General features: G+C 34.6%; 1 protein-coding gene across 1 annotated transcript; it reads right to left on the reverse strand.

Annotated features, from left to right (window-relative positions):
* Nucleotides 1–381: 381 nt before the first annotated feature.
* LOC126890277 (putative serine protease K12H4.7) lies at nucleotides 382–103,775 on the reverse strand. The gene is made up of 7 exons (XM_050659134.1): nucleotides 103,623–103,775; nucleotides 73,790–73,974; nucleotides 68,869–69,142; nucleotides 68,018–68,174; nucleotides 46,235–46,675; nucleotides 31,833–32,117; nucleotides 382–598 (listed from the first exon to the last, which is right to left on the reverse strand). Exons 1-7 carry the CDS (start codon nucleotides 103,773–103,775, stop codon nucleotides 486–488), a joined length of 1,608 nt encoding a protein of 535 aa, XP_050515091.1. The 3' UTR covers nucleotides 382–485.
* Between the last annotated feature and the right edge of the window lie 40,404 nt (nucleotides 103,776–144,179).

Below are 144,179 nucleotides of genomic sequence, written 5' to 3' on the forward strand. Positions count from 1 at the left end.
ATGCATTTCACATTGCACGTTCATAACAGTGCACGTTCTACAGCTTTCGAGAAATGCCAATAGATGGCAAAAAGTAAAAAACTATCGCCATTTTGAACTACCTTTTTTATGCTGTTTTTGAATAAAGGTAAATTTAAGTATTTATAGTCAAATAGTAATTTTAATAATTATAAATAAATATTATAAAAACAAAAATAATGTTATCGTTTATCGTTAGACAACTGGAGTTGAACTCGATATGAGAAATTGGCCCTAAAAGAATAAGTTGATCTATATTTTCTGTACTATAGGAGCATTTTATTGATATAGGAAATAAGTTTTCCTTTTATATGTATAATCTGTTTGGATATTCAAATAAACGAATATGTAGTAATACTATACCTTTATTAAGATATAGGTAGCAATATTTAACATAGCCTTATTTTAACAGTTTATCCTCCTTTTCTTCAGACTTAGTTTAAAATGTACCTTCACTACAAAGTAGATTACGAATTATTAATCCAAGTACCTATATGTGCTCCTATTTGGACTCTAGATGCCTTTAGTTGTGGAGTATCATAATATTGAGGCTCAAGCAGATTCGCGCAGTGGCCAGCACCTAGAACAAGACGATTCGTCTGAATTAATTGTTTCTAAAGTTAACTGACAACATTTTAAATAAAGAAGATAAAAAATAAAAACAGAATTTTAACAAAACGTACAGTAAACTCTCTCTTAACGGACACCTCTCTTCGCCGGACACCTTCTCTATACGGACGATTTTTAAAACAAAAATAATTTGGCCATATATGAACCTGTACCCTTTAACTCCCCTCGACGGACACTCTTAACAACGGACGCGGACAGTAAATTATGTGTAATAGCGGACAGTAAGTAAAAAAAATTAAAAAAATTTTCCAAATATTTTACAATATAAAACTTCAGTATATATAGTTATTTTTCTATGGATGCTATGCAATGTGCAACTTCTCTCACTACTTACATGCATTCAAAACGAACAATTTCTCAGGCAGTGAGAAAAGTCGGCCATTGCAGTGAGAAATATTTTTTCTCACGGGTTCACCGCCGGTTTACATACATAGGATCGCCATTTCCATGGTAACATGCACAATACAAACACAATTATTTTTGTCAAATAAAATGTGTTCAAACTTGTCAAAACTTATCAAAAATTACCTTTTAAGACTACTCAACTGTGAATTATAATTTTAAATAAATAAAGTATATAAATATTAAGAATATTAAATACCTATGTGTATATATGTATTTTATTTCAATTAAGGCATATAATATACCTAAAAGCACCTAAATTATTTAATTTTGAAATTTGAACTCTTGACAAAAACGCATCCATAGAAAAAGTACAGTGTACAACACGAGAGAAAATGACATATTTCTCTCTCGCTTGATTTGCGGCACTCGCCTCGTGCCTCGGCTCGTGCCAACAAACTTCTGCGCTCGTGAGAAATATGTCTTTTTTTCTCTCTTGTTGTACAATATACTATTTCCTAACTAGTGCGGAAAGTGATACTTTCACGCACGAGACTGCCGTTGACCCGAACGACGCGATAGCGGAGTTTGGGCAAGCAGTCGAGTGCGGGGAAGACACTTTCCGCATGAGTTAGGAACAATATTTTTTCTAGGGCCGTACTTTTGGAAAAAAAGCCACAAAAAATAGAGTTATATCAATTTTTATTTAGAAGTGAAAATTCACAAATTAATTCTTTGACAAGGTTGTCAAAACCAAACTTTCAATATAATGGGTTACCACGACGACATTGGTTTCCATGACGACGATTCAAAACCATTGTAATAGGGCTTTTCATTCACAGTCATTTGTTTCGAGCTTCTGTCATATGTTGTATAATCCGTGTATATTAATATTATATACGGATTATACGACATTTGACAGAAGCTCGAAACAAATGACAATCGATGAAAAGCCCTATTGTCTACTGACCTGACTTTTAAATATTATGTCAAAAAAATAATTTTATTTCATCGAATTATCAGTAGTAATTGCACAAGAGCTCTAAAATTCTATATTAATTTTAGAGATCGTGTGCAATTTGTTGCGATTATTTCATGAATAAAACTGTTCAAAACCAAAATTTTATTGTAATTTATTTATCTAAGTACAACTTAGTACAATCAAACACACAGTTGTTATAAATGTGTATTTGACGGTTGAAAGTCATCACTTTTATCATTTTTAAAACATTTGTCATTAATGTCACTGAATGTATTTTTTCGTAGCAACGAAGGGCATCTGACGTAATATGCTTGACGACGGGCAATTATCAAAAAAGTTATCAGTTTAATTTAGATTTCTGTAGCTTTCTATTGGTCAGAATCTCCTATGAATGAAATAATCAGTAGTAATTGCACAAGAGCTCTAAGGGCCGGTTGTTCGAACGCTAATCAACAATGATCACTATCAAATATTTAATTACTGCCACCAAAACTGTCAATGTCAACTTTTATTTAGTTGCTGAAAACATAATTGATTAAAATTATGAGATTAGTTATTCAATTAACATAACAATTATTAACATAATTGATTAAGTAATTTCATATTATGTTTTCAGCAACCCAAACAAAGTTGACCTTGACAGTTCGTTAAAGTAATTAAATATTTGATAATGATCATTGTTGATTAGCTTTCGAACAACCGGCCCTATAATTATTGAATTTTTTCCGAGTGTCACTTTGACAGTTTTAATTATGTCAAAGTGTCACGAGGGCAAAAATTCTATATTAATTTTAGAGATCGCGTGCAATTTGTTGCGATTATTTCATGAATAAAACTGTTCAAAACCAAAATTTTATTGTAATTTATTTGTATAAGTACAAATTAGTACAATTAAACACACAGTTGTTATAAATATTTCACCGTTGAAAGTCATCACTTTTATAATTTTTAAAACATTAATTGTCATTAATGTCACTGAATGTATTTTTTCGTAGCAATGAAGGGCATCTGACTTAATATAATTAACGACGGGCAATTATCAAAAATTATCGATTTAATTTAGGTTTCTGTAGCTTTCTATTGGTCAGAATCTCCTATGAATGAAATAATCGCGCTAATTTCATTAAAACATGAACACAATAAGATAAATTTGAAATAAATTAGTAAATAATATCTAAATATTAGTTTATTGCATGTATTATAATATATTATAATGCCATATTACAAGGTATTTTACTTTCCCGCACGCCGTGCGGGAAAATTTACTTTTACGCACGCCGTGCGGGAAAGTGCAACTTTCGGAAACGAAATGCGTTCGTTAAAGTGGCTCTTTTAGCACGGCCGTAGAAAAATACATTTATTATTTCAAATCAATACAGATGTCCACGAAATGATATTTGATACCGTTCACGTTATCAACACTACATAAGTAATAAAAATTTAATGTTTGTAAATTATTTTATTTTTATTTTATTTATTTTAACCGGAATGTCTGATTAAGCATATGCAATAGATGTCGTTGTATTTTTATGAGTGTTTCTTAAAAAAATATTTTTGGATTAAATTTCATCATAATATTTGTGTCGATTAGATTTTTTTAAGTTTGAAAGAAGAAGTCGATGTGGTTCATTATGGAGAGAAGCATAAGTTAAATGTTAGGCAGTTAGATGAAAAATTTGGAATTGGAAAACCTCAAGCCAGGGCCGTAACTACCATTGGGGCAACCGGGGCAGTGCCCCGGGGCCCCCGGCAAAGAGGAGCCCCGCAGGGGCCCACTTTTGGTTCACCGTGCATATATTTTAACGAGGAAAATAAAAATATGTATTTTAAAAGCCGTTCCCAGCGAAATAGTTTCAAATGACACAATTTTAAAAAGACCTTACAGATGCACCCTACGCCTCAACATAAAGTTGAGGGGGATAAGCTGGGGCCCCCGAGACCATAACATAAAAATTTAAATTATTACCTAGGAAATTTGTTATTTTGGCGTAATAAAACCTAAAATGCCATTGGAAGAGAAGGCCGCCGGGCTAAGCTGGGGCCCCCGAGACCTTTCGTAAAGATATAAATTGTTACTGAGAAAATTAGTCATTTGGCGAAATAAAAACTAAAATGCAACTGGAATACGGGCCCCGTCCGAGCTATATTTTCTTAACCAATTTACCCTCGGCCACATATTGGTACGTGAAAGGAACCACACTGTAGCCGAACAATGTACTTGCATAAAACAGATAAGATGGTATTTGCAAAATTATTTAACTTACAATAAGGGGATTTCAAATTTTTTTGTGTTGGTCAACGAAAATAGCGATATGTAGGTACAAGAAACTTCAGTTATGAAATGCTTTAAAATGAGTTTTCAAGCGGTTAAATATCAAGCATTTTTCCGAACCCCCCCCCCATTCCGCTGGGGGAGAAACCCCAGACCCCACGGTAGGGGCCCCCAGATCACGTTTGCCCCGGGGCCCCCAACATCGTAGTTACGGCCCTGCCTCAAGCCAGTGAAATTTTGAAACATAAAAGTGATTTAATCAATCAGTTTTCTGAGAACGCTCATCTGGAAGCGAAAAGAAAATTTTGAAAGCCGATGGTACTGCCTTAGACCTATAAATAATTATTTTCGATTGGTTTTGTGAAGTGCGGTCTAAAAATGTTACTGATTCTGGTAGAATTATTCAAGAAAATGCATTAGAAGTTGCAAGGGAACTAAGCTTGAGTTTTGTTCCAACACAACGAAGAACCATCATGTAACGATCACGTTACTATAAAATAATACGTTCCATGCATTCTGTGTCTGTACATCGTGAGTTCCATGGGTTATTTTGTTTACTGCGCAGGACGGTGATCGTTACATGGACGGTTTTCGTTGTGTTGGAACAGACCTATTATTAACGCAGATGAGACGGGATTATTTTTTAGAGTTTAGAACATTACCCAAGAAAACTTATACCCTGAAAGGAGAAAGGGGCATTGGAGGCAAGGCTTCTAAAGATAGGATCACAATTCTTTTTGTACCAATATAATATTTTGATAGAAGAATGCAGAGAGAAAATCGAAAAGTTCAATATTCAATCTTCATAGACAATGCTGTGTGGTCATCCACAACTTGTGTTATACATGCATACATGCACTTATTTTTAAAACATCTAAGTTAACATATTTTTTCTCTTCAACGGACACCTCCTTTAAACGGACACTTTATGAAGAACGACTACTGTCCGTTCAAGAGAGAGTTCACTGTACTATCTTTACTGTGTTAATTGTTTATGCCTTCTGCTGGTTTATTTTAATTTTAATGCCTTTTCTGATGACTTGGCAACGTGGTATTTTTATACTGATATATCTACATATTTTCATACGAAAAGTGTACAAGTGCAGTCGTAATCCCGCTACCGCCAAGTCATAGGGTGAAACAATCTCTTACAAATATTTAAGTGCCTTTCTGTGTCGAGTTTATCTAGCATAGACAGTTAAAGTGTAAAGAGACTTATCCTATATTTTCACTGATTAATTTTGTGTTAGAGCCAATACATTTATATCTTTCACACGCTGTATAACTTTAACCAGCATATCTTATCGAAGTTAATATAGCGTCAAAATCATTAATAGCAAGCAATAAGTAATTAAAACGATTCGATAACCGATTATTTTACGTATTTAATCATTTTCAGCAACAAGAGTGGAATGTTATAAGCAGAGTCTGAAACAGAAGGTACTATACCAGAAGCACAATTTGGTTTCAGAGCTGAATACCCCAGCGAGCTACAAGTGGTAAGGTTTGTCCGGATACATCACAGAAAGATGAAGAAATACACTACTACTCAGTGTTCTCAGACCTCCTGAAATTTCAGGAGACCTACTGATGGCGACCCTCGCCTACTGATCTACTGATGGCGTCCTTAAACCTCCTGATGAAGTGATGGAATTATGAAAATCATCTGGTTTTGTTCCAACTCGATACAAAACCGTTCTTGAATGATTGCGAGGATGCGCAGTAACGAAAAATGTGTTACTGCGCAGCATTATTCGTCATTGCGCATGCTCGTAACGATTCAAGAACGGTTTTGTATGGAGTTTGAATTTTTCAGAATTTTATCCTATTTCATTTTTTTTTATTTTTATGCTTTAGCCGCCATCTAGCGTTGCCACAGCCGTCCCTTACAGATTTTATAGAGTTGCATGCCTACCTATAAACGTAAAAATACTCCACCAACTGATTCTACTGATTTTTCGTGGCGACATCTAGTTGCCAATCTATAAACGTAAAGACTGAAACTACAGAATTCTACCAATTTTTGAGGCGAGCGAGTCTCCTGAAATCTCCTGATCGTTCGTGGCGACACCTCCTGATCCTCAAAAAAGTCATCTGGGAACACTGCTACTACTGCATTTCCAGTAGTGATGAGCGAAACAAGAACAAGACCAAGACCAGGCTAGTCTTGGTCTTGGTCTTGTTCTTGCACGCTTGGTCTTGGTCTTGGTCTTGCAGCTAAAAGGCAGTCTTGGTCTTGGTCTTGGTCTTGCACTAGCCGGTCTTGTTCTTGGTCTTGGTCTTGCTGCAAGAATCTTGCTGGTCTTGCTTTTTTGGTAGTAATAATTTGAACCAAACAATTTCGAATAAAATGTACATTGAAATAAATAAAGATGTGAAGAATGAAACTATATTTTTTGCTTTAAAATTTTAACAGAATGTAGAATGTAGTTTCAAATGGATACCAATTTTAACATTATACATTCACCTAATGACCTAATTATTTCTCTCTATATAAAGAGATTAGAGTATATTTTTATAATGGCAATGTTTATCAGTAGGAAAAACCTGCATTTACAACCCTTGTTGCAATTGCCGGCCTTCGGTTGTGTCACGTTTTGTTTTGCATGCTGTCGATACCTGCCGCCTGCCTTCAGACCACGTCTTGAGTCTGGATTATTGTTTATTGCCCCTGTATTTTAATAAAATGTTAAAGAAAAAGAGGTGCCACAAATGGTCGGGGACCTTCAATTCACGGATTTTACGAAAGGGGATAAACGGTTTATAGTTGTTAACAGATAATGATCTGCTCCTTTCACTCGAACACTAGTATTTACCCTACGAGGGTCAAATTTAAGAACATAAATTAAATTTTTTTAAGAGAACACAAAAATCAAATATTTTTTACTCTATTTAATCATTATTTAATATAATTAACTTTTTTTATAAACTAACTAAAACATACTTTTTAGTAAATATGTACATATTTACCATACCTATTTATAGACCTAATACTATAACATAATATCTAAACCTAATGGGGAGTTATAAACGCTTAATTCTGTAATTTGTTATCTTGCAGTTCTTTAATTTTATTTAAACTACATTGCTCTCGTAACACGAGTTATTCGCACTTTTTATTTTCACATATTTTTGGATTGAATACCCATTATGACATTTAAAAAGTTGAAAATATTCGGATGTGGGTAGTAAAAACTAGAATTTAAAACACACTGAAATGATGCGCATGCATTTCAAGTGCGGCACATACTATTTGTACTACTGGCCCTTTCTGGGGAAAACCTAGATTCTTCCAAATAGTTTTCAACTATGAAATCAGTAAAATTCTTTACACGTTTGTCATCCGGGATTTTCACAAATAATTCAACTTCCAACTTTCGTTGATTGTAAAAAATTAATACAAAAAAATAAATTTAATAATTTCCCAGTATCGGAATTTTTGTCATTATATTCAGAAACTGAACCTAAGCTTTGGATTTTGCGATACCAAGCTTGACACATTACAATCGACAACCAGTTATTTTTTATCCAGGCCACAATGTAGTAGTTTTTCTACAATACGCTGTTACAACTTTTGTGGTTAAAAATCAGGTTTTTATACTAATTATATTTATCAGTGAACTGTCCCATTCTAATTGTAAACATGAGCGCATGTCTAAATTGTAGTACTGAAATTGTTAAAGGCTTAGCCCCGGCGCAAATTGATCCTAAGCCAGACACAACCTGCGTCGGCGGACTGCGTAGACCGTTCTGCGCATCCTACTATCAGTTCATGCGTTCGCAGGTCGAGCTTGGGAAGGCCTGTCGTCAACGTACAGTTTTCTGGGCCTTGGGACGGGTGCGATATATTTTACACTATCATGAATAACATTTTCATGAATTACATATCATGAATGAATAACATTTTATTGCTCTGTTGTATCAATCAGCACCACTCTACAAGTTTTCGTTTATTCGTTTTAATATTGTATTGCAATAGTAGGGAATATAATACAAGAATAAAAAACCGCTAAACGCCGTAAAAATGAGTGGCGCATACAATATTCCAGCTACAAAAGATCTGATATGAAAATTACGTGGCGCGAAAATGTATTTCATTTTGATGCAAAACAAAATTCTAGTTTTATTTTAAAAGATTTTTCCATAATATTTGCTAAATTTGAAGTAAACGCGCCACAAAAGAGTTTCAAATTTCAAACTGTATCAAAGTTACTCTTTTGTGGCGCGTTTACTTCAAATTTAGCAAATATTATGGAAAAATCTTTTAAAATAAAACTAGAATTTTGTTTTGCATCAAAATGAAATACATTTTCGCGCCACGTAATTTTCATATCAGATCTTTTGTAGCTGGAATATTGTATGCGCCACTCATTTTTACGGCGTTTAGCGGTTTTTTATTCTTGTATCAGGAGTTTTTCAAGTTTTTTAGTTTACTTCAAATTTAGCAAATATTATGGAAAAATCTTTTAAAATAAAACTAGAATTTTGTTTTGCATCAAATGAAAATCCATTTTCGCGCCACGTAATATTCATATCAGATCTTTTGTAGCTGGAATATTTTATGCGCCACTCATTTTTACGGCGTTTAGCGGTTTTTTTATTCTTGTATCAGGAGTTTTTCAAAGTTATTTATAAATTAAATGTATGAAGTTGAATGCAATTTTCCCTTATTACTAATGTGACCAACTAGCCCGAAAAATCCGGGACATGGCCCGAATTACGAAGTCGTGTCCAGGTGTCGCGAACAAGGCTTCCGGGCCATCCGAATTTTCAAAGTTTTGGTAAAATTTTATTTTGAAATTTTGAATACGTTATTCTTTTAAGAATTCACATTAAATTGAATTGGTGGGACGCAAAAAAGTCGACAATGTCTGGAATGTAATATGTACTAATTTTTTTTCTTCTACGACGCTACAGCCCAAATTGAGCCTTGGCCTCCTTTATTTTTTGCCTCCACCCTTGTTTGTATGTGGCTGCTCTTCTCCATACACGGACTCCTAAAAGTGCTTGTGTGTCGCTGTTTACTGTGTCTTCCCAGCCCTTTCTTGGCTTTCCAACCGGTCTTTTTTCCAGCATTCTAGCGTTCAGTGCTCTTTGTATTACTAGTACCACATAAAAAATTTCCTTTTTTAAGAACGATTTCCGGATTGGGAGTCGAAACGTCAAAAACTAAGAAAAATGTAGTTATAATTACAATCAATTGTTGCTTAATCCCAACAAAAATATCATTGTCAACATAAAAATGTTATATTATCAATAAAATGATGATATTAAAGTTCTATATTTAAAAAACATGGCCCGATTTTTATTGAAAAGTCCCTGATTTTAAGTATTTTTTTCAGCTTTGTCCCGAGTTCGACTGAATTGGAGTTGGTCACACTACCTATTACACGTCAAGCTTTATAAATGGTCACCTTTGTTGCATTATATCCCAGATAATCTAGTATCCATCGAATGTACACTAGATTTTTTTCTATTCGAAATAGATTGAAACAAAAATATTGAGATGGCCGGTAAATGAAATCGGATTGCCCGTTGCCAGATCAAATTTAGCGTCGTAACCACTACAACTACATAAACCATTTCGGGAATAATCGTTAATTGGATTATACTTTTATAGCTTAATAACTTCTAAACGGCTTAACCGATTTTGATCAGTAAACATGAGTTTGAAACGTATCGATCAGTAGTATCTGATGGATCTAAGGTCAAGTATGATAACTGAAGCTATTACAGGAATTATTGATCTTAAGAAACCGTTTTTCCCACAGGAAATAGATTTTATCATACTTATGAAGCCTATAACCTAAAAATTCGAACTTTCCCGGATATAAGGTATACACCGTTAGATTCGTCTTAGTCCTTCTACAAACGCTAAGTTATTGGCGCAATTAGTAGGTTGAAATGTTGAGTAATTGTCGAAAAACCAAAATTTTCCAAGTTTAGTTTTTCAGTTTTTCGGCGATACTGAGCCGTGTGTATGTCTGATCCTGACAGCTTAGACACTATTTGAAAGCTTAACTCAACGCTATGGATTTGGTGTATTTGCGGTTTTCCTGTCTCTTCTTGAACCGAAGATATATACCCCAAAAAAATATGCTGTTTTGTACCTACCAAGTCCTATAGCTGGCTTATGGGTGGTCAAAAGTCACAAACTACACCGGTTCTAAATCGGCCCTGACCTCCTCTTCAAACACAGAGAAAAAATATCAAATCGGTTTAACTTTTAAACACACATACATACATATCCACAAACATTTTCTCTTTTTTAAATAAAAATTGAGTCACATTTCTAAGCTCTATAACTTTTGAATGGTATAACCGATTTTCAAAATTAGACATGCGTTGGAAAGGTAATGATAAGTTGTATTAGAAGCCGCAAAGGTTGGACTTAATTTTTAAAATTTTTGGGAATTTTGGGGACGAGAACGAAAAACAGACCCTAAATAGGAAGGGCCGTAAAATCTACACCCTTGGACCAAAATCGATGGTTGACATATAAATCGGTGAGTCTTTTTCTGAACTTTAAGATGGGAGTTGGCCCAATTTTCAATTCAGTCAGATTTAGAAAATCGAAAATTTCGTGTATAATATAGTGTCGCTTGTAGGGGGGTGTGGGTGTGCGCCACTGGCGAGAACTGCCGTTCTCTGGTAATGTTCAAAATTAGACATGAGTTGGAAAGGTAATGATCAGTATTGTTAGAAGCCGCAAAGGTCGGACTTAAATTTTCGAAGTTTTTGGGAGTTTTGGGGACCAGAACGAAAAACAGACCCTAAATAGGAAGGGCCGTAAAATCGACACCCTTGGAATAAAATGGATGGTTGACATATGAATGGGTGAGTCTTTTTCTTAACTTGAAGATGGGAGTTGGCACAATTTTCAATTCAGTCAGATTTAGAAAATTGAAAATTTCGTGCATATAATAGTGTCGCGTGTAGGGGGGTGTATTTCTGAGCCACTGGCGAAAACTGCCGGTCTCTGGTAATTTGTTCGATATAAAACTAATAGCTTCGATAACCACTAAATCGAAAACTATTAATTTTATGCAAAAAATGTATAATGAACATTTTTTTGCTTATAATTAATGTTTTTACCAGCATTTGCGGTCAAAATATAATAAAAAATTTCCACCCTCGAGATGAGGTGGCAACCACCCCATGGTAAAAGCGTATTTCTGTATCATATAGATTTTGATCCTTGGACTATCCACTACTTATTGACAAATTTTCAAACAAATCTATCCATTCTGTAAAAATTGCGAAGTGAAAAATTACAGTTCCTGGACTAATTATACATTTGGAGCTCTATAACTTCTGAACGGCTTACCTGATGTTGATCACCAAACATGAGTTTGAAACGTATTGACAAGTAGTATCTGATGCATCCAAGATCGAGTGTGATAACTGAACGTATTACAGGAATTATTGAGCTTGAAAACCCGTTTTTCCCATAAGAAATAGATTTGATCATACTTATGAAGCCTATAACTTAAAAATTCGAATTTTCCCAGATATGAAGTATACACCGTTAGACGCATCCTAAGTCCTTCTACAAACGCTCAGTTATTGGCACAATTCGTAGGTTGAAATTTTGAGTAATTGTCGAAAAACCAAAATTTTCAAAGTTTAATTTTTCAGTTTTTTGGCTATGATGAGCAGTGTATATGCCTCAGCTTGATCGCTTATACGCCATTTAAAAGCTTAACTCAACCCTATTAATTTGATGTATTTGCGGTTTTCCTGTCTTTCCTTGAACCTAAGATATATACGCCCAAAAAATATGCTATTTTGTATCTACCTAGCCCTCTAGCTGGCTAAGGGTAGTCAGAAGTCAAAAATTAGACCGGTTCTGAATCGGCCCTCACACCTTCTTGAAACACAGAAAAAATCATTCAGATCGGTGTAACTTTTCCACACACATACATACATACATACATACATACATACATACATACATATCCACAAACATTTTCAATTTTTTAAATAAAAATTGAGTCATATTTCTGAGCTCGATAACTTTTGAATGGTAAAACCGATTTTCAAAATTTAACATGCGTTGGAAAGGTAATTATCTGTGCTATCAGAAGCCGCAAAGGTCGGGCTTAAATTTTTGAAATTTTTGGGAGTTTTGGGGACGAGAACGAAAAACAGGCTTTAAATGGGAAGGGCCGTAAAATCCACACCCTTGGACCAAAATTGATGGTTGACATATGAATGGACGACTCTTTTCCTAAACTTTAAGATGGGTTTTGGCCCAATTTTCAATTCAGTCAGGTTTAGAAAATCGAAAATTTCGTGTATATATAGTGTCGCATGTAGGGGTGTTGTGCGCCACTGGTGAGAACTGCCGTTCTCTGTGGATATCTGATTAAAACAGTGAATTTTTACATGCTAATTATTTTTAATTTCTTGTGAAGTATCTAGTTAGTGTGGCTTGAGCCAATAAATCAAAGATATGCGTTTACAAGAGCCTATTATTTGAAAAATAAGGAGTACCATAATGTGTCATAATTATAATCTCCTTTATACAGATCAAAAAATTGTTTAGTATGTATTTCTAAATCCACACAATCATTGGAAAATGATTCATGGTAAAAAATATCTATTAATGACACTGTTATCGACAAAGTCGATCAATTTTAAACTTGTCATGATTTATATTTATTAGACTTTTGTTTATCGTTAAAAATTAAATGATGGTTGTGAATTGTATTTTTTGTGTTATTTAATATTTTAGCAAAAACGTAATCAGCAAAAATCTTATTTAAAACATGCTAATCGTTTTTGCAATCACAATCAATGCAGTGTTTAACTTATGCTTGTTATTATAAAGGTATGTAGAAATATAATACTCAGTGTAAGATATCTTTTTATGCACCCGCTTATGATCAAATTCGATGTTTTCGAAAGTCATACCGCTACGACTATTAGGGACGTGTAAGATATTATTAAAACGTTACTATATAGTTACATGTACGGAACTACCGTTTTTTAGTTGCCTACTCAATTCAGTACAAGGATCGGATACATCAGTATTTGTACTCAGTACCACTGAGAACCGGTATCAATAGTAACCGTTAGGCGTTTGCACTTATTTTGCCCGTCTCTATTCGTTACGGCGACAGCCGACGGTCGGGTTAGCTTGTGTTCAATATGCGGCACGCTAGAAAAATAACTGCACAGGTCACCCGTCCCACGCGGCGCACAGTGCTGAATTTCGCCGAAAACCTGGCCGAAATGTTAAAATCCAAGTTTATAGGTATACCCTGAGAAATTTTATATGAACCTTGCTCTGTAGGATTTTGAGAATCATAAACGGCCGTTAAGGGTAGAACAATACAAGCAGATCATGCATGGGTGCCCATCTAAAAATTTTTTAGGGGAGGGGCCAGACGTGAAGGTGTTGCACATTACATTTTGTATACTTTGGATGACAATATATTATAGTTTTTAAACCAACAGAAAAGCTAGGGGGGCCGTGGCCATGCCCATGGGCATGGGCGCCTACGATATCATATATTTATATTAGTGTAAAGTTGTGATTGAACGACAGCGGACCAAATAAAAATTAAGTGTATTATACAATATTATTGGGGCATGGTTTTTTTTTTCAATTAGAACTATAGACGTGTATTATTTTGTTAGTTTATAGTGGATGCTATGTCTGGAGGTAAGTGGAGTATTTTAATATGCTTTTTAGACTTTTTTTCGTAAAATAGACTTTATTTACGTTTGAAAATTGGCAAGAATTTTCAATCGTTTTAAGTTTATTTTGCTTAATAAATAGTTCAAAATGTATATAAATATTCCTCAAAAAATCTTCTGCGGCCAAATGCATCCTTAGCGGAATTTTTCTTTTTAAAAAAATATAACATGCTGGAGAATTTGTACATGAAAAGACTTTAATGTTATATGGTCAGTTAATAAAGTAAGAACAAAACATGAAGCATCTGATCCAGTATATTTACAGTTTTTTTACACAAGAGCCGCCGTTTTTTGTTCTTTTTTTTTGCTTTCTTCTTCTTTTTTAATCTTTAAGACCTTTTACTCTTATGTATAATCCTATGTTTTTGCTTCCTTACTTTTATATTTTTTAATAATTTTGGTCGTGTGAGCCAAAAATTTTAATTTTTTAAAAATGAAATGCATAAACGAAACTTTGTGTTAAGGAGCCACACATTGGCAGGTAATAATTATAATTAATCGGATCCATTTACAAAACAATTAAGATGTATTAAGAGTTGACCTACTTATTTTTGGCTTTTTAATATAAAGTATCGTTTATGCATTTTATTTTTTAAAAAAAGGCAAAATTTTTGGACGCACACAACCAAAATTATTAAAAAATATAAAAATAAGAAAGCAAAAAGATAGACCTATACATAAAGGTAAAATGATTTAAAGATTAAAAAAAAAGAAGAATAAAGCAAAAAAATAACAAAAAACTGCGGTTCTTGTGTAAAAAAACTGTAAATTTACTGGATTAGCTGCTTCATAATTTATTCTTACTTTATTAACTGGCCCTAACATTAAAGTCTCTTTTGTGTAGAAATTCTCCAACATGTTACAGTTTTTTAAAATGAAGAATTCCGCTAAGTTTGCAACTTGTTGCAGATGATTTTTTGAGGAATATTTATATACATATTAAATTATATATTAAGCAAAAAATCTTTGCTGACCAAAGCTGACTTTTTTACTTTTCCCATTTTAAAACTTGGTAAACAGAAAACGATTGAAGATGCTTGCCATCATTTTGTAAATATGTTGTAAATAAAGTTTATGTTGGGAAAAAGAATCTAAAAAGTATATTGAAATACTCCACTTACCTCAAGAAATAGCATTCACTATAAAATAACAATATAATACACGTCTATAGTTTTAAACGAAAGCCTAACAATGCCTCAATGGTATAACACACATTAATTTTGTTCGGTCCGCTTTCGTTCAATCCCAACTTTACACTAATATAAATATGTGATATGCTTGTATTGTTCTACCCTCAATGGCCGTTTATGATCCTCCGAAACCTACAGAGCAAGTTTCATATAAAATTTCTCGAAATATATAAACTTAAATTTTTGCATTTTGGCCAGGTTTTCGGCAAAATTCACCACTGTGCGGCGCAGGTTGTGACTCGCTTAGGTTCAATATGCGCCGGGGCTTACTCACGGTACACAGAGAACCTTACTATCGGAAACCGTTGAACCGTTCAGTGCGATCATTGCCAGGGCCGAATACACTTTAAGTGTGCCGGTTTAAAATCCGACGACAAAATCACGCGTAGCCGAACTAGGAATATTAAAATATTTTGCAATAGGTACATGCGTTGATCGCTTTGCCGACCTTAGTTCTTTGAAAGATGTTATTCAGTCTCTGCAAAATAAAATCGACATGCTTGAATCAAAACTCTTTAGTCCAGTGGTTTTCAATGTTTTTGAATCATGTACCACAAAATTCTTATAAAATTATTTTTGGTACCACCTAACTGAAATACCTATGGATGTAGGTAATCTAATTAACTACAAATGCTGGATTTTGGCTGTGTTTTTGCGTTTTGTGTACCACCGTACATAATGATATGTACCATCAGTGGTACATGTACCACAGATTGAGAACCCCTGCTCTAGTCAACATATTCTTAAGACAGAGTCGGTAAATACAGAGGCAGTTATTTCTGAAACAATGGATCGGATCCATCGGTCTAGTAACATCATTATAAGAAATGTTCCAGATTCTGACAACGATATTAATGCCGTTAACGCTATTTTGAATTCTATTAATACAGATCTTTCCGCAAATGCACCAACATCTGTCTTTAGATTAGGTAAACCAGACAGTAATCGTAAATTTCCACGTCCATTAAAAGTTATTTTTCCGAATGCACACGTCGCTAAAATTATTTTAAAAAACAAAAGGAAACTACTGAACACGCAAAACAAAAACATAAAGATTGATGACGATAAAACTCCAATGCAAGAACAATACTTAAAAGACCTGCGTCTTAAATTAAATCAACGCATCGAGAATGGAGAAAAAAACGTCACAATCAAGTATCAGAAAGGCATTCCCTGTATAATTGATCTTTCACCAAAAAACTGAGTTCGAGCTTTCATCAATGGCGTATTATGTATACTAATCTTTGTTCTCTGCAAGCGAAATTTTTAGATACCATTACTTTTATTCAATGCGAAAAACCTTCACTGTTCTTAGTATCCGAATCTTGGTTGCACAAAAATATTTTGGACTCTATGGTAAATATACCTGGGTATAAAATTTTTAGAGCAGACCGCATAGGGAGAATAGGAGGCGGATGTTGCATATATGCAAAGGAATCTGACTTCTGCCAATTTAACATTGTTTGTGAAAACTTCTCTGATCACCATTATGAAGGGTTGACGCTTAATTTTTCTTCTAAAAAGTTAAAAATAAATTTTGCTATAGCTTGTATATATAGACCTGGTTACAGTTCCGTTCAAAGTGATCAAGAATTATACAGTCAATTGGAAACGCTCATAGCCAAACATAAAACCAGGCCCGGCCCCAGGAGTGGGCGAACTGGGCGGCTGCCCAGGGCGGCAATTTTAGGGGCGGCAAATTTTAAAGAACACCAATTTTTGAAATTGAAGAAATAATAAATTATTTTTTAATATTATAAAAAATCAATATTATGAACAAGATGGGCAAAAACGCAACTGTAAAAACGAGAATTAAATAATAAGTGAAACAATATCAATTGCAAGGTTGATTCGACGGGAAATCGACAACACCGCCTTCTTCTTCATCGCATAAGAATAGTGGGATCAGAACTACCCCTCACCCTACCTCCCTCCCAGGATTGTTGTTATGGTTCTTGTGCAGTAGCACCGACTGATATCTGTTGACTCACGCTTTTCGTATAACTTGTTACCAAGTTTCCATAGAGCATAGATGTGCTGTTAACAATTTTATTGTGTTTTTGTATTTCGTTTAATTGTATAGGCTTGTAGGTATTTTACTGTGTTTAGTTTTTAAATCAGTTTAGATCAATTGTTGTGCAGTGTAATTTCCGTATCGTTGTGTGCCAGAATACTACTAAGTGTTTAGTGTTATTAAAAATAATTGTGTGAGTGCAATAATGGATGGTACAAAACCTTTTTCTGCTTCTGCCAGTATAGGAAAAAGAGAGCAAAGAAGGAGATTGAAACAAAAAGGCTTAAAATTTCCCTAGGTAAATTTTTAAAGTCGTTACACACTGATTCTGACAATATTGCTCAACCTAGAGAGCATACAGCTGTTACCGCTTCCTTTGAGTCTGACAAGATTTACCCAGACTTAGGCCTATCATCAGCATCCACGTCAGCTGCCGCCCCCTATCAGTTCATCGACAGTCATCTGGGACAATGATCAGAATCTACGTCAGCTACTGATGCCACTACTACCGTCACAGGAAACAATGTTATTACTGATTATGATCCAGAAAAGTGGTCCAATAAAATTAATGATTTTGTTAGAGCAACTTTGGTAACAAGAGGCCTCTCCGCCAAAATTATTCGTTGCAGAGGCTCAGTTGTGCCCGAAATATAATTCAGATCTTAGATTTACAACTAACTACTACAGTTACAAAATGTGCAATGGTCAAACTGTTGAGAGAAAATGGTTAATTTATTCTAAGACAAATAATTCTGTGTATTGGTTTTTCTGTAAAATATTTTCCAATGTCAAAATTAAATTTGCTTTGTCCAGTCGCGCTAAGTCTCCAGCCCATCTACAGTCACAGCGATAGTGGGTAGAACTAGCAATTCGACAAGAATCGGACAAAGCCATAGTGAAGAAACACAAAAAGTTCTAAATTCAGAAACTCGTCATTAGAAAAATGGAATAGAACGACTTATATCAATAATATAGTTTTTAGCACAACACTTCCTTCTATTGAGGAGCAATACTGATAAACTTTTTCATCACAACAATGGTAATCTTTTAAAGCTTGTTGAGCTCTTTGGAAAATTTGACCCATTTTTGTCCTATGTTTTGACCATTCACTTAACTTAGTCGTGAACAATGCTGCTAAAGCCTCACAGTTTGCAATTCCTTTCTTTTCCTTCGTGGCAAAAATTTAGAACTTTTTCTGAGCATCTATTTATCGTTGGGCTATACTGAAGATTCATATTTCTAGCCTTACATTGAAACCTTTGTCCGAGACTAGATGGAAAAGTAGAATTGATGCAATTACTACATCAGATACCAAATTGAAGAAATTTACGACGCTCTTGTAGAAATCACTGTGATTTCTACAATTTGGCCATGAGGCTGAAGATGAAAGTATGGACCTAGATCAGGAGAGACGATATTAAGTTGACTTCTTAGAATTCTATTTAACAATTATAGACACAACCGTTATTGCATCAAGTGATAGATTTCAGCAAATTAAGGGCCATGGTGAAATTTTGGAGTTTTTGGGTTTACCAAGGGGTGGGTTTTAAACTGGGCGGCGGTCGCCGATCTTGCCCAGGGCGGCAAAGCCCCTAGGACCGGGCCTGATAAAATCTTAATTGTTTTTGGTGATTTCAATCTAAGCAACATTTCTTGGCCGCTGATCAATCACCCTCATGATACTCAATCTCAGCTTTTTATTAATTTCTTAGAAAATTCTGGATTAGAACAAATAATCAATGAACCGACTCGTTTTCGTCTGAATCAACAACCTTCTCAGCCAGATCTTACTTTAACCTCTGATGTTAATCTTTTAACTAATATTTCGGTTACATCTCCAATTGGAAAGTCGGACCACGCAGTTATTTCAACTTCCATACAGATCCTCAAGTCAGAAATATTACAAAATAATATGCTAATGACATATAAAATAATAAACTATCATCGTGTAAACTTAGATGTATCTACTGCAAATTGGGCAGATATGTTGAATGGTAGGGATGTTAACAAACAGTGGGAAATTTTTGAAAATTTTCTGAATGAATCCATGCGCAATAACTCTCATTATGTGCAACGTAGATGTAATCCTAATAAGCCACGGATAAGTTCAGAAATATTTGAAATGATAAAATTTAAAAACTCATTATGGAAAAAGTATTTGCGAAGTAAAACGAATGCTGACTACCTCAATCATCGAACTTTTTCTAATAACTTAACATCAACTACTTTTAAAATTTAAACAAAATTTTGAAAACCAACTGTCCTCAAATAAGAACAAAAAACCTCGTTATAAATATGTCAGAAATTCTATTTTATCTAAAGTTTCGTTACCTATTTTAAAAACCGAAACAGGCGAACTAACCTCAGTGAAAATGGAAGTAGCTACTATTTTTCCCAAAAAATTTCAAGAAGTGTTTACAATCGAGGAGGCTCTTCCGAATACTTTATGTGTTGTTTCTACAAGAAATAACTACGATATTAGTGACATAGACTTTGATCCAGAGATTCTTAAACAAAAAATGTTGTGTTTAAAATCCTTTTCCGCTCCCGGATTAGACGGTTTCGCCGCAATTTTATTTAAGAAGTGTGCAAACTCGATTATCCATCCGTTAAGTTTTATAATGAAAACCTCATTTTTGTCACACACTTTACCTGATGGCTGGAAAATCTCTAGTGTTACTCAAATTTATAAAAAAGGTGACAAGTTAGATCCTGACAATTATAGACCAATTAGTCTAACATCCATTGCAGCTAAATTGATGGAATCAGTTATTCGCGAATCGGTTATGAACTTTCTCTTAAATAATAATAGAATTCCTAATTCCCAGCACGGTTTTGTACCTGGAAGATCGGTAGTTACTAATATGTTAACATGTGTTAATGACTGGTCTCTTTGTTTGGACAGTAATCAACCTGTTGATATTATATATTTAGACTTTGCTAAGGCTTTTGATCGAGTTCCTCACAAGAGACTACTATTTAAGCTCGAACATAACCGTATTAGAGGAAACTTACTTGAGTGGATTAAAGGATTTTTAATAAACCGTAAATTTTGCGTACGCGTTAGTGACTGTTATTCCTCAATGTTTAGTGTATACAGTGGCGTTCCGCAGGGTTCAGTGTTGGGGCCGATTTTGTTCCTAGTATACGTTGCTGATCTGCCAATTCACCTTAAAAGTAACATGTCGCTTTTCGCTGATGACACAAAGTTATATGCAAATCTCTTTTCTGGTTACAATCAATTACAGACCGACCTTCAAGAGGTTGCTAAGTGGGTAGACGATTGGTGCTTGCCATTAAACACATCCAAGTGTGCAGTTCTACATTTAGGTAAAAACAATCCAAGGAATCGGTATGTACTTTCAAATGTTTCTCTAAAAACTGTTTCGCAGCAAAAAGACTTGGGTGTACTTGTGACGGAAACATTATCTAGGTCTGAACATATCCAGTCGATATGCAATAAAGCTAAAACATCAGTTTACTACAGATATCGCCAAAAAATTTTGTTGCTCTCTTTAGTGTATATGTAAGACCTATTTTAGAGTTTGCCGGACCCGTGTAGAATAGTGTTGCCCAAATGCAAGACCAAGACGAGACTTAGATAGTCTTGGTCTTGGTCTTGCGCCAGTACACCTGGTCTTGGTCTTGGTCTTGGTATTGCGCTCCCGGTCTTGGTTCTTGCAGCAAAAGTCTTGCAAGTCTCGCAGTTGCCCATTAGCATATTTCATATCTTAGAACAACGTAACAGAGTAGGTACATTTTAAGATTGAATATCATAGCCGTAGTAAAAACCAACCAAATTAATAAATCTCTGACACCGGGTGGGGTTTGAACTCACGGTGTAAGCGATCCGTGCCCATATTCTAACTAAAGTTTATTAGAAACATGCATTTTTTAGTGTATTTGCTATTCACTATCTGTGATTTGAAAAGCATTCAATTCGGTGACAGATCTGCACAATATGTTAATGCCAGTTCTAATTTTTATCCACTACGATGGGTTGGACAGACCAGTATGGGATTCAGAGTTGATGGCACGTCAGCTGCTTCACAAGCAGAGTGAAACTTACTCTTCAATATCTCACTTGTTAGCCTTATGTATAAGGCTATAGAGCCGTATTCTTTAACAATATCGCTGGAAAAATATTGTTGCTAGAGAGGTAAAGTGTCATTGTATACCGGACACCGGGTATACCAATCAAACTGTGTTTTTTTCTCAAAGTTCGCATCATTTTGTGGAATATTCTAGCATGTAAAATACTAAAATTAAAACCCAACTGTAGTCTAATGTTTTCTTAACATGCTGTTTTTGATTCATTCGCTTATGTTGTATAACTAAAATTAGGTATTTTAACAACTAGCCATGTTTTTCATTAATACAGGGTGTTTTTAAATAAGTATGGCAAACTTTAAGGGGTAATTATAAACAAACGAGTCATGTTACGTATGCATGCCAATGGTGAATATTAAATTCTTAATTGTATGTCAAAAATGCGCAATAACTACCTCATAAAACTCACTAAATTTCATTTGCATATCTCAACAGGTTTTAGAGTAATAAATAAATCCTCAGTTTGTAAGAAAAATTTTAATACCCCTATTCCGGAAACGAAGCATTTGCGGACATACCCTCCTATTAGAGGTAAAACTCAATAAGTGCACTTTTTTGAGATTTTGACATTTTCATCAATTTGAACTCAATACGGTACTGTCCAGCCCTGGAGAAATCACCTGGGGCTGTATTCTATTTGCTGAGATAATTATTTATGGTATACTTCACTAAGTGCATGATTGTGAATTTCGGTTTCAGGGTAAAACTCATTAAAACGTATTATTGCCCTTAGTGAATTTTTCCTTACAATCTGAAGTGCCTAATCGGTAATACATATTTAGTGATCTTTCAAACAATACATTATTAAACATAACTGTTTATTATTTTTGTGTTCATTATCTATTCTGCGATTGATTAAAGAAATGAGTTTAAATTATTTCTTTGTAGCAAATATATATCTTACATAGGTAATCTATTTTGCGACTTGTGTGTTATGTATATTGTATTGTTGAAACTGAATATTATTCGTGTGCATTCTCTGTTCGGCAATTGATTAAAAAAATATGGGTTTAAATTTCTTTGTAACAGATAGCCACGCCTTACATAATGGGTAACATTATCTATTTTGAGCGGGCGACTTTTTGTGGCTGTCATAAACGCCGGAATAATGGCATTTATTTTCAAACAACGAAACTTATTGTTCATTTTTTAAAGAATAGACTGTTATTTTTGATAGATTGTTAGTAGTTGTAAGTCAGCAAAATTTTGTACATATAGGTACCTTTGTATTATGTATAAAGTGGATGTTGATATTTTAACAATAACATTACTTCTGTTTCTATCACATGTGATTTTGTATAGAGGCAACTGTTTTGTATAAACTTATTTACTTAATTATTTATTAACATTGTATTCATTACCTGTTTCATTTTGAATCCCAACGTCATGATAATATGATACATTATGGAGATAAATTCATTAACTTCTCAATATCCAATAATTGTGTTCATGGAAAAACTCATCAACTACGAAGTGTAGCCATTGAATTTTACCTCTAATAGGACATACTATGCTTATAAATCAAACTTCATTATTTTTTGCGCTGAATTACTTTGTAAGGTTACCATACTTATTTAAAACACCCTGCATTGATGAAAAACATGGCTAGTTAAAAAAGTACCTAAGTTTTTTATTATCCAACATAAACGAATGAATTAAAAAACAGAATGTTAAGAAAATATGTATTTAAAAACACAGTTTGATTGGTACACTCGTACCAAAAACCTGGACAATTAAGTTCAGAGCGAAGAAATCGTATGCTGGGAAAGGCTGTGCAAAATATTTTATTCTCCTATATATTCCCTAAAACGACCTTCAGTTCTAACCGCAAGACGCAAGAGTCTCGCAGACTTAGTCTTGTTCTTGCTTAAGTCTTGCACGGTAAGTCTTGGTCTTGGTCTTGCTAAAATTAGGCGGTCTTGGTCTTGGTCTTGGTCTTGCGAAAACGCAAGAACAAGACCAAGACTGCAAGACCAAGACCGATTTTGGGCAACACTAGTGTAGAATGTCGACTGGCAAAGGGATTCTGATCGACTTGAATCTGTGCAAAGATGGGCAACAAGAATTTCTTATGGCCGTCGTCGTCCTTCCTACGAAGAACGGTTAACCTACTTAAATTATCCTACATTTATGGACCGACGACTTCGTGGGGATTTAATAATTGCTTATAGAGCGTTACAGGGAAAGTTTGGGATAGATCTCTCACATCTTTTCCCTTTGAGTAACGACCTTAGATTGCGGGGTCATCCATACAAATTAGCCAGACAACAGTTTCACAGGAAATGTCGTGAGAACTCTATATCCAATAGAATATTTTATACCTGGAACTCACTTCCACACGACGTCGTCGGGGCTGTATCTGTAAATTGCTTCAAAAATAAATATGACTCTTTTAGTTCTGTATCACGGGAACAATAATTTTTCGTTTCTTAAATTAAATTAATTTATAAGTCGTATGTAGTCTTAAGTTTAGGTTTCTTTTTGCATAGTTCTTTTTAGACAAATGGAGCTATATAGCTCCTAGACCTCGGCTCCTTTTTCTTTAATAATAATAATAATAATCCTTTCACAGCATTGTGAATCCCTTTTCAAAATCTATTATGATATTTTTTGTATTCATTTTAAATTTAACGACCTACATTTTTCCTCGATTATGCGAAAAGAATTGAAATAAGTGTCAGTATTTTTATTAGACAAAAAAGCGAAAACTACTGGTACATAAAAACAGTTTTTAATTGCATTTTTTTTTAAATGGATTACCCTATCTATAATTACATTTTTTTGTCTTACAAGTAATTTCAATTGTCCTTGAACTGTCGCCGTTTGAAAACTTGCCTTCTGGACACTTTGAAGGTTGAGAACATGCAAACCGTTTGACTTAATCAAAACGACTTAAAAATATAACCAAAATATTATGTATTTTAAAAATTCGATATTGTTTAAGGTTTCTTACAATGTCAGTATATATTATTGAACTAAAAAAATAACCCCGTGTGGGATGCGGGCCGCCCAAGTAGAATTCACCCACAGTATCTCCTGACTTGATCGTAAAAGGCGACTAATAGGAGCAGCATTCCGCTGTTCTCTTCCTTAAAATCCTGTCGACACCTAACCCTCAACGACCAAACCCCGATACCCACCTCCAAATCACCCCGCGTGAGACTGGAGTCCTTTTGTCCGTGGGTGAGTGGCAAGGGCCGTCTGGACGTGGGGGAAGCGGGGCATGTATATGTCGCGCAACCTATCAAACTGCGTTCAGAACGTCCAAACCAGGCACGCACTCCTAAAGGGGAAGACTGGTCTCCAGAGTCTTGAAAGACAACCAGTCTAAAGTTCTCTTACCTTAAACAAAAAATTACCTGGTCCTCCAGGTTGGGGGTTGAGACGTCAGGTTGGTTCCCTGTCACTTATAAAAAACCGCATTTAACAAAAAGTCTAAAAGTTGCCTCGGAGCTTCGGATGGATTAAACAGACAACGACAACAGCTACGAAAATGGACAATGAACATTGGCACTTGGAATGTACAGAGCATTAGCGGAAAGGTGGAAGAAGTCATCCAAGAAATTACCAAATTGAACATGGACATAGTTATCTTGACTGAAACAAAGAAGAAAGGATGTGGTACAGAGATATTGAAGAACTATGTACATATATATAGTGGGGTTGAGAAACATCAGCGAGCAAAAAGAGGGGTATCCGTAATGATACATAGAAAACATCAACGCAAAATAACATATTTTGGAGCCGTAGATGAAAATATCATAAGAATCAACATGGCAATTAACCAAAAACCTGTCACTATTCTCGATATATATGCAGTCTCTGATGATCAGCCTTATGCTGTTAAAGATGAATTCTTTGAGAAAATCAATGACGAAATTACTAAAATTGGAAGTACTAGGGAAGTGATCATAGCAGGAGATCTGAATAGTAGAGTCGGACAGAAGGTAAACAACAAAGTGGTAGGTCCACATGGAGAAATAACCCAAAATGACAATGGTGAAAGATTAATTCAAATATGCGAAAACCATCAGCTAAAAATAACAAACGGGTTTTTTAAACACAAGGAGATACACAAATATACGTGGATTCAGGTAACCAGAAATTTAAAATCGATCATAGATTACGCTATTACAAAACAAAATACAACATTACAAGTAATGGATACAAGAGTATATAGAGGAGTATCATGTGATTCGGATCACTTTATGGTAAAATCCGAAATAGTTTTTCCGTTTACATCCAAGAAAACAAAAGAACCACCTGAAGTCACAACACAACAAATTACAACCTGGACAGCTTACAACATTAAAGTACGAGAACACTATATCAACGAAGACTAAATGAAAAATTAGAAGATATAATCCAAAATGTATCCGTGGAAGAAGTGTACAAAAATATAATAGACAGTATGCAAACAGCCGCAAAAGAAGCGCTTGGTTTAAAATCCGAACGCCACAGTAAAAAGCTATGGTGGACCGAAGACATACAAAAGCTAATAATAGAGGAAAAGAAAGCGTACGCACGGTGGCTAAGTACTAAACATCAAGTAGACAAAGACAAATATTTGGACCTACGATGAACAACAAGAAGAGCAGTAACAGCAGCAAAAAAAGAAATTTGGGATAGGAAATGCCAAGAGATCAACACTTATATAGGCGGAAGGAAGTGTTCAGAGACATGGAAATTTTTAAACAAAATAAAGAACACAGAAAGAAATACTACTTCTATTCAGTTAATATCAACAGAAAAATGGAAAGAATACTACGAGAGTTTGCTAACAGAAAGTAGAGCCGAATATACCACCCAATCACCAACAGAAGTATTCGTTGAAGGCGAAGAGATAGTAGTGGGAGTTGATATGGTGAAGAAAGCTGTAAATGAACTAAAAAATGGTAGAGCTCCAGGGCCAGAAAATATTCCTGCCGAATTAATAAAATGTGGCACAGATAAACTCTTTCAAGCACTTACTTGGTGTATGAACAAATATATAAACGGTGTCACACCACCCAGTTTATGGAAAGTAGCTTATATTTTTTCCATTCATAAAAAAGGAAATAAGTTGGATTGCTCAAATTACAGAGGAATATCGGTAACTAGTACACTAAGCCGGGTGTACGGGCGCATTCTTAGAAATCTCATTGAGATGGAGTATAGGGAACAAGAAGAAGAAGAACAGGCTGGTTTCCGCGCTGGAAGGACTTGCACAGATAATGTCTTCTGCCAAAAACAATTAATTGAAAAAAAATCAGCAACCAATCAAGAGACCCATCTCATGTTTGTTGACCTCCGTAAAGCATACGACAGCGTTCCTGTGACTAAATTGTGGAAATCACTACAAGAAACTAACATCAGCTACACTCTAGTCAACGCCTTAAAAAATCTATATGAAAATTCTACATCACAAGTAAAAATTGGCAACACACTATCTAAAAAGTTCATAGTTAACAAGGGTCTGTGCCAGGGCTGCTGTATTTCACCAACTTTGTTCAAGACATATGTTGCAAAAGCACTAAACCAGTGGAAACGTAAATGCCACGGTATGGGTATAGACCTCGGAGAGGTTTGTTTATATACCTTACAATTTGCTGATGACCAAGTGATCATAGCTAATGATAAAGACGACCTACAGTATATGGCAAGAAACCTAAAGGAGGAATATGAACAGTGGGGCTTGGAAATTAATGTGGAAAAAAACTAAATACCTACCCATAGAAGCTGAGTTATCCAATATCGAACTAGAGGATAATGAACAAATCACACCCTGTAGTGAATACACGTACCTGGGAGTAATATTCGATAGAACGGGAAAAGACGATGAGGAAATAAAGAAAAGGGTAACACAAGCTAGAAGAACAATTGGCTGCCTAAATGGAATACTTTGGAGCTCCAAAATAGGATTACAGCGAAAATACAATATCTATGAAACACTTATTAAAAGCAGCCTACTTTACGGAGCAAAAACTTGGAGAATAACCGAGAACAACAGAAAAAAATTAGAAGCTGTAGAAATGGATGTGTTTAGAAGATCGTTAGGTATATCCCGTAGGGAAAGAGTTCGAAATGAGGAAGTAAGACGACGAATTGGAATAGATGGCTACTTAACAACAGACATTGAGAGGAAACAGTTGATTTGGTATGGCCATGTTCAAAGAATGGAAGACACAAGATTGCCCAATATAAATAATAAAAACCAATTTTTCTCAAAAAAGTGCAAGAGTCTTGCAGGTTGGTCTTGGTCTTGCAAGGTTCGGTCTTGGTCTTGGTCGTGTTCTTGCAAGCTTGGTCTTGGTCTTGGTCTTGCAACCAAAAGGCGGTCTTGGTCTTGGTCTTGGTCTTGCTGCAAGACCAAGACCAAGACCGCAGGACCAAGACCAGTCTAGCTCATCACTAATTTCCAGACATCACTAAGGCATTTAATAAAGTGTGGCATGAAAGGCTCATCCAAAAAATGAACCAATTTGAATACAACAAGTAAACTTATCGTCGTACCTAACCAATAGAAGTTCAGGGTTCAGATAATGTATTGTTTGAAGTCGGAATGACTGAGGCTGGAGTGTCACAGGAAAGTAGGTATACTGCCACCCTTTTTGTATAACATCTACACAAAGGATACACCAAACACCCCGCGAATCACGTTCAGTCTTTATGCCGATGACACAGCAATATGTCACACACATGTCGACAAGCACCTCATCCCACAACAAGGAGGATTCAGACCCGGCAAATCCTGCATCGGTCAAGTCCTCGCAATAACACAATACATTAAAGAGGGCTTCGAAGAAAAACTTATAACAGGGGTCGCTTTCGTAGATTTGACAGCAGCCTATGACACAGTAATGCACAAAACATTGCTCCACAAATTGTACGACACTCTCAATGACCAGATTGCAATCCAGTACCATTTTCAATCCAGCTGGATTTTTGCAAGATTGGCCTAAATCCAGCTGGATCCAGCGCGGATCCGGCAAGATGTGGATCAAAATAAAAACACGATTTTAATGTTTTTTTTTGTTTGTATTCTAAATTCCTAAACAATAGAACCATGAATTATTTCATTTTTGGAATTTATCTATTACACTATTCACACCTACTTTGCACAGAACTGCACATATAGCCGTTTGCGAAGAAAGCTCTTTCGGCCTCTATGCTGGTTGTAGACTGGTCGTATAAGGTCATTAAATAGTCAAAGACCATGGACAAATGATCGCCTTTCACTTCTTCTGTCTCACAAACGGCCATTTCCTTTCCCAAAATCTTTTCGTAATCTTTTACAGAACCAGTTTTTTTGGTTATAAAAGTTTTCTCTTTCTCGTTTCAATTCAATCTCAAGTTATTGTTCCAGATTAAAATTCACTGTTTCCGGATTAGTTGACCTATCTTCTTTCATTATATTCTCTTGCACTGGTTCCACTATCACTTGCTTAATTATACGACTCAAGAAATTTTTCTTCTCTTGTCGCATTGCATTCTTTTTCGGCATGGGGAAATAACCAGGATTGTTTAGTCTTTCGTCATACTTTTTTGGATTTTGTAAGTACACTAATGTACCTGTAACTTCACAGAGGCGCCGTTCCGCGATTCTGTTGCGTAATGCTTCCGACGAATCGGCACTAAGGCTAGAGTCCTGGTTATTTATTTTGTCTAAGACAAATTTCATGGTTGTGTCGGCCTTTATCAAATCCTGTCTCTTAGCTTAGAGGACTCTATTCTACAAAGAGCTTCTACAGCCAGTTTCACCGGTTAAAGAGTAGCGATCAACTCGTTGATTATTGACCACTCGCCAGCAGAGAATATTATCGCAGAATCAATGTCCGTCAACGCTTTATCGATGCAAACTTTTAGGCAGTAGAAATTTTCCAGCATAGTGAGCTACTGCTAGCGGGATAGAATGGCAAGTTGCCGACTCACGGCTTTGAATAAAGAAGCTAATGAAAGCATTAAGTAACTTATTTAGAATTTGACACGTTTGCGGATCCGCGCTGCTGGATGCAGCACGGTTTGCTGGATCCAGTATGTAAAAATAGCGCTGAATCCAGCTGGATTTGCTGGATGCTGGATCCAGCGATTGCAATCGCTAATGACCACCATCGAGGTAAGGTCGTATATTTCTTATTGCAAAACAGTTTTTCCGTTGTGCTGAAGGGCAAAGTAAGTAGGTGGAGAGTTCAAAATAACGGCCTTCCACAAGTGTTTTAGCACCAACGCTTTTCAATATATATATTTCAGAAACTCGAAACTGCCTTAAAAACAATGTCAGCGAACCTACTACCTGCAGAATTCCCTGAGACCGAGACCCACTCCTTTTAAAACCCAAGTCTGTACCTTCCACCTTCGCTCAAAGGAAACCAATGGTAATACATTAGAACACACAGACCAACCTATAATATCTTAAAGTAACTCTGGACCGGTCCCTCACAAACAGACAACATTTAATTGCATATTGCATAAAAAACGAGAGGGAAAGTAATAACTAGGAACGGCAGACTCAGAAAGCTAACGGAAAGTAAACGAGGTGCATCTCCTGGCGTCTTAAGAACGAACACTCGATTCTAGATCCTGACCCGAATATTAGCGGCGTGTAATTTGTGTTGCCTGCCTATATAAACTTAAATCGCAAAACGGGCCTGTTTATTATCGGTGGCATATGGCATATGTTAGTTCACTATTCCTGCCTTTTTTCCTTTTTCCGCAAAAAAACTAGCATTTGTTTCAAGCTCTATTTTATTCTTCCAAGAAATAAAGTCATCATGGTTGGAAAACTCTTTGTATCGTATTGCATAGGAATGCTATGAGAAGTTTCATAATGTTTAATAAAGTCCTTTTTAAAAGTTGCATGATAATTACACAGAGAACATTTTATGTTGAAATGTTTTAGTTTCTGCAGAAACCGAAGCAGAAACTGATACATTTGTGTGCACTTTTTGACATGACTTATATTTAAATTGTTTATCACAATGTGTGCACTTATAGACGTTGCCTTTAAGCACTTTAAAGTTGAAATTGCATCCAATTTGTCGGGATGCTAACTTTTTACATGTCTTTTTAAATCATGTTTACGTTTATACACTTTTCCGCATTCCACGCACTTATTAATTCTTTCCACACCCACACCGAACATTTTCGTTGTCAAGAAAATGAAATACCTTTAATACCTACTTAAAAGCAAACACAAACACAGAACTGTGAACAGTAGAAATCACAAACCATATATACTCATAGACGTTTCACGTAAATTGTCAAGGTCAAGACAGCAAATTAGTTACCATTCCAATCCAGAGATGTCGCTGTCAGTAAATTCTCTTGTCATATTTAACAACTGACAGTTGACAATTAAATTAATTTGTTATTTACTTTTTATTTTACAGTTTGTGGCTTAATTATTTTATTATAGTGGTGTTACGTTTTTAATTAGATTTAATCACAATTTTAATCTATTATATTAACCTCCTCCCCGTTTTTATGAGTAGAATTTTTAGTTTACATTGATCATCCCGTGTTGTGTTTCTCCACATTTAAAAAAACAATATATTAGATCCTGAAACAGTTTATTCCAATAGACAAGTGTGTCATCAACATTTCGGGCCTATATATTTTTGGAAGTTTGTAAAAGATTATAAGGTAATATTTATCTAAACAATCATTCTACAAGATTCTTTCAAAAATTTTCATTCAACTCAATATTACACATCAGTGTCTCAGTGCTTTCATTTGACACATGGCAGTAGTGTTTAGCATTTTGAAAACAAATTGGAATATTTGAAGTTTTCAGTAAAATATTGAATAAAACATCGAATTGTCTTTCTGTTGTTTTAATTTCCTGCGAAATTTCATCAAAAATCACGCAAAATTTATAATTTGAAATTCCCACGTAACTATAATTTGTCAATTTAGTTCCCATTCCAATCAAGAGATGGCGTTAATTCGATCCGAAAGATTAACATGGTCGTGAAACGTCTAAAAGAGTATGTATGGTTTGTGGTAGAAATGATTGAATCGGAAAATTGATCTAACAGCTTCACTGTTCTATACAAAGAGTCTACATTCTACCACTTCCAATACTATTGTAATATTAAATATCATGTAACCGCAGTAAATCGGTTTTTATTATCACTAAATAGTCTTTTCAGCGTTTTAAATAACTCAAAAGGCCCATTTCGTCGATTCGAGTTTATATAGGCAACCCAAATTACACGCCGCTATCCTCGGGTCAAGATTTAGACAAAATATTAAGAACAACGGCACGGGCACTGGGTTTTTCAACTGCTGAATATGCGTGCCCCGTTTGGGGCAAATGTGCCCACATCAAACAAGTGGATCCTGCGCTAAATGAGACATGCAGGCTAGTAACGGGGTACATAAATTTATCATCTCACTATATGATTATTATATGCGAAGATTCTGGAAATGTGTTCAAAAAAGCGCAAGAAAACTTAATGTAATGTAGTAAATATATGTGTGGTTAATAAATTCACTCAGCAGGTACATAAATTAATACATAATATTAGAGTTTATCTAAATTATTGTCCTTCTAAAATACTTTCTGTAGTAAATAAGTTTGTTACTTACCTTTAGTAAGAATAGCAGGAGCCTTATAATTTAAGCTTTTTGTAATTCCCAGAAGACGCCATGGGTCCAGTGTTCCCTGAACAAATACAACGTTAGATACTTTATTGACAATGGATAAACCACCATAAAATGCATTGGTCCTATTTATAGCTTGATCCAGAAACATTTTATTGTAGGGCGATTTAAAAATATCTTGGCATCTCTGAATAAAGAAACTAAGGGGAAATTGAGCGGAAGTTTGAAAATAACCAAATTCTGTACAGGTTTGATATGCCCATTGGCGATCTACAAACAAGAAAAGATGAATGATTAGAGACCTTTCTATAGTAAACATTGCCTACTTTGCCCACTGTAAAAGTTATATTTAAAAAAAAATACTTATCATCATAGCAAAGTACCAGAGATGTTTACGCGCATACTAAGAAACATGCAGAAATCAAAGCAGCCTGATCTAATCTAATCTAACGGTCTTCCTGTAAGGCTAGAAATTTGTATAGTGATAATTCATAGCACATCAAGGCTAAAAACCATGACCTGGCAGGCATCAGCACTGCACGTGTATCTACCAGGTGAATCGAAAAGTGCATAGTTTAAGAGTAAAAAAACTTTCTCCTGTAAAGTTTAAATTTAAGTATGTGTTTGAGTAAGTAATTTAGAAGAAATGTGTACAATGACAGGCGATTCTAAACAGCATAAGACCTTGCCAGGCAAGGGGAAAGATTAGGGTTTTTTCCTAAAATTATTTTTTATGCATCGAACAAAGTTTTTTTTTAGGTTTTTTGAATCATTTCAAACAGAAAAGATCTTTAGTGACTTTTCTCTTAGGTTAATAGTTTTTGACATATATAAGCGATTAAAAATTTAAAAATTGCAAAATCGGCCATTTTTGACCCTGAATCGGACATTTAACTGAAAATTTCAATGTTGCCAAGGTAGGTAGATATTCTTTAAACATCGATTGATGCAATCCCAAAAAGTTTTTTGCAATACAATATCGAAAACCGCTTTGTTGTTTAATTGCTAATCAAGCGGGCGCGACACTGTAGTATAAGTGTGGACGTTTGAGTTTGCATAAATTCATTATCTCGAGAGTGGGCAAATTTTAAGGAAAATACTCAGACAGGTCGATTTTTACTTTTAAATTAGGACTTTTTGGCATATATATAATACTAGTGACGTCATCCATCTGGACGTGATGACGTAATCGATGATTTTTTTATGTATGAGTAGGGGTCGTGTGGTAGCTCTATTGAAAGGTTATTTAATTCTCTATTCACTAATATAAACATTAACATAATTATTTATACAGGGGGTACAAAAAAATTTTTTATTAAATTAATTTACACAAAAAGAAGAAAAATTGTTTGCATACCCTGTATAAATAATTATGTTAACGTTTATATTACTGAATAGAGAATTAAATAACCGTTCAAATGAGCTCCTACACGACCCCTACTCTCATTAAAAAAATCATCGATTACGTCATCACGCCCAGAGGGATGATGTCAGTAGTATTATATATATATATATATATATATATATATATATATATATATATATATATATATATATATATATATATATATATATATATATGTTATGATCTGCTTTCTATTACTTTGATATTAATTAATATTTATTTGATTAATTTATTTAATTATTCAATTAATTATCCAATTGTTGCAAATCATTCAAAAAAAATTAAGAAAAAATCTCAGGGTGCCTTTTTTATAATACAAAAAAATATCTAAATTATCTTATGTTATACTTATCTTCTCTCGTGGTTTCAGTATCTCTTAGTTGATTCTTATCGGGAGAAAAATAGGAAAGGAAAATAAATAGAAATACATAAATAAACATACAGAAATATCTTTTATTATCAAATTCTATACTCTCAAAATCGATCAATTAAAACCTGTGGACATAGCTGTCCGAATGAAATTTTTACTACTTAAATTTATTCTAGTTCAAATAAAAATTTATCGGTTTGTTTTCGATGACTTTGATATAACAGGCTAAACAAACAAATTTAGGTATTCGCAAAAATTACTTATATTTCCTATTTAATTTTTGAAATATTGGAATCTTAATTCAAATGCTTTTACTCAAAATTTTAGTTTCCGAACATAAAAAAATCTTTCACATAAATTGACTGACCTTTTGCTTCACTCACAATGATGTCTCCTCTTGACCCAAACAGCTCTCCCTTGTTGACTATGTTAGGCTTCCCATCAAAGCCCTCTCCGTTCTTAAGCTTCAATCCAGCAGCATACCAGCACTAATTCTCCAAAGAAACAACGAGCCAGGCCTCTTTTAACCAGTACTCGATTCAAACAACTCCAAAATTCTCTCCTCTCCTTCTCACAATAATACAGAATCAAAGAGGTATTTCTTCTCAATTTGATCTGTCTCTCCTTCCACTTTTCAGCTCCACTCTTCACTATCAAACAACCACTGGTACTTGTTTTTTAACTATCCACGAAAACGTTGACTGCTCTTCAGCGATGCCGATCACATAATAATTCCTCTTTCCAAAACTATCTGAAAATTCAACCTTCTCTCCTTCCCATTCCAAATTGCCAAACCAATCAGAGACATTTCTTCTTCCCCATTCTTTTTCTTTCACAAAAACCCACGCATTCTTTCAAAAATATTCCTACCATCATAATAATTACTTTCGGGAAATTTTACAAAATTTACTCGGGGTTAAACAAAAAGAGATTAAAATTCCAAACTTTCTTTTACATTATTTTCTAAAGAACTAATAATTACAGCTACCTGTGGTTTTACTTTTCCCGTAATAACAAAACAATCTTTTTAAATTATAATCCTAAATTAATGTTCTTTTCACTTTTTATTTACAAATGTCTTTAATTCTTCATGGAAAATCTCATTAAAGGAGAAACCCACTTGCGTGAAAGCTAACTTCTAATAAATATTTACAAATCAATATACAGGGTGTATCAAATTTATGTGCCCGCGTTATATTAAAAAAAAAATAAAAATTTTATTCTATCTTTGATTGATAAATTGATACACAATAATATACTTATATATATATATATATATATATATATATATATATATATATATATATATATATATATATATATATTCTTTAAAATAACAGCTGACCTGGTAGATAAAAATTTTTTTTTTTTTTTTAACATCCCATTTATTTACAATCTGTAATAATGATTACAATAAGTAAATTGTTTAACAATTAAAAGAGACTTGCAGGAGACTGTCCAGTGACAATAACCTATAAAATCATAATTTTAGTACTTAACAAAATTATTTGTGACTAATAAATAAAACCTTATAAATAAAACTCTATAATAAATAAAATATTTTTGAAAATTTAAAATTTAAAATCTTGTTCGTAGATCGCTTGGAGTGTAGCGCTTTAGCCTTCTGTTTGCCTGGGGTCTCATTAGGTTCTTCGCTAGCCTGTTGGGGTGGTTTTGTAGTCGGATGTCGTATTTTTGGGCGTAACTGGCAATTTCTTCTTTGACAGTCTTCATTTGGAGATCACGATTGATGTGTTCATTGGGCATGTACCACGGTGCATTTGTGATAATGCGCAAGGTTTTCGATTGGAATCTCTCCAGGATGTCGATATTGGATCTCGACGCAGATCCCCACAGTTGGATACCATAGCTCCATATTGGCTTAATCACTGCCTTGTATACTAAAATTTTATTGTACAAACTCAGTTGTGACCTTTTTCCTATCAGCCAGTACATTTTATTGAGTTTCAGACCCAACTGTTTTCTTTTCGTGAATATGTGTTTCTTCCACGTTAATCTGCGGTCCAAGTGCATACCTAGGTATTTTACGTCATCCTTTTGTTGTAGTACTTGATTATTTATTGAGACGGTTGGGCACGTATCTTTTCGATTAGTGAACGTTATATGTACTGACTTGCTTTCGTTTACTTTAATTCGCCATGTTTGTAACCAGATATTTATACTGTCGAGATTTGTCTGGAGCAGTTGCGAGGCGATGTACGGGTTTGAGTGAGCTGCAATGATTGCTGTGTCATCTGCATATGTGGCTGTGATGATGTTTTGGCTTGTAGGAAGATCTGCTGTGTAGAGTAGGTAGAGAACTGGTCCAAGGACACTACCCTGAGGTACTCCAGCGTTGATTGGATATAAGTTAGTGCACTGATCTTTAACTTTTACAAGGAAATGGCGGTCGGAGAGATAGGACTTGAGGATTAGAAAGTAGTCGAGAGGAAGGACTTTTCTTATTTTGTATAGCAAGCCAGTGTGCCAGACTTTATCAAAAGCCTGCGAGACATCCAAAAAGGCTGCAGAGCAGTATTGCTTCTCTTCTAAGGCTTTGTTTATGGAATTGCAGACTCGATGAATTTGCTCGGTGGTAGCATGTTGTTGTCTAAATCCAAACTGGTGGTTGGGTATTAGCTGCTTTTCCACGAGGATTGGCTGTAATCTGTCTAGTAAGAGTTTTTCAAAAACCTTTGACATCACTGAAAGTAGACTGATAGGTCTATAGGACTTAACTTCTTCTACAGGCTTGCCTGGTTTGGGTATTAAGATGATTTGTGCCACTTTCCACAAAAGGGGATAGTAACCAGTTCTTAAGATTGCGTTAAAAATCTGTGTCAAATATTGCACGCCTTTCTTGGGAAGTTCTTTTAAAATTCTTGCAGTGATTAAGTCGAACCCTGGGGACTTTTTCGGATTCATATCTGTTTGGATTTTGTTGAAAACTTGTTTGGCTGTGAATTTCTCCAACGGTGCTTCTAGTTGGTATGGATATTCTAAATACAATTGAATATTATCTTCTGCATCCGAGTTGTTGTTTTGGGCATGTGGTTGGAACACTTCCTCCAGGTATTTGGCAAATACTGTAGCTTTTTCGTTGTTACTTTTAGCCCAACGTCCGTTACTGGCCCGGATAGGCGGATTAGAGAGTTGTGGTCTGTTAATCTTTCGTGTTGCCTTCCATAGCGAGTATTCGGAGGTTTCCGTAGCAGATAGATTTTGTAGATATCGTTTTATGTCGTTGTTTTTATTGTTGTTTAACAAAGTTTTTAGTCGCGCTGTAGCTTGGTTTAATCTATTTTTATCCTGGGGTGCACGGGTTCTTTGCCATACTTTCCTTAGTCTTCTTTTTTCTGCGATTTTTTCTTTTATTTCGTTGGGTAAATCTTTGTGTATGATTGTTCTTGGTTGTTTAGGTGTTGACTGCCAGCCAGCTTCCTGAATTACCCTATTTAATTGATTTACTGCTTCGTCAATTTCGCCATCCGATTTTAGTGGGATGTTTAGGTCCAGTCTCTCATCAAGGATAGCCCGGAATTTAATCCAATTGGTATATTTACTACTTAGATATGGTGGAGGTTGTGTTTCGAGGATATTCGTAGATATCATGACCAAGACAGGAGAGTGGTCGGATGAAAGATCGAAACAAGATTGTGCTGTCTGGGATTCAAGTGGTATTCCTTTAGTCACACAGAAATCAACCAAATCTGGAATTTTGTTTGTGTCTGTGGGCCAGTATGTGGGTTCGCCAGTAGATATGTATTTAAGGTTGTTGGTTTCCATTGTCATGTATAATTGCCTACCTTTCGGAGTTATTAGCCTGGATCCCCAGTGAGTGTGTTTTGCGTTATAATCGCCGCCTGCTAGAAACCTGTTTCCAAGTGTGTTGAAGAATTCTTGGTATTGATTTTTGGCTATAGTATGTCGTGGTGGACTATATATTGCAGTTACTGTTAAAGGACCGTTCCAGTCTTCTATGCTAATACTTGTTGCTTGTATATAGTCTCTTTTAAACTTATTTAACTCGTGGTGTTTTATAGATGACTTAATTATGATTGCAGTTCCTCCATGTGCAGTGCCATCTGGATGTTTGGTGTTATATATTGCATAGTTGGGAATTCTCAGATAGCTTCTATTTGTAAAGTGTGTTTCAGATATTAACATTATGTCGATGTTGTGTATTAGTATAAAAGCTTTAACTTCTTGAGCATGATTTGTTAGCCCGTTGGCATTCCAAATAGCTATTTTTAAGAATTTGATCATTTTGTTAATTTAGTGACGACGGTGGTGAGAAGGTTTAACAGTGTACCCATTTGTTCCATCAGGACTTTTAACATATTCTTTAGTTCAGCCATGTCATTTGAGGCGGGAGTATTGGTAGTAATTACTTCTGTTTGGTTTGTATTACTATTCGTAATTTGTTGTGAGTTATTAACGATTTGGGCGTAGGTAACTCCTGCTTGGACATGTTGTGCATGATTAATTGGCATGCTAGGCCTGGGTCTAATCGTTGGGAATTTTTTCGTTTGTAGCTCCTTGTATACCCTGCAACCTTTGTAGTTTGCTGGGTGGTCTCCCTCGCAGAGTACACACTTGACGTTGGCACTTCTTTCTTTATTAGTGCATTGCTCTGCTGCATGATCCCCTGTGCACTTTACACATCGTGGTCTAAGGTGGCAGTATGATTTGGTATGTCCGTATCGTTGACATCTAGAACATTGTGGTATCTCTCTTTTCTGGTACGGTGGTTCAATTTTAATCTTATGGTTTAATAGGAACTCAATGTCATATATATTTCTATTATTATCAGAAGGTTCCAAGTCGACGAAAAATAGTGATAGCTGATCTTTAGTTTTAGGGTGTTTGATGTTCCAAATGTTTCTAACAGTGTGGCCTTTCTCTTCTATTTCCTTTTTTATAAGATTTTTGTCCATCGAGTAATGCATGTTCTTAAGAACAACCCTGAAACTGCGTTCGTTTTTTATTTGATAAGTATGAAACTCTGTCTTTTTTTCCGATAGGGCTTTTGTTATTGTACTATAGTAGTCAGCAGATTTTGGCTGAAGATTAACTTTTAGCTAAGAACTTTTAATTCGTAATTATTTTCAGCAATTTGGTTTAGTAATTCGATAAGTGGGGGTATGTGTTTAACCCCCTTAATAAATATTGGAGGCGGTTTGGTTATTTTCTCTTTTTCACTTGTGCTTTCATTGTCATTTATTTCATCATCTTTTGACTCGCTATTTAGTGCCTTGAATCTGTTAGAAGTGGTAGTCGGCGAGTTCAGCCAGTAATCGTTTATTTTTGTTTGCTTTACAATTCTTTTGTCTGGACTAGTTCGATGTCTTTTGTTGGAGTTTTCGACTGTTTTCCATTCGGTTTGATTTAATGAGGTGGAAGGTGGGTTAGTATATTGGGGTTGCTTTAAGGGTTGAGAGTAAGATGTGTTTAATGGTTGAGAAATTTGCATATTACCTTGTAATTGTTGATCAGTGCACATTTGGTATTTTGGAGCGTACGCCACTGGCTGCTGACTAGTACCCATTGCGTCGCATTGCATAGGTTCGTTAGATTGCAGAATATTCCGATTTATCGCCGTCGAAGCGGAATCCATTTTCGCTTTTTGGGTCCCATTAACAATCGTTTAATTTGTTTCACCACAAAAACTGGATTTTTATTTTTGTATTTATATTTAACTATAGATAAGCAAACTGGTAATATCGACTGTCTCGTTCGAAATTCAAACAAAGACTAGATAAAAATGGGGTTGAGGTTTATTGGGTATACAGCTGAATAAAACCAAGTGGTACTCTGTTTAACAAATCGTTATATTTCGCTGATTTTCATCAGCATCATCAGACGAAAGCTACAATATTTAAAAAATGGTACAATGTTATAATATGATCTTTTTTTAAGATTTTCAATTAGGTAAGATAAAAATTGTTAAAAAAAGATCATATTATAACATTGTACCATTTTTTAAATATTGTAGCTTTCGTCTGATGATGCTGATGAAAATCAGCGAAATATAACGATTTGTTAAACAGAGTACCACTTGGTTTTATTCAGCTGTATACCCAATAAACCTCAACCCCATTTATATATATATATATATATATATATATATATATATATATATATATATATATATATATATATATGTATATATGCCAAAAAGTCTTAATTTAAAAATAAAAATCGACCTGTCTGAGGATTTCTCTTCAAATTTGCCCATTCTCGAGATAATGAATTTATTATACAAACTCAAACGTCCTCACTTATACTACAGGGTCGCGCCCGCTTGATTAGCAATTAAAAAGCAAAGGGGTTTTCGATATTGTATTGCAAAAAAACTCTTCGGGAATTCATAAATCGATGTTTAAAGAATATCTACCTACATTGGCAATATTGAAAGACCTTTTCTGTTTGGAATGATTCAAAAAACCTAAAAAAACTTTGTTCGATGCAAAAAAAATAATTTTAGGAAAAATCCCTAATCTTTCCCCTCGCCTGGCAAGGTCTTATGCTGTTCAGAATCACCTGTCATTGTACACGAACTGTCATTGTACACATTTCTTCTAAATGATTTACTCAAGCACATACTTAAATTTAAACCTTACAGGAGAAAGTTTATTTTACCCCTAAACTATGCACTTTTGGATTCACCTGGTAGATACACGTGCAGGGCTGATGCCTGCCAGGTCATGGTTTGTAGCCTTGGTGTACTATGAATTATCATTATACAAATTTCTAGCCTTACAGGAAGACCATTACTCGGAGGGTTCACTAGCTCTTAGACTATAACCTAGCGACTCAGGTGTAACGCTGGTCGTAAGGTAAGAAATTTGAACACGTTTTTGTAGTTTTTCTACAGTAAAAGCTAAACATTGCTGGGTGTACACTAGTAGGAATATTGACTAAATTTTTGTTCGTACGTCTTATTTAGTATTGCCTTAACTGAATCTGCAATGGAACGTTTATCAGGGATTAGGTACATGTTTTTTATTTGTAAAACAAAATCCACTACTACTAGCTTAGCTACTAGGTACTCGACAAATAATACAAAAATCTAGGGAATTCAATGTCCCACCATCATCAATCAGCCCTGATTTGTCCATTGTCGAACATAGGCCTCCTCCAGATATTTCCATCTTCTTCCGTTCTGCGCCTCTGCTATCCAATTGGTCACAATTCTGTTGAGGTCGTCGGTCCACCGCGTTGGGGGTCTTCCTCGGCTTCGCTTGTTTGCCTGTGGTCTCCACTCAATCAATTTTTTGTCCATCTGTCGTCTTTCATTCTTGCAACATGTCCCGCCCATCTCCATTTTTGCGTTTGTCTTTGCCTTTGCCGTAATACGATCGATAATATCTTCGACTCTGGATCGCCTACGAACTTCCTCGTTTCTTACTCTATTTTTTAAGCTTATTCCAAGCATTTTTTTTATGGCATAGACTTGGGTGTTAATTAGCCAGTCACAACTTTTTTGTTTTCTATTCATACATAAAGAAGGCAATGAGGTCCTTAGAGTTCCATAGCAAACTCTTTCACAGCTCTCTACTCAGTTCAAAAGCTGCAGCTGGCCGCTATATTCCAAGCATTGATCTCTCCATCTTTCGTTGTATCCTTCTCAATTTTTCAACTGATGTTTTTGTGAGAGTTAAGGTTTCTGATCCGTATGTGAGGACTGGTAAAACGCACTGGTTAAAAGCTTTCCTTTTTAAATAGATTGGTACATATTTTAAACACTTCTCTCATTTTTCCGAATGCAGCCCAATCTAAACTTATTCTTCTGGGTAGTTCGCATGTTTGGTTGTCTCGCGTTAACCTTATTTCGTGGCCCAAATACACATATTTTTCCACACGTTCTATGGGCGATTTCTCGATTTCTATCAGCTCATTGGGGACGAGATTGGTCATCATTTTTGTTTTTCCATAATTTATCTTTAAAACGACTCTCTGTGTTACTTGCTGTAGTTGTTGTAGCATCTCTAGCTTCCCATAAGTCGTCTGTTATGAGAACAAGGTCATCGGCATATCGTAGGTGATTTAATATATCTTTCCATCGATGTTAATACCCTTTGAACCCCTCTCGAGTCGTTTAAATCGGTACTCCATGACTGTTATAAATAGTTTTGGCGACAAGGTATCTCCCTGTCGCACTCCTCTGCCAATTTCTACTTAGTCATGCAATGACTAGAAGAACGCAACTATGTCGGTGAAACTACATAAAAACACGGACCATATCCCAATCGGCAGAGGAGTCCGACAGGGCGATACCTTATCGCCTAAACTGTTTACCGCAGTACTAGAATATGCTTGTAAAAAACTTAACGGGGAAGAGCGAGGCCTGAATATTGATGGTAGAAGATTAACAAATTTGAAATTCGCAGACGACATAGTTTTATTCTCTGACAACCTCAAGGAGATATGTACAGTGCTACATGAACTTCAGTTAATGTGTGCCAGTGTAGGTCTTAAAATAAACATCTCCAAAACAAAATTCATGACAAACCTAGACCCAGTACCTAGCGGAAATATCAATATTGGAGACAACGAAGTAGAGCTAGTGGAAAAATACATATACCTTGGACACGAAATAAAGATCACAATAGACAACCAAACATGCGAACTACGAAGAAGAATAAACCTAGCATGGGCAGCCTATGGACAACTCAAAGACATCTTTAAAAGCGGTATACCAATTTCTTTAAAACGTGTTTTACAAATTTGACCAATGTGTGTTGTCTGTGATGACTTATGGTGCCGAAACTTTGACATTGACAGCTACAACTTCTAAAATGCTGCAAATAGCCCAGAGGAAAATTGAAAGGTCAATGCTGAGTATATCGCTTCGTGACCGAGTTAGAAATGAAGACTTAAGACGAAGAACAGGAGTTACCGATGTAATTTCCCGAATTGCCACCCTGAAATGGAACTGGGCCGGACACGTCGCCCGAATCAGTGATGGGAGGTGGACGAAGAGATTACTTAAGTGGAAGCCGAGATTAGACAAAAGAAGTAGAGGAAGACCACCTGCTCGTTGGACTGACGATCTCAAGAAAATATCAAGAAATTGGATGCAAAGTGCTCAAAATAGAGCACAATGGACAAAAATGAGGGAGGCCTATGTCCAGCAGTGGATGCAAAGGGCTGGATGATGATTATGATGCAATGAAAGCTAACAGTTGTCGCATTTTCGTATATATTTTGAATAATATTCGCATACCTGTGGTCTATTCTGCATTCTGATGGTGCTTTTAAGAGAGGTGCTTTTCCACTGTGTGAAATGCTTTGTGGAAGTCAACAATGGTAAGAGCAATTTGGTCTATTATATTCGATAGACTTTTCAACTAGAGTTTTAAGGCATTGCAAATGGTCGTTTGTTCCGTGTCCCGATCGATATCCTGCCTGTTCTTCCAACGGATAGAAATCGAGTTTTGCTTCCAGTCTGTTTGCCAGTATTCGAGTAAAGAGCTTGTATAGGTGGTTTAGCAAGCTAATTGGCCTATAGTTGTCAAGATCTAATTTATTTCCTGTTTTATGAAGGAGGATTATAACCGAATTCTTCTATTTATTTGGAATGTTTTCATTATGCAGACATAGACTAAAAAGTGTTTGGATTCGTGACATCAAAAGTGGACCTCCTAGTTTAATTGTCTCGATGACTACACCATCTTCTCCTGGAGCTCTATTATTTTTCATATCTTTGAGGGCATGTTGAATTTCCTCCCTTGATATATCTGTACCTCCAATCCTACATTCCGTACCTTTTGTATTGGTTGTTCGATAAGCTCTGGAATAACTTGACTTTTATATAACGTTTCATAGAAACTTTGCACTATATGTAATATGCCTGGTCTATCTGAGTTGGAAGAGTTAATTGATCTCATACGACTGGCTGAAAACAAAAGTCAAATGTTTGGTCTGAAGTTAAACTTCTCAAAGAGAAAGATCGTGATAGTAAATAGACTAGGTACATAACAATCATCCATCAATAACCACGATTGACCGGTTTGAGGATGTGAACTCAGTGGCGTAGCTGAAGATTGGGCTCCCCTTCCCGAAAATTTTTGTATGCTCCGTATTATAAACATTTACTAAAATATGTGTAAATGACAATATTTGGCCTTTCTTTAAAAGTCTTCATCTGTTCGTGTTAATAGATTTTTTGGGAATAGACATGAAAACCTATTATACCTTCATGACTCTTAATCCGACAAACCTAAACCTATTAGTAAGTTGTTGCAATATTATATCTAAAACATTGAAAACATTAACTTCCAAATTTTTTTTCTGCAAGTTATTTTTTCGTCATAGCTGAGCTCATCGTAAATTTTTTATACGTTTTTTCCGTTTATTTTTAAATTCTGGTTTAATCTCCACTATTCTGCTATTCCTGCTGCTTCTGCTTTCGGATAACGAATTTCTCATTTCTCGAAGATTATCACGAGTTTTTTCAAAAAGTTGAAAAACCGTAAACTTTGCCGTTTCAGATTGCAGAAGTTTTGATGTTAGTTAAATAAAGTTAAGTATTTTTGATTGAATGTTAACGTTAACGGCAAATTCAAAATTATTCATATGCTCTAATAATGCATTAGCTTCTAATTTTTCATATTTTTTTTTGATAGCAATGAAATTTTCGGTAAAGATTTCATTACTTGTCGGAAAGCTCGACTAAAGCAATAACAGCATCATGTCTGGATGACCACCGGGTTTCACATAACATTTTTAAGGTTGGCAAACGCGATGAATCGAAAGTGATAATACTACATAATATGTAGTACATCCCATCTATTAATACTTGCACTAAAAAAAACATATAATCTCTTAATTATGTCGTAAAAAAACCAACTCCTGTACAACAGCAACGGCATCATTCAACACTACGTTCAGATTATAAGATGCACATGAAGATAGGAAACTGTTTTTTCAATGTCAGTTATGCGCCTTTGTACGACTGAATATACACCACTCATAACGCTTGCCCCATCATACCCCTTTCCTCTGCATTTGTGTACGGAAAGGTGCTTTGATTGTATAAATTTTAAAATCATTTACAGGACCTTCTGCACTTTGGTTTAATATGCAAATAAATCCGAAAAAACTTTCAACAACTTCTGCTTTGGAAGGTAAATTATTTTCATTGCAATTTATTTTTACATACCGGAAAATAAAACTAAGCTGATCGTGTTTTGAAATATCTTGAGTGGTATCAATAATTACTGAATAAAAACAAATTTTTTTAATTAAATTAATAAATTTGTTTTCAGTTTCTTGAGCCAGCAAATTTATAACTACGTTTTGTATTTCATGGCTCAACTAATTTGTTTAAGTTATTGTTTTTATCGATTAATTTAGCTAAAACAGGATCATAATATTTAGCTGTAGTAAATGATCTACCGACAAAAATTCCCTTTTTGGGATTCACTTTCATCTAAACTACCAACATGCCCACGAAACGCTAAATTGCACCTTGCACACGGAAAGAGTAAGAGTTACGTCAATTACCAGCTTCATTACTTTCTTCCAAATTCCCTATTTAGATGCTTATTAAGAAAATATGTTTTGGTCCCCAATTTAAGGAAAGTAGAAGTATTAAGCTTGATGGCTTTAAGGGGCCCCCCGCCTTGAGGGGCCCTGCGGGCCTGTCAGCTACGCCACTGTGTGAGCTGATACTTATATCTGGGATCATTGATCACAATCACAGAGGTCACAAGGTTATTAATTCCACGAACTCTATAAATGAGGTTGATCAACTGCACTTATCATATAGCACATCTGACAAAGTCCCGAGAATAATAGTTAATGGAAAATGTGTTGTAAACCAATTTGATGAAGTACATAGAAGTAATAAATAACTGACGGCTTCAGGAAAATATATTCATGTCTAGTAATAAAGGGCACTCTCTACTACTTTCGGTCTAGTAAAAATATTATTGCAGCAATATTGTTAAAGAATAAGGCTATAACATATTAAAAAAATCACTTAAATCGGATAACAGGTTTAGGAAATTCGAGACATTAAAAATGACCCTTTTGTGGGGTGCCCGTTTTTCGTGCCGGTCAGTGTGTAAACGATCATAACTTCGAAGTGGTTAAAAATATCTAGGAGAAACAATCACCAATGACAAAAAAATAGAATGAAAAGTTGAAATGGAAATAATGGCAGGTATTTAACAGATCTCAATCATGAGTTAGAATTTCTCTTCAGAAAGAAAAATATAGTCCGATATATAAAGGCCAATAGACCCAGATGGGCAGGGCATGCGATACGTAGTATCGACAGTCGCCTTATAAACAATGTGTTTCGGGAAAGGCCAGATGGGAGAAGGTCTGTAGGACGGTCTAGAAAAAGGTGGAACGATGCAGTCAACGAAGATCTGGAGAAAGTGGGAGTGAGACATGGGAAATAGTGGCACAGGACCGACAAACATGGAAGTCAATAGTTAATGCGGCAAAGACACGAATAGTTGTAACGCCATTGATAATGATAAAAAAAAGAGTACTGAGAATTAACAAGTTACTCAAAACTCTTTACTGGGGATAACGTCAATAACAATTATTTAGTACTTCGGGTATACCGTATCTAACAAATAATACTTTTATTACCTCCAAAACTTCTAAGGCTACCCCAAGCAGTATTCGTAAATTCAGAAATTTCTATATCATATTTGTAACTGAAACAATTCCCATTTTGATTAACATTAAAAGCATTTGCTAAACGGTTGATTGCAGGCTCATTATTAGATTGATCTAATAGAATACCACACAACCAATCTACTGTTGTAATGTTCTGTAAACCCCATAACTTTTTATTGTACTGAATCATGTCAGCAAAAACCATAATTAATTTCCTGAAGAAGTTGGACATATCCAAAGGATTATTAACGCTCAGTGATATATCCTCACACAAATGGAATAGTTGGTTAAGGTTTTTTTGGCCGGCTACAGTCTGCAAAAGAACTTGAACTTGGTCGAAACTCTGCTGTAATGCATTGATACACGTTTGGCTGCTGGCTCGAAAAGAAGCTGCTACATCCTCTAAATATTCTAAAATAAAGAAAATAAATTATAAAAGCATGTATAGTATAGTCCTAGTAATCGCTTTAGTAGAATACTTTAAGACCTTAAGACCCTTTCCAGTGGAGTAGCTCAGTGGCGGCTCGTGACCTCAGTATCCGGGTAGGCGACACATATAGTGTATAATAATATGTAACTACCTATATAGGTACAGGGTGTTTGATAAAGAATGGGCCATAGCTTAACCTTACATTCCTGAGCTTAAAATTGGTCGATTTAAGCTAACTTACCTTAGTACCAAAGTTGATAATACGAAATACAGGGTGTCAAAGTTAAATTTATTTTATTTATTCTTGAATATTTCCTGACAGACATGGGATAATAACACAAAATTTCTTAAGCGGGGGTTTCTTGGGACGAGAAATCTAAATTCGCCACCAAAAATGATCTATTACCCAGAGGGCGCTACATACGTCTTTCAGCGCTCATTTAATACGTTCAATTTTTTTATCTCCCACTCCAAGTAGTTTTTGAATCAACATTTTTATCCTCTTAATATTTTTACTTTAAAAAGGTATACTACATTCATCTAGCTAAGCTCAACTGTTTTCGAGATAAACGCATTTTAAGTCTGCGATACAACATAATTTTTGCATATAATTGTAGTTAGACCCGAAAAATAAACTTGAAACCATAATAATTGTGCCAGTTCTCATATTTATGTCATTGCATCGAAAATTCCATTTGAAGAAATTTGAGATACATTTTTGTAAATTTTTATGATTTTAAGTTATTTTTCGGGTGTAACTGTAACTACAATGATACGCAAAAAATTATGTTGCTTCGCAGATTTAAAATGCGTTTCGTTGAGTTTAGCGAGATGAATGTAGTATACCTTTTTTAAGTAAAGATATTAACAGAATAAAATTTTTTATTTAGAAAGTATGTAGAGTGGGTAATAAAAAAATTGAACCTATTAAATGAGCGCTGAAAGGCGTATGTGGCGCCCTCTGGATAATACATCATTTTTGGTGGCTAATTTAGATTTCTCGTCTCAAAAAATCCCCGCTTACCAAATTTTGTGTTATTATCCCATGTCTGTTAGGAAATATTCAAGAATAAATAAAATAAAATTTTTAACTTTGACACCCTGTATTTCGGTTATTATCAACTTTCGTACTAAGGTAAGGTAGCTCAAATCGACATATTTTAACCTCAGGAATCTAGTGTTAAGCTGTAGCCCATTCTTTACCAAACACCCTGTATACAGTGTGTCGCATTTAAGATGAAGACACCCTTATATTTCGGCTATCAAAATAAATGCAGATTTGAAATTTTGCAGTCATTCATTTTGATGGTTTACACTTTTTAAGATAGTCAACTGAAATTTAAATTTTAAACGCGGCCTACTGCGAATTCACAAATAAGACGAGTTTTCAATATTTTGTTTCGCGTTAAGAGATATCGCAAAAAGTTATTTGGAAAAATTGTTAGAAATATTATTCTAACCCCACATACCAAATTTCATGACAAAATTCGAACTTTTCGTCTTTTTCAGATTTGGTAGTCAAGATCCTTGAAATTGGCAGTTCCGAGATGCAGCTCGGCACAACCAATGTCAAAGGCTCACAAAAATCTAGCCTACCTATAGCCCGAAAATACACGGCCAGGCAAGCGACAATACAGCCGCTGTGCTTAGCGTAAAGAGTGAGACAAATGCGAATTCTGTTCGGCCAGTTCGGCTACTTTTTAGAGAGCCTGCCCTAGGGTAAAGCCGTCGTCGTAGTAATGCTACGCTACGGGGAGCGTACAATAATTATTACAACTTCAGAGATGAATTAAAAAGTAGCCTTGTTTTATTTTAGATTTTTAGATACTTAGGTATTGTATCAAAATTTATAAATTACAGTTTTGAAATAAGTAATTTATATTAATAAATAATTTATTATTGTACATTTGAAGAGGTTAGGCGGCGCCTACCTTGCCTACCCTGACGGGCCGCCCCTGGAGTAGCTGAAGATTGCGGGGCCCCCTCGCGACAATTTCTGTGGTCCCCGTATTATAAACATAACGACAACTAATAACAGTATAATTACTAAATGTGTAAATAACAATATTTGGCATTTCTTTATCATTACGAAATACTTCACACCCAAGAGGGCAGCACCAACACAAACAAAAATCAAAGTCGAAGGAGTAAATACGGAATCCACAGAATACTTATACAGGAAAAGAATATCAGAGAAGATTGCTGAGAATGGAATATTAGAAAACGATAACATCGATGAAAGCTGGCGAAAACTCCAAGATAACATAATCAACGCTGCAACAGAATCACTTGGAGAGAGAAAAGTAACGAATACTCACATATTAAAGAAAACCCCGTGGTTTAGAGAGGAAGTGAAGATAAAATGTGAAGAAAAGAAGAAAGCCTTTTTACAATACAGAACAAAACAAACACAACAGGCATAGAACCACTAAAAACGAATCAGAAACGAAACGAATACTTTAGTGAGACAAATAAAAAGGGAGCACTGGCAGAGTTTCTCAAAACAGATGGAACACGACTTCTATGGAACACAAAAAGAAGTATGGAGAATGATCAGAGGGCAAAGAAAGGAGAGGAACGAATTAATAAAAGCGAAACACATTCAGAAGGAAACATGGGCAGACTACTTCCGATCTCTATTTGCTAAAGGCGACGATAATGAACCGCCAATACCTGAAGTTACGACAAACGAAGAAATAAACATCGAGGAAGGGGAGGTAAAGGAAGCACTAAGAAAATTAAAAAATGGAAAATCTCCAGGAGAGGACAGAATATCGAACGAACTCCTAAAGTACGGAGGACAAGATCTAACTAAACAACTATTAAAACTAATACAAAAAATAATAAAACAAAACAGAATACCACAAGAATGGAGATCAAGCATCCTAATACCTCTCTTCAAAAAAGGAGACAAATCGGACCTGGAGAATTACAGAGGAATTAACTTATTAAACACAACATTAAAATTAACAACCAAAGTGATAACAAACAAATTGAATGAAATTATATCATTAGCAGAAGAACAACAAGGTTTTTGGTCGGGAAGGGCATGCACTGACGCTATATTTGTAATGAGGCAAGTTCAAGAGAAATCGTTGGAATACAACAAACCGGCATATTTATGTTTCGTGGACCTTAAGAAAGCATTTGCCAGGGTTACATTAAAGGACATTATCCATTTGTTATACTCGAGAGAGGTACCTCTAGGAATAATTAAAACGATCGAAAGCATCTACCAGAACAACACAATAAAAGTAAAAGTGGAAGATGAACTAACTGATCCAATTGAAGCCGGCAATGGGATAAGACAGGGGGATTCCTTGAGTCCTTTATTGTTCAACCTGATCATGGAAGAAATAATAAAAAAATAAGAACCAAAAGAGGATACCAAATGGGAGAAAAACAACTTAAAATAATTTGCTATGCAGACGATGAAATACTAATCTCTCAAAGTGAAGATGATTTACAACGTATGCTGCACCAATTTAACATAACCGCCAGAAAATTTAACATGTTAATTTCCCAAAAAAAGACAAAATGCATGGTTATAACAGCAGATCCAATAAGATGTAAATTGGAGCTAGAAGGTCTGATAATAGAACAAGTGATGGAGTTTAAATACCTAGACATCACACTATCTAGCTACGGAAGGCTCGAAACAGAAGTGGAAGATCAAGTGAATAGAGCAAACAGAGCCGCTGAATGACACAATATGGAGAAATAAAAATATCGGAAAAGAAATGAAAGGCAGAATTTATAAAATAGTCATCAGACCAATAATGACATAGGCGGCAGAAACACGACCCGACACAGAGAGGACAAAACGATTGCTCGAAACAGCGGATATGAAAACCCTTCGAAAAATCGATGGTAAGACTCTATGGGACAGAGCTAGAAGTACAGATAGGTATACGACGGAGATGCAAGGTGGATAACATTAATAACTTGGTAAGAAACAGAAGAATAGAATGGAATGACCACATAAGCCGAATGACAACAAATACGGTAGTCAGGACGGCGAGAGACGGCTCCCCAATAGGAAGACGATCAGTGGGAAGACCACGAAAACGTGAACAATACATAAACGCCAACAGTGAAAAACTAATGTAAATATACCTAAGTAATTAAACTAATTAGGGACAGCTGATAACAGCGATAGGTGAAGACGGGTCACGACAAAATAAATTGCGACGTTGCCGGTTTTCAAATAAAGTATATCCAATTAGGAAATCGAAATAGAAAGAAAGTAGAAATAAAGTGGTAATTGTAGTCCTGATAGTGACTGGAGATCCGCCGGGTCGACTGGTCAATAGTCACTTGCGCGGGGCTACAAGTACTACAAGACCTATAGAATTGCAACCTTCTGTCCTGAAGCTTTAGCACGAGGAAAAAAAATGGGTAGTGACAATGAATATGATACGGAGACCAATCAAAACAAAAGGCGGAGGGGCGAAGGGGGAGAAAAACTGGAGGAAGATAAAATGGATCGAGTATTAGAAATCTTAGCAAAACTAACCACTGACATTCAGGAAATGAAAGAGGAACAGAAGCAGTATAGACAGGAGATTAAGGAACTAAGGGAAGAAAATGATCATATAAAAAAGGAAAATAATGATATGAAGCAAAAAATGGACAAAATGGAGGAGAGGATGGATAGAATGGAAAAAGAAAAGAGAAGAAACAATGTAATCATACAAGGAATGGACATAAATACATACGATCAGAATATATTAAAGAAAATGATAGAGGATTTCTGCGCTAAAACACTGCAGGTGGAAATAAATATTAAGGGGGCAACAAAGTTAGGAAATAAAACCTGTCTGGTGGAACTGAAGAACGCAACTGATAAAGAAAAGATAATGGTAAATAAAAACAAATTACAAAAGGTTGGCCAGGAAAAGATATACATTAATGAGGATATGAATAAAATAGAAAGGGAAATACAAGGAAGCATAAGAAAACGAGCAAAGAAAGAGAAAGAAGAAGGAAAGAATGTAAAAATTGGTTTCCAGAAACTGACAGTAAACGACGAAGTCTGGAAGTGGAACGCCAAGGTGAACCGCTTTGAGGTGTAGCAAAGTTCAAAAAACTAAAAACGGTATGTAACAGTAAAACGACCGAGGCAACGATTAAGGCAAATGAGAAAGATATACGAAAAATAAATTTTGGAACTTGGAATGTGAGAGGGACGTATGGTGCAGGCAATCTGAAAGAACTAGTAAGAGAAGTCAAGAAATATAAATTGGACTTGCTTGCAGTACAAGAAACCAAACAATTAGGAACTGAAATAGTGGATGTAGAGGGCACAACCTTTTTTAAAAGTGGTGGAAAAGACAGAACCAGAGGAACAGGTTTCATACTACAGGAAAACTTGAAATCAAGGGTAATAGCTTTTAAGCCTATATCTGACAGACTGTGTTCTTTAAGATTGAAAGGGGAAAGAAGAAATATAAGTATTATAAATGTGCATGCTCCCATAGAGGATGCGGATGAAGATGAGAAAGACATGTTCTATGAGCAACTAGAGGAGGAATACGAAAAAACACCGAAATACGATATGAAAATAATAATGGGTGATTTCAACTCAAAGATTGGAAAAGAAAATATATATGAGAACATAGTAGGGAAACATAGCAAACATGATATAACAAATAATAACGGGCACCGAGCATGTTTTGCAATGGAGAGAAATATGGTAATAAGAAGTAAACAACTCCGCTGGAAGGAAATTCACAAAGGGACATGGAAGTCGCCCGACGGAAAAACAATTAACCAAATAGATCATGTAGTAATAGAAAAAATGGACATGAATTTTATATCAAAAATAAAAAGCATGAGAGGAGCAGAATGTAATTCAGACCATTACCTAGTAAGAGTGACATGCATGAGAAACTGGGGTGCGACCGGGAAGGGAAAAAGGAAAAGAACGGAAGGTAAGAGAAAATACAATTCGACCCTATTGAAAAGTGAAGAAGTAAAAGATAAATATAAAGAGAAAATAGAAATAGAACTGGCAACATGCTCACAAGAAATGGAAATCGAAGAAAAATGGGAGAAAGTAAAAGCATCAGTAATGAAGGCAAATGAGGCAGTTCTAAACAGTACAGTGAGAAAAGGAAAAGTAAATGACTGGTATGATGAAGAATGTGAAAAAGCAGCTGAAGCAGTTAGGAGAGCTAGACAAATAATGCTATTAAAAGAAAATGAGAATAACAGAAATATGTATAGGGACGCAAGAAGGGAAATGAAAAGACAATGTAGGAGAAAGAAGAGAATATCCAAAGAAGATAAGCTAAAGGAAATTGAAGAAAAATTTCAAACTAAAGAAATAAGGTCATTTTACCAAGAGGTTAAAAGAATGGACAAAGGATATCAGAGCCGAAGCATCTATATTAAGAATGAAGAAGGATTACTAATAAGTGAAACAGCGCAGGTGCTAGAAAGATGGAAAAATTATTTCGAAGAGCTATTAAATAATGTTGAGGAGGACGAGATGGATATAACACAGAACATGGAAGAAAACGATACGATAGTAAGAACGCCAACAAAACAAGAGGTAATGAATATAATCAGCCAACTTAAAAACAACAAAAGTCCAGGAGCGACAGAAATAACAGCTGAAATGTTAAAGGCAGGAGGAGAACAACTGTACGAGCAACTATATTGGCTGGTGAAAAAGATATGGGAAGAGGAAAAAATGCCAAATGACGATGCTGGCTAGAATCTGCCCCATACATAAAAAAGGAGATAAACAAACATGTGAAAATTATAGGGGAATAGCACTCCTAGAGACAGGGTATAAGATAATAGCACAATGCATACGTGGAAGACTGAACGAATACATGGAGGATACTGTGGGAGAGTACCAGGCAGGCTTTCGATCCCACCCTTCGGTAACAGACCAGATTTTCACGCTAAAAGAATTACAAGCAAATTGCTATGAGTACAAAACGACCCTGTATGCGCTGTTCGTAGATTTCAAACAGGCATATGATCGTATAAATAGAAAAGAAATGTACCGTGCTCTGAAACAACTACAAATCCCCAAAAAATTGATTAGCTTGATTGAAATGACGTTGGCAAAAACGAAAAGCGAAGTAGTGTGGAAAGACATCTCAGAGGACTTCGAAATCAAACAAGGACTCAGGCAGGGTGACCCGATGTCAACCACGTTGTTCAATCTTGTTCTTGAAGTAATAATGAGGAATTGCAGCATAAAAATGGAAGAAACCATATTTAAAAACGAACATCAATGTATTGCTTTTGCGGATGATCTAACAATATTAGCAAAATCAAAGAAAAAATTGAAAAGAATTGTGAAAAAGATAGAAAAAGAAGCAAATAGGTTTGGTCTAAAGATAAATAAAAAGAAAACTAAATACACAGCAAGACAATGAAGAGTTTATAAAAATACAAGGGGAGAAATATTACATATACAGTTTTGATAGAGTGGAAGAGTTTACTTACCTTGGTGTGAAAGTAAAGGAAAATGGACATGAAGATAAAGAAATAGAATCCAGAATTACAAAAGGCAACCAGAAATACGGAATGCTGAGATCCTTAATGAGGTCGAAGTTTGTTTCAAGAAAAACAAAAGAAAGAATTTACAAGACAGTGATTAGAGCTACGGTTGTATATGGAGCTGAATTATGGGTTTTAAGAAAGGCAGATGAAGAAAGATTAGAAAGATGGGAGAGGAAAATTCTCCGATCAATTTACAGCGGCATAAATACACAAATGGGATAAAGAAGAAGGACAAATAAAGAGTTGGAAGAGCTGTATACGGAACCAAAAATCACCGCAATAATAAAGGCGCATAGAATAAGATGGCTGGGACATGTGCAAAGATTGGAAAACCATAGAATTACCAGGATGATATTGAACAGGAAACCAGTAGGGAAAAAAAGGAAAGGAAGACCCCGTAAAAGATGGTTTGACAGCGTCCAAGCAGATTTACGAGAATTAAAAATAGATAACTGGAGAAACAAGGTATTAGACCGAAAAGAATGGAGAGGAGTGGTAAGAAGAGCGCAAGAGAAATTGTAACAGAAGAATGTGCCAAGAATTGTAAAATGAGAGCTATATATATGTATATATTTATATGATGTATTTTTTAAATAGACAAATTAATATTGTATATTTTAGATATGTATAGTTAAAAAAAATGTAATTGTGTTTTTCACGCCCAGGGCCTACATGGCCTGCTGAGCAAAATAAATATAAGAAACAAAAGAATAGAATGGAATGACCACATAAGCCGAATGACAACAAATAGGGTAGTCAGGACGGCGAGAGACGGCTCCCCAATAGGAAGACGATCAGTGGGAAGACCACGAAAACGATGGAAAGACAACTTACTAGAGGCACATTGAAAAAACAGACAGAGTGATGTCTATACAAAAAGAAGAAGAAGAAAAAGAAAAGGTCTTTCTTTAATAAGTCTTTATCTTCTTCTTTAAATGCCGTCTCCCAATCGGAGGTTGGACATCATCATCACTATCTTTAGAATGACACTGCTCTGAAGAGTTCTACAGAACTGCATTTAAACCAGTCCCTTAAATTCTTTAACCATGACACTCTCCTTCTTCCTATACTCCTTCTTCCTCTTATCTTTCCCTGTATGATCAGTTTTTGCATTTCATATCGCTGTCCCCTCTTTACGTGTCCCAGATAGTGTAACTTTCCTATTTATATTGTGTTTATAACTTCGTAGTCTTTGCCCATTTCTCGCAATACTTCCGTGTTCGTTTTCTTCTGTGTCCATACTATTCTAAGGATCCTTCTGTAACACCACATTTCAAATGACTGCAGCTTATTTATGTGTTATTGCTTCAATGTCCAGCTTTAAAGTCCATATTGCAGTATCGAGAACACGTAGCATCTCAAAGCTCTTACTCTCAATTCTGACCTAAGGTCTTTTTTGCAGAGAATTGTTTTCATTATGTTAGAAACGCATTTCTTGCTATTTCTATCCTGGTTCTTCTTTCTGTTGTTTGATAATTTTTCTCTGAAATCCAGGTTCCTAAGTATTTGTATTTATCAACCCTTTCTATCGATACCTTTCCCAAATGTAGTATGCTTGTTTGAATGTTTGTTTTCTTAGATTGTATCATGTACTTATTTGGTCTTTTTTATATTCATTTTTATTCTTCACAAAAACTGTTTCCTTTGTTTAAGTAGTAATTGTAGTTGTTCAGTAGAGCTTGCCATAATCACGGTGTCATCTGCATATCTTATGTTGTAACCTCGGAAACCTTTTTTTTTGGATGGTGCTAGAAAGGTCACCAATGAAGACACTGCGACGGCAGCCAGATGGTAGGTGGAAAGCGAGTCGTGTGTTCGAAACTAGCTTTTGGAACGTGGAAGGGAGTCAATAGAAGAAATAGGTAAAGATAAGACAAAGGAAGGTAGATTAGAGAAGAGAGAGAAACAGATAAAAAGATAGATAGGTAAAGTTACCGAAGATAAGAGTACAGATAAAGGGCGCCACTTAACTTTTTTGGGTTGCAAGGGGAAAATTAAGAAACCTTAGAAACGAAAACAGGTGGTAAGGAAAGATAATGAGGTTCTGAGACCAAATACAAGAAAGGATATAGACAGTTAATTAGTAAATATTTAGCGGTAATTTCTTTTCAGGGAATTTATTATGAGTAGATAAATAAAACTAGTGAAATAAATAAAAAACAATATATTAAACAAATGGTTCACCAGAAGGGTGAGTCCCAAAAAACACAAAAAATAAAGAGAAAACAAAATACACCAATCAAAACTGCACCAACAATTAATGTGTTGTGGTGTACAGTTAGAAATAAACAATTATTATAATAGAATACATACAAGTATCATATTATAACAAAAACATGCACAATTAAAAACACAGTACAGAGAGCCTGGTTGTGAATAAAAAAAATAATCAAGCATCTATCATGAAAAATCTCTCTTTACTGTTTTAGGGCTTATCTCGAGATAACTGATATGGAAATTTAGTATATATATAATATCGGTTTACAACGTTCTTCGACGTCTTCCGATTTCCAATCTCCATCTCGTTCTGTCATTCCATAGATCGTCCTCGAGTTCTCTGTCCCTGATTTCTCTATCAACTCCTTCTCTCCAACTTCTTCTAGGTCTTCCTGGTCTGCGCCTTCCTCTTGGTTGCCATTCGAGGATTTGTCTTGGTATTCTATTCTCCGGCATTCTCCTTACGTGTCCGTACCAGTTGAGTTGTTTCGTCCTGATGTCGTCAACAATAGTATGTGTATCCCCCATGATATCTAGGACTCTCTCGTTTGTTATTCTGTCGCGTCTAGATATTCCCGCTGAACGGCACCAGAAGTCAATTTCTGTTGCTCTAAGCATTTTCTCTGTTCTGTCTTTTAGGGGCCAAACTTCGCATCCATATGCTGTGATGCTTTTTATTATAGTGTTATATATTCTTTTTTTATTCTCCTTAGAAATATTTTTATCCCACAGTACGCTGTTCAGTAAGGATATGCCTTTCCTCCCCTGTATATTTCTTTCCTTAATAGCTGCATCTAATTTTCCGTCTTGAGTGATCTTTACTCCCAGGTATTTTTAGTCTTCACATAATTTTATTTCTTGATTTTCCTCTACTCGGAGGCTATGTTGGTCTCCTCCGATACTCATGTATTCAGTTTTTTCCATATTCACTTCTAGGCCCCACTCTGTAAACTCTTCTAATAGTTTAGTGATTGATAGAAAAAATAAAGTACAAAGATAAGATAAAATTAAATGCGAAGCATACAAAGTTAACAAACGCTTACAGTTCAAAGATCAAAATCCACCCCGCACTTGGTTTTATAAACAAAAAGCCAATCGCACAGCTATTAATGAATTACTGAATGTTTGTACTTAGTTTTGATAATGAAAAGTTTTTATGTAATGAATAAAAAATTATATTGATGAAATCGCTGATGAGATTACATCGGAGGTTAGCCTTAACCACAGATGAAGATATTTTTGAGGTAGATAGCCCATAGATTGCTCTATTTTTGGAAATAGTTGTAAGTAGTATAATTAAGACACTTACAGTTACTCTGCCTCTTAATTTGCACTGATTCTGTATTTACTTTAACTAGTAAGCAAGCACTGAAGTTATTTGGTAATTTGAATCTAATCGGATGTTAGATCCAATTACAGATACGATAAGAGAGTGAATATCACTCAGAAAAGATATATTGTAGATAAGGTATATTGTAGATAAGATATACGGTACTCTAGAGACACACGTCTGTAGTTCAAGCTCTTCAGTCGCCAAGTCCCTTTTTCTCATTCGCAATCTTTGCGATGCTTTTCTTCTAAAAAAGTGGGAGTATGTGCCCTCTCAACAAAATTGCAACTCTTCAAAAAGATCCGACCTATTTTGGTTTTTAGGTAAAGTAACGGTACATCATACAGATATCGAAAAATGAAGTCAAGAGACCTAACGGTTGTTTTCAGAAGGGAAAGTGATTCCTTTGAAATATAACTAAAACGGAAAGTGACCATAAAACATTGCAATACCATGCCGCTTTGAATAGGATGTCATACCTAACAGAATGTTAGTAGGCTGGTAAAAGGTTTTTTTACACGATATCGGTACAGAACTTTTATTACTTTATTTCCAAACGTTATAAAAACGGGAATAGTTTTATGATGCGAATACTCGTAGTTTAAAATTGCCTTTATGCCGAAAATTTCTAACAATACTATTTTGTTAGGGTCTCTATATATTCTTTGCGTTTGTCGTACCGACAACGAAATGAGCCAGTACCGCTAATTCTACCGTTAAGGTAATAAAATTAGCCAAGGGTAGCTATTTACGGAAACGGCCATAGGAATACCCGTAATGAGTGCTAGTGGGCTTAAAATTTAACCCAACAGGTATATTAATTATTAACTAATCCTATTATACAGGGTGTCCCGAAAAGATTGGTCATAAATTATACCACACATTCTGGGGTCAAAAATAGTTCAATTGAACCTAACTTACCTTAGTACAAATGTGCTCATAAAAAATGTTACAGCCCTTTGAAGTTACAAAATGAAAATCGATTTTTTTCAATATATCGAAAACTATTAGAGATTTTTTATTGAAAATGGATATGTATTATTCTTATGGCAGGAACATCTTAAAACAAAATCATAGTGAAATTTGTTTACCCCGTAAAAAATTTATGGGGATTTTGTTCCCTTAAACCCCCCCAAACTTTTGTGTACGTTCCAATTAATTCAATATTGTGGTACCATTAGTTAAACACAACGTTTGTAAAACTTTTTTGCTTCTTAGTATTTTTTCGATAAGCCAGTTTTTATTGAGATGCGGCTTCTTTTTCAATATATTTACGTAAAAATTTTATGGGGGTTTTGTTCCTTTAAACCCCCCAAATGTTTGTGTACGTTCCAATTAAACCATTATGGTGGTACCATTAGTTAAACACAGTGTTTTTAAAACTTTTGCTTCTTAGTCTTGTTTTCATAAGTCACCTTTTATCGAGATGTAGCTTCTTTTTCAAATCATCATTCTCTTTGCCTTATCCCTATGCGGGGTCGGCTTCCCTAATTGCATTTCTCCACCCAATTCTGTCTTGGGTCATATCAATGTTAATCCCCTTTACCAACATGTCCTGCCTTATCGCCTCCCCCCAGGTCTTCTTTGGTCTTCCTCTCCTACTCCTTCCAGGAATCTGCACTTCAGCTATTCTTCGTATTGGGTGATTAACGTCTCGACGTTGAACATGACCAAACCATCTTAACCTATGCTCTCTCATTTTGGCATCAATTGGTGCCACACCTAGACTTCCTCTAATATACTCATTTCTAATTTTATCCTTCTTTGTCACTCCACTCATCCATCTAAGCATTCTCATTTCCGCCACATGCATTCGTTGTTCCTCTTTCTTTTTCACTGCCCAACATTCAGTTCCGTACATCATAGCCGGTCTTATGGCTGTTTTATAGAATTTTCCCTTCAGCTTCATTGGAATTTTTCTGTCACACAACACACCACTCGCTTCTTTCCACTTCATCCATCCAGCCCTAATTCTACTGCATGCATCTCCATCTATTTCTCCATTACTCTGTAATACCGATCCTAGGTACTTAAAACTATTGCTTTTCACAATCATTTCACCATCCAAAGATACCATTTTATTTGTAGTAGCTCCATCTTTAAATGAACATTCCAAATACTCTGTTTTTGTCCTACTAAGTTTTAAACCTTTTTCCTCCAGAGCATGTCTCCACTGTTCCAGTTTTTGTTCTAAGTCTCTTTCACTATTTCCTACTAACACGACATCATCAGCATACATTAAGCACCATGGAATGTTACCCTGTAGTTTCGCTGTTATCTGGTCCAAAACTAATGAGAATAAATACGGACTAAGCACCGAGCCTTGGTGCAATCCTACTTTCACATGAAATTTATCAGTCTCTCCCACACCTGTCCTAACACTAGTCGTAACTCCCTCATACATATCCCTCACAATCTTTACATATTCACCAGGGACTCCTTTCGTATTGAGTGCCCACCACAGAATCTCTCGAGGAACTCTATCATATGCTTTCTCAAGATCAATGAATACCATATGAGCGCTTGTTTCTTTACTCCTGTATTTTTCCATCAACTGCCTTATAATGAAAATTGCATCTGTTGTTGATCTACCCTGCATAAAGCCAAATTGATTCTCGGATATTTCGGTCTCTTCACGTATCCGTCTGTCAATTACTCTTTCCCATATTTTCATGGTGTGGCTAAGCAATTTTATAGCCCTGTAGTTTGTACATTGTTGTATATCTCCCTTGTTTTTGTAAACAGGTACCAGTATACTGCTTCTCCATTCGTCTGGCATTTGTCCGACTTCCATAATTCTATTAAATAGACCTGCTAGCCATCTTGTTCCTGTCTCTCCCAATGCTCTCCATACTTCCCCAGGAATATCATCTGGTCCTACCGCTTTTCCTTTCTTTATTTTTTGAAGCGCTTGAGCCACTTCCTCGTTGGTTATTTTGGTGACCATTGCTGCTACTGTCTCCGTTGACTCTACAGGCTGTCTGTCAAATTCTTCATTTAATAAGCTGTCAAAGTACTTTCTCCATCTCTTTTTGACTTCCCTTTCGTGAACTAGTATTTTATTATTTTCATCTCGGATACATCTAATCTGATTAAAATCTTTTGCTTTCTTTGCTCTCTGTTTGGCTATTTTATATATCTTCGTTTCGCCTTCCCTGGTATCAAGTTGATCGTATAGGTTTGAATACGCTTCTGCTTTGGCTTTTGCTACTGCTACTTTCGCTTCCTTTTTCGCCACCATATAGTTTTGAAGATCTGTGTCGGATCTGGTTTCTTGCCACTTTTTATATAATTTTCTCTTCTCTTTTATTTTTCCTTGTACTTCGTTTGACCACCACCAAGTCTCTTTATCCTCGAACTTTTTTCCTGACGTTTTCCCAAGTATTTCAATAGCAGTCTCTCTAATACTACTGGCCATTTTTCTCCAAATTGTATTAGGGCTTCCTTTCATGTTCCAACATATTTTTTCTACTATTCTTCTCCTGAATAGACCTTCTTTCTCATCTTTCAGCAGCCACCACTTGATTTTTTGTGGTCCTCTCCGATATTTTTGTTTAGTTTCGCTTTTTACTTCGATGTCCAGAACAAGCAGTTTATGTTGTTGGCTTACTGTCTCACTCACTATTACCTTGCAGTCCTTGCATTCACGTATGTCTTCTTTCCTTATCATGAAGTAGTCTATTTGGGATTGATGTTGTCCACTTTTGTAGGTAATAAGTTGAGTTTCTCTCTTTTTAAAGAATGTGTTAACAATCACCATATCCAATGCTGTTGCTAATTCAAGCATGTCATCTCCAGCTTCATTTCTAGTTCCAAAGCCTAATCCCCCATGTATTGTTTCATATCCTGTCTTGGTTTGGCCCACATGTGCATTGAAATCACCTCCTATTATAACCTTCTCTTCTGCTGGAATATCACTCAGTACGTCTCCTAATTGATCATAGAAAGCTCTTCTTTCATTCTCACCCAGACCTGTTTGGGGAGCATACAAACACACAACATTCAATACCTCTTTATCAATTACAAATTTCACTGAAATCATTCTATCACTCGTTCTTACAACTTCTACTACGTTATCTTTCATTTCACTATCAGCAATTATACCAACTCCATTTCTAGTGTTACTACTCCCTACATACCACAATTTGTATCCTTCACCTAGTTCTTTCGCCCTTTGTCCTTTCCACCTAGTTTCTTGAATACAAGCAATTTGGACTCTTCTTCGTTTGAGCGCATCCACTAACTCCAGACTCTTACCTGTAAGACTACCAAGATTCCAAGACCCTATCCTGATTTTTCTAACCTGTAATGGTGTTCCCCCTGAGATAGTCCTCACCCGGAGATCCGAACGGAGGCTCATTTTACTTCCGGAACATTTTACCTCAGGAGATGCCATCATTTCAGTATAAGTTTTTATTGCGTTTGGAGAAGGTCTTTTCATTATTATGGCCTGAAAAGATTTTTGGATATTTGATGCCTGAATGCCTTTTCTATCAGCACCATACCCTGCCCTGCACGTTTAGCCAATACACCACCAATGCAACCAAAGTGCAGTATTACCCCACACCCGCCTGCATTTTTCTGTATAGGCCAGGATCCCTACTGTAAGGACTGCCCTATAAGCCAATGTATTGTTGCCCGTATCCCGCCGCTAGGAGGCACGTACTTTGGTTATTTCGGGATACTAGCTTCTTTTTCAAAATATACCTAAAAATGTAAATTATAAATAAATTTTCAGAATATTAACAGGTCTCTATAATCGTACTTAACCATATACAAATATGTGGTGGATTCGACAAATATTCAAAATCTAGCGATAAACACTGGCTTATCGAAAAAGTACTAAGAGACAAAAAAGTTTTAAAAATAATGTGTTTAACTAATGGTGCCACAATAATAATTTAATTGGAACGTACACAAAAGTTTGGGGGGGTTTAAGGGAACAAAACCCCCATAAAATTTTTATGGGGTGCACAAATTTTACTTAAATTTTTTATTAAGACGTTGCTGCCATAAAAATGCCACGTGTCCATTTTCAATAAAAAATCTCTGAGAGTTTTCGATATATGAAAAAAAAAATAGATTTTCATTTTGTAACTTCAAAGGGCTGTAACTTTTTTTGTGGGCACTATTGTATTGTAAGTGAGGTTCAATCAACCTATTTGTGACCCCAGAATCTGTGGTATAATTTATGACCAATCTTTTCGGGACACCCTGTATAAAAAAATGTTACAATGTTTATTTTTATTTTATTTATCAACGGGCAATCACCCAATTAAAATACAGTATAAACATTAATCACAGGGGATTTTTAACCTAATCTACAGTAAATTTAAAAATTTAATCATACAAACTAGGAACATTAAATAACAACCATTAACAAAAAATGTACAGAACACAAGAACATTAACTTATCACACACAGTTTTTAAGCTGAGCTTTAAATTCTTTTGGAAAACTATAACAATCTAAACTTTCCGAATATTGGTTAGCAAACCTAGGTGTTCTAGACATGAAGGAGTTGTGTCCATAGTTTGTGCGATGGGGTCTAACGTAAAAGGGTTGATTTAGCCTTGTTTGTCTACTGGGAACATGGAGGCTAATTTTCTCCAATAGTTGAAGACCAAAATTATTGGAGTGTAGTATGCTATAAAACATTGTGAGATCCTTATGCATGCGTCGGATTTGGAGAGAGGTTATGTTGAGAGACTTTTCCATATTAGAATAGTTAATTTCATCAACTCTCTGGTTTTGTTTAAATGCAACAAATCTTAAGAACTTGTGCTGAACTCTCTCAATAGCTTGAATATGGGTGTTATAGTGTGGAGACCAAACACATGAACAGTAATCTAGGTGAGGTCTCACAAGTGAACAATACAATATTTTTATGGATGGGATATTTAGAAAGTCTTTAGCACAACGTTTGATAAACCCTAAAAGTTGAAGTGATTTTGAGACAATAGATGAGATATGGGGGATGTAGGATAAGCTGGAATCGAGCACAACACCTAGGTCTTTTATCTGAGATACAGAGTCTAAAGGACAATCCTTAATAGTATAGATATGATTTGTAGGAGTTCTATTTCAACCAAAAACCATTAAGTGACAATTTTTAACATCAAATTCCATTCCGTTGCTATCACACCAATAGCTCAACCGATCCAAGTCAGATTGTAATTTTTGATAGTCACCATCATTCTCGATTTTCAAATATAATTTTAAATCGTCAGCAAACATTAGGAAAAAAGCAAAGTGGAAACAGGAAGCACTATCGTTAACATAGATATTGAATAGAAGGGGTCCCAGATGTGACCCTTGTGGCACTCCTGAAGGTACCTTAATTTCAAACGATTGAAAACTCTGAACACGTACTATTTGTATTCTTTCAGATAGGTAGGATAACAACCATTCTAAAAGTTTACCCTGGATACCCAGACCTCACAACTTATTGAGTAAAATCTTGTGATTTACCCGGTCAAACGCCTTTGTAAAGTCTGTGTATATAGCATGAACCTGGAAGCCACCCTCAAGATATTCCACAAGGAAGTCGGTAAATGTCAATAAATTAAGTTCTGTGGAGCGGCTAGAGAGAAATCCAAATTGCTGGTCGATAAAACAGCTTTTTAAACTTGCTGACAAATAGTCACAAACAAGACTCTCAAAAACTTTGGGAATACAACTCAGAAAGAAATGTTGGTAATAGATCTTCCGTTAATTATTATTCCTTCACTTTGAGATAGTAATCACATTAACAGTAGCGTGAAACTGGCTACAAGCGGCCCAGTGTAGAGAATACTGAAAAGAACTGAGGGAGGCCTATGTCCAGCAGTGGACGCGATTAGCTGATTGATGATATACATTAACGAGTTATAGAGGCATAATACATCTCTGCCTAATTCCTCTCCTAATTTCAATTTCTAAACTGGGTTCGTTATCGATTACAATTTGTGCTCTTTGATTCCAGTAAAGGTTTGTTATTATTCGTAAGTCCCTTTTTTATATTTTTTGTCTTTAGAATTTGGACTAATTTTTCTTGTCTTACTTTGTCCAATGCTTTCTCAAAATCAACTTAACAAACATGCACATCCACATTCATATCCAAGCATCTTAAACTCTCTAAAACATTAAAAGCAAATAACTCCTCTCTGGTTCCTAGTCCGTTTCTGAACCCAAACTGACTATTCTCTATTCCTTCTTCCAGTTTTTATTTATACGACCATGTATTATTTTCAAAAATAGTTTGAGAATGTGACTTATTAATGATATTGTTCTGTATTCACTGCAATCTTTAGCGTTTGTATTTTTAGGGATACCACAAAAGGTGGAGAGTAACCATTTTTTTTATTATTAGAAATAAAAAGTCGCATCCACCAAAAGGTTATTAGCGACGGAACAAAATATAAATAACAAAAGTAAACAACTACAGATTGTACAAAATGTTTATGGATCTTAGATAATTAACTATATTGTCATAGGAACAGTTTTGACCTAGAGCCTCTGGTAGAGCGTTTGGGATATTATAGCGCTGTCTTTCTTAGTCATATTTACTACACCTTATTAAAAAGTGATCGACTGTTAATCGGACGTTACACTGATCACATATAGGTGGATTGTTCTTTGTGAAAAGGTAAGAGTGCGTTAACCTGGTATGTCCTAGACGTAAACGCGCAATCGCAATTTGTTCTCGGCTATTGCGCGACGATGGAATCCACTGAGACACATTATTTTTGATTTTATTTAGCTTAGAACTATTTTGAGACCACTCATTTCGCCTCAAACACAACACTTTATTTTTAAAATAAGCTTTTAAGTCACTGGAAACACACTTGCCTATCGGCTCTGAAAAATCACTTAATATTGCCTCTCGTGCAGTCCTGTCAGCTTCTTCATTTCCTGTTATTCCGACGTGTGAGGGAACCCATAAAAATTGGAAATGTTTCGGAAAAATGTGTTTTAATGAGTTTAGAGAGCTAAGGGAATCTGTTATGATCAGGGCTTTTGTGAGTGTAAGCTCGTTAAGAAGTTTCACAGCACGGTATATGGCGTAGAGTTCAGCTAAATATGTGCTACATGCTGGGGGTAAACGGAAAAGAAGATTGTTCTGTACGGTCTTTGCGGAAACAAGTGAAATGTTTTGAATTGTACAACTGATTGGTCTTTAAGTTTGTCTCCTGTAGACAAATAACATCTGGAAAATATTCAGATAAAAGCTGTAGCATAGGGAGACGATGGAAAAATCCATCAATGTTCCATTGAAGTATCCAGTTGAATGTTGTTAACAGATTCGGAGTTAGATGATACTGAACAATTGTCTACAGAAGAGTCACTGTCTAACTCAGAAATCTCTTTCACTAAATGGTTGTGTAGTTTCTTTTGAAGTTTTGTAAACTTGGTTTTTGTAGATCTATCATTTTCATATTGATAGCTGCTTTGTAAAAGATGGAGTAAACCAGCCATATCAGTTGTAAATTCTTTAACGACGCTAATAGTGTCAGGGGAGCCTTGGACATTATCAATCAGTAAGGATAATTGGTGATAATTTAAAACGAATGGTGGGGTATGATTATCAATAAAATTTTCAAGAGTTTCCCGTGTAGATGGGACTTTAGATGAGCGCGGTTTTTTTGGTTTAGAGGATTTGGGTTTTGCAAACAGACTTTGTGATGAAATTGCTGAGTCTGAAGGAGGTGTATCGATCTCACCAATACTGCGTTTTATGGAAGAACTTGCGTTTTCGCAAGTGCTATTAGAGTTTTCACTTATAGGTCTGGATCCCGCGTATGAAAAAAAAGTTGATTAATAGCAAGCTGAAAATTGGTTAATAACTTAAGGGTGTCTAGTCGGATAAACTTTGATATATGGGAACGCTGTAAAAGGGGCAGTTTTAATTGTGGAACAGGTTAAAAATTTGGAACGGTCAGACCACGATAACGGCACATTTATTTTGTCCGACAGAACAGACTTAAACTCTCCGAACAGAGATTAAACTCTAATGCAAAAATCAGACTGCTATTTATCACCTGTCATAATTCCTGTCATTTGACATATTCTACATGTTCCACTCATTAAAACGCCCATTTGGTGATAAATAGCAGTCTGATTTTTGCATGAGAGTTTAATCTCTGTTCGGAGAGTTTAAGTCTGTTCTGTCGGACAAAATACATGTGCCGTTTTCGTGGTCTGACCGTTCCAAATTTTTAACCTGTTCCACAGTTAAAACTTCCCCTGTTCCAGTGTTCCCATATATCAAAGTTTGTCCGGCTAGACACCCTTAAGCTATTAACAAATTTTCAGCTTGCTATTAATCAACTTTTTTTTTCATACGCGGGATCCAGACCTATTAGATGCTGTGGCTTTATTACAGACAGAAGTCGAGCTTGAAGTTTTATTTGTAAGATTGGTTGAAATGGTCGTTTCAGAAAATTGTGGTGATGTATCAGTTTTATTAGAGTTTTCTGCAGTTGTATCTAATGGAAAAGGTGCTGATAGATTGGAGGATATTGCTTCCGAAGTTTGTGAAAACGGTATTGCCGCTGAATGAGATTGATTGAAAGTGTTGCTATGAGTAGGAGTATTAGTAATTTCTTGGTCATGGAGATTTGTAGGTGTAGGTGATATGCTCGGATTTGATAATGGATAACTTGATGACTGCTGAGTGTTTGGTACCTTGTATAATATACTTGTTGGATCTGTTTGATTTGCTACTTCATTGTTTGACGCAATATGAGTTGATTCCGTTACTGAACTGTTATTGCATTGGGATGATATATGTCCTGTATTTTTGCAAATATAAGCAGGTGAGTGTATCTTGTGACAAAAATATGCGGTAAGGTGTTTGGTCGAAATTTATTAGAATAGAATCTGGAATTGATGATGTTATAGGGCTTACATAAACTTGCCTCCGAAAGCTCAATATGTGACTATATTCGGGAAGAGTCGAGCTAATTTTCAGAAATGTTATTGGGGAAATAAGCTTTAAACCGATATTCTGTAATTCTGCATTAAGATTAGTCTTTCTGCTGGAGAGACAAGTCTTCGTGCTGTTACAACTTCGCCGAGTACTTTTATAGAGCCATGTTGTGTCATGAAATTATCTACTACGGTTTTGTTTGCCAAATACATGCAGATTCTATTATGAGATAATCTAGATGAAAAAATAATATTTTTTGGGTTGATGATTGTGCCCAAAGAAATAAGATAATCCTGCAGTTTAGCATTATCGATACAACTAAATACAATTGCTTGCGTCTTACTCGGAAAAGAATGTGAAGCGGCTGATGCATAACTGTTTGCGAAGTTTGAACGTTGATTTACTGGACTGGTTAGAGTGGAAGGTGTAGCCTGAGTAGTGTAAAGTGTAGGAGTGTAAAGCCTCACTCCGACTCTGGTAAGTGACAAACCAACCACATGCTAACTAACCTCACAAAATTATTGTACGATGGTGTATTATTATTATTTGACGTTTTTTTTGCAAAATAATAAAATAATAATTACGTATGGATAACATACAGTAGTATCTAGTAGACAAACACTTTTGTTTTTAAAAACTATTTAATAATACCACTTGTTTTTACTAAAAACTAGGAGTACAAAATCAGTACAACTTAACCTTGCCAGGGCCGGTCTCCGAGAGCACAGAATAACTAACCATATGGTTAGTTATTCTGTGCCGAGAGTAACCATTGTTTTGGTATGTTTCCTGTTTTGTACATACCTACACTGTGTTAAACAAGTCTATGATAATGTCTAAGGTTTCATAATTTATACTTGGATTTGGTCTGAACCTACTGCTTTACCATTTTTGCTGTTTTTTAAGTCCAATTTAATTTCTTCTTTTAATATCTTTAAAACCATATCATATTATATTTCTACTTTTATCTGTTCTGTTCTATTGTCTTATTGTCTTTGAACCACTAACACTGATAGTGTGCTATTCTATTGATAAAACTGTGTGTTTCTATTGATATAACTTTTTGTCAATCATGACTTTCTTGAAGATTATATTGTTCACCAAATATGGAAACACTATTCATAATAATGTTTGACCTTGAAACCTATATTAAATTTTCAATTTTGGTTTTAAATTTTTAATCTTCTGTACTACCTCTAAACATAATATATGGCTCAACTTTAAAAATTTACCTGGAAAATCCAATTTTGCGAGAAGTGGTGCACTTGTAGATACAGCCCCGTGTACCAAATCAGGGTGCTTCAGGCGCATCCAGGCGGCCAAGTTTCCGGGATAAGAACATCCGAAAACAATCCATTTTACATCAGGAGTCAGATTGTATTGTCGGTTCATAGTTTCAATGAAGAATGCTAAGTCGCCCAATGCTTGCTGACTTGTTAGATATACAAGATTCTCAGTACTTAAATCTCTAAAATACAAAATTTATTCTAAAATTTATTTTTAATTAGGTGAAACATTTTAATGATAATCCCATCTTCAATCTTCACTTATGAACTGCTGGACATAGATGTCCCATATAATTTTCCATCTATTTCGATCTTGTGCCTCTTGCATCCAATTCCTATGATAGCGTTTTAGATCATCAGTCCAACGTGTTGATGGACGACTTTTAATTCGGTAGGGATCATCGCTTGGTCTCCATTCCAGTATCCGCTTTGTCCATCTGTTGTCTGTCATTCGAGCCACGTGACCTGCCCAGTTCCATTTCAGTGTTGCCATTCTCTCTACTGCATCAGCCACTCCTCATCTTTGTCGTTACTGGTGGTTTGGGATCTTGTCTCGTATAAAACGCCTAACATAGCTCGTTCCATCGCCCTTTCAGATACACAGATCTTTGGCACTGTTCTCCTTGTCATGGTAAACGTTTCCACTCCGTAAGTAGCACTGGCAAAATACACTGTTTAAAGGTTTTTCTTTTTAAGGCGTATTGGTATGTGAGATGATTTGAAAATATGGTTCAGTTTGCCGAATGCTGCCCAAGTCAGTCTTATACAAAGGAGAAGCTCAACGATCTGGTTATCTTTTCCTATGCGAATCTCATGACCTAGGTATTTATAAGCCATTACCTGGTCTGTGGATCTTGTTCCTACGCATATATCTTCGCTGACTACAAGATTTGTCATCATCTGGGGTTTAGATATATTTTTGAAGTGAAAACTTCTTTAGGGACGTTGCCGATTTTTGGATAGGGGAAAAAGCATTGAATTCGCGACCGTCATCGTGAAAACTTCTTTAGGGACGTTATGCGATTTTTGGATAGGAAAAAAGCATTGAATTCGCGACCGTCATCCCGACCGTCATCGCTTATGCTACATATTATTTGTATGTATATATAAATTGTATAGAAGTATTTAAATTTAAAATAAATGTAAAACCTAGTTTTGGATGGGGAAAAAAGATTTATTTCGCGACCGTCATCGCGACCGTCATCTCTTCGACGAAATAAATTTTGTACGTATATTTATTTAATTGAAAACTTCTTTAGGGACGTTGTGCACTTTTTGGATGGGAAAATGTATTAAATTGGCGACCGTCAACGCGGCCGTCATCGCTTCGAAGAAATAAATTTTTGAAGTGAAAACTTCTTGAGGGACGTTGTGCACTTTTTGGATGGGGAAAAATATTAAATTAGCGACCGTCATCGTGACCGTCATCGTTTCGTCAAAATAAATTTTTGAAGTGAAAATTTCTTTAGGGACATTGTGCACTTTTTAGATGGGAATTAGCGACCGTCATCGTATCGAAGAAATAAATTTTTGAAGTAAAAACTTCTTGAGGGACGTTGTGCACTTTTTGGATGGGGAAAAAGTATTAAATTAGCGACCGTCATCGCTTCAACGAAATAAATTTTTTAAGTGAAAATTTCTTTAGGGACGTTGTGTACTTTCTAGATGGGAAAAAGCATTGAATTAGCGACTGTCATCGCGACCGTCATCGCTTCGGCGAAATAAATTTTTGAAGTGTAAACTTCTTTTAGGGACGTTGTGCACTTTTTAGATGGGAAAAAAGTATTGAATTAGCGACCATCATCGCTTCGACGAAATAAATATTTGAAGAATAAACTTCTTTACGGACGTTGTGCACTTTTTGGATGGGGAAAAGTATTAAATTAGCGACCGTCATCGCTTCGACGAAATAAATTTTTGAAGTGAAAATTTATTTAGGGACGTTGTGCACTTTCTAGAAGAGATTTAGAGGCATTAGGTCTTCTAAGCCTGAATGGTACAAATATCAATCTAGTGAGTAGAGTATACATAACAAATAATCAATACACGAAAAAAATGTGGGGTTTACAACGCTACATGTTTTATTATAGATCTATAACAAATGCATCAGTGGTGTGATGATCAAAGGTGTAGCAAGATAGCGTCATTTTCAAACTGAAGGAAGCTGTAACAAGGTATGCAAAAATTATATATTAAAGACTGCGAGAAAACCTGACGAATGTAATGATTAGATCAGAACATACTAGCATAACAAATGCAATTGGGGATACAGAACGGATGACTTTTGACCGTATATTACCTTTCCAAGTCGACATTTGCTAACGAGAGGAATGGGGCAGAGAAAGCATACGTTACAGTGTGCGTCGAAAACTACAGAAGTATCAGTTGCCGAATATGAAATACTGACTGGCGGCACATAACATTGTCACAATGAGGTGGCTTTCAGGTCATCGACAATATACCGCGATGAAAGTCCTGATGCACAACTACAAAATATTTCTTTGGTCCAGAATCGACCAAAGTAGTATCTAAAAATACCAACCACGACCTAGATTCTTGGAATCCAGACTTTTGGACCAGGATTCTGTATCCTGAAAAAATCTGACTGAAAAATCCGGTAGCAATAGTGATGGAGTACTGCTCAAAACAAGCATGAATTAGCTTAGAGTCATAATAAGCTTGCCCACCAGATATGTGCCAGTCAAGAAGCATCTGCTAATAAAGAGACTGTTGCATGGAGACTTAGCTGCGAGCACTGTAGTAGAGAACCTGAAAATTAAACCATAGCTTTCATAGCTGTGGAAAAAAAATTTAGGGCACTCGTAGGAGTGCCGACAGAAGTGAAAACTTCTTACGAAGCAATGCTTATACGCAATTCAACCTATAGTATATAAATAACTAATACCTCGCCGTGTCGATAACAAGCACAACAGTGCTTTTTCACCATCCAAAGAGAACTGCTATATCTACATTATATACGCATTGGGTGCGTACTATACTATATATATATATATATATATATATATATATATATATATATATATATATATATATATATATATATATATATATATATATAGGGTGAGGTAGATAACTGGCCTATTAGAAATATCTCGAGAACTAAAGATAACAGAATCATGAAAATTGGAATAAAGGGTTTTTAAAGGATGATCTATTAAATGAAAATATTTTCATCTCTTTGCAACTTCCGGTTATACCGGAAGATGCTTATAACTTCGTTTTTTAAATGGGACACCCTGTATATTTTTACATTTTTGGATTCTATTCGATGTCTTCTTTCTTAAAATATAAGGTTTTGTAATATTATACAGGGTATTTTAAAAGATAATTACGTTTTTTTATTAATTTTGTAGCAACATTCACACCCTGTAGAATTGTAGCAGTTTGACATCTAAAACTCTACTTACGTTCAAATGATTTTTAATATACTCTACTATTGTTAAGAATCATTAGTATAGCTATATTTTTAATTTTAGTATACAGGGTTGGTCGAAACTCGGAATGAGTATTTTCTGAGTTTTCCTAAATAGAACACCCTGTATTTTTGTATTGTAGTGAAATGATATTTTATAGTACTTTTTTATTTCTTAAGCATTCCCTATACCTAACTGCTTTAATTTGTGAGTTATTGGTGATTCAAGCTAAACATTAATTGCAACAAAAAATACGTAAAATTTTATTAGGTTGGCCGTGAAAATACTCAATCCCAAATAATTTTTCAGAAATAAATACATATTAATCCAGAGTGGTCCTTAAAATTACCAATAATGGTTTAGCTATCGAAATACCTACTTAGTTAAGATTGTTGGTGCGATTAACAATTAAGCACAAATGAAAGCAGTTAGGTATAGGGAATGCTTAAGAAATAAAAAAGAACCATAAAATATCATTTCATTACAATACTAAAATACAGGGTGTTCCATTTAAGAAAACTCAGAAAATACTCATTCCGAGTTTCGACCAACCCTGTATACTAAAATTAAAAATTTAGCTATACTAATGATTCTTAACAATAGTAGAGTATATTAAAAATCATTTGAACGTAAGTAGAGTTTTAGATGTCAAACTACTACAATTCTACAGGGTGTTAATTTTGCTACGAAATTAATAAAAAAACGTAATTATCTTTTAAAATACCCTGTATAATATTACAAAAACCTCATATTTTAAGAAAGAAGACATCGAAGAGAATCCAAAAATGTAAAAATATACAGGGTGTCCCATTTAAAAAAACGAAGTTATAAGCAACTTCCGGTATAACCGGAAGTTGCAAAGAGATGAAAATATTTTCATTTAATAGATCATCCTTCAAAACCCCTTTATTCTAATTTTCATGATTCTGTTGCCTTTAGTTCTCGAGATATTTCTAATAGGCCCTTTATTTGCCTCCCCCTGTACATATACATAATATTTAAATAAACGTACAGAATTTATTTCAGCGAAGTGATGACGGTCACGAATCCAATGCTTTTTTCCCATCCAGAAAGTGTACAACATCGCTACAGAAGTTTTCACTTCAAAAATACTTTAAACAGTAAATACTTATAATGATTGGAGTAGGGATAGTGTGGCCCCTCATGCGCTTGCTTCGAAATCTCCTTCGGGTACACACTCTATCTCTCCTCCAACCATTATAACTTCGTTCCAACTTATACATACGCAATTCAACCTATAGTATATAAATTACTAATATCTCGCCGGAGCGATGACGGTCGCGAATTCAATGCTTTTTCCCCATCCAAAAAGTGCACAACGTCGCTAAAGAAGTTTTCACTTCAAAAAATAACTACATTAAAAATTGTACTCACACAGTCGGATGGCTATTACCATAGTATCTGTGCTCGAGTTCAAACAAAATGGCTTTATATTGGCGAGCATATGTGATCCATGATCCGCCGGTCACCCAACTACTACTTGCTTCATTCTCTCCTCCGATTTGAAGAAAAGCGAGATTGCGGTTACCGCCAGCAAATTCATCATTGACAAAATATCTCTGAAAAGCAAATCATAAATAGTTTACCATCAACAAATTAAAAAAAAACCAAAGATAAATTATTTATAGAGCTCTGAGAACTCTAACCAAAAATTTCGATATAATTTCAAAATTAATGTCATTAAATTGTCTGCGGAAAAAATTGAAGCGAGCCATTAAACTTAGTTTAGTTTTTGGTGCTCTTTCTAGTTGTTTTAAGGTCACAATTACTTTATATTTTTTTCTTAATTCGGACCTGGATTTTTCTTGTGAATAATGTAAGGGGCCGTTCCAATGTAGTAAATAATTATTGATTATTTTTAAAATGAATATTTATTCGTTAATAGGCCTGGATCCCGCGCGCCAAAAAAAAAAAGTTTATTAATAGCAAGCTGAACATTTGTTAATAGTGTATATATAAACTTTGGTGTACGGGAACACTGGAATAGAGGAAGTTTTTATTGTGGAACATGTTACAGGTTTCGAACGTCAGACTACGAAAACGTCCCATGTATTTTGTCGGACAGAACTTCCAATTGATTTGATACCCTTCATTAAAGTCTCATGCAAAAATCAGACTGCTATTTACCACCAATATCATTCCTGTCATTTGACATGTTCTTCGTGTCGGACTTTTTAAAATGCCCAACATATTGTCAGACAAAGATTTTTTTATATATTATATAAAGTTTGTTATTGAATAAACTTAAAAACAACCTGCTAGTTTTCACAATCATAAACTTGTCAGGATGACACGTCCACAATTAAAATCACGTTCCACAATTAAAACTTCCCCTGTTCCAGTGTTCCCATACATCAAAGTTTGTTCGACTAGACACCGTTAAGCTATTAACAAATTTTCAGCTTGCTATTAATCAACTTTTTTTTGGTACGCGGGACCCAGGCTTATAATTTTAATAATTTATTATTAAAAGTGCTTTAAAAACCTGCTTTTTAAACACAGTTATTAAAAATTTCAATATATCTAATTTCAAAATTAAAGTCATTAAATTTTCTGTGTAAAAAATGAAAGCGAACCTATAAACTCAGTTTTTTGTATTCTTTTCAAATATGCAAACGGATTTTGAAAATTTCAATATACAGGCTGTTTTTTCAAGGTCACGATTATTGTTTTTTATTAATCCGGACCTGGATTTTTTTGTGAAAATGGGTCGTTCCAATGTAGTAAATAAGTTTTTAATACTTTTAAAATGACTATTTGTTCATTCACTTTAATAATTTATTATTAAAAGTTAATAATACCTGCTTATTATTCTCAAAGGACTTTATAAAAGCTTTATAAAGGACATCGCACACATCTTATAGAAAATATAATGTCACTCAAAAGAAATAAAATTTACATGAATAGATGCGTCCTGAAATTTCAATAATTTGATACCATTGCGCCAACTCTGAATTTTGCTTAATTATGGCGTTAATTGTAATTAAAGTTGGCACAAAACTGGCATTCATAAATAATATTAGTTTAGCGGCTATTGAAATCAGTCTATTCACCACTAGCTTAAGCCGATTAGAGGCGGTACAACTAAATTGTACATACCTACTTTATTATCAATAATAATAGGAAAAGATAAGAATAAGCCTCTGCCTTAATCCCTCGAGAAAGATTTATGGAGTAAGCGAATCACAAGATCTTTTTCTCTCTTTGACACACGTACAATTCCTATTTGATTTTAGATTTATTTTTATCAATTTACGCTCTTGTTAATCAAAATACAGAGTGGCGCAATGGTAACAAATTATTGAAATTTCAGGACGCATCTATTCATGTAAATTTTATTTAATTTGAGTGACATTATATTTTCCATAAGATGTGTGCGGTCTCCTTTCAATATAATTTCGAAAATAAACTCATGAAACTAATTTTTTGTGCTCTTTTCAAATATTGAAAGGGATTTTGAAAATTTCAATATACAGGGTGTTTCAAGGTCACAATGAATTTATAATTTTTTAAATTCGGACTTGAATTTTTCTTGTGATTAGTAGTTGGGCGGTTTGGATTCTTAAGTTATGGGTCCAGAAAAAATGGGCAAAACCGATAAAACACAAATTATCCGATTTCGATTCTATAAAGTAGGTTAAAGAGGTAATAGTTATTTATGATATAAGTGTTAAAAGTACACGTTATATATATAAATGTGAAAGTTTGCAGAATGAGCGATAGCGAATTCGGCAATTCACATAAGTGCCTTAAAAATGTACTTTTTAACACGCATATCATACAATATTTTTTCTACAAACGTAATTACAGGACAATATCTACAAAAACTTTTACTTGAACTTGACTGACATTCCATTTTTATATTTTTTTGACATTACATCAAAATTGCCTACACGGTAAATACGAACTGCAGAGCCTTCAAAATTTTTTAAAGCACTAGTGCCTTAAAGTAGCATTTTTAACGCACGCATGGAGTGCTAAAAATTGCATTTTTACCACGGTTGTAGAAAAATGGAGTTATACCTATCCCTTTTATTGACAAAAATAACAAATTTATATATGGTCCAGTTTTTGTTGTGCAAGATTTGAAGGAATTTCTATTTAAAAAAAAATTATGTTGCGAAATGATTATGCGAAATCTATAAAATCGATTTAAATGAAATTTGGTGAACTATTTTATTATAAAGATTATGAAAGTAGAAAAAACGATGTTTTTAGTGATCTTTAAATATTTTAATTTTTTATTAATATCTATTCATGATTTATTTAGCAAAAAGTGAAGCACTTGAAACAAATCTGAGAGTAAGCAACTAAATCATAAAAAACAATAGGGACTAACTTCGTCTCAAATTGTCCTAGGGCAATTACTTCTCTTTTTAAATTTGTAAATAATGCAATCTTTCCAAATATGAAAAAATAATTTTACTACAGGTTATTCTATACTAAATTCACAATCAAGATGCAGTAGAAATAAACAAACCAAGATACTTCAATGTTACGAGTAGCACCTTCAAATTATGTTTTACAATGTATACACTTTGTAAATCATGATTTGAGATTTATATATTGTATATTTGAAACATTGAAGTGTCTTGGTTTGTTTATTTCTGCTGCATCTTTATTATGAATTTAGTATAATTGTTTATAAGCAAAAAATCGACATATTTTTGCAAACTTTTGCAGTGTTTAAAGTAATGCTTTGCCATTTTTTAAATAAAATTGATAGAATAAATCTTATTTTATAAACTATCCGACATATTCTGACTTACAATGCTGCATAAAAAATAATTTGGGATAAACAAATTAAATATCTTTTAAACTATTTGACCGATCGCTTTGAAATATTGAGTATAATAATTTAATTACTACGTGTCACAACATTCTGTGTAATAAGAAGGTTTTAAATTGATTTTTAAAAAGTTATTAATATTTATGAAAAATCAAAATTTATTTTGAGACGTAACTTATTTACTATTTATGATAGAAACTAAAAAAAAACAAAAATAAAGGGCTTTTTAAAAAGTTTAAATTTTGTCATTATTTTTCTCCGAAAAGTGCTTCATTTTGTGGTTATTTCACGTTGAAATATTCGATTTTAAATTTGACGAATAAAAACCTACTTTTCATTAGCTACGACTCTGGCTTCTACTGGGTCTACAGACTTCATTGTAAACATCTTTTTTTTTCACTTTTTTATAAGCTATATTTTTGCTATGAATATTTTTGAAGTGAAAACTTCTTTAGGGACGTTGTGCGATTTTTGGATAGGGGAAAAAGCATTGAATTCGTGACCGTCATCGCGACCGTCATCGCGACCGTTATTGCGACCGTCATCGCTTATGCTATATATTATTTGTATATACAGAGAGAGTCTGTAAAGTGGAATAAATTCAATATCTCAAATACTAATTGTTTTTTTGGAAAATGCTCAGACCCGTCGATTAGTATTTCAAATTGTCCTTTTTGACATTCAATAATAATGTATACAGGGTGTCCCAATTTAGAGATATGACGTCATCGTCGATTTTCTTAAATGGCAACACTGTCATTTTGATAGCTAATTTGATAGGGTTTGTAAAGTTATACATAACTGCAAAATATCAAATTTTTATTCTCTACCATTTACAAGATAATAGAAAATAACAAAGTTATATCTGTAATTTGGAATATATTCAATAATTAAAATACTAACTGTTTTTTTGAAAAATGCTCAGACCCGTCGATTAGTATATCAAATTGTCCTTTTTGACATATAATAATAATGTATACAGGGTGTCCCAATTTAGAGATATGACGTCATCGTTGATTTTCTTAAATGGCAACACTGTCATTTTGATAGCTATTTTGATAGGGTGTGTAAAGTTATACACAACTGCAAAATTTCAAATTTGTATTCTCTACCATTTAGATGATAATAAAAAATAACAAAGTTATTAAAAAGAAGTAATCAACTAATAATTGAATTTAATTATTTCAATAAATTAAGCAAAAACTCATAATGTTGCCCTCAATTATTGTCAAATTGTCAATGGGCAACCTTATGAGCATTTGCTTAATTGAAATAAATAAATTCAATTATTATTTGATTACTTCTTGTTCTTCATAACTTTGGTATTTATTATCTTGTAAATGGTAGGGAATAAAATTTTGAAATTTTTCAGATGTGTATAACTTTACACACGCTATCAAAATAGCTATCAAAATGATAGTGTTGCCATTTAAGAAAATCAACGATGACGTCATATCTCTAAATTGGGACACCCTGTATACATTATTATTATATGTCAAAAATGACAATTTGATATACTAATCGACGGGTCTGAGCATTTTTCAAAAAAAACAGTTAGTATTTTAATTATTGAATATATTCCAAATTACAGATATAACTTTGTTATTTTCTATTATCTTGTAAATGGTAGAGAATAAAAATTTGATATTTTGCAGTTATGTATAACTTTACAAACCCTATCAAATTAGCTATCAAAATGACAGTGTTGCCATTTAAGAAAATCGACGATGACGTCATATCTCTAAATTGGGACACCCTGTATACATTTTTATTGAATGTCAAAAAGGACAATTTGAAATACTAATCGACGGGTCTGAGCATTTTCCAAAAAAACAATTAGTATTTGAGATATTGAATTTATTCCACTTTACAGACTCTCTCTGTATATATAAATTGTATAGAAGTATTTAAATTTAAAATAAATGTAAAACCTATTTTTGGATGGGGAGAAAGGATTTATTTCACGACCGTCATCGCGACCGTCATCTCTTCGACGAAATAAATTTTGTACGTATATTATTTATTGAAGTGAAAACTTCTTTAGGGACGTTGTGCACTTTTTGGATGGGAAAATGTATTAAATTGGCGACCGTCATCGCTTCGAAGAAATACATTTTTGAAGTGAAAACTTCTTGAGGGACGTTGTGCACTTTTTGGATGGGGAAAAATATTCAATAGCGACCGTCATCGCTTCGGCGAAATATATTTTTGAAGTAAAAACTTTTTAGGGACGTTGTGCACTTTTTTTATGGGGAAAATTATTAAATTAGCGACCGTCATCACTTCGACGAAATAAATTTTTGAAGTGAAAATTTCTTTAGGGACGTTGTGCACTTTTTAGATGGGAAAAAAGTAGTATTGAATTAGCGACCCTCATCGCGACCGTCATCGCTTCGAAGAAATAAATTTTTTAAGTGAAAACTTCTTGAGGGACGTTGTGCACTTTTTGGATGGGGTAAAAGTATTAAATTAGCGACCGCCATCGCGACCGTCATCTCTTGGCCGAACATATTTTTGAAGTAAAAACTTTTTTAGGGACGTTGTGCACTTTTTTGATGGGGAAAATTATTAAATTAGCGTCCGTCATCACTTCGACGAAATAAATTTTTGAAGTGAAAACTTCTTTAGGGACGTTTTGCATTTTTGGATGGGAAAAAGTAATAAATTACCAACCGTCATCTCTTCGACGAAATAAATATTTGAAGTGAAAACTTCTATAGGGATGTTGTGCACTTTTTGGATGAAAAAAAGTATTAAATTAGCGACCTTCATCGCGACCGTTATTGCTTCGATGAAATTGATTTTTGAAGTGAAAATATCTTGAGGGACGTTGTGCACTTTTTGGATGGGGAAAAATTATTAAATTAGCGACCGTCATCGCTTCGACGATATAAATTTTTAAAGTGAAAACTTCCCTAGGGGCGTTGTGCACATTTTGGATGGAAAAAAGTATTAAATTAGTGAACGTCATCGCTTCGATGAACTAAATTTTTGAAGTGAAAACTTCTTGAGGGACGTTGTGCACTTTTTGGATGGGGAAAAAGTATTAAATTAGCGACCGTCATCGCTTCTGCGAAATAAATTTTTAAAGTGAAAATTTCTTTAGGGACGTTGTGTACTTTTTGGGAAAAGTATTAAATTAGCGACCGTCATCGCGACCATCATCGCTTCGACGAAATAAATATTTGAAGTGAAAACCTCTTAAGGGCGTTGTGCACTTTTGGATGGGGATAAGTAATAAATTAGCGACCGTCATCGCTTCGACGAAATAAATTTTTCAATAGAAAATTTCTTTAGGGACGTTTTGCACTTTTTGGGTGGGAAAAAGTATTAAATTAGCGACCGTCATCGCGACCATCATCGCTTCGACGAAATAAATATTTGAAGTGAAAACTTCTTGAGGGACGTTGTGCACTTTTTGGATGGAAAAAAGTATTAAATTAACGACATTCATCGCTTCGACGAAATAAATTTTTGAATTGAAAATTTCTTTAGGGGCGTTGTGCACTTTTTGGATAGGAAAAGTATTAAATTAGCGACCGTCAACGCGACCATCATCGCTTCGACGAAATAAATATTTGAAGTGAAAACTTCTTGAGGGACGTTGTGCACTTTTTGGATTGCTTCCAAAAAAATAAATTTTTGAATTGAAAATTTCTTTAGAGACGTTGTGCACTTTTTGGATGGGAAAAAGTATTAAATTAGCGAACGTCATCGCGACCATAATCGCTTCGATGAAATAAATATTTGAAGTGAAAACTTCTTGAGGGACGTTGTGCACTTTTTGGATTGGTAAAAATATTAAATTAGGAAACTTCATCGCTTCGACGAAACAAATTTTTGAATTGAAAATTTCTTTAGGGACGTTGTGCACTTCTTGGATGGGGAAAAAGTATTGAATTTGCCACCGTCACCACTTCGCTGAAATAAATTTTGTACGTATATAAATTATGTGTATGTATACATAAATGGCATAGAGCATAGGCATTGCGTGTATGATATAGATATAGCACTTCTTTTTGGATGAGGATAAAGCATTGAGTCGTAATTTATTTACTATAAGAAGTTATCACTTCTGTAGGCACTCCCATGAGTGCCTTCAATGCCACAACGTCCCTCAAGAAGTTTCCACTTCAAATATTTATTTCGTCGAAGCGATGATGGTCGCGATGACGGTCGCTAATTCGATTCAAAAAATGCACAACGTCCCTAAAGAAGTTTTCACTTCAAAAATGTATTTCGCCGAAGCGATGACGGTCGCGATGACGGTCGCTAATTTAATACTTTTACCCCATACAAAAAGTGCACAACGTCCCTCAAGAAGTTTTCACTTAAAAAATTTATTTCTTCGAAGCGATGAAGATCGCGATGACGGTCGCTAATTAAATATTTTTTCCCATCTAAAAAGTGCACAACGTCCCTAAAGAAATTTTCACTTCAAAAATATATTTCGTCGAAGTGATGACGGTCGCGATGATGGTCGCTAATTTAATATTTTTCCCTATCCAAAAAGTGCACAACGTCCCTCCAGAAGTTTTCACTTTAAAAATTTATTTCTTCGAAGCCATAACGGTCGCCAATTTAATACATTTTCCCATCCAAAAAGTGCACAACGTCCCTAAAGAAGTTTTCACTTCAATAAATATACGTACAAAATTTATTTCGTCGAAGAGATGACGGCCGCGATGACGGTCGCGAAATAAATCCTTTTTTCCCATCGTAAAATAGGTTTTACATTTATTTTAAATTTAAATACTTCTATACAATTTATATAATATATACAAATAATTTATAGCATAAGCGATGACGGTCGCAATGACGGTCGCGATGACGGTCGCGAATTCAATGCTTTTTCCCCTATCCAAAAATCACACAACGTCCCTAAAGAAGTTTTCACTTCAAAAGTGTTCCCAAAAGCCAATATAATATGTATGCCTAAACCACCAAAATGTTTTGGGTAAAATTGAAAATTGTTATGATATACTACATATTTTTAATAATATTTAGTGATGTTGCAAATATTCCTGGGTACTACCCAGAGCAACACAGGACTCTTCACACGTGGTTGTAATTTAAGGATTGAAACCTCACATATTGGAGTTAAATTGCCAACGCCAACAGTTAGCCAATAGTTGGCCATTTAACTCCAATATGTGCGGTTTCAGTCCTTAAATTCCAACCACGTGGGAAGAGTTCTGTGTTGCCAACAATTGGCCATTTAACTCCAATATGTGAGGTTTCAATGCTTAAATTCCAACGCCATGGGAAGAGTCCTGTGTTGCCCTGGCTAATATCCAGGAATATTTGCAACATCAATAAATATTATTAAGAATATGTAGTATATCATAACAGCTTTCAACATTTATAGGTTTTTTACCCAAAACATTTTGGTGGTTCAGGCATGCATATTATTGACTTTTAGTAACACTGATGATGAATTTTTTAATCCGAAAACGTTTTGTGATTTAATGTAACTTTTATATTTAGAGAATTTTAAATATACCTTTTATAAAGGATTTCGTATTTTTGTGATTTTTGGTATCCAGCCAGCTACAGGAATTTTATTTTTATTCGTGAATATTGCAAAATATTCTATCGTTATTATTTAAGTTTTTATCAATATAGCTAGAACTCTGTAAAATAGTCAATTTATCAATATAGTCAATTTATCAATATAGTCAGAAAATTTTATATAGTTTTACCTGCCACCAGTATCGTCCGTTATTAGGGTGAAAATGGTCTAAATATTGGGAAAACGTTCTTTCATATTTGTCAGGTGCTGGAACATCCGCTTCAGAAGTTCCGAAAATATGTATTAAAAGCACAACCGTTGTAAATAAAAGTAATGTAACCATTACTTCAACTATTCTGGTAACACTGCCTATAAAATAGGGCCGTATGTATTAGTCTCTTATACCTAAAGATAAGAAATAAAGAAAAATAATATTAGTAATAACAAATACTTTCGAAAAATAATTGTAAATACTTAACCTTTAACTACACGCGCTGGCGTATTTTGTACGCCAGATATAAGAATCCTACTGCAAATATATTTAAAAATTTAATTTTTGACCTTGTTTATCTCTCTAACCTATCACTGGAATGTGCTTTACAATTTGGTTTTAGTTTCGTTATAATCGGCGTTCTGGAAAGATCGTAATTTACATTTTATTATTTGTTGTTTCCGGTGGTGGACAATATACGCCACACGAATATATTAATATAAGTAGTAATATAAGTTACATATTTAAATTGTTTTTTAATCATTATGGCACAAAATATATTTTTCTTTATAAACAATACTTTTTCTACTGTAAAAAATCACATTTCAAAAAAATTTTTATTAGTGATTTTATTTATCATGGAATCCAGTTATTCCATGATTCCAGTTATAAATCCCAATTGGCTTACTGAGAAGAAACTCCAAGTATTCAGTGATGCCGAATAAAGTTTATAACAAACAACTAAGTGTATTTTTTCAAAAAAAAAAAAAAAATAAACAAATCCGCTGTTTTTACGTGTATTTTCTTGTGGCGTATAAAGTACGCCACGCGTGTAGTTATGTTATAATTTGATGCGCGGGTAGTTAAAGGTTAAGTAGATAGTAAGAATATATTTGTATTTGAAGTTATGTTACTAATTGTCTTACGTATTTCCACATGCAATTTTATACAAAAGTTGTTTGTAAAAGGATTATACAGGATGTTTTAAATAAGTACGACAGACTTTAGAGAGTTATTATGCATGAAAAAAAAAGACGTAAAAGATTTTACCTACCTATGTCCGCAAATCCTTCGTTTTCGAGATACGCGATATTAAATTTTTTTTTGCACACTGAACATTTATTTATCGCTCTGAAACCGGTTGATATATGTACATGAATGATTTTAGGAGGTACTTATTGCATATTTTTGACATACAATTAAGAACTTTATATTCACCATTGGCGCGAACGCGGGTAAAGGTCTGAATTTTTATTAAGTAAAAATAGTAAGCAACTGAGATACATTAATGCTAAAATGTACTGGTGTACCAGTGAGTAAAAAAAATGGTACGCCACTGAGATATTTTAAATAAAAATTATTTTTGAATTTATCATTCAATTTTTGACAAAAATGTCTAATCATTTACACATTTTTCATACGAGGGTCGTTTTTATTCAAAAAACTAAAACGTCCTAACGCATATTTTTTATTTCTTTAATACATTATCAAGAAGTAAGTATTTAATTGAGAAAAAATTCATTTCTTTGCCACATTGATTGTCGTATTTGGGTACCTCATGTACTCCTATTGTCTCACAGTTGACTATCATTCGATTCCTCATGTCATCAACATTTTCGACGGGAGCGGAATAAAGAAAACCCTAAATGCAAAAATATAGCGGATTCAAATCCAGCGATCGAGCAAGCGTATGTGTTGTACTTCCCTTACCTATCCAATGATTTGGATATATTTCATCTAGTGATTACATACATTAATGCTAAAATTCACTGGTGTACCATCGTGTATGAACCATAAGTGTTATCTCAGATGTAGAGAAATTCCTTCTAAAAGAACAGTAACTATTCCTGCAGGAAACGGGTAAGATTCGCCTGTCTGTCATTTTAGGAGGGAATATGTACCGATTCATCAATTACTCCAAGCCATATTACAAAAACGTGTGCTGAAGATGAGCATCAAATTATCCACGTGGGATTTCCTCCATGTGATTTTTATTGAATTTTCGTATACAATTTGAAACCGCGTAATTTCTTTCGAATATTCCAAGCTTTTCTGCGTGGAATCAATTCCAAAGTTCTGTGTGGACTACCGTTTGTTCAACAATGTTACCAAGAAAGATAGTTATCCTCTGTCTCGGATCGACGACACGTTGGATACATTTGGCTGGAACTAAATTGTTTTCTACGTTAAACTTAAAGTCAGCAACAGTGGATAAGAAGAAGGCAGCCTGCACCACAGGATCTGGATTGTGAAAATTCAACGATGTCATTCGGACTCTGTAATGCTCCTGAGACAATTACGAGGCTTATGGAAAATGTGTTGAGAAGTTTATCTTGTAAAACGTGCCTGGTGTATTTAGACGACCTAATCGTTTTGGGGAAGACTTTTGAAGACCATCTGAAGAATTTAGAAGACGTTTTAATCGAATTAAAGCTGCCCAGTTGATGTTAAATCCCAAGCCAGCTATTTCAAAATAAAGTCAACTATCTAGGAATATAGGTCATATAATCAGCAATTGATTGGTCGTGGATAAGGGATAAAGCAATTCCATTAAGGAATGGCCAAAATCAACTGACAAACATCCAGTGAGAAGTTTTCTGGGGCAATGTACTAACTATCGGTGGTTCAATAAGAAGTTTGCAGATATATCTAGACCATTAACGCGACTAACAGAAAAAGCAAGGGATTATTGCTGGGATGACTGCCCAACTGCCTTTGAAACCTTGAAGAAGCATTTAATCACAACGCCAATATTAGAGTATCTACTGCCAGAAGGAGAGTTTGTCTTACATACGGATATAACTAATGTGGGAATTGTAAGAGTGGTATCTCTGATTCAAAGAGAACAGAAACGAGTCCTTGGATATTTTAGTAAAGTGCTTTCAAAACCTGAGTCCTGCAAAAAAATTATTGCGTCACAAGAAGAGAACTTCTAACAGTAGTGAAATCACTAGAACCCTCTTATCAATACCTCTATGGAAGGAAGTTTCTAATCCGAACCGACCATGCCACCCTTAAGTGGTTAATGTAGTTTAAGAATCCAGAGGGTCAGATAACCACATGGTAAACAAGGTAAAGATCCAGTTTTACCGAAAATTCTAAACTGGAAAGAAGAAAATCGTCGACCATATTGGCAAGAGATATCAAGCCTATGCTCAATAGTTAAGACGTATTGGGCCCAGTGGGACTCCTTTATCATGGAAGACAGCCTGCTTAAACGAATATTGGCAAATGATAATGGTTCGGCGAGGAGGACAGTTGGTGATTCTAAAGAGCAGAATAGCTGAAGTATTTCGTCAGTTACACTACAGTCCATCAGAAGAGCATTTTGGTTTAAAAAAAAACCCTTCAGAGAATTCGGGAACGGTTTTATTCCATGAATATTTCCGATATTCTAAAGGACTGATGTAGGAAATGTACTACCTGTGCTACAAATAACGGACCTTAACGGAAAAGAAAGGCTCCTATGAGACAGTACACTGTTGGAAGTCTGTTGAAAGAATAGCTTTGGATATTGCCGGACAAAGAATACATCAGCCGATTTGGAGTGCCGCTGGAGATCAGGGCCTCGTAAGAACTACTGGGGCCTGTGTGCTAAAAAGGATTTTGGCGCCCCTTGTTATTTTATGGGCACATTTGGGGTCCGGACAAATAATCCCCTGACCAATAATCCCGGACAAAAAATCCCCACGAATTATTTGTTGCCGGATAATTCTCTAAAAGTTTTCCCGAAATTTTGCCAAATTTCGAATTCCAATTCCATGCCGAAATCTTCAAATTTTACATTAATCGTCCAACACTACATGGAATACAATTTTTACGTACACCCAACTTAACCAAAATGGCTGAGTTGGGCGTACAGAAGACACTAACTGCGGTAACGCAAATGCATCTAAGTAACTCCTTTGTACAAGTTAGAATAGTGGGAAAAATATCAAACGGTTTCTGCGTAAATTCTGGACTAACACAGGGAGATCCGTTGTCAGCATTGTTGTTTAATCTGGCCTTAGAATATGTCATGCCAAAAATTAATCCAAAAATCAAACCAGACATAGCTACTCGGGGAGAGGCCAGATGGGAGAAGGTCTGTAGGACGGCCTAGAAAAAGGTGGAAAGATGCAGTCAGAGGAGATTTGGAGAAAATGGGAGTGAGACAATGGGAAATAGTGGCACAGGACCGACAAACATGGAAGGCAATATTTTTGACACATAAATGTACAAAAAGGAACAGGTTTTTTGGATTACAATCAAGTTTATCGTTGTCAAGACCAGCAGTTATCATCACGAATACGCAATGTACTGGACATATTTATTCAAAACAGAGTGAGCAAAAGATTTAAGCCAATAATTACAACATGATTCCCACAGCCTTAGCTCATTCCCCATATCATTCTCTCCCACGATTTTTGAAAAATCTCACACTTTTTTGTCACGTAAAATTTGAAGTTTTCGACATGGAATTGGAATTCGAAATTTGGTACTTGATCGAAATTACAATTCATGCTTAATATTAATTGCTATTCATTATTTTCGTACCGAAAAGCGGTTTCATGGCGATTGCTATCTACCTATACCTATTGCATTCACGGGAAAACTTTTAGAGAACTATTCGGCAGCAAATATTTCCTGGGGATATTTTGTCCGGGATTTTTTGTGGGGATATTTTGTCCAAAAATATTTGTAGGGATTATTTGTCCGGGATTTTTTGTAGGGATTTTTTGTCCGGGGATTATTTGTCCAAGGATTTTTTTGTCTGGGGATTTTTTGTCCAGGGATAATTTGTGGGGATTTTTTTTCCGGGATTATTTGTCCGAGGATTATTTGTCCTAGCTTCAATCCACAGGGTGCCAGGCGGTGTCGTGGTTGAAAAATTATTTAATTTTTTTTTAAACAAATTCACAAAAAAAATTTATTTCGAACAAATTTTTTTTAGATAACTTGGGTCATTCTGAGTAAAAAAGGTCCCTTGTCATTTTTCTCTAAAATGGATTGTTGTCGAGTTATACGCGATTTAAGATTTGAAAAATGCGAAAATGGCCATATAACTCAACAACAATAAATTCTAGAGAAAAATCACAAGATACCTTTTTTGCTCAAAATGACCCAAGTTATCTAAAAAAAGATTGTTCGAAGTAAAAAAATTATTTTTGTGAATTAGTTTTAAAAAAATTTGTTTATTTGGGTTTATATGACTGCGGACACTAAATCCATTCGCCAAATAAAAAAAAAATTGTTTAAACAATTTTTCGACCAAGGTACCGCCTGGAACCCTGATTTGTTATAGGACCTTTTTTGAGTAAGTTTTTGCAAAGGAATCTAATCGAAATAATTTTGCTAACGTGGGCAACGATACAGCCTGGACTATAGCGCTAATTGTTAATAATTAAAAACAACAGCTTTGTAATAAAATAATGACAAAAATTTCTTCAGAATGTTGAAGGAGGGGTTTTAAACTTTGATTTGGTCGCTTTTCATAATAATAATTTTTAATCGAGTTATTAAATTGCATATAACTCGACAACAATCAATTTGAGTGAAAAATGACCAGAGACCTTTTTTACTCAGAATGACCCAACTAAAAAAAAAATGTTCGCAATGAACAAATTATTTTGTGAATTTGTTTAAAAAAAAATGTTTTACCAATTTTTCGTCATCGGCACCGCTTGGCACCCTGTGAATTTTTTATAAGCACTTCTTTTTGAGTTAGTTTGTGCAAAAAAATTGAATCGGAATAATTTCGCAAAGGGGGCGACGATACAGTCCGGTCTAATTAGTTATTTGATAGGTATGCGATTTTCAAATATTGTCGATTCATCATTTGAGCGCCGCAGAATCGTTCGCTTATCGATGAGATAGAATTACCGCCAACACACTATTGCTCAACCAATGTGTTTGGAATTTTTCCACGAAATCAGCGCATAGTTAGGTATTTCTTATCTACAGTTGGGTGTTTGTTATTTTTATAGCGGGATTTTTTATTTTATGTTTATAGACAGACTAAAAATGTCATTCAAGATCCAAACAAAATAAAACAGAACTATTTAATTCCTCAACTTTTATTTTAAAATTAATTTTTGCTTTTTTATTTTTTTTGCAAATATTTTTGCACTTTTTGACCCTCGGTTTTGGCGCCCCTGAAGGACGGCGCCCGTGTGCATTGCACACTTTGCACATATGGTAGGAGATAGATAGTATCCCTGCTGGAGATAGATAGTAACCAAGGAAAGAACTTTAGGAGTGATCTATTTCAGGGAATCTGCGATACATAGATGAAGAAGACAAGAATGGTATAGCCGATGAATGATGATAAATGATAATGAATAAAGTGATCCAAACGTTGTCAGACTTACAATAACTAACACATATAAATAAATAAATAGAAATCTTTTAATAAATATAAATAAAACCTTAAAACTTTTACATATTAAAAATTAAATAGAGGACATCACATTTTTTATTCTTAGGCCTGGATCCCGCGTAACAAAAAAGTTGATTAATAGCAAGCTGGAAATTTGTTAATAGCTTAACGGTGTCTAGTCAGTCACACTTTGATGTATGGGAACACTGGAACAGGGGAAGTTTTAATTGTAGAACAGGTTAAAAATTGGGAACGTCATACTACGAAAACGTCCATGTATTTTGTCGAAACGAACTTCCAATTGATTTGTTACCCTTTCATTAAACTCTCATACAAAAATCAGACTGCTATTTATCACCAACATAATTCCTGTCATTTGACATGTTCCACGTGTCGGATTTATTAAAAAGCCCAGTTAATGATAAATACCGGTCTGACTTTTGCATGAGAGTTTAATGGAAGGGTAACAAATCAATTGGAAGTTCTGTCCGACAAAATACATGGGACGTTTTCGTAGTATGACGTTCCAAATTTTTAACCTGTTCTACAATTAAAACTTCCCCTGTTCCAGTGTTCCCATACATCAAAGTGTGTCCGACTAGACACCGTTATGCTATTAACAAATTTTCAGCTTGCTATTAATCAACTTTCTTTGGTACGCGGGATCCAGGCCTATCTATTATACAAACAAAATATCAAACACGGATTTGTTAGCTGTCTTTCGCCACTTTTCTCTCTACGCTCAAGAACTTGCCCATATACTTGTTAATCTATGCAGCATTGTCCGTCTATCCAATCTATTTTCTATTAGCATAATTTGAGCAAGAAATCATGTTATTGAAGATTTTAGAAATAACTCCTTTTAACGGCATGTAAGTACAACACGTTCACATTGCACAATCATAGACCACATACGTTTGCATGTGTTCGCGAACATATGAGTGTTTACTTGTATGTGTGTTTACATATGTGTTTGTCTGTGGTTGAAATTTATATATATTTTTTAATATTGGGTTGATTTATAGTATTTGATAACAACAAGACAATGTTCTAACTCTGGCTTTTTATTTGTAGCATTTAGATTACTTGTAACCGTTGACTTGATGATGCTCTGCAAGTTTTAGACAGCGAAACCGGTCGTCGGAGTAAAACAATAAATGGTTGTGAGTACGTTTGTCTTTTACTTCATTCCTACATTTGAAATATTAATTGTTTTTAGTTAAAATACAGTGTTAAAAGTTAATAATAAAATTATAAATAAAGTCAATTCCATAACAGTAGATAAGAAAATGTAATGGTATGTAAATATATTTCGTATAGATAGTATGGAAATAATTTACTTAAAATAAACGCATTAAAACTTAATTACGAGAAGTAAAAATTTATTTTTATGATACTAAATTAATAACTATCTTCTTCTTCTTCTTCTTCTTCTTCTTAAAATGCCCTTTCCTTAATGGAAGTTGGTTACTACAATTATTGCAAACTCTTCTCTGTCTTCAGCTGTTCTTATTAGCTGTTCAAATTTAGCTCGTCCATTGTGGGATGTTTCTGAGCCACAAAAGTCTTTTCCTTCCCAGTCCTCTTTTTCCCTCGATCTTTCCTTTCACTGTAAGTTAAGCATATTGGTGCTTATTATTTCTCAGTATGTGACCTATATATTATGATGTTTTTCTAACTCTCACTATGTTGAAAAGTTGTCTATCCTTGCCTATTCTATGCACCACTTCTTCGATTATGGTATGCGATGTCCATAAAATTTTGAGGATTCTCGTAGATCCACATTTCAAAGGCCTCTAATTTATTTACGGTTGATGTTTTAAGGCTCCATGTCTCAACTGCATAGAGAAGAATCGACCAGTCGTAGCATTTTGATAACCGTGTAGAATTTCGAGTTTTATTCGAGGATCACAAATAGTCGAGGAAATGAAACATTTTGGCTCGCAATTTTTTTGGCCAGCATAGATTTACTTGAAATTTTCACAGAAGGTAGGGAATAGTCCAAGGATCATTTTCTATATCATGCCGCTGTACGCTAAAACCTTGGGGGTGGTTGCCACCCCATCTCGCGGGTGGAAATTTTTTATTACATTATAACCATGTAAATCGATGTAAAAAGTAATTCTAGGAAAAAAATGTTTTTTACATTTTCTTCCTAAAACTAATATTTTTCGAGTTATTGGCGCTTGAAAGTAACAGTTTTTCGTCGAAAAAATCGACTTTTTTAGAGGGTTTTTTTTGAGAATCCTTCGAAAAATATGCATTTATTCAAAAAATATGTAGATAACAAAATTGTATCTGTTAGTAACAGAAACTAAATTCTTTTTCTATAATATCTTTAAGACCAATACAAACTGAGATACGACATGTTAAAGGTTAGCTTTTCTCGTCAAATGCATATTTTGAAATATTCAAAGACAAATAACGGGAAAACTTTGCATTTTTCGAGGAAAACTTAAATTATCGTTTTTTTAAGTATATAATTAAGCCTTTCAAAAAATAACAATAAAAATTTCTAACATGAAAAGAGACCGACTTATGATCAAAAAAATAGCGGTACCTGCTTTTCTCTACGAAAAAATCAGTGAAAATAACCCCCTAACTACCCTCCTAATTAAAAATTGGTCTTCACCATTCTGTAATTCCTTGTATATTTGTATTGTCAATATACCCAAGAATTTTGACCTATTTAAAATACCTAATTTTAGAAAACTTGGAGTTTAAAAAAAATTGATTTTTTGCAATTTCGTATTTTTCACCTTTTACTTCAAAATATCTCCGAAAATACTGGAGATACGAAAAAAATGATAAATTACTAAATTGTAGCTTTTCTAATAGCTAAAATATTATTGTACATAGATTTTCACTACAGTGAATATTTAGTGAGATATAGCTGTTTAAAATCTCTATTTACGAGCAAACACCTCCTTATTCGAGCCCTTTAATCCCACCCCAATTAAAAAGTAAGGAATCTAACGGAATTTAATTTACACAATCCTATAGTTCTTCAAAAATCCTACAAAATCGTTTTTGATGAAATTTTTTATCGCCAAAAATGAAGAAGCTATTTTTATAAAACGAATTTTTTTTTTTCGAAATATTCGAATAGCCCGCATATGGAACATTTTCAATGCATGTAGAATACCACAGAACTGGTTCGTATACTGGAAGATGACTTAAAAAACTATTTGTACTTATTTGTATTTCTACATATTTGTAAATTCGAATTTTTTTGTAAATAAATGTTTTTGTAATTCTTTAATTCTACTTTTTTTCTGTATAGATCTATTAAATTATCTACTTATAAAAACTGTAATGTTCTTAAGGGTGGTTTTTAAGGGTTGAAATATTATGATATTATATCCTAAAGCATAAAACAATCATTATGTTTAGCCAATCAAAACCAAATTTTACCCATATAAAGTTTACAATGTTTTTATATAATTTTTGACAATAGGGGGTAGTTTATACCCCTAAAAATAATCGACGCCCTTGAGCATGTTATAGAATATAAAGTACAGGGTGAGATGATCCTAATACCAAATTTTTATATAAATCGATGCAAGCCGAAATTAATTTTTTACAAGTAGTTTTTTTAGAGGTAGTTTTCACCCTTAAAAAACCAAAAGCGTACAACGGCTCAATATAGAAAATGAACTAGAGGGTGAAATGAGCCTAATCCCAAATTTTTGTACAAATCGATGCTGGACGAAAAAATTGCTAGGTTTTGCCATTTTTTCAGCTTTATTTCCTCGACTAAAAGCAGTTTTTGGATTTTTTCGAAAATTTTCTGGCCTGTTATATTCTTGATCTTATTTGTGGATCATGCTTTTGGCTGCTATCGATCCAACACCCCAGGTACTTAAATCTACCTGGGCGACTCCATCCTGCGAATCGTCCAGTGCCTCTTTAAATAGAAACTCGGAGTATAGATTAAATAGCAGGGGCGATAGAACACATCCCTGTCTAACTCCTCTCCTAATTTCTACTTCTGCGGATGTGGAACCTTCGATCCTAACTCTGGCGTTTTGGTTCCAGTACAAGTTTTTTAATAATTTGATGTCTTTATTTGATGTTCTAATTTGATGTTCTAATTTGATGTTCTAATAGTAGGTCGTGTATTACTCTATCAAGTGCTTTTTCGAAGTCTATAAACCATATAAACATATCTTTCTGTTGGTCGTAGCAATTTAGGGAGAACTAGTAAACTGAAGAGGGCTGAAGAGGGGAATAACTATCTAAGTTGCACTTAGTTGATTATTAAACATATTGCCTGACCTTTAAATTTTTTTATTTACATATTCCATAAAAAATATTAAAAAAGGAAATTCTTATCTCCCAATTAGCTAGCATTATACCTTTTTCAATAAAATGACTTAAATTACCTGCAATAATATAAATGTAGGTACTAGAGATAATAACCAAATTATACAAGTATTTAGTGACCAATTTACGAGTAAGTAGGTATCGACCTAATACTAAATAAAATATTGCAAAAAGGAGCCTGTACCGCCATTAAGAAAAACAAAAAAAATAAACTTTATTCAAATAAACTTTTTTATCCCATGCCTAGAATTTGTGTCATATTGGGCCTAGGCCTATGGTCATACCTGGAAATATTGTAATAAGGAACCAAGATGTGTTAAATGCATCGGTAAGCACCTTACCAAAGATTGTCAGAAACCACTAAAAGAGGAACCAAAGTGTATCCATTGTGGTGAAAATCATCCTGCAAGCTACCGAGGATGTTATGTAGCCAAAAAAATACAGAAGCTGAGAAATCAGAGAACAAATAAGGCCAGTCTACCAAAACCACCACAAAGGGTCAATGAGAAGGAAAAGCCAAAAGCACAAAACGTCACTGCAAATAGAAAATACAGTGATGTAGTTAATAATGTAAAACAAACGGACCAAGAATTGGAAACCGAGAATACATTGAAAATAATATTAGAAAAACTCATCAAGATAGATGACAAAATAACACAAATAGATATACGCGTTACTGGATTGGAACATAGCGCTAAAGGAGCTATACCGAAAATTCGAAATGGCTAAGCAACTACGAATCATGGAATGGAATGCCAATGGGCTTCTACAACATAAAAATGAACTGCAAACTATCCTAGATACAGAAGAAGTTGATTTATGTCTTTATAAACGTAAACTTTTATGTTTATGTCTATGTAAACAATCTTTTATAAAGCTTAGAGGATACAGGGTATACCACACTATACATCCTGACAATGCAGCCAAAGGAGGCAGCGCACTAATAATAAAAGATAACATTGAACATTATGAGGAGCTAAAATATGAAACAGAACACATACAAGCAACTACGGTATGTGTCAAACTCAAAACTAATTGCGAAGTTAATGTAAGCTCAATTTATAGCCCCCCTAGGCATTCCATTAAAAAAGAACAGTATATAGAATACTTGAAAAGTTTGCGAAAAAGATATATCATTGCAGGTGACTTTAATGCAAAGCACACCCAGTGGGAATCAAGATTAACAACAACTACATGAAAAGAGTTACTGGCAGCCATAAAAGAACAGAAATGTGAAGTAATATCAACAGTTAGACCGACTTATTGGCCAACAGATACAAACAAAATACCGGACTTAATTGATTTCTTTGTTATTAAAAATATTTCATCCAACTATGTAGATATTAACGAAGGTTGGGATATGAATTCAGATCATTCACCCATAATACTCACTGTGAGTGACACGATTATCAGAAAGGATTGTAACCCAATACTAACAAATAAACTAACAGACTGGGAAAGTTTTAGATCAATCCTTGAAGATAGAATTGAACTAGCAGTACCATTAAAAAAACCTGAACAACTAGATGAGGAAGTTTAGTTGCTTGTACAAAATATACAAAAATCAGCATGGGAAAGTACTCCTACTATAAGATCAAACGTCAAAGGAAACAACTATCCGAAAGGAATTAAAAAGTTAATTAAAGAGAAAAGAAAACTTAGAAGGAAGTGGCAACAAACCAGAGCACCCCAAGATAAAACAAATTTAAACAATGCTAGTCAAAAACTTAAAAGAGAGATTCAAAATATAAAAAATGAGTCAATCAGTTATTACCTGAGAGAGTTGACGGATAATAGTAGCACAGAGTACTCTCTATGGAAAGCTACAAAAAGGCTAAAAAGACCAGTAACCCATTCTCCACCCATTAAACTAGAAGATGGTAGCTGGGCTAGAAGCAATGAGCAAAAGGCAGAGAGATTTGCCACATATTTAGAAAATACATTTAAACCGCATGATGACCAAAATAATGATCAAATATCGATAGAGCCTAATCAGACAGAGGAGAGAATCAGACCAACAGAAGTAGCTGATGAAATAAAAGACAATATAAATCCTAAGAAGGCACCAGGATATGATCTAATTACTGGAGAATTACTAAAAAACCTGCCTCGTAAAGCCATAGTCAAATTGACCAACATCATCAATGCTGCATTTAAAATGAGATATGTTCCAAATTTATGGAAAATAGCTGAGGTTATAATGATACCAAAACCAGGAAAATCACCAAATGAAGTGTCTTCATATAGACCATTATTACTTTTACCAGTGATGTCGAAGCTTTTTGAGAAACTTCTGCTAAAAAGAATAAAACCAATAATAGAAGAGAAAAAAATGATTCCAAACCACCAATTTGGCTTCAGAAATAAACATTCTACGATTGATCAGGTACACAGAATGACTAACATAATTGAGAAATCATTAGAAGAAAAGAAAGTCTGCTCTACAATATTTTTAGATGTAGCTAAGGCATTCGACAAAGTTTGGCACGAAGGTTTAGTCTACAAACTCAAAATTCTTATGCCTAAACAATATTCAGAAATTTTACAATCATATATATCTGACAGATATTTCAGAATTAAGCAAGAAGACGTGTACACTGATCTAAAAGAAATTAGAGCAGGAGTCCCTCAAGGAAGCGTATTAGGTCCTGTTCTCTACCTGTTATACACATACGATATACCTGAAATGGAAAATGATACTATAGCCACATTTGCAGATGACACCGCTATCTTAGCAGTAGGTGATACCAGCGAAGAAGCAGCAGAAAAATTACAGTTGGCAATCAATAAAATACACAACTGGACTAAAAAATGGAAAATCAAATTAAATGAATCTAAATCTATTCATGTCAATTTTACAAATAAAAAAATCGAAAACATTCCAATTAGAATAAATGATGCCCAAATACCATATGCATCTTCTGCAAAATATTTAGGTATCACACTTGATGCAAGGCTTCGCTGGAAAGTCCACATTAAAAAGAAAAGGGAAGAATTAGGTATCCGTTACAAAAAAAATGTATTGGCTGATGGGAAGAAACTCTGCATTGTCCACATATAACAAAATACTTTTATACAAACAAATACTTAGACCAGTATGGATGTATGGTTGCCAACTCTGGGGCTGTGCCAATTCAAGTAATATTCAGATTATCCAGAGATTCCAGAATAAAGTATTACGGAACATCGTTGATGCTCCTTGGTATATCCGAAATATCGACCTCCACAAGGATCTTGAGATGGAAGATGTAGACAAAGTTATCAAGAAGATGGCAGGTAGTCACGAACAACGGCTCCATAGTCATGTAAACATCGAGGCCATCCAGCTCCTCGATAATACTGGGCTAGAAAGAAGACTCAAACGAAGAAAACCATTTGAGTTAGTGTAAAGTGTTAGTGTAAAAGCAGAGCATAGTGTTGTATTGTGTGTTAGTTTTAGTATAAAAATTTCATACTTGTTAAAAAAAATAAGAGGACACCATAGGGTTAAGATCTTAGATTATGTATCATTTAGTAATATAAGTTAAAGAAGAACTGATAATTGGTCAACTGATGACCAGATTTCAGTAGTCTAAACACAACTTGTGTTTAATAAAAAAAAAAAAATATTGGGCCTAGTAAATTTTTTATCTCTAACAAGAAATCGAACATAATATTATAACTAAATAACTGATAAGTCACCATAGAGAAAGTGTCACTGTCATTTTGACAAACCTGCGTCAGATTTCTGTTCTGTTATCGCCATAGAGGTATATATTAACATAAAGTGAGCCTACATTCCGCGCTTCCTGACGACAAGATCTCATGGACTGGTTTGCGGCATCTCTTTCTAAGACTCTTTTGTCTATCGAGAAAATAAGATGACATTAAGTGTGAGTATAGGCACGGAAGGGGAGGACTAGTGTCGCAGCTTTACTATGCGTAAGAGTGAAACAGCACTAAGCCAAATAATAAAGATGGTGTCGTCACTTCGTTCTGAATGACACTCTCTCTATGATAATATATAACTCTATGGTTATCGCATAGGGATTAAGAACCATTGACATATTAAGCCTAGACTCGGCATACTCCCCAAAAAAGCGTAACGCGGAAACAGCATGGAAACAGTCGATCGGTGGTCTATCTATCTCTTTTAACGATCAAGCGATCCCGCGTATGTGACAGACAAAGATGGCTAGACCACTCAATCCTATGTCGACGTTACACCCCGATGCATTGAGTGGCATATCCCTAGCCAAGTCTATTCTCTTTACATGTCTTTATTACAAACACTCGATACGAATCGTATCCGCCATGTTTTACCGTAGCGCCGTAGAGTGTTCGTAATCCCTATGCAGATAACAGAACAGAAATCTGACGCAGGTTTGTCAAAATGACAGTGACACTTTCTCTATATGTCCGATTTCTTGTTAGCGATAAAAAATTTTACTAGGTTCAATATGACACAAAATGTAGTCATAGGATAAAAAAGTTTATTTGAAGAAAGTTTATTATTTTAAAAATTCACAAGAAAAAGAAAATGTTTTTCCTGTAGTTGGCTGTATACCATCAATCACAAAATTGGAAAAAAATCCTTTGTAAAAGGTATAAAATTTTATTAAAATCCCTTTAAAGGGTTACATCACAACAAAACGTTTTCGATTTTTATAAAAAATCATCAGTGTTAGATATACTGGATGCTAGTTGAGCCACAAAAGAAAAATATTCGGGTAAAAACCCTTTAAATATAACATATATGCGTTAAAAGTGCATACTTTAATAAAATGCCTTGCATTGCTATTAAAGTATGCACTTTTAACGCATCTATATTATGTTTAAAGGGTTTTTACCCGAATATTCTTCTTTTGTGGCTCAGCTAGCATCCAGTTTATCTAACACTGATGATGATTTTTTTATAAAAATCGAAAACGTTTTGTTGTGATGTAGCCCTTTAAAGGGATTTTAATAAAATTTTATAGCTTTTACAAAGGATTTTTTTCCAATTTTATTATGTTATTCTGCTTAATGGCAGTACAGGCTCCTTTTTGCAATATTTTATTTAGTTATAGAGTAATTACCACATACTAACATATTTCTCAAATTGGACTCTGTACCGCCATTCTTTATTATGTGTGCCAAATATCTCGACAAAATATTTAAAATTACAGCAGCAATCTTGGACCGCGTTTGTTGCTACCTGTTGATCGCTACTGTTGCCTCTTAATATTAAGGTCCAAAATACTTCAGTTTTGTTTATCATATAATATAACCTAAAGTGGTGTAAAAACGCAAAATGCAAGATAACATTTAATACCTACAGAGTTAGCCACTCAAGAGTCCCCTGAAAATACTAAAAAAGGTCGATTGTTATTCCAAATGAGACATCTTTTAACTATATAAATATCTGCCAGACCGGCAGAAAAACTTGCAACTTGAATCTCGAGAGCGATATGGTACATACCTATATATGTGTTTACTGCTCGGAATCCAAATACACAATTTTTAATTAAATATGATTTTCTATTTTCATGCGCACAACTGCTTTCAAAGATTCAAAGTGTTTATCTATTAGTTCAGACTAGTGTTGCTCAAATACTCTGGGCTAATTAGCAAAATACAAGGAAAAGTTATTTACCAGCAATTGCATTGCTGGAATCGAATCTTATTATTATATGTATTAATAATATAGATATGCAAAGTCCGCAGATAGTGTGCTACTTTTTTTATAAACAAAATGGCGCCCGAAAATCGTGTTTTTTTTTCAATTTTTGCTATAACTCCAAAGATTTTAACTTTAGACCAAAAACACTCAAATAAAAATTAACCGCAATTAAATCCTGCATAGAGACGTGTTTTTTTCGATTTACTTCGACGAAAACTTTCCCCGGAAAAAGCGGGTTTTTCCAACAAAATCTTTAATTTTCAACTAAACTTTTAGATAAGTAGTTGTTAATCAATAATTAAATAACTTGGTAACGTACAAGCCCTTTCCATATATATTATAATTCCAGAAGTCTATCGAAATTGAATGAACAGTTTAGCAACAATTAAAATGTTAATTAAAAATTTACGGTCGCTATAATTACGACAATGATTATGATGCATAAGAATAACTATGATTTTTTCATAAAAAGACACTATACCTATCTAATGTACTTTACAGAATTGAAATTGGACTATTTAAGAGGCCTCAAGAATATTTTAAAATTATAAACAATTTTTTGGTTTATAAACAAATAGAATATCTCGGGAAATATTAAACCAAATTAAATAATGAAAACGGTATTCGAAAGACAGCGACAGGACACTTTTTTTAAAGGAAAAACGTTTAATTATGACCAGTGGTTCCTGAGATACAACCGGTCAAATTTGACCGGAATTTACGGCAAAGATATAAATAATAGGATCATAATTTTTAAACCATTACCTTTTTATTTTTGTCCTCTTTCTTCACACCAATTTTCATATCTTTAAAATCCTCATAACATATATTATTATAATAAAAACTATCGATAATACGTGTGAAAATTGCCAAAAATAGCAAAATTCCAATCAAAAATTAGGTTGGAGAAAATGTAACCCTCAAAGTTCAAAATCGGTATACGTTAACAAAATGCATTTTCTCGGCTTCCCATGAAGCAATTTCCTTCATTCTTTTTTTGTTCCCTAATAACTCGAGTAGAGCCATCGAACTAATGCATTATTAAATGTCAAACTTGCTTTTGTTTTCTTATAATAGATTAATTTATTTATACGAACAGGAAATTACATATTTTTTCCAGTTGTAGGCTTTTTTTAGATAAGCTTACTACAAGTGTACCTTTTAAAGTTAAAAACATAAATATTCTCATTTGAAAGCTGTATAATTATTTAAACAATTTTTATTTAAACAAATTAAAATATTGTGTTATAATAAATAAATTAATTTATTATAACAAAACAAAAGCACGTTTGACATTTAATAATGCGTTAGTTCGATGGCTCTACTCGAGTTACTTGGGAACAAAAAAAGAATGAAGGAAATTGCTCCATGGGAAGCCGAGGAAATGCATTTTGTTAACGTATACCGATTTTGAACTTTGAGGGTTACATTTTCTCCAACCTAATTTTTGATTGGAATTTTGCTATTTTTGGCAATTTTCACACGTATTATCGATAGTTTTTATTATAATAATATATGTTATGAGGATTTTAAAGATATTAAAATTGGTGTGGAAAAGGAGGACAAAAATAAAAAGGTGATGGTTTGAAAATTATGATCCTATTGTTTATATCTTTGCCGTAAATTTTGGTCAACTTTGACCGGTCGTATCTCAGGAACCACTCGTCGTAATTAAACTTTTTTTCTTTTAGAAGAAGCCTCCTGCAGCTCTCTTTCAAATAACGTTTTCAAGATTTAATTTAGTTTAATATTTCCCGAGATATTCTATTAGTTTATAAGCCAAAAAATTGTTTATAATTTTAAAATATTCCTGAAGCCGGTTAAATAGTCCAATTTCAATTCTGTAAAGTACATTAGATAGGTATAGTGTCTTTTTATGAAAAAATCATAGCTATTCTTATGCATCATAATTATTGTCGTTATTATAGCCACCGTAAATTTTTAATTTACATTTCAATTGTTGCTAAACTGTTCATTGAATTTCCATCGGCTTCTGGAATTATAATATAGATGAAAAGGGATTTTATATTGTTAAGGTATTTAATTGTTGATTAACAACTACTTACCTAAAAGTTTAGTTGAAAATTAAAGATTTTGTTGGAAAAACCCGCTTTTTCCGGGGAAAGTTTTCGTCAAAGTAAATCGGAAAAAACACGTCTCTATGCAGAATTTAATTGTGGTGAATTTTTATTTGGGTGTTTTTGGTCTAAAGTTAAAATCTTTGGAGTTATAGAGCAAACATTGAAAAAAACACGATTTTCGGGCGCCATTTTGTTTATAAAAAAAAGTAGCACACTATCTGCGGACTTTGCATATCTATATTATTAATATATACAATCATAAGATTCGATTCCAGTAATAAAATTGCTGGTAAATAACTTTTCCCAAAAATGGCCTATTCTCCGATAATCAGCCCAGACTAAAATGCAAGACCAAGACGAGACTTAGACAGTCTTGGTCTTGGTCTTGCGCCAGTACACCTGGTCTTGGTCTTGGTCTTGGTATTGCGCTCCCGGTCGTGATCTTGGTCTTGCAGCAAGAGTCTTGCAAGTCTCGCAGTTGCCCATTAGCCTATTGCATATCTTAGAACAACGTAACAGAGGAGTACATTTTAAGCTTGAATATCATAGCCAAAGTAAAGACTAGCCAAATTAATAAATATCTAAGCAACTGACACCGGGTGGGGTTTGAACCCACGATCTAAGTGATCCCTGCCTATGTTCTAACTAAAGTTAAAACTACCTCTTAAGACCCACAAAATTTCATTTGCATGTCTCAACCGGTTTAAGAGCAATAAATAAATCGTCAGTTTGTAAGAAAAATTTCAACCCCTCCTATTTGGTAAACAAAGCATTTATAAAGTAAACGTTTATGAAGCAAACGGTCATTACTTTTTAGTGCAGAATTACCCATTAAAGTTTGCCAAACTTATTTAAAAACAGTCTGTATTCTATACATATTTTGAAATAAATAATGCATCTGCTATCAGTCGTTTGATACCGATGTTAGTGTCGACAACTACTAAGCCAGTAAAATTATATTGAAAGTAGATAGTGCGAATAAAATTTCCCGAAAACCATTATCAGCTGCAGAACTGCAAGATATTGATAATAATTTATGGGATTCCGATAATGAAGAATCTCCTGAAGTAGTTGGCATTGAAAGTGACTCTGAAATTGAAGATCATCTTTCGGAAGCAAGTGAAGAGGATGATCAGCAACTAGTATTGAGTGATAATGAAGAAGAATGTGTAGTTACCAGTTTCCAGATTTCAGAGTGTGTAATTTTTGAAACTGAGGATAGAACTAACTGGAATAGTCAACCACAACCGACAGGACGTATGCGATGCTGCGACATAATAAAAAGCAAAGTGCACAAAGTAATGTTAGCCTCTGGTCAAAGTGTGGATGATCCTGTTGATTATTTTGTTTGTTTGTGGACGAAAAAATTGTGAAGGTAATAGTGAAGTGTACAAATAAAAAAGCCGAAAAAGTCCTGGGGATAGAGAACTGGACATATTGCGACTCTACAGAGATATATGCCTTTATTGGACTCAGTGGCGGTTTGTCCTATGAGGCAGGTGAGGCAGTGCCTCACCAGTATATCAATCGACTATTTACCTTATTTCTCTATACCATCCTCAATTCTTTAAATACAATTTACCTTTTTGAAATTTGCTAAATAACTTTTATGAGAAAAAAATAAAAATAGGTACGGCCCTGATCTTTGTCGTCCACGTACGAGTATATCTCTCAAATTGTTAGATGAAGCCGGGTGAAGCAAGCCTCTCATAGTTCCCTTGCCTAGCATATTACGTTTCGTAAAAGGGACTCATAGACGGAGCTCGGAACCTCAACCTGTCAAGAATTTCGAACGCTGATTCAAATATCCTATGAAGCATGCCTCTTAGTAGTTTTAGATACAATATAAGCGTATAGGGTCGAACTGCACCAATCTGTTTAATGGATAAAAATTACGCTGTAGTTAAACTGCCGTCAAACGGTCGTGCATTATAATGCCGTTAACAGCTATGACGTCAGTCTTATGATGCGTTTGACGGCATTTTCTTCGGCTGCCGTTCGCTTGGAGGCTGGCAATATTAGTATCAATTATTTCTGATAAAGAATTTTTTAATATTAAAAGATTTTCTTATAAACGAAAAATAAAACAAAGTGAAGTATTAAAACGTATTTTAATTATGGGTAATGTAATGATAAATACATAATTAAATTAGTCTTTATTTATTGTAAAACCTGTTGTAAACTAAGAAAAAAAATTAATTATGGAAATTTAATCCTTTTTATGGAATGGAACCCTGGATTTATCTGGAAATATTTTGGGGGTCCTTTTCTTTTTATTTGTAGTACTACTGATGTCAGTGATTGTGCTGAGTTTGAATTGACGTTATTTCTAACGCATTTCCATCTACGATGCCTTGAATCGTACATGTACTGGGCAATCTTCTTTGAATGTCCAAGACTGCCGAATTGTTTTCCCACCGCTCTTAAACTTTCTTCCACCATGACTGCAAGCATAAACAAGTTGATAAAATAGATTAAAGAGCTTTCTATCAGCCTCTTATTTTTACTGCTTGCAATAGTACGTGCATCTCGTTTCTAAAACGTGGTAAATGTACTTTCTCCAAGTTCCGGGATGGCTTTTTTGCATCGGCAAATGAGGAAAATGTATCGCCAACTGTTAACATCATTGACGTACCAATACTTTTAACCTAACTAAAAGTACCAATATTTAGAAAACAAACGGACGTCCAATAATGACACTTACCTAAGTCATTCAAGTTTTCCAAATTCAAACTTATTATTCCCACAATAATTAACAATTATTTACAAATATAACGTTTGTAACTATTATATACTGCGACGGACACTATAATAAAATAAGATAAGCGAATCGTCAACTCGTGCATTAACTCACCACGTGTGTATATGCTGAACTGCAAGTGAAAGCAGACGGCAGCCGAAGAAAATGCCGTCAAAAGCATCATACTAATGACATCATAGCTGTTAACGGCATTATAGTGCAAGACCGTTTGACGGCAGTTTAAGTACAGCGTAAAAATTATTGGATATATGTAATTTAGTATGTTAATAATTATAAAAAGCAAGAGGTGCTAATTTAATTTTCTTCTGACTATAATTAATAATTAAAAAATTACTTTTTCCGCAAATCGCCAGGAAATTTTGACATTCCTGTCAAAATTTCTTGAAGAAAAAGTCAGGACTTCCTTACTGTAAGGAAATGTCATTTCCTTACTGTAAGGAAATGATATTTCCGTACAGTTGTTAGTGTTCTACATAAATGATAGAAAATTATTAATAATCCATAAAACGTCTGTATGCATTTTCGTACTTTTCTCTTGATTTCTTTGGCAACAGGGCCGGACTGGCACATAAAAAAGGCGCCAACCCAAATCATAAAAAAGGCGCCAGACCCCCCTTCTTTACATCAAACTTTTTTCAAATCCTAACGCATGTATTTTCAAGTAACGCTATAAATATTACTTGTGATTTTTTTAAGTTTATTTTAATTTAAATCCATAAAGTAATTTACTATTTTTATTGGAAATAGTAAATTATATTAAGATGCCATAAAAATATAGCTTCTATCCCTTTTACTCCGTTACATTTTTTGGTGATCTCTGGAGATTTAAAACAAATTTTTGAAAAGTTTCAGTAGTAAGTTTTCAACTGCTTCTACAGAGGAATCTACTGGTTCAAAAACAATTAACAAAAATCATGATTGGTGTTCAATATGTCACTTTTTGAATCTTTTCAAATTTTTAGAGCGCTCTAACACTCCATATAATAGAAGAGTAAACCTAGATATAATATCCGCAACCACACGGTGTCAGGCGATCCGTGCCTGAGTGGTGAATGACCTAGATCAGACAGCCGCAAACGGAGCCCTCGGAGAACTGACGAAACCCTTTGAAATTTGAAATTCAAGCCTTAACGTGGGTAAGTGCGCACTGTCTCGCCGGACAGTATAATTCTCCCCTACTCATGGGAACTATATGGATAAGTATTTAATCACGCAGGAAAAAATAAAACAAAACGAAGGGACAATGGAGCGAGTCACCGGTGGTGATGCAAGCTGGAACAAGCTATGAATGAGATGATAATATCGTGTTCATCAGTAGTGAAGGGAACAAAGGGAAAGTACTCAGCGAAGAAGAAAAGAGGAAGGAGACTTCGGAAAAAGGGGATCTGTTGGAAGAATTCCGGTCAGGGGTAGGGAACTGAACAAGACGGAGCTTCCAGCGGAGGCAACCTTGCAAAGGAGCTCCTCACTTGAGGAGAAAAGATCTAGAGAGAAGGAGTAGAGTTCCGAAATAACGGCTATGGTAAGAGCAATGAATAAACTTACCAGAGTTACAAATAATTTAGTGAAACTAATGTCCGACCATAAGAACACGAAAGTCGAAATCAAGAATGAGGTAAAAAACCTTAAAAGAGTCACCAAAGACATCTTCTTCTTTTTGTATAGACATGACTGTCTGTTTTTTCAATGTGCCTCTAGTAAGTTGTCGTTCCATCGTTTTCGTGGTCTTTCCACTGATCGTCTTCCTATTGGAGAACCGTCTCGCGCTGTCCTTAAACTATCGAAGACCACTGTCCACCGAAGACATGGAGGGCACTTTCAGAGAAGTCGCCCTCGGCAGCATTGAGAACCGAAATATAATAGTGGAGAAAAGCGGTGAGGAAGGAACGACTAAGAGGCGGCAAGCGTGTCCACAAAAATGGTCTTCGAAGAGCTCTTTCCCCAATAACTTAGTGAAAGAAAGATACAAATGATCGTAACGGTCCTGAACTCAAGAAAAAGAGGCTTTGAAAAAATTAACCTTATAAATTCGAATAGGAAGAAGATCACTTTACTTTACGGTCGTCAAACAGGGAAGAGGAAATAATCCTCCAGGCGAATTAGTAATGGTCTTGGAACCTGGACTTCTAGGTGAAGGGAAAAGGTCCAACGACCTGACCAGGAAAAACCGAAACTGGTAGTAAGTGCAGTAGGTACATACAGACCAAGAGACCTCCCATTTAATTCTACGATCACAATTACAAGGTAGAGTCAGGAAAAAGAGAACCGGGGAAATCGTCAGTCTTTTTTGATGATCCCTGTAGAGAAAGGGGTGACGGAAATAGAAGGGGACAAGAGACTACTGGCAATTATCTCCAAATTATTGAGGGAAGACATAGAGACACTGGAGACCAGAGAGGCGTCCCTAAGAGTATAGGGGGGCTACAGAGGTAGAAATCTCAGGAAGCTCCTCGAAGTCACTTTTATGGGTATGGACTTCCACCTCGCGTTGGAGGAGTATGAACGTGGTGCCGCAGAAGGTGATCGTGAAGGGAGGTGGAAAATCCTACGCCGAGTTGCTAAAGCTAAACAAAGGCAGTGCAGACACGAGGAAGAGTCAAATTGGTGTCAAAAGCGCTAAGAAAATTAGCTACAGGGACCTAAAGCTCGAAGTGGCATGGAAAGAACAGGCCGAACACCTGAAGAAGATAAACGTGGCCCACACGGAGGAAAAATCACATTAAACTCGTCTCTATAAGGGAAAATGGAGAAGGCAACACAAACGTCACAGTCAGTGCTTTTTGCGCATTCTGACCAAGTTGCGTTTCTACTACGCCCACGGGCTTCATTGTGTAGGATTCTAGGGCGCAACAATCCTACATGTATAATGTAGTTATGGAGCGCAGAAGACTGCATTCATATATTTTAGGCCAATTGTGAGATGTAACACTCTTATATTATAATAGAAAGAGCGGATATTGATACCTACGAAAGGCGCCTGAATCGTAAAATTGGTCTTAGAGGGCGCCGCGCGTCACATCTAAGCCATTTGATTATCTAATACCTGATACAAGTTGACAATTTGTATTTTGTTGTACCCAATGGCTTCATTATTTAGGATACAGGGGCGCAACAATCCTATATGTATAATGTAGTTATGGAGAGCAGAAAACTACACCTGTCTATTATAGGCCAATTGTGGGATGTAACACTGTTTGTATCAAGTATCAGATAATTAAATGGCTTAGATGCAACGCGCAGCTGCCTCGAAGACAATTTTTATAATAGTAACAGCGGAAATTGATACCTACGAAAGGCGCCCGAATCGTAAAAATTATCTTCGAGGGCGTCGCGCGTCGTATCTAAGCTATTTACCTATTATAATAGAAACAGCGGATATTGATACTTACAAAAGGCGCCAGAATCTAAAAATGATCTTCGAGGGCGCCGCGCGTCGTGTCTAAGCTATTTATTATAATGTAGCGGTTATCAGTGTAATTACTTCTAATTACAATAAAACTAGCGGTTCGTAATTTATATACGACTTTATTTTTTATTTATACAAGTTTACTTTACAAACTTTAGCTTAAGACTAACTCTATTTACAAATATGTCCTATTTATATATGCGATACAGATATTCCAGAAATATCTATATATCTCCAGCTATGTCCATGTGACCGCTTGCACGTCATCGTCGCTGCATCGGCGTATCTCGAAACATCGATAGTGTTCTGTCTGTCCGGAGACGGGAGCTGGTATACGAGGGTAGGTCAATAATTATTTTGTTACACTGCTCCCCTCTTAAGATCTGAGCGTCCCGATCAGCAACTCTAGATGGCCCAGGATGGCGGAATCTACAGGATTCTCCGGCTCTGCATACACCCCTAGAAAAGAAGTAACAGTCTACTGTCTTTGAAGGGTATGACATCTTCGGGTTCATGCAACACACAGTAATCCGTACGCCAGTTTCTCTGAAGATCACTTCCAGCATGCTTCTCACAATCTTCCAATCCAGATTTTCTACTGCATGGCCAATTTTTGGTAAAGTCAAATCTTTGATGTCATAATTACTGACCATTTTCTTCAAATTAGTTAGAGCACGCCATATGTTCTCGTAGCTTGGCGTGTCCGTATAAGACTTCCTGGTCACTATATACAGCAAAGATCGAGGACCATCTTCCAATCGCAATACTCTTCCAATTTTAGGTTGTTGATTCCTTAACTCGTCCAGGCGGCCGAACTTTCTATTGAATACGGACGAGATTCCTTTAGTCATCTCGAGGTCTTGTGCAACACAGTGGGCTAGAGAGACGTTTTCTGGAACACCAAACAGATCTTGCTGAACTTCTGTGGTCACGCCGAATCTAGCACTCTTTCTTTCTGCGTAATTTGACATAAATTGATTAAAACTTGGCTGTGCGACATCTTTCATCTCCTGTTGGAGGACTCGTGCTTCTTCTGTTTCATTTGAGCCAGCATATGGTGCAAGACGATTTATGTGAATAACTTTTGGTTTACCGTTTGGCAACTTCTTAATTCTATATATTACGTCATTTATTTTCTTCTTAACTTCATACGGACCTTCCCATTGTCTTTGCAGTTTAGGACACAAGCCTCGACGACGTTGCGGATTATAAAGCCAGACAAGATCACCTACTTCGAAGCTTTCATTCTTGCATCGAGAATCATATTGATCTTTCATTCTGTCACTGGCTATCTGAATGTGTTGTCGGGCAAGTTCATGAATGTTGTTCATTCGTAATTTCAGGCGGTCAACGTAGTCTTCGCCTGCAACATGTTCCTCGGAAGGTCCGCAGCCAAACTCTAGGTCGCAGGGCAACCGAACTTCACGACCCAACATCAGGCAGGTTGGTGTTTGACCTGTAGTTTCATTTACGGCCGAGCGGTAGGCCATCAGGAATAAATGAATGTGTTGGTCCCAATCTCGCTGATGTTCAGATACAACTTTGGACAAGTGTTTACCCATCGTTCGGTTCATCCTCTCGACCATCCCATCTGATTGAGGATGCAGGGGTGTTGTTCTGGTCTTATTGGCACCAATCAATTTACAAACGTTTTGGAAAAGAGCTGACTCAAATTTCGCCCTTGGTCGGAGTGGATCTCCAAGGGAACACCAAATCGGCTAAAGAATTCTTTAACAAGTACCTCTGCAACGGTAGCAGCTTCTTGATTTGGTAATGCATAGGCCTCAGTCCATTTTGTAAAATAATCCATGGCTACCAGGATGTATTTATTTCCAGCATCGGTTTCTGGAAATGGACCTGCAATGTCGATAGCTACTCTTTCCATAGGACTTCCAACATTGTACTGTCTCATGGGTGCTCTCTTTTTACCAACCGGACCATTACCGGATGCACACAGTTCACATTTTCGGCACCATCTTCTTACATCATCTTTACAGTTCACCCAATAGAACCGTTCTCGAACCTTTTGCAGAGTCTTCGTAATACCAAAGTGTCCACCTGATGTACCGTCATGCAACTGACGCAATACTTCTGACACTTTACTTTTAGGTACAATCAACTGAAGCTTAGATTCTGTACCATCATCGTTCTCAAAGGTTCTGTACAGAAGATCATCTTTTAGTATCAGGCAATTCCATTGGCTCCAGTAGGCCTTGACTTCCGGACTACATGCACTAATGTTTTGCCAACTAGGTCTCTCACCTCGACGCATCCAATCCAATACTCTTTTTATACATGGATCGTCTTCTTGGGCTTCTTGTAACTGTTGGGGCTGCCATTGCTCATTAATTACGGTGGTTCGTCTCACGGGGCAAAATCGTTCCTCTAATTTGGCACAGTGATTACAATTCGCACTGCATGGTCGTCTCGAAAGGGCATCAGCATTTGAGTGAACTCTTCCGGCCCTGTGTTCTATCTCGTAATCATATTCTTGTAATCGTTCTAACCATCTTGCCATCTGGCCCTCTGGATTACGGAATTGTATGAGCCATTTTAGAGCAGCGTGATCGGTGCGAAGAAGGAACTTTCTGCCATACAAGTATTTATGGAAATGTTCGCAAGCCTTCACTACACCCAGCAGTTCTCTTCTGGTAACGCAATAGTTTCTTTCCGGTTTCGACAGGACTTTGCTGAAATAAGCGATGACTTTTTCCTGTCCGTCCTGGATTTGGGAGAGAACAGCTCCTATAGCACTGTTGCTAGCATCGGTATCCAAAACAAATTTTCCTGCCTGTCCCGGGTAGCTTAATATCGGTGCACTGATCAGAGCCATTTGTAGTTGTTCGAAAGCTTTTTGGCACTCTTCACTCCATGTATATTCTTTGCCCTCCTCCGTCAACTTTGTTAGGGGCTTGGAGATATTGGCAAATCCTTTGACAAATCGTCGGTAATATGTACATAGGCCAAGGAAACTTCTAATTTCATGTTTATCTTTTGGTACTGGCCAATCTTTAATTGCTTCAATCTTTTCGGGATCAGCTGTTACACCATTACTCGATACAATATGTCCCAAATACTTAACTTCTCGTCGAAACATATGACATTTCTTCGGACTTAACTTCAAGTTCGCCGCCCTCAATCGTTGAAAGACTTCTATTAGATTCTTGGCATGTTCATCAAAGGACCTTCCAACCACAATTACATCATCCAAGTAAACCAGGCATGTTTTCCATGTTAGACCTCTTAAAACTGCCTCCATTAATCTTTCAAATGTGGCAGGGGCATTACATAAACCAAACGGCATAGCCGTAAACTGCCAAAGCCCTGATCCTATCGAAAATGCGGTTTTCTCCCGATCGGCTGGCTCCATGTCTACTTGCCAATATCCACTTTTTAAATCGAGTGTGGAAAACCAACGAGAACCGGAGAGAGTATCCAATGTATCGTCTATTCTGGGCAAAGGATAACTATCTTTTTTTGTTACCGCATTGAGCTGGCGGTAGTCGATACAAAAACGCGTTGAACCATCTTTCTTCTTTACCAGAACTACTGGTGATGTCCATGGACTGTTCGATGGTTCAATTACCCCTTGTTTGTCCATATCCTTGATAATCTCTTCGGCTTCATCTCTTTTCGCAAATGGAAGTCGTCTAGGCCGTTGTCTGATTGGCTGAGCGTCTCCGGTATTTATTTTATGCGTTACTATGCTTGTTTTGCCCTTATCCTTCTTATCAATAGCAAAAACATCTTGATACTCTATCAGCATAGACCTTACTTTTTCCGTTCGTTCATAGTCAAGGTCTTGGCATCTTTCAATGATCATCTCGACAAGGTCTTTTGGATACTTTGACTTTGATGATTTCTCATTGGTATTCATAGAGCAAATTGAAGCCACGGGAACACACTGTCCGATCAAAGCTCCTCTACTTAACTTAATAGCAGTTTCCCTTAAATTCATAACTCTTACAGGGATGACATCTCGAACTTTTACCAAAGTTTTCGCCGTTAGGAACTCGACATTTTCTACATCTTCGACCATCCTTAAACTTCCCTCTCGGCAGTGTCCATCAAGCATGGTCATCAGAATTTTCTCACTATTACCGGGTATGGTTACGTCGCATGTAGTTAGTAAGCGGATGACATCTTCTTTGTCGTCGTGAAAGGGCAACTCTTCACCGTTGATCCTGAGAACTCCATTTTGAACATCCAATATTGCCCCCACTTTTCGTAGTACGTCCATCCCCAATATGAACTCGTCGGAGATCTCGGCAATTAATACTTGATGTTCAACTGTGGTCTGGCCAATGGATACTGACATATTAGCCTCGCCATATGTATTAATTAGCTCACCAGTCGCTGTTCTAAGCTTTACTGTTGCAGGTGATAATTTATTATGGTCTCGTACTACATCTGGACGTGCGATAGTTCTCGTTGCACCTGTATCCACCAAAAATGATCTACATCTATTACTGATACGACCTTCGATGTATAAGTTGTGGATTCCACCGGAGGACGTAAGGTTGACAGTTACTATGGGGGCTCTAGTTCTCGAGGTCGGCAGTTGCCCCTTGGTGTCGACCCGCTCTAGTTTTCCGACGGCTGTACGATCTTCTTACAATTACGACGAATGTGGCCTACGTCTCCACAATTCCAACATCTAGGCTCGCGTCTCTTTGGCATCTGATTACTTAATACTCTCCGTATCATTTCCTCCAGACGTTCATCGTTGTGTTCGTCACTTTCTTCAATGGTTCTTACTCTATGGCCTCGTGAAGTTTGACTAGCCGTTTCGTGTTCCAATGCAATAGCAAGTGCTTCATCTAAAACTTTCGGTCTTGCTAGTCGTAAAGCTTTCTGTAGTTCATTATCTTTCAGCCCATTGACGAAGGTATCTACTGCAATTTCTTCTAAAACGCTGTCTGGCACCTCTGGATAAGCCAACCGCACCACACGAGCCACATCTGCTTCAAATTCTTGCAGATTCTCACTTGCTCGTTGACTTCTACTTCGCAGTTGTGCTTTGTATACTTGTTGTAGATGGGCATCTCCATAGCGTTTTTCTAGACGAGTGAACAAGGTCTGGTAACAATTTTCTTGACCCTTGGGAATTGACCTTAATATATCTGCAGCATCACCTCGTAAAGCAGCAGTCAAGGAAACAGCCTTTTCTTGTTCGGTCCAATGATTGGCGGTCGCAATAGCTTCAAACTGTCTAAGATATATGGACCAAGAGGACTTTCCATCAAATGGTGGTAATTTGAATCTCATATTATGCGACATTTCTTCTCTCGGTAGTTCATCTTTCACTACAGGATCTAAAGCTACTGCATGAACTGACGGTTGCACTTTTGTATCGGTTATCATGCTCTCTAATTCTTTGATCTTCTCTTCTACGGCCAAAACTACTGCATTAACTGAAGGTAGCACTTTCGTATTGGTTACCATAGTCTCTAGTTGTTTGATCTTATCTTCTAACATTTCTTTACTGTCGTCTACGCTTTTCTGTATCTTATCGAATGTTCTAGAAACCTCTTCAAATTTCTCGTCGTTCTGTCTACAAACGTCTTTAATTACTTGAGAAACACTTTCAAATTTCTCGTTGCTCTGTCTACAAACTTCTTTAATTACTTGAGAAGTCTCGTCAAATCTTTTAGCAACATTTTCGAATTTATCGTCGCTTTTTCTAGAAGTTTCATCGATCTTTTGAGAAACACTTTCAAATTTCTCGTTGTTCTGTCTACTAACTTCTTCAAGTTTCTCGTTGTTCTGTCTACTAACTTCCTCAAGTTTCTCGTTGTTCTGTCTAGAAGTTTCATCGATCGTTTCAGAAACAGTTTTTAATTTCGATAAGATTACTTGTTCTGCTGACTGGAAGTGGAACGTCTCTGGGTCATCTCCGTTCTTCGTGAGGACATCCTTGAGTCGTGCTTGTAGGACTATCTTGCACCCACTGCTGTCTAATTCGTACTCTTCTAATTGTTCACGGAGCTGTTTTATGGTCAGTTCTTGTAGCAACATCTTTGGTCGGCACACACGTACTTTTCAAAATGTCTAAGTCTTTCCGAATACCGAACAATCAACGCACTTCAATTATTCCCGACGAATAAAGTTCAAAAGTCTTTCCGAATACCGAACAATTAACGCACTCCGATTATTCCCGACGAATAAAGTTCAAAAGTCTTTTTTTTTCACTTTTCATTTATTTACACTCCACACCGTTAACACCAACTGTAGCGGTTATCAGTGTAATTACTTCTAATTACAATAAAACTAGCGGTTCGTAATTTATATACGACTTTATTTTTTATTTATACAAGTTTACTTTACAAACTTTAGCTTAAGACTAACTCTATTTACAAATATGTCCTATTTATATATGCGATACAGATATTCCAGAAATATCTATATATCCTCCAGCTATGTCCATGTGACCGCTTGCACGTCATCGTCGCTGCATCGGCGTATCTCGAAACATCGATAGTGTTCTGTCTGTCCGGAGACGGGAGCTGGTATACGAGGGTAGGTCAATAATTATTTTGTTACAATAATATAAACAGCCGATATGGATACCTACAAAAGGCAAAGGAATCTAAAAATGGTCTTCAAGGGCGCCGCGAGTCGTATCTAAGCTATTTATTATAACAGAAACAGCGAACATTATTTATACCTACGAAAGGCGCCCGAATAGTAAAAATAATCTTCGAGGGCGGCGCGCGTCGTATCTAAGCTATTTATTATAATAGAGACAGCGGATATTGATACCTACAAAAGGCAAAGGAATCTAAAAATGGTCTTCAAGGGCGCCGCGAGTCGTATCTAAGCTATTTATTATAACAGAGACAGCGAAAATTATTGATACCTACGAAAGGCGTCCGAATCGTAAAAATTGTCTTCGAGGGCGCCGCGCGTCTAATCTAAGCTACCTATGTATTATAATAGAAACACCGGATATTGATACCTACGAAAGGCGCCCGAATCGTAAAAATGGTCTTCGAGGGCGCCGCGCGTCGTATCTGTGCTATTTGATTATCTGATACCTGGTAAAAGTTATACTTTGTTGTACTCACTGGCTTCATTATATAGGTTTCTATAGCAGTTTCTGTTTCTTCATTAAATAAAAACAGTTTTTAGGGGAATGGTTGCCACATAGTCTTTGTGTAAAGGTTAAAAAAAATCAGCGTTTAATTTTTTTAATGGATTTTTAATGGATTTTTTTAACTAACGAAGGCAAAAGGCGCACCGGCCCGCGGGCCGGTGGGCCGGCGGCCCAGTCCGGGCCTCTTTGGCAATAATTCTAATGAAGCAGTATTCACTGCCTCAACCAGCTCTGGAGGAGTTCCAGGAATGGAAATTTCATCATCACTTATCATTTTACTTTCGAGAACACCAGCAATTAAATTTATAAGCGTCAAGTTTGACAATTCAACCTCAATACGTTTCCATAGTAACCCAAGTAATTTTATTAGGAATTTCAAAGCACCATTTATTTGGGAATAAAATTATCGCGTTTTTTTTAAATCAATCAATATCTGTCGAATTTTAAACGATTTGCGGAAAAATAGTATGTTTACCTCGTAGGAAAAGCCACATTCCTGGACTCTGTGTTGCTAAGTCTCGGCTTGCGCCTCGACTTAGCAATCTTCACAGTCGTCCAGGAATGTTAAGCTTTTCCTACCCGGTAAACAATGTACTATTTTTATAAATTAAAAAAGCATTTCGGCCAAGGCAGATATTATTTTAGATCTTTTGAATCATTCTAAACAAAAAGGTCGTATTTTGTAATTTTTCTCTTAAGTTGATCGTTTTCGAGTTATAAACAATTTAAAACCGAAAAAACAACGAAATATGTCGATTTTCAAGACTCAAAAACAAGAAAAAATATTCTTTTTGAAATTACAAAGTACCTACGTAAATTCAAGTTCAAACATTATTCTATCAGTTTTTGATAAGTATCTTGGAGTTATTTCATTTTAAAATATTGTTTTTTTAGTTGCTAATGAGCCCGATCGCCCGTCTTCCCATAAGGGACCTTCCTCATTAACAATTTAAAAAAGACATTTTAGAGTAGAACATGGAAAAAATTTTACCGGGACCTGATAGAAGAAGGTTTGAACTTGAATTTAGGTACTTGATGATTACAAAAATAATATTTTTTACTCTTTATTTTAAGCCTTGAAAATCGCCATCTTTCGTTCTTTATTCAGTTTTAAATTGTTTATAACTTGAAAACGATTAACTTAGAGAAAAATTGAAGAGCTATCTACAAAAACAACATACGTGTAGATATTTTTAGGATTTCTGTAATTTTTTAGTGTAAAAATTCAATTTTTATGAAAGAATTGAAAATTTTAATGATATTATTTATAGATAGTATTTATAGATATTATATTTATAATATTTATAAATAATATTATTAATAGGTATTTCCAAATTATTTTATAGAAATTAGGTTTTTACACAAACAAATTACAGAAATTTTAAAAATACAGTTACCTATGTTGTTTTTGTAAATAGGTATTCAATTACGAAAGTCCTTTTTTGTTTCGAATGATCCAAAAAATCTAAAATAATATCTGCCCGGGCCAAATGTTTTTTTAATTTATTTCATTTTAAGTCATTTTTTAATAATTATTAATTACTTATGTCAGAACAAAATTAGATAGGGCACCACTTGTTTTTTATATATATTAACATACTAAATTATATAAATATCCAATATCGAGCATTAAGTTTTGCCCAAGTATACTTTCGCTCCTAGAGCATTTTCAGGGGCATTTCGTCAAAAAAAGGAAGGTATCCTCGAATGTCATTAATTATCTGAAGTGGTGGCAACTTAAATTAACATATACCTATCTAACAAATACTGAACGTACACTACACTGTAACGTACAAATAGATAAATTTATCTGTTTGTACCTCCATCTTCAAAATGTAGAAGTATAATACCAAAATTACCGGCACTCAAATTTATCTGTTTGTCCTTCGTGTAGTGTACGTAAAGTATTTACCTTCCTTTTTTTTGACGAAATGCTCCTGAAGATGCTCTAGGAGCGAAAGTGTACTTTCGAAGATTAAATAAAACTCAGTGCTCGATATCTGCCTTTTATTTCGTAAAAAATAACTTTATTTTATTTATTTTCATTTTATTATTATAATTTTATAATAATTAATTTTCTTTTAAGCACGCTTTTTATAAAAAAAACTTAAAATAAACACCAAAAAAAAACAAAATGTAACCCTTAGTTTATTTAACATATAAATCAATCTTATAATATAACAGTAATTTGTTTTTTGCTTGTTTGTATTGCCCTATATTCAATAGATACATTTACAATATAAGACTGGTTCTAAAATAAAATTATCAAGTGTTTGTAGGTGTATATTGTTTGCGTACAATAATTTCATTTTGGCAACTGATTAAACAAAATCAGTTGTTGTCCGTTGTTTTCACGTACCTATTTTCTAATGTAAAGTTTGCTTAATATGGCTGTACAACGCTGATGAGACCCAGGAAGGACGAAACATCTGATGCATACTGTTTTGATATGTGGTATTAGTAATTATTTTTAGCTAAAAAACAGCTACTATGAGTATGAACCTATCACAGACTTAACCAGGAAACAATTTGTCTCTCTCTAAATACCAGCCTGTCACGTAAAATGGTATCCGGCTTTCGTTGCTATTCTTTTCCCAATAAAATAGTTATTTAATATCATTTGCAAGCGTTAAAATAAATACGGCAATGTTTGTAGACGGCCTCATGTTATGACGTCACAAAATCGACCTTCGGATCATTAAAGAGAAGCTAATAATAATAATAATATTCCTCAAGTGTAGTGTGCCTCACCATCTTGTACTATCACGAGCCGCCCCTGATTGGACTCCTACTAACTGCAGGGCACCTGAGTGTCAACAATCATAATGTAGATATAATTTGGAGTAAGTTTTATGGCCCTACTATATTTAAAGCTACCATGGGGTTAAAATGATTCAAAAATTTGCTAAGATTTGTTCGATTTGACTATAAGGACACGAGGTCTGAACAAAGAAGGAACGACAAATTAGCAGCAATACGCGATGTGTGGAATAAAGCAATCAAGTCAACCTCAACTTTCAGAAATACTATTTAGATTTACAAAATTTTTTATTTATTTATTTATTTATTAAGTCTTTATTTGGCTCCAAATATGTATTACTTGTGAATAAATATTTGTTCTACAGAAGTTTTCTTGCATTTCATTATTTTGTGCAAATTCTTCAGGTAGATCACACACTCGAGGTAGACCGCATACCAGTGGCACACCCAGAATTTTCCTCTAGGGGGGGTTAACTTGGGGGGAGGTTGACTTGGGTGTGGTTCGGACAAAAAATCCCTGACAAAAAATCCCCACAAATTATAAAAAATCCCCACAAATTATAAAAAATCCCCAGACAAAAAATCACCGGACAAATAATCCCCGAGCAAAAAATCCCCACAAAAAATCCCGGACAAATAATCACCACAAATTTTTTTCGACAAAATATCCCCACAACAAATCCTCATGAAATATTTGCTACCGAATAGTTATCTAAAATTTTCCCGTGAACGCAATCGACTTTAATGTTTTTCAGCCTCAGTGCATAAGAGTTAAAGCAATGGCCATGAAACCGCTTTTCGGCACGACAATAATTATTAAGTAATTAAGATTAAGCATGAATTATTGTAATTTCGATTACCAAATTTCGAATTCCAATTATATGCCGAAAACTTCAAATTTTACATGACAAACGAGTGTGAGTTTTTTCAAAAATTGTGGAAGATATGGGGAATGAGCTAAGGCTGTGGGAATCATGTTGTAATTATTCGCTTAAATCTTTTGCTGACTCTGCCTTGAATAACTATGTTCAAAACATTGTCTATTATCTGTGTGCATCCATGAAAAATTTTTGCGCTATTAAGAATGTTTAGCTTTGTTATGAAAACGCAGAACACAGGTTTTTGACATAGCTTTTGAAAGCTTTTGAAGCAGGTTTCTGAAATGTTGCTTGGAGTGAATTGAAACTGATGACTAAATATTTTTCGTTATGTATTACTAAAAAGATTACTACCGTACGCCGAAGAAATAGTTGGTGACTACCAGTGTGATTTCAGGCCCGGAAGATCGAATTTTGATCAAATATTTATTATTAGACAAATGCTTGAAAGGATTGGGAGTATAATCAAGACGTGCATCAGTTCTTTATAGATTTCAAACAGGCTTACGATTCAATTAATCATCCTACACTATGGAATGCAATGGTGGAGCTGGACGTACCTAAGAAACTAACTGCGGTAACGCAAATGTGTGTAAGTAACTTCTTTGCACAAGTTAGAAGAGGTGGGGAAATATCAAACGCTTTCTGCGTAAATTCTGGACTGAGACAGGGAGATCCGTTGTCCCCATTGTTGTTTAACCTGGCCTTAGAATATGCCATGCAAAAAATTTATCCAAAAATCAAACCAGACATAGCTACTCGGGGAGAGGTCAGATGGGAGAAAGTCTGTAGGACGGACTAGAAAAAGGTGGAAAGATGCAGTCAGAGAAGATCTGAAGAAAATGGGAGTGAGACAATGGGAAATAGTGGCACAGGACCGACACATGGAAGGCAATAGTAAACCACTCGCAAGGATACTCGAAGAATTATAACGCCATTGATGATGATAATAACTAAATATTTTTGACGTTAAATTTACAAAAAGTAACAGGTTCTTTGAATTACAATCAAGATTATCGTTTTCAGGACCAGGAGTTCTCATTAGAGATGCATCAAGTCAAACTAGTTTGATTTTATTCAACAAACTTGACTTGACTTGAAAATCAAACTTTTTTTGTAAAAAAGTTTGACTTGACTTGATTTCGATATCTTTAGGTTTGACTTGAAATCAAACTTCTTCAAACAGTTTGAAGTTTGAATGTCATATTGGCAACGTGTTTATTTCCAATTCTAATTGAGAGCGTATGGATTTTGTTCTGCATTCTGTATTCTGCTACTCCGCAAATTAGTTTGTAGTTCATATTTAGACGTCCATGTTTGGCTTGTTTATTACGTTCGTTTTGAAGTGTGTGGCTTTGGAAGATAATAGGTTTGTTCTAGCATCAGTTTCAAACGGTTTGAAACCATCAGCGAATAGTGGACCAGCGCGAGTAGAGGGGATATCACTGGTGACTGTAGTTCTCTCACTGACCAACTGTTTGCTGACGGTTTCTGACTAGTTTGACTGTTTGCTAGAACAAACCTAATATCTGAATGTGGATATTTTTCGGTTCAGAATAAGTACCAGAACAAATTGAGTCTGATATTGAAGGTATTCTCACTGCAAAAATTAACAGAAACAATCTGTAGTCGAAGCAGTATTAATTAAGAAAAATAAATATACTGATTTATTTGATGGTGCGGCAGGTGATTTCAAAACAATGAAAATTGCAAAGTGCATACATACTTCTATTATGTAAAAATAAAGAACAGCGTTATAAAATCACAAACAGTGAACTAATTCTTTAAAAGGACATAACTCGACCAAGCGCCATTTCTTTAAAATCGAGATAACAGCGGATTCTGGTGACACATAGCTAAAACTATCTTGGAAAAATCCCTGTTATTGTCACGTTAACGGTTACTAAGAAAAACAAAAATAAACCAAGCGACATTCTGTCTATTAAGGCTATGGGTACATAATTCGCAAATATTTTACGTGTATCCCTACTTTTTCTGTCTTTACACGGCAAATTACGTGTAGTAAAATTCACACTGGTATGGATATGTAAACATTACTAGAATTTCATTCTACTTGAAAATGTCATCATTAATTTAAAGAGATGGGTTTTGAATGTTCTTGGATAACTGTTATTTTTATAATTGCAAATTATTAATTCAGTTAATAAATGTGAATTTTTTCACTAACTATGTATTCAGTGATTGTAATAATTTATTTGTACAACAAAGACTAATACTCAATGGAAAAAAGAGAAAAAGTGTTAAAGTGACTTTTTAATAATATATTGTTATGGAACGCTTACAATTTTGAACATCTTTAACAACAAAATACTTGGATCACAGAATATATTATCCTGATGTATTCTCTGCTTGGATCTTCCACAAATAATACACAATAAATAACACAATAACACAAATAACACAATAAATAACTTTTTATTAAGTTCACGTCTTAAATCAATTATTTATCAAATACATTATATATCAATAATATTTAATCAATGACTCAACATATTCCCGATGCAATGTCAAATATTTAAAATTGTCACTGATTGTCAGTGTCTGACTGACAATATATGCTGACAATATCAGAGAACAAGGACCACATATTATATTCGGCTGAGTGCGTTGTAAGACAAAGATAGATTTGGAAAATATTACCACGGCATTGTGTTTATTTTTTTCGAATCCCGAAAAAACCAATAAATATTTTTGAAAAATTTAAACGCAGAATGAAAGACTAAATTATTACCGAGGGCCGAAAGTCCCTTAGAATAAATAAAAAGTTTATTTTGAATGATATATTTGAAATTAAAAATCACACTAAATTTTCTCTTAGTTTTTCACCCCCGTAACTTATTAAAATAAACATTATAGAAGTTCTCAGGGACTTTCGGCCCTCGCTAATAACGTGATCTTTCATTCTGCGTTTACATTTTTCAAAAATACTTATTAGTTTTCTCAGGATTCGAAAAAAATTAATCCCCATTTGAATAGCATTGCAGCCGAAAATACGTACCGATCCTCTTAAGGGTTTTTAGTTTTGCATAACAAGACTATATTCATAACTGCCATTCTTAACTGCCATTCATAACTGCCATATATCCATAACTGCCATTCATAACAGTTTCGCAATTGTAGACTAAGCGCCGACTTTGGTCTGTTTATGCCAGCGTTTGGCCAGAATAACAGTCTTGTCCCCATTAATGTACACATTAATTTTGAAGTTTCCGTCAAAAAATGATGGAATTTTTTTAAAGTGAAAATGTTGTGTTTATATATGTACACTGTGTCCGTAAAGTATGGAACAAATTCTTTTTTAGCTAAACAGAGCGATTTAAGAAATAATTCTGAAACACGTCAATTTTTGATTTTAATTTACCGTATTTTAAAATAATATTCTACTATACAGGGTGAATTACTTTCGAGTAATGACGTCACCGTCATTTTTTTTAAATGGAACACCCCCATTTTGTCTCAATTTTCGGATTACTCTAGCTGAGCTGATTCCAAAAATGTATCACATGTTGATTCAAAGTGCTACAGGGTGGACAAAAATACAATAGCTTTGTGTGTGTTCATAAAGTAACGCGTTAGTTAAATTAACAATATTATCAAAAATACTTATTGTATTTTTGATATTTTAATTAATTTTTGATTTTAATTAATTTTTTATATTGTTTAATTTATATTTTAATTTAATATCAAAAATTAATTAAAATTTAATATTATGAGCACACAAAAAACTATTGTATTTTGTCCACCCTGTACCAATTGGAATCAACATGTGATACATTTTTGGAATCAGCTCAGCTAGAGTAATCCGAAAATTGAGACAAAATGGGGGTGTTCCATTAAAAAAAAATGACGGTGACGTCATTACTCGAAAGTAATTCACCCTGTATATTAGAATATTATTTTAAAATACGGTAAATTAAAATCAAAAATCGACCTGTTTCAGGATTATTTCTTAAAGTGCTCTGTTTAGCTAAAAAAGAATTTGTTCCATACTTTACGGACACAGTGTATATGTTATTAAATTGAAAAATACAAATAATCTATATAAAATCTTTATATTATGTCTAACGTGCAATGTACTAAGAATATAGTATAAGTCATAAAATGAACCTTTCGGGATTCTTCTATATTTTGAATTTTGAATGTTTATTAATCATTTCTGTACTAAGAGTATAAATCAATAGCTTGTTTTTCATGTATAAATATTGATTCTATTCCAACCGTACAACTTTTAATTTCAAAAGTCTGATTTGTGAGGTACAGGTCAACTTCTACTGTTTTATTAGTACCTTCTGCTAAACGCAGCTTGACTTACTTACTTTTAGTACACACCACTTTTAGATAATCCAAATTTGACCATAAAATTCCAAGGAACTAGGCCTTAAAAAGGGGTTGGCACGGAAACAGATTTTTGAGGTTCTTTGTTTTCTTCCTTTTTAACTTTCACTTTTTTTTATGACTTTCGTTCTGTCGTTGAAGACGGAGCCGGTGTTAATTGTTATCGGTTATAAAAGCAGAAAATTATAAAAATAGCTAGATCCCATTTGAACCAAAAACTGTTCATTTAATATTTTTTATTTAATTTTGTTGTGCGTGCTAAAAAATAGTTTACTGTGAAAGTGTCAACATGATTTTTAAAAATGAGTAGAAGGAAACAAATACTAAAATTATTGGAACTAAAGGATGATTTATATGGCACTCAATGTATTATTAAATTTCTTATCTTAATTGGCAACTGACATGTCTATCTCAACAAAAAAGTATATAAAAAAATAAAAAAAATAAAATACAGGATCCTTTGTAAAAGTTATATTTAAAAGACCCTAATAATGGTTACATCACAAAACAAAACGTTTTCGGATTAACAAGTAATCCATCATCAGTGTTAAGCCAATAACATGCATGCGTGAGCCACCAAAAATTATGGGTAAAAACCCTTTAAAAGATATAGTTGACACTCAATTTTCAATATGTGAGGTTCGTCCCTTTCATATCACATCCACGTGGGTTAGAGTCCTGTGTTGCCCTGGGTAATATCCAGGAATATTTGCAACATCTAACTATTTTAAACATAATATATAGATAGGTCTTATAACTTTTAAAGGGTTTTTACCCATAACTTTTTGGTGGCTCACGCGTACATGTTATTGGCTTAACACTGATGATGGATTACTTGTTAATCCGAAAACGTTTTGTTTTGTGATGCAACCCTTATTAGGGTCTTTTAAATATACCTTTTACGAAGGATCCTGTATTTTTTGTGATTTATGGTATACAGCCAGCTACAGGAATTTTATTTTCCTCGTGGATTGTTAAAAAAGTATATCTACGAAATAAATTATTTTTCAAACTCTTTCAAACTAGTTTGACAAACAGTTTGAATTTTCAAACCTGTACGATTGACCAGTTTGACTTGACTTGAATTATTTGTCAGAAGGATTGACTTGAGTTTGATTTGAAATTAAGTCAAACTCAAGTCAAGTTCAAACATTCAAGTCAAACTTGTGCAACTCTAGTTCTCATCACGAATAGGCAATGTTTTGTACATAGTTATTCAAAGCAGAGTGAGTAAAAGATTTAAGCGAATAATTACAACATGGTTTCCACAGTCTTAGCACATTCCCTATATCTTCCACGATTTTTGAAAAACTCACTCGATTGTCATGTAAAATTTTAAGTTTTCGGCATGGAATTGAAATTCGAAATTTGGTAATCGAAATTACAATTCATGCCTAATCTTAATTGCTAATCATTATTTTCGTGCCGAAAAGCGGTTTCATGGCGATTGCTGTAGCTCTCACGCACTGAGGCTGAAAGACATTTGAGTCGATTGCATTAACGGGAAATTTTTTAGAGAACTATTCGGCAGCAAATATTTCTTGGGAATTATTTGTCCTAGCTTCGCTTGGGCACCGAAATTTTTTTGTATTGTTTCTGAAAGACAAGTTACATTATCATACTATTCTTTATACTTTTTTATGTGCCCTGGTAGGGGTTTTAACCCCCAAAACCCCTCCCTGGGTGCGCCACTGCCGCATACTACCTTTTTCTTAATCTAGACAATTTAAATTTAACTTTAATAAAAAATCAAAATTTTTTTTTAGAAATATATGGGTAAATATGAATAGTACAATCAAGAACAGTGGTGGGCCCAACGGAACCGAGTTGCCCGGTTATGTAAGTAAAATGTGTTGCCCGGATAAGGGTTAAACCAGGAAGAGTAATTCAAATTTAGCGCGCCGTAATGCTTGTTTGTAAATTGGTCAAACCGCAGGCAAGTTTACTCGACTGTTATGAAATTTTTACACTAATGACTTATAACATTTTAGAACTCTTTAGCGACGTATCAGTATATAGGCTGTATGACACTATGCATTTTCTTGTATCATTTCTAATATCGTTTCTGATATTAGAAAGTTATATACATTTTCTTGTATTGTTTCTTGTACGTACATTTGTGCCCTGTATGACACTATGCAAGTTCTTGTATCGAAAATTGTATGAAATTCGGCACGTGATTGGTCGAAATTTTGTTTGTCACCCTGTGTCACGTTACATTGATATGGTAGTACTGCGTCTACAGCGGGCAGTGTCTATCTCGGCCCAAGAAACAGGCAGGTCTTTTAAAAATGTCCCAAGTTGGCGCAACGATTAAAACTGCCCGATATAAAATATACCAGCTCGGCTCATGGGATATTAATTGTTACTGTCAAATAATTTTACATCTCAATGGAAAAAAATACATTTATACGAGGTGAAAATTTATAATATACGAGGTGTCGAGTAGCATCGTTCTTTATTTTGTCGTGCTTTGTAAAACATAGTGCAAAAACAGTGACATTAGTGTACTTTCAACTAGAAATAGATTTATGTATAAATCATTCATTATTAGTTGAGGTTTATTTTTTCAAGATTGCCTTACCATCGGCAATCTATTTTTATTTTAAAATGGATAAAAAGCCAAACCTTTACCATAATACATATAAGCTAAATTAGGTGTAATTTCAAGGTAAAAACGTAATTGCTTTTGACTACGTGAGCAGTGGCGTAGCAGATACCCAAACAGTCAATATGTCTCAAACATCTAACCAAGCTTTATTCTATGTATCAGTAGCGAAATCGATTCCACGGCCAACATTTACAACCAAGAGAAACTTTCTTAAATTCGCAAAGAACCCAAAATTTCTGTGGGGTATTGAGGGTAGGATGTTTTCCTATGTTAATAAGAAATTTTCTCTAATCTATAATTCCAAAATAAAATTATTATTATAGCTACTAATGGGGTGCTAATACCTACCTGTTAATCTTCGAGCCGACCTGGGGGTTTTTTAAATGTACCTGGGGTATAATAAAGGACTAAAGGATTATAGTGAGCCGAGATGGGAATACCCCTCTACAGCTGATTTTAAGGATTTTATAAAATTTATAAACTTTTAAAAACTTATAAATTTAACATTTTAATGTTAACCAGAATTTTTGCGTTGACTGTTTGAGGTTGATTATTTGTGTTTTTATTTTATTTTGATATTTGTGCTAAAATATTTGCATTAGAATTATCTTCAGTTTGATCCCAATTAGGAACTATTGTATTTTCCTCTATTAAAAAATTATGCAACATGAAATCCAAAGTATAGTTTGAACTTTACTAGGAGCTAAATACCTATATGGTTATTAGTAGAACAGTAGTCCATATTTAAGTACAGCTGGTTCCTAAAGAAACTGATACGACTCTTAGTAAGATTTGATTATTTTGAGCAGTGTATTTGATTGGTTTGACATTATATTATTTATTATGACAGACTGGAAAAGTCAGTTAAAATAAACAAACAATTGATTACATATTATGTTAATTTATAAATTTTTGTAATAATAATAATTATTCTAGCGACATGAAGACGTGCGTTAATTGCGTGAGCATATTATCCAGTATCAATGGAAAATGGCAAAACATAATCTACTAAAATGTTTTTAATATACGTATCAGCTGTCATTCACCCAACCACCTCCACAAGTTCGGTTGTCCTTTCCAAGAAGTACCATTCGAGAGCACTATTCCGCCACCACCAAAATTAACGCTCTGTATGATATTCCAACCGGAATACCGTTCGGCAATTCTTCTGTATAGTAATAGTACATTATTTGATTTTGCTGTAAATTTTAAAGAACCGTTTGGATTAACATAAAATTTGGCATACGCATAGCCAACATGTCAAAGAAAAAAAGTGATATTGTGAGGTACCTTAAGCTAGCATGGCCACATGAGCAAATCCCAATTTAACCTATGCCATAATTTTTCACCAATTTTTCACTAATTTATTACCACCCTAATAATTTTTCACCCCTTAACCCCACTTCAGGAGAGATGTCACGCTAGCTTAATATTCAAGCTAGCAAAATTCTCGATAAAACGGCATTGCATGAGCGGAATCCAATTTAACATATGCAATAATTTTTCACCCATGTTAAACTAATTTATTACCACCCTAATAATTTTTCACCCCTTAACCCCGCTTCAGGAGAGATGTCACGCTAGCTTAACATTCAAGCTAGCAAAATTCTCGATAAAACGGCATTGCATAAGCGGAATCAAATTTAACCTATGCAATAATTTTTCACCCATGTTAAACTAATTTATTACCACCCTAATAATTTTTCACCCCTTAACCCCGCTTCAGGAGAGAAGTCACGATAGCTTAATATTCAAGCTAGCAAAATTCTCGATAAAACGGCATTGCATGAGCGGAATCCAATTGAACCTATGCTATAATTTTTCACCCATGTTAAACTAATTTATTACCACCCTAATAATTTTTCACCCCTTAACCCCGCTTCAGGAGAGATGTCACGCTAGCTTAATATTCAAGCTAGCAAAATTCTCGATAAAACGGCATTGCATAAGCGGAATCCAATTTAACATATGCAATAATTTTTCACCCATGTTAAACTAATTTATTACCACCCTAATAATTTTTCACCCCTTAACCCCGCTTCAGGAGAGATGTCACGCTAGCTTAACATTCAAGCTAGCAAAATTCTCGATAAAACGGCATTGCATAAGCGGAATCAAATTTAACCTATGCAATAATTTTTCACCCATGTTAAACTAATTTATTACCATCCTAATAATTTTTCACCCCTTCACCCCGCTTCAGGAGAGATGTCACGCTAGCTTAATATTCAAGCTAGCAAAATTCTCGATAAAACGGCATTGCATGAGCGGAATCCAATTGAACCTATGCTATAATTTTTCACCCATGTTAAACTAATTTATTACCACCCTAATAATTTTTCACCCCTTAACCCCGCTTCAGGAGAGATGTCACGCTAGCTTAATATTCAAGCTAGCAAAATTCTCGATAAAACGGCATTGCATGAGCGGAATCAAATTTAACCTATACTATAATTTTTCACCTATGTTAAACTAATTTATTACCACCCTAATAATTTTTCACCCCTTAACCCCGCTTCAGGAGAGATGTCACGCTAGCTTAATATTCAAGCTAGCAAAATTCTCGATAAAACGGCATTGCATAAGCGGAATCCAATTTAACCTATGCAATAATTTTTCACCCATATTAAACTAATTTATTACCACCCTAATAATTTTTCACCCCTTCACCCCGCTTCAGGAGAGATGTCACGCTAGCTTAATATTCAAGCTAGCAAAATTCTCGATAAAACGGCATTGCATGAGGAAAATCCAATTTAACCTATGCAATAATTTTTCACCCATGTTAAACTAATTTATTACCACCCTAATAATTTTTCACCCCTTAACCCCGCTTCAGGAGAGATGTCAGGCTAGCTTAATATTCAAGCTAGCAACATTCTCGATAAAACGGCATTGCATGAGCGGAATTCAACTTAACCTATACAATAATTTTTCACCCATGTTAAGCTAATTTATTACCACCCTAATAATTTTTCACCCCTTAACCCCACTTCAGGAGAGATGTCAGGCTAGCTTAATATTCAAGCTAGCAAAATTCTCGATAAAACGGCATTGCATGAGCGGAATCCAATTGAACCTATGCAATAATTTTTCACCCATGTTAAACTAATTTATTACCACCCTAATAATTTTTCACCTCTTAACCCCACTCCAGGGGAGATGTTCCCTTAGATTAATATTCAAGCCAGCAGAATTCCAAAAAATGGCACCTCGTGAGCGGAATTGTTTATATTAGGTATTATTACTGATGAAAGAAATTGTCTTTAACAGCATTGTGTTTTGTAAATAATATTTGCTATTTTAGTGGCCGATGGTATGTTAGTGATAAGCCCTTGAAAAACGTCAGCCTCACCACCCAAAATCATCATCACCTCCACTTTTCACCCTCCGTAACTCCGGAACCGTTGATTTTATAACAATTATGTATAGGACCTTTTTTTATGAAATTTTGTTAAATTTTATGTAGAACATTTTTGTATAGAACATTGTTTATCCTAAATCATAGATTTAGAAATATTGACGAAAAACGTAAAAAACTACTAATTTACCGACTTCTCCCCCATCTCTCCCATCTCTCCCCGCCCCCCAAACCGGACGCTCAAAATGAACAATATATGGACCATATAGAACAATTTGGTATAATTTTTTAAAATAAGGACACAAACAGTTTTTTTCCATAAGTGGTTTCCACACATTATAATTTCAAAATTTCACCCTGTATTATTCATAATATACCATACATGATGTAGTTCGATGAAATCAGGTTGATAAGCAACTTTTAAAAATATAAAAATATATAGGGTGTTTCATTAAAAATAAAGCTTATGGACTATGCTAGACTTGCGTGAATCACCCTGTACAATCAAATTTAGGTTTAAAAAGCGTATATTTATATTTAAAAATGGACGGGTCTTGGCGTTTTTTAAAATTGTTTAAAACAAGGACAGAAATAATTTTGTTCCATAAGTGCCTTCCACCCTATACAGGGTGAGTCATGAGTAGGGAGCGGATTTTATGCTAAATGCATATTGCATGCATATTTCGCATATTTGAGAACTTTACTAAATTTTGCATATTTTTAAAGAAACATGCATATTTTTAAAGAAACATGCAAATTTTGAGCCTATTTAAAAACATATAAGTCCAAAAAAAATTAAAAAAATTTTTTAATTCAACACAAAATATTTCCCCGCACAGGCTGTCGTATGTATATATTAAGGGCTTAATGTGAAACAATGACAAGCCACACATGATTTCAAAACAAGTTAGTATTATTCTTGGTTAAAGTAATAGTATAACAAGCCACTAACAAATTATCTCAGCCCTTCGTTAATAGATGGCCCGATAAATCTATGGTCACACTATTGCATAGGTCTAGTTTGTCTCTAGTATCTACTCGACATGACAAGCCACATCAAAATGGCGAACATGGGCGGAAGCAATTCGGATAATTATTGAGTTCTGATGATTCTAGCAAGAAAAATAGTAAAGTTGACTTGACATTCGATGACAGTGACCGTAACCCTGACTATGTACAATCTAGAAGTGACTCAAGTAATGAAAATACAGCGATATGTAATTTTTTCCTAAATGTGACCTGTCACATTATTACCATTCAAGATTAATGTAGTGGCTTATGACGTGGTTTGTTATATTATTGCATTTGGTTGTAGGATAATGAACAAGGTCCGTCAATAAAAAGGACAAAACCAAACACACCCGTCAAAAATTCCAACAAGTTGATGGAGACAAAGAAATAAACACTGTTTAACACGTATAGGGTTGAAACCACCACGAACTCAGTCAATAATAGAAAATTATGAATCTACATATATATCAAAAATTTGGGTATTTATTATTAATGGAATAATGTAACATGCCACATTTATTTTAAATAAATGCTGTTTTTTCTCGAGTTTCAAGTAATTTTATTAATATTGTTGTCAACTATGATCTCATAGGGCATGATGCATCGAAATATCTAAACTAAAACAATAAAAGTTGTTACTGGATTTTTTAATATTATTTTTAACATTCAAAGTCAAATATCTCATTTTTACCTTTTTGAGGCTTGTCATTGTTTCACATTAAGCCCTTCATATATATTATATATTAATTCGAGAACTACCTGAAGAGAGACGGCTCATTCACTGCCTTTAATTTTTTCTTAGAAAATACCCGATCTTTACACAAAGTACTTATTAGTGCTTATCGTACGCCGTTATAAAATGATTTTAGGTTGTAGTGATGAAGGATGGTTTACCCGGAAATCCGAATTTTATTTACTTTTATTATATTTAGTAGGTACCTATAATTATTCTGGTAATTCTTTTAAATCCTCTATTGTTAAGAGAATTTACACCATAGTTTTACGAATTTCTAACGGAAATTAACAAGTTATTTTAAATACGCCCCAATTACTTCTATTGATGTTGAAAGTAGTTTTTCAAGCTATAAAAATATTTTATCTGATCAAATAATATGTTTCCTCGTAAAGAATTTGGAAAAACAAATTGTAGTGAATTATAATCGAAGATAATTTATAGTGATATTGTTGTTTTATTTTAAATAGGTAACTATTGGTAGCAGTTTTTGTAAAAACTGTGAATAAATTGCATATATAAAAAAATTTTCCCATAAAAAATACGTAAAATTATAAAAAAATTATTTTATTTGAAAGATAATAAATAAGATTGCCACCCCCCCTATAAAAGGATCCCCTAGAATAGAATAGAACAGAAAACTTGTGGTTTCTTGAAATGCGCATTTTTTGAATTTTTGTGCATATCTTGCACATATTTCGTAATTTTTTACCGCATATATATGCGCAAATTTCATCAAAATTGATCGAATATAAATCCGCTCCCTAGTCATGAGGAACTGTACATGCTCTCACCTCGTATAGAGGCTCCTATGAGGAATAACAAATGACCTAATAAAAAGTGTCTGCTTTCATTGTGTAATAATATACAGGGCGAGTTTCGCATTTTGACAGAAATTTGTATTCGTCATAATTTTTGAACGGTCAGATCGATGTGTCTCTTATTTTGGTCAATCGTTACACTATTACCATCTAATCAACTGATTTATTCAAACTGGAAAAAAATCAGGCCCGGATTTAAAAAATTAGTTCGTTTTGGTCTTAGAAAAAATTTCACCCTGTATACGCTTTTTAAAAACTCTAATATGAATTTTACAAATTAGACAAATAGGCAATTAAAATGGCATATTTATTTTTTCCCCACACGATTACTTAATTTTTTATTAAAAAATCAAATTTGTGAAAATCAGAATTTTAACCCAAAAATGAAAAAAATATATCACGGTTAATTCGCTACAACTTTGTTCCATTTTAATATTTTTTTTCTAAAATTTTTACAGCACATATCTCTTACCATTGTGAAGATTATGAAAATTGTTATAGACTTTTAGTCTTCTTCTCGTAAAAGTTATGAATTTTTAAAAATAAAAGGTGCAGATTCATGAATTGCAAAGTTAAATCGCAAAAATTAAGTGAAAAAATTTAAAATTTATCTATTTGATCACGTCTTTGTTAAACTATAGAGTCTAAAGAGAAGTGTTATGGGGAGTTTTAAATCTAGACGTGTTATAGAAAAAAAATGGTAAAACTTTTAATTTTAAGAAAAACGCTGTTTAATTTTTTTTTTATTTTTATGGTAAAATTGCGATGTTGACGAATTTGATTTTTTTTAATAAAAAATTAAGTAATCGTGTGGGGAAAAAATAAATATGCAATTTTAATTGCCTAATTGTCTAATTTGTAAATTTTTTTCTAAGACCCAAACGAACTAATTTTTTAAAGCCGGACCCGATTTTTTCTAGTTTGAATAATCAGTTGATTGGGTGGTAACATAAATTAAATATTTATTTAAAAAAAATTAATTTTTGTAATAAAAGTTAATTTTTTTAAATCTATGGTTCACTTTACCAAACTTTTAATTCATAGTCAAATTTGATTTTTTTATAAAAATTTATGTAATCGTGTGGGGAAAAAATAAATATGCCATTTTAATTGCCTATTTGTCTAATTTGTAAAACTTATATTAGAGTTTTCAAAAAGCGTATACAGGGTGAAATTTTTTCTAAGACCCAAACGAACTAATTTTTTAAAGCCGAACCTGATTTTTTTCTAGTTTGAATAAATCAGTTGATTAGGTGGTAATAGTGTAACGATTGACCAAAATAAGAGACACATCGATCTGACCGTTCAAAAATTATGACGAATACAAATTTCTGTCAAAATGCAAAACTCGCCCTGTATATTATTAAACAATGAGAGCAGATACTTTTTAATGGTCATTTCTTATACCCCATAGGGGCCTCTATACGAGGTAGGAGTACAGTTCCTCATGACTCATCCTGTATATAATAATATTAGATTAATATTATATTAAGATTTTAAAACAAGAGTCGGCAGAATTTTGCTAAGAATATCCTAAGTGGTTTTTAGAATATCATAAGAATGAAACGTTTATTGGTGTTTATCTCGATATGTATACAATGTGACATTTATTGTTTTCCCCCTGTAATCTATAACTTAGCCTACTCAAGTCAAAATATGAACTACTTAGCAGTACAAATTAATAATTAAGCATTTATACATTAGAATGCAAAAATATTTGCATTCAGCTAACGCGAATGTGTAGCTTGTGGAATGTTTCCCATTCAGTGTGGTTTTGGTTGTAAAATTATGAGGTTGGTTAACATTAAGTAAAAACTTACCAGAGCCCTTTCTTATTTTACTTATAAATATAGTAGGTATAGTGAAATGTACTACATATTTTATTTGTAAATAAGCCACAATTCAAATTAAAAATGACATTTATTGATGTTTCGGCTTCCACTTCGGAAGTCGTCATTGAAATACAAAATATTAATAAATTAAAAATAGTTTGTTTGTGTTGCTTAGTAAAAAAATTCTTTTAAAAATTTAATTTAATCTGGCTTAAACTATAGTATATATTTCTCAATACAATAGTAAATTTTTTTCAAAAAGATTCCACAAAGAAACAGCTTCAGAATAATATAAAGTACAGTAAAATTGTAAAAAATTATTTTTTTGTCCTTAAATCTTAACTTTCCTGTACTAACGTGGTTAGAAATTATTCAGAGAAGTAAATAAATTTTCATACAGACAATCCACTTACTACAACAATAGTAATAGATACAATAGGTAAACATCTGGGTGGTGGTTTTATCACTTTGAAATGCGAAAAGAATAGTATCATAAAATGCATTATTATCGGTACCCTATTATAAAAATTAAGTAATAAATGTTCCAAAGGGCTGTGTTAGCTATATTCAAAATTACATACTTGTTAATTTAAAAATTATTTTACTTTTATACTTATATATCACAGTTCACTGTCAATTGACATAACGTAGATATATTATACCTATTCGTGTTTTATTCATTATTAATGATAAAATCTAAAAATCAGTTTTTTAGACTGATCTTTTAAAAAATATTAAGAGATGACAATTATTGAGTCCTATAACAATAATAATTACAAGAATAAAAAACCGCTAAACGCCGTAAAAATGAGTGGCGCATACAATATTCCAGCTACAAAAGATCTGATATGAATATTACGTGGCGGGACAATATATTTTCATTTTGATGCAAAACAAAATTCTAGTTTTATTTTAAAAGATTTTTCCACAATATTTGCTCAATTTGAAGTAAAACGCGTCACAAAAGACTAACTTTGATACAGTTTGAATTTTGAAACTCTATTGTGGCGCGTTTACTTCAAATTTAGCAAATATTATGGAAAAATCTTTTAAAATAAAACTAGAATTTTGTTTTGCATCGAAATGAAAATACATTGTCGCGCCACGTAATATTCATATCAGATCTTTTGCAGCTGGAATATTGTATGCGCCACTCATTTTTACGGCGTTTATCGTTTATTCTTGTATTGGGAGTTTTTTAAAGTTATTTATAAATTAAATGTATGAAGTTGAATGCAATGTTTCTCGATTACACGTTAAGCTTTATAAATGGTCTACTTTGTCGCATTACCTCCCAAATGACCTAGTGTCCATCGAATGTACACTCAATTCTTTTCTATTCGAAATAGATTGAAAAAAAATATTGGGATGGCTGGCAAAATAAACTCTGATTGCCCGTTGCCAGATCAAATTTAGCGTCGTAATCACTACAACTACATAAACCATTTCGAGAATAATCGTTAACTGGATTATACTTCTGTAGCTCAATAACTTTTAAACGGTTTAACCGATTTTGATCACTAAACATGAGTTTGAAACGTATTGAAAAGTAGTATCTGATGCATCTAAGGTCAAGTATGCTAACTGATTACAGGAATTATTGAGCTAGAAACCCGTTTTTTCCCATAGATAATAGATTTGGTCATACGGTCATACTTATAAAGCCTGTAACTTAAAAAAAAATAACTTAAAAATCCAAAATTTTCAAAGTTTAGTTTTTCAGTTTTTCGGCTATAATACTGAGCCGCGTGTATGTCTGATCCTGACGGCTTACACACCATTTGAAAGCTTAAATCAACACTATTGATTTGGTGTATTTGCGGTTCTCCTGTATATTCTTGAACCGAAGATATATACCCCCAAAAAACATACCGTTTTGTACCTACCAAGTCCTATAACTGGCTTATGGGTGGTCAAAAATCACAAACTACACCGGTTCTGAATCGGCCCTAACCCCCTCTTCAAACACAGAAAAAAAATTCAGATCGGTTTAACTTATCCACACACATACATACATACATACATAGATACATACAGTTAAGTCCACGAGTCTTTACCCGTGCGTCATCATTTAAAGCCTACGAAATAAGTTGATGATAAGTCGGAAATTGAAATTTACTAAACGCAAGAGCAAGTGACAGTAAGTAGCTACTGCTCCTATTACGGGTTAAAATTTGAGTTATCAAATATGTGTTTTATCTCGCCAGGTTTTAATGACACATGGGTAAAGATTCGTGGTCTCAACTGTACATATCCACAAACATTTTCCCTTTTTTAATTAGAAATTGAGTCATATGTCTGAGCTCGGTAACTTTTAAATGGTATAACCGATTTTCAAAATTAGACATGCGTTGGAAAGGCAATGATTAGTACTATTAGAAGCCGCAAAGCTAGCTTGAATATTAAGCTAGCGTGACATCTCTCCTGAAGTGGGGTTAAGGGGTGAAAAATTATTAGGGTGGTAATAAATTAGTTTAACATGGGTGAAAAATTATTGCATAGGTTAAATTGGATTCCGCTTATGCAATGCCGTTTTATCGAGAATTTTGCTAGCTTGAGTATTAAGCTAGCGTGACATCTCTCCTGAAGCGGGGTGAAGGGGTGAAAAATTATTAGGGTGGTAATAAATTAGTTTAACATGGGTGAAAAATTATTGCATAGGTTAAATTGGATTCCGCTCATGCAATGCCGTTTTATCGAGAATTTTGCTAGCTTGGATATTAAGCTAGCGTGACATATCTCCTGAAGCGGGGTTAAGGGGTGAAAAATTATTAGGGTGGTAATAAATTAGTTTAACATGGGTGAAAAATTATTGCATAGGTTAAATTTAATTCCCCTAATGCAATGCCGTTTTATCGAGAATTTTGCTAGCTTGAATATTAAGCTAGCGTGACATCTCTCCTGAAGCGGGGTTAAGGGGTGAAAAATTATTAGGGTGGTAATAAATTAGCTTAACACGGGTGAAAAATGATTGCATAGGTTAAATTTGATTCCGGTCATGCAATGCCGTTTTATCGAGAATTTTGCTAGCTTGAATGTTAAGCTAGTTTGACATCTCTCCTGAAGCGGGGTTAAGAGGTGAAAAATTATTAGGGTGGTAATAAATTAGTTTAACATGGGTGAAAAATTATTGCATAGGTTAAATTTGATTCCGCTCATGCAATGCCGTTTTATCGAGAATTTTGCTAGCTTGAATATTAAGCTAGCGTGATATCTCTCCCGAAGCGGGGTTAAGGGGTGAAAAATTATTAGGGTGGTAATAAATTAGCTTAACATGGGTGAAAAATTATTGCATAGGTTAATTTTGATTACGCTCATGCAATGCCGTTTTATCGAGAATTTTGCTAGCTTGAATATTAAGCTAGCGTGACATCTCTCCTGAAGCGGGGTTAAGGGGTGAAAAATTATTAGGGTGATAATAAATTAGTTTGACATGGTTGAAAAATTATTGCATAGGTTAAATTGGATTCCGCTCATGCAATGCCGTTTTATCGAGAATTTTGCTAGCTTGAATATTAAGCTAGCGTGACATCTCTCCTGAAGTTAGGTTAGGGGGTGAAAAATAATTATGGTGGTAATAAATTAGTTTAACATGGGTGAAAAATTATTGCATAGGTTAAATTGGATTCCGCTCATGCAATGTCGTTTTATCGAGAATTTTGCTAGCTTGAATATTAAGCTAGCGTGACATCTCTCCTGAACCGGGGTTAGGGGTGAAAAATTATTAGGGTGGTAATAAATTAGCTTAATACGGGTGAAAAATTATTGCATAGGTTAAATTGGATTCCGCTCATGCAATGCCGTTTTATCGAGAATTTTGCTAGCTTGAATATTAAGCTAGCGTGACATATCTCCTGAAGCGGGGTTAAGGGGTGAAAAATTATTAGGATGGTAATAAATTAGTTTAATATGGGTGAAAAATTATTGCATAGGTTAAATTTGGTTCCGCGCATGCAATGGCGTTTTATCGAGAATTTTGCTAGCTTGAATGTTAAGCTAGCGTGACATCTCTCCTGATGCGAGGTTAAGGGGTGAAAAATTATTAGGGTGGTAATAAATTAGTTTAATATGGGTGAAAAATTATTGCATAAGTTACATTGGATTCCGCTCATGCAATGCCGTTTTATCGAGAATTTTGCTAGCTTGAATATTAAGCTAGCGTGACATCTCTCCTGAAGTGGGATTAAGGGGTGAAAAATTATTAGGGTGGTAATAAATTAGTGAAAAATTGGTGAAAAATTATGGCATAGGTTAAATTGGGTTTTGCTCATGTGGCCATGCTAGCTTAAGGTACCTGATATTGTGCCGATGTGTGCTTTTGCCCTGGGGGTGAGTTTCGCCCCTTCTCGGGAGTGAAAAACATACGTTCAAAATAAGTCCGAAATTCGATAAAATGCCTAATTCTAAGCAACTTTTATTCTATACAATTTTTTTCACTAAGTCAATATTTTTCGAGTTATTTGCGAGTGAATATGCTCATTTTTCAAAAAAAAACAAACACGTTTTTAGACAATTTTTCGCAAATAATTCAAAAAGTAAGTATTTTATCGAAAAAACCATTGTTAGTAAAAGTATAGCTTGTAAAAAAAGTAGTATAGTAGAAGCAGAGTTATAGCTAAAGAAAAATAGGTTTATATTCGCCAAACTTCAAATAAATATATTTCAACTAAAATGACCAACAAATGAAGCACTTTTTGGAAAAAACTCATTACAACTTTTTTAAATAGTTTAAAAAAGCTTTATGTCTATTTTTATAAAAAAATATTCTAGCATCAAATGTGAGCTCAAAATACAGTTTGTTCGTTTTAATTTGGCACAAAAAAATCGGGAAAATCGCCCCCTAATTAACAACTTAAATAGAATTAATCGTTACCGCTTCACATGTTCCTTTATTTATGTTGTGTCTTTATTATGATCTGTAAGTTTCATCGATTCAACGTACTTATTTTTGGAAAAAATTGGTTTTAAAATAAAAATTTTAAAATTTTTAATTTTGAAAAAATGTTCTTTTTCAAAATAACTTAAAAATTATTAGTAATACCAAAAATCTCAAGAAGTAATAAAATGTACGTTTTGCTTTTCTGAATATTTTGGACTTTTTGTTTACCTGTTATACAAAAATCGGTTATGCTATGGCTGTTCAAAGTTTGCATACACTCTGGATTAGTGACTCGTTCAAGCCATTTTAACTACAGCCTTTTCAAAAATAAGCACTTTGAACCGATGAGACTTACAGATCGTATAAAGATTAAATAATCAAGGTAACTTGTGAAGCGGTAAACGATTAATTGTATTTAATATGCTAATTAGGGGGTGCTTTTCGCGATTCTTTTTACCAAAAACTAAAAGGTACTAACAATATTTTGAGCATAACTGACTTACTTTTAACGTTAGAAGTTTTTTTAAAAAACAAAAATAAACCTTTTATAAACACACTTTATAAACATTGAAATGAGTGTTCCCCGAAAAGTGTTCCGTTTTTTGGTTATTTCTCAATGAAATATTCGATTTGGAATTTGACGAATAAGAACCTACATTTCATTAGCTCCCACTTTGCTTGTACTGGGTTTACAGACTTAATAAATATGCAAAATTTTTGAAGTTATACTTCTTTAGGCGCGATTGAGAGTAAAATTTCCTAATTCTGCGCGCATGCGCACACAGACAGTATGGCGTTTAGTTGCTAAATCTTTCAAGTTATGTATAAATATTATATCATTGCAAGAAAAGTTATGAAAAGAATATATTAGTGTTTTTAGTAAATATATTTATTATAATTTTTGTGTCTTTGTATTTGTCTTCCTCAGGAGTAAAATGAGTATTATTAAAACATTTTATTGTATATTTATTATAATTCACCTTGATTATTTGTTACCGTGAATTGTCATTAGGTACGTCCGAACCGATACAGACACAGTCCTCGTAGCATATTTGGTATAGCATTCGGCCAGAGATCGAGAGGTCTTGAGTTCGAATCCGGAGCAATCCTATACTTTTTTTTATTTTTTTGAAAGCGGTAAGCACAAAATTAGTTTGGTGTTTAAAAAAATTAAAACAAATTGTTTAAAGTATATTTATTTTTAAGAAATCATATAATAGAAGTATAACTTCTACGTGCGTACAAAGTACACACACACATTCTTTTTTTTTTAATTTTTTTATAAACTATATTTTTATTAAGAATATTTTTTTCGACAAAATACTTACTTTTTGAGTTATTTGCGAAAAACCTTCTAAAAACGTGAATATTTTGTTTAAAAATGAACAAATTCACTCGCAAATAACTCGAAAAGTATTTACTTGGTCTATAAAACAAAAGTTTCTTAGAATAAGTCAGTTTATCGAATTCCGAACTTATTTTTGACATATATTTTTTCACCCCAGATAAGGGGTGAGACTCACCCCCAGGGCAAAAGCACACATCGGCACAATATCACTTTTTTTCTTTGACTTATTAGCTATGTGTATGCCAAATTTCATGTCAATCCAAGCGGTTTTTTTAAATTTAGAGGTTTTGCAATATGTTACCGTTAAAGAACGTACTATAAGCGAAGTTTTGTCAATCATGCTTCCATGTGGTGAACGGTATATCCAGTTGTAACCTCATACAGGACCTTAAATTTGGTGGTGGCGGCATAGTGCTATGGAATGGTAATTCTTATATTGGATATGATAGATCCGAGCTAATGAATGACAACGCACTATTAGAATAGCGAATACTTACCTTGATAAGATTCAATTTAAAAATTATACTGGCCACCATATAGTCTACATTGGACTTATATCCGATCAGGCATTTATATGACACTTTAAAACATCGTATCCGATAAATAAATCCCATTATTATACTACTGGGGGACTAAGCATTGCAACATTGCCTGATTTGATAACTCATCTACTTAGGAGACTCTGAAAACGCGTCTGTAGATCAATATTTTATAAGGTCTATTTTTTTAAGTAGTTTCTTATTTAGTGTCCAACGATCCACACTGCATAGGCGTATGGGAAATAGGTACAAACCACTAAACGACTAAACCACTCTAATTCTTGTAGGATGTCGAAGTACTTAAACTAATTCCGTATAACGAAAGTAAAAAGCTAGACCAACCCAAAAAAAGAAATCATATCAAGAATCGAACAAGCGAAGATAAAACCTTAATCTGTACCTCAGAGCCTCAATCATCAATCAGATGTAAGGTATGGCTCTGGCCTGCTCTATGGCTGTGAAATTTGGACAATGGACTCTAAAACAGAAAATAAATAAATATCTTTAAGATGTACTTATATGCAGACGCATGTTAAGAATTCTATGGATTAGCATCACATAATCACGTTATCATACAAAAATTACCAACGATTAGGTACTTCGGCGGTTTAGTATACAAAAAGAATTACTAAACATAATATTAAAGAGAGAAAAATAAAATCACCATCATCAGTAGCTCGACAACCCTTTTTGGGTCCTGGCTTGTTCTAGGATTTTCAGCCATTCTGTTCTGTTCCTTGCTTTGTTCTTCCAGTGGGTAATCTCAACTGTTTTCAGATCTTGTTTCACTTGTTCCATGTATCTAAGTTTGGGTCTTCCCTTTCACGTTCTCCCTACTGGTGTTTGCCTCATTATTTGTTTTGGTTTTTCGGTCTCCAACATCCGTTCAACATGGCCCATCCAGCGCAGACGTCCGATCTTTATGGATGTTATGACGTCGGGTTCGTTGTATGCTGCGTATAGTTCAAAACAAGAATAAAAAACCGCTAAACGCCGTAAAAATGAGTGGCGCATACAATATTCCAGCTACAAAAGATCTGATATGAAAATTACGTGGCGCGAAAATGTATTTTCATTTTGATGCAAAACAAAATTCTAGTTTTATTTTAAAAGATTTTTCCATAATATTTGCTAAATTTGAAGTAAACGCGCCACAAAAGAGTTTCAAAATTCAAACTGTATCAAATTTACTCTTTTGTGGCGCGTTTACTTCAAATTTAGCAAATATTATGGAAAAATCTTTTAAAATAAAACTAGAATTTTGTTTTGCATCAAAATAAAAATACATTTTCGCGCCACGTAATTTTCATATCAGATCTTTTGTAGCTGGAATATTGTATGCGCCACTCATTTTTACGGCGTTTAGCGGTTTTTTATTCTTGTATCAGGAGTTTTTCAAGTTATATACAAATTAAATGTATGAAGTTGAATGCAATTTTTCTCGATTACACGTCAAGCTTTATAAATGGTCACCTTTGTCGCATTATCTCCCAAATGATCTAGTGACCATTGAATGTATACTAATTTTTTTTCTAGTCGAAATAGAATAACTAAAAATATCGGGATGGCCGGTAAATGAACTCAGATTATCCGTTACAGATCAAATTTAGCATCGTAACCACTACAACTACATAAACCATTTCGGGAATAATAGTTAATTGGATTATACATTTCTAACTTAAGACTTCTAAACGGCTTAACCGATTTTGATCACTAAACATGAGTTTGAAACGTATTGACAAGTAGTATCTGATGCATCTGAGTTCAAGTATGAAAACTAAAGTTGTTACAGAAATTATTGAGCTTGAACTGTTTTTCCCCATAGGAAATAGATTTGATCATACTTATGAAGCGTATAACTTAAAATTTCTAATTTTCCCGGATATGAGGTAACAACGTTAGATTAGCCTAGAGTCCTTCTACAAACGCTCAGTTATTGGCGCAATTCGTAGGTTGAAATTTTGAGTAATTGTCGAAAAACCAAAATTTTCAAAGTTTAGTTTTTCAATTTTTTGGCTATACTGAGCCGTGTGTACGTCTGAGCTTGATCGCTTAGGCAACGTTTGAAAACCTAACTCAACCCTATTGATGTGGTTTATTTGCGATTTTCCTGTCTCTCCTTGAACCTAAGATATATACGCCCAAAAAATTTGCCATTTTGTATCTACCTAGCCCTATAGCTGGCTTACGGGTAGTCAGAAGTCAAAAATTAGACCGGTTCTGAATCGGCCCTCACACCCTCTTGAAACACAGAAAAAAATTCAGATCGGTGTAACTTTTCCACATACATACATACATACATACATACATACATACATACATACATACATACATACATACATACATACATACATACATACATACATATGTACATATCCACAAACATTTTCCCCTTTTTAAATAAAAATTGAGTTCTAATTCTGAGCTCGCTAACTTTTAAACGGTATAACCGATTTTCAAAATTAAACATGCGTTGGAAAGGTCATGATCTATGCTATCAGAAGCCGCAAAGGCCGAACTTAAGTTTTTGAAATTTTTGGGAGTTTTGGGGACGAGAACGAAAAACAGACCCTAAATAGGAAAAGCCGTAAAATCCACAGCCTTGGACCAAAATGAAGAAGTAATATATGGATCTAGGAGTCTTTTCCTAAACTTTAAGATGGGATTTGGCTCAATTTTCAATTCAGTCAGGTTTAGAAAATCGAAAATTTCGTGTATATAATATATAGTGTCGCATGTAGGGGTTGTGCGCCACTGGCGAGAACTGTCGTTATCTGTTAATTTTCAAAATTAGATGTGCGTTGGAAAGGTAATGATCAGTACTAGCAGAAGCCGCAAAGGTCGAACTAATATTTTTGAAATTTTTGGTAGTTTTGAGAACGAGAACCTTGGTCGCAATCTCTCCCAAATGATCTAGAACTTACGACACCAGTGATAAGACAATCCGAGTTCATATCCCAGCCATCCTAATAATTATGTAATTATGGCCGGCAAATGAACTCGGATTGCCCAATCAAACTAGCATCGTAACCACTACAAGTACATAAACCATGATTGATTAATAACATTTATTTTTTCGATATAAACTAAATTTCGATAACCAATAAATCGAAAACTATCAATTTTATCAAAAAAATATAAAACATTTTTTGCTTACAATTAATGTTTTTACCAACATTTGCGGTCAAAATATAATAAAAAATTTCCACCCTCTAGACGGGGTGGCAACCACCCCATGGTAAAAGCGTCTTTCGGAATCATACAGATTTTGATCCTTAGACTCTCCACTACTTATTCTCAAATTTTCAAGCAAATCGATCCATTCTGTAAAAATTGCGAAGTGAAAAGTTTCAGTTCCTGGACTAATTATACTTTTGGAGCTCTATAACTTCTGAACGGCTGAACTGATGTTGATCACTAAATATGAGTTTAAAACGTATTGACAAGTAGTATCTGATGCATCCAAGATCAATTATGATAACTGAACGTATTACAGGAATTATTGAGCTTGAAAAACGGTTTTTCCCATAAGAAATAGATTTGATTATACTTATGAAGCCTATAACTAAAAAAATCGAATTTTCCCAGATATGAGATATACACCGTTAGACGCGTCCTGAGTCCTCCTACAAACGCTCAGTTATTGGCGCAATTCGTAGGTTGAAATTTTGAGTAATTGTCGAAAAACCAAAATTTTCAACGTTTAATTTTTCAGTTTTTCGGCTATGGTGAGCAGTATGTATGTCTCAGGTTGATCGCTTAAGCACCGTTTGAAATCTTAACTCATCCCTATTAATTTGGTGTATTAGCGGTTTTCCTGTCTCTCCTTGAACCCTAGATATATACGCCCAAAAAATATGCTATTTTGTATCTATCTAGTCCTCTAGCTAGCTTACCGGTAGTCAGAAGTCAAAAATTAGACCGGTTCTGAATCGGCCCTCACACCCTCTTGAAACACAGAAAAAAAAATTCAGATCGGTGTAACTTTTCCACACACATACATACATCCACAGAGAACGACAGTTCTCACCAGTGGCGCACAACACCCCTACAAGCGACACTATATATACACGAAATTTTCGATTTTCTAAACCTGACTGAATTGAAAATTGGGCCAAATCCCATCTTAAAGTTTAGGAAAAGACTCGTCCATCCATATGTTACCTCTCCATTTTGGTCCAAGGGTGTGGATTTTACGGCCCTTCCCATTTAAAGCCTGTTTTTCGTTCTCGTCCCCAAAACTCCCAAAAATTTCAAAAATTTAAGCCGGACCTTTGCGGCTTCTGATAGCATAGATCATTACCTTTCCAACGCATGTTTAATTTTGAAAATCGGTTATACCATTCAAAAGTTATCGAGCTCAGAAATATGACTCAATTTTTATTTAAAAAATGGAAAATGTTTGTGGATATGTATGTATGTATGTATGTATGTATGTATGTATGTATGTATGT

The sequence above is a fragment of the Diabrotica virgifera genome, chromosome 8 (genome assembly GCF_917563875.1).
Source record: "Diabrotica virgifera virgifera chromosome 8, PGI_DIABVI_V3a".
NCBI classification, from domain to species: domain Eukaryota; kingdom Metazoa; phylum Arthropoda; class Insecta; order Coleoptera; family Chrysomelidae; genus Diabrotica; species Diabrotica virgifera.

Bases quoted from the DNA above. Each gene is read 5' to 3' on its own strand.
- LOC126890277 (XM_050659134.1), bottom strand. From the start codon at position 103,775: ATGGTGGAAGAAAGTTTAAGAGCGGTGGGAAAACAATTCGGCAGTCTT. The intron at 68,175-68,868 runs GTAGTACAGAAG...GAGGTTAGTTAG, and splicing joins GCCATATATTATGTTTAGAG to CATGTGGTTGGTTTGTCACT. The intron at 46,676-68,017 runs GTAAGACGCAAG...TCTTTATTTTAG, and splicing joins CGCTTCACATTCTTTTCCGA to AATATTTAGAGGATGTAGCA.